Source organism: Nyctibius grandis, chromosome 1 (assembly GCF_013368605.1).
Source record: "Nyctibius grandis isolate bNycGra1 chromosome 1, bNycGra1.pri, whole genome shotgun sequence".
NCBI lineage: Eukaryota > Metazoa > Chordata > Aves > Nyctibiiformes > Nyctibiidae > Nyctibius > Nyctibius grandis.
In genome coordinates, this window is record NC_090658.1 from 96,056,733 (window position 1) to 96,200,911 (window position 144,179).

The 144,179-nt window shown below is 39.7% G+C and overlaps 1 protein-coding gene across 1 annotated transcript; it reads left to right on the plus strand.

The window, feature by feature from the left end:
* Window positions 1-5,249: 5,249 nt before the first annotated feature.
* COL12A1 (collagen type XII alpha 1 chain) lies at window positions 5,250-110,586 on the plus strand. The gene is made up of 67 exons (XM_068409744.1): window positions 5,250-5,295; window positions 5,428-5,529; window positions 8,126-8,233; window positions 16,572-16,688; window positions 17,446-17,589; window positions 18,829-18,885; window positions 19,586-19,849; window positions 19,963-20,127; window positions 20,573-20,746; window positions 21,576-21,866; window positions 22,078-22,680; window positions 24,070-24,342; window positions 26,643-26,915; window positions 27,846-28,118; window positions 39,243-39,512; window positions 41,395-41,661; window positions 44,010-44,202; window positions 45,000-45,121; window positions 47,801-47,950; window positions 48,033-48,152; window positions 48,705-48,869; window positions 49,060-49,206; window positions 49,856-49,995; window positions 51,189-51,318; window positions 52,373-52,518; window positions 52,796-52,925; window positions 53,740-53,879; window positions 54,645-54,774; window positions 56,185-56,324; window positions 56,591-56,723; window positions 56,824-56,850; window positions 57,162-57,304; window positions 62,765-62,894; window positions 63,797-63,936; window positions 65,049-65,178; window positions 65,715-65,857; window positions 66,886-67,015; window positions 67,958-68,100; window positions 69,647-69,776; window positions 69,971-70,090; window positions 70,726-70,872; window positions 71,684-71,800; window positions 72,252-72,398; window positions 72,871-72,945; window positions 73,504-73,643; window positions 74,585-74,708; window positions 74,910-75,053; window positions 77,343-77,507; window positions 78,425-78,463; window positions 78,557-78,695; window positions 80,791-80,933; window positions 81,321-81,430; window positions 86,694-86,843; window positions 88,001-88,078; window positions 88,712-88,798; window positions 89,692-89,745; window positions 90,256-90,351; window positions 92,317-92,370; window positions 93,845-93,898; window positions 95,130-95,183; window positions 96,306-96,377; window positions 102,759-102,794; window positions 102,904-102,970; window positions 104,599-104,787; window positions 105,866-105,934; window positions 106,997-107,167; window positions 109,535-110,586. Exons 3-67 carry the CDS (start codon window positions 8,161-8,163, stop codon window positions 109,714-109,716), a joined length of 9,369 nt encoding a protein of 3,122 aa, XP_068265845.1. The 5' UTR covers window positions 5,250-5,295; window positions 5,428-5,529; window positions 8,126-8,160; the 3' UTR covers window positions 109,717-110,586.
* The last annotated feature ends 33,593 nt before the right edge of the window (window positions 110,587-144,179 follow it).

A 144,179-nucleotide genomic window follows, 5' to 3' on the forward strand; every position in this document is an offset into this window, starting at 1 on the left:
TTCTTGAAGTGCGGGGCCCAGAACTGGACACAGTATTCAAGGTGCAGCCTCACCAGTGCCGAGTAGAGAGGGACGATCACTTCCCTAGACCGGCTGGCTACACTATTCCTAATAGAGGCCAGGATGCCATTGGCCGCCTTGGCCACCTGGGCACACTGCTGCCTCATGTTTAGCCGGCTGTCGATCAGCACCCCCAGGTCTCTTTCTGCCGGGACACTCTCTAGCCACTCTTCCCCCAGCCTGTAGCGCTGCATGGGGTTGTTGTGGCCGAAGTGTAAGACCCGGCACTTGTTCTTGTTGAACCTCGTGCCGTTGGTCTCGGCCCATCTATCTAACCTGTCCAGATCCCTCTGTAGGGCCTTCCTACCCTCCAGCAGATCGACACTGCCACCCAGCTTGGTGTCATCTGCAAATTTACTGAGGGTGCACTCAATCCCTACGTCTAGATCATCTATAAAGATATTGAACAGCACCGACCCCAGAACTGAGCCCTGGGGAACACTGCTAGTGACCGGCCGCCAGTTGGACTTTGCCCCATTCACCACCACTCTCTGGGCTCGGCCATCCAGCCAGTTTTTAACCCATCGAAGAGTCCACCCATCCAAGCCCCGGGCAGCCAGTTTGTCTAAGAGGATGCTGTGGGAGAGAGTGTCAAATGCCTTAGCCACGTGGAGAAGAGGAATGCTTAGACCTGCATCTGCAAGGCTTTGTGGCTAGTCCATTGCTGCAACAGGAACAGTCACATTAAGACATAATGTGATACCTGACAAACATACAGGGTCACTGTCCTCAGTTAATTTCTTTTCTTGCCCTCTTCAATCAAGCAAGATTTGTACTGCCTTCATTGGGGAATGCTTCCTGAGTAGATTCTATTGTGAAATAATGAACCAGCTGCTTTGAAACAAAGCAACTTAATTTAGGAACATTTTAATATAAAGCGTGTTTGTGTATATATATATGGAAGGGACTGTAAGATCGTTGCATCTAATTTTTTCCAATTTTAGTATTAAAGATCTGGTATTTTTTAAAAATGACTGCCTACAAATTAACTGGCTTTTGTAAGAGTCTCAAATCACATTAGAAGGCCAGTTGCCTTCTATTTATACCTCTGCTTTTGAATGATTTATTTACTTTTCCAGTTCCACTTATTTGGAGCCACAATCATTTCATACTTTCAGAGCACTACATGATGTGAAAAATCAGTTAGAGAAAGTAAAGAAATAAATAGTTGCTAAGGAAAACATACCTGGTGAGGTAGATGATAATTATTTCATGGCTGTAACACTCTCCAGGGACGCTGCTTCCACAGTTGTTCCACTAAATGAGTAGATTTCAGATAGAGCCAGTCCTCTCTGAACACTGCTAATATAAGAAGCCATTCCTCATTATGAGAGGTCAGACTAGTACTGCTCTCTGAATACCAGCTCTGAAATGAAGTTATCTGAATAAATAAACACTGGACTGAGTTCTTCTCATGCCATTGACTGGAAATCTCTCAGAGAAGGCAGGGCTTGGAGGAAGCAGTTTGCTGTATTTTGTCCTTCTGAATTTTATGGATGCAGATATAATACTGAGCAATATTAGCTTTATGACTGATTAATAGGGAATAAAAAATACACTGGAAAGGTCGTCCTTTGTGCTGTAAGGAATGAATGGGCCTCCTAAATGACTGTACCAAGACAATGTCTAATTTAGATACTCTTTAGTGATAGATGCAGTGATAGATTGATCAGCAAAGTAGTTCCTGGGTAGATGTAGGTAAGTCACTGGTAGCAGCACAGTTTTGCCTGTATATAACATTTTATGCTGAATCTATCCATTGTTTAACGTTCAAAGAGCTGACACTGTTCTTGATTCTTCCTCTGAGTAAAGCATATACGCAAATATATATACCCATATGAATAGGGCATTTACCATATTCATATGTAAAGCAGATGCAACTAACTGTCAGGGAGCCACAGAGGCCAAATCTAGTGTGATATCCCCATGGAGAATGATACTCAACGTTTACAGTGCTGAAATGCAGAACATCTGGTTTTATTCTGCCCCAGCAATGCAGCCTGAGGAAACAAAAAAAAGGTGCCAGAGGCACAAAGTATCTTGAATTACTCTAGACTCAAAACCAGTTCAAAACTTCTAAGAAATTCCTGGTTACCTGCAATATTACTATCACATACCTACACCAGAAATGGGCAATATTATTAAAAGTATAAATATGAATTCAAAACTTGATTTTTATATTTAAATTTGTCACTGTTTCAATTTACTCACCTTAGATAGCAAAGAAAATTGCAGAGCTGGAGTGCATGGTCTTAATATGTTTAACACTTGCCTAAGAAACAAGCAGACAGGAGAGTGTTAGTAAATGTTTATGCATTTCAGAAATGCCTTCTGCATCACATACTATGTACTCAGACTATGAATGTACATAGCAACAGAGCTGATTAAAAACAACCCGTTTAATTACTGAGATGTATGGAAGCACACACTAAATGCAACTTGTTGGTGTATTTTACATGTAAAAGATCTCAGGAAGAACATGGTTAGAAAGGTTAGAACAAAGAGTTAAAGATAAGAATGAAATTCTGCTGCCCTTGGAGTCTATTAATTATTTGCTCTTGCCAGCTCTGAGTCTTATTTCACTCCAAGAAATTAAGCAAAGCTCGTCAGCTGAGAGAATTGGGAGATAGTCCCCCTCAGCAGCACCTAGGTCTACATGGGAGAGTCTATGAGATTCTTGCACCCCTGAGAGACCCACTGGTTTCAAAGTCCCCACTCATGTAAATCCCCTTGTAGAATTAGTACCAAATTATTTAAATATTTTAAAATAATTGTTCTGAGTGATTTAATTTTTCTTTTAAATAGAATAATACATATTTTCTTTCATCCTCATTATTTGCATTAATTGATTTTAACTATTAACATAAAATCTTGCTTATCTTATAGTGAAAAGATCCACAGTACATTGTAAAAAAATCTGCCTCAGTGCACAAGTGATAAAAATACCTCATTTGCACTAGTTCACTTCCAATGGAAGGATATTTCATTGTAAACCCTGATGTCCATTCTTCTGAAACTATTGTTCACACCACATTTATACTGATGTTGTTGGCTTGTTCACTCATGAAATTAAATTAAAATTTTAAAAAGTATTATTTCTTGGAAATATTGCTTTGACCTAACAGCTCTGGATAGGAAGAAATTCAATTCCTCACGCCAAAATGTCAAAAGAGAAAATCCAACTCAACAGCTGGGCAAGGGGGTTAATAGGTCAAGAGTATTTGAAAGCTTATCAGCAGAGGAGATGTTGCTTTTGGAAAGTGCATTTTATCAATACCAGACAGCTGAAGCCGTGGCGTGTCCCTAAGAGTACTGACTCACTTCCAAAGTGTCTGGAAATGTCAGCGCACGTCGTCTGGTTATCACTTTCTTTTCAGCGTTTGGCATGCAGGTAACTGGACCATTACAGAAATGAAGACAACCCGATTCAGCTCAGGAGAGACAAGTCCTACCGTCGACATGTCCTTGATCCTGGGGGAAGAGTGCCCAAGAGCCGCGCCTCCCACTCCCCCACCCCCCCGGTAAACTATTAATCGTCACTACCAGGCACTTCCACCCTGGCTGAACTCGTCCTGATGGCTCTGAAGTCGCCCTAACCACTCTGTGATTGTGTGATTCTGTGAAATTCACGTCTCTGCAAAAAGCTGACATGAGGCCAATATTCCGCCCGAAACGTTACCGACCTCTCCAAACCGGGGGTCCTAAACTCCGCACCGGGGGTTTGCCCCTGTCTCCCCCTCTCCCCAGCCTTCCCAGTCTTTTGTTTTCCTTCCCCGTCCCTTCCCGTGGTAAGTTGCTCTCTAACAGCAGAGCCCCGGGGCGCCCGCGGCAGCCTTGGCGGGGGAACGGTGGCTCGGCCGCCTCGCTCCGCGCCCGCCGCCGCCGCCGGGGGGCGCCCCCGCACCGCGAATGGCCCCGGCCCGGCGCGGGGCGCGGTGCTGCGGCTCGGGTTGGGGGGGGGGGGGCGAGACGAGCGGGGCCGCGGCTGTGAGACACCCGCGGCGGTTCTCTCTCCCTGTTAGCGCCCGCTCCTCCCCCGTCTCTGTTCCCTTGCCGCGTACCGAGTTTGCGGACCCGCTCCGAGGGGGCGGGAAGCAACGCGCTCCGCGGGGACAGTGACGTCCCGTGTTTAGCCCGAAGGGGTCCCGGAGCAGCCCCTTCCGAGAGCGCTACCGGGGGTGCCGTTCCCCCCGGGTGCGGGAGCAGACCTCGCTGCAGCGCGGAGCCGACGGCGGCCCCGGGAAGCCCTGGGTGGTCCCGGCCGGGGGCTACCTGCTGCCCCCGATCCCCGGGCAGGGAAGGGGCAGTGTGCCCCGCCGTGTCACCCGCTGTCAGGGCGCGCTGGGACATGCCGGGTGCCACGGGCAGGCTGCCGGGAGGAAGCGACGGCAAACCCTCGCGGAGCCTCTCGCCCAGCGGGCTGCCCGAGTTTGGAAGGTGTAGTTTTCTTTTGAAGGCACACGATTTCAGACAGGGGCCGCGAGTTTGCCCGCAGGGTCTGAAGGACGAGGCGGTGGGGGACATGCGCCTCGTCCCCTCCGCCCGCGGAGCCGCGCCCGCCCCGCTGCAGGCGGTACCCGGCACCGGCGGCGCTTTGTGCTCGAAACAAAACACCTAGAGGCGAGGGATGTGGTTTAATGTATGTAGGCTACATAGGGTGGAGGCCAGACACACCTGAATTGTGTCAAAATGACTTATATTCTCTTTGCCCCCGAGGCTCCCGGCCGCGCCCCTCTGCAAGGCTGTTCCGGGGACTAGCCCCGGCCCTGGGAGGGCGAGCGGGCCGGGACCGAGGGACGGACGGGGACGACGGCGTGGAAACCCCCGCGCGGGGACACTCTCCGCGCCGCCGTCCCTCGAAGCCGTGCCCGGGGACTCAGTTTTTCCACTGCCCTCCCGTGTCCCCCCCGGTCTGGGAAGCCGAGGGGAGGCAGGGGGCGGCGGGCCGGGCCCCTGCCCCCGGGCGCGCTGCCGCGGCCGCCGCCCGCCTCATGCCGCAGGAATGCGCGGAGGTATGCGCCAGTTTCCAGAAGTGGATCCCCTTCCTTGCTGGAGCACAGCAGCGCATATATCAACCGGTGGCAGCAGTCCACCTTCCCTGCAGTTTCGTAACCGCTTACGAGGGTAAATTGAGAGCTGGGAACAGCCCTCTATTAAGTAGCAGATTGAGAAGAGGCTCTTCCCACTTGGAGAAGGCAAGTCTTCCCAGACGGACCCCTCGCATCGGGAGCTACAGTAATCGAGGCACCTCCTCTGCGCGCAACTCTTGCCGCTGCTTCTGCTCCTCCTTCGCCGCCGCTGCTACTTGCTGCTCCCTCCACAAGGTGCCCCCGGAGCTTCATCCTTTCTCCTCCTCCCTTTATCCAGGTCGGACGGCTGCGGCTGCTGCTGCTGCTGCAGGCACCGCCGGAGTCACCGCCGGAGGAGCTGCCCCGCCACCGACCCCGGCACCCTGCAGCCGCCCCTAAGGTCTGTGCCCTCGCAGGAGCGGGGACCCTGCCCTCCCCTCGGCCGACCTCCCCATTGCCCGTCCGTACGCACCACGCACGCAGCCCCTTCTGATGCACTTTAGGCTGAGATTAGCAGCGCCGGGCTGAAAGCTGACACAGGCGGGGGGAGAGAGCGTGTGTCTGTGGTGCGTGTGTCTGTGGTGCGTGTTGGGCATGTCGGAGCCGGCTGGCAGGCGTGAGGAGCGGCGCGGAGCGGAGCGCCCCGAGGGGCTGCTGGCTGTCAGGCCCCGGGAAAGGCACGGGGGAGCCCGGCGGGCTGATGGCACCGGGCGCCGCCGGCAGGGACGGGGACAGAAATACCGGCGGCGGCGGCGGTGTCCCGGCGCGGTGGCTCCCTGCGGCCGGAGGCTGCAAGGCGGAGCGCGGTCCCCGCGCCCGGCCGTCGTGCTGCCGCTGCCGCTTCGGCAGGAGCTCTCCCTTCCCTCCTTTGTGTGTGCAGCTGCCGGTGATGCTTTCTCCTGTTTCCAGGTTTTTTTAATGCCTTTGATAGGTAGAGAGTTTTTTCTGTGGTTTTATTTTCGTTTAGGTTATTTTTTTTCTTCTTGAAAGTGGTAAATGTCCTGCACTGTGCTGTTTGGAAATGCTTTGGCTGAGCTTTTGTAGGTCGAATTAGTGTGAGGTTGGACTGGCACTGCTGAAAGCCCGATTTTCTTTAAGTGGTCTCTAAAGATCAATGAGAAAACCTTTAGTCCTGACACAAAGTCCGCTTGTGTCCTTGCTGAGCCAGCGAGAGGACCTTTCCTCCGCCACCTCCAGGCTTTCTTTTACACACCTAACTTTGCGAGAAGGAACCAAAGTGTTTCTAGGTGGGCAAATGAATGCTTTGGCTGCGACGTTTTATTTCATGAAAGAAAAATGTATATCAGGAATGGCAGACGTGCAGCAGTAGTGAGCTCCTGGATGTCTTTGTGATATGATTGATTTCTGTTGCTCTTCAAAAAGATCAAAAGATGGCACTCCAAGCCCACACAAGATATCCGGGACAAAAGTCTATTTACGATGCATTTAGGCAATCCTTAAACTTGCAGAATGTAGTGGTATATGTGCTCAGGGACAGCCGTTTCCCACGCAGAGCAGTGATATGATTTTGGAGCTTTCAGGACAGTTTAATACTAACCTTGGTCTTGTGTTAGTGTCAGGGAGTCGTTACGATCAATATTACTCTTCTGTTTACCCGCTGGAGGTACCATTGGACTGAAACCATTGCTTAGTTCTTCTTCGAGCTCTTGGTATTTTTATGTGCAGTAAAGGCATTTGGCTAAGGCAAGTATATGCAGCTGCCCAGCAGAAGTCTGTTAAGTTCTGTGTCAGTAACCGGGAAATTCCTGGATCTCCATAGCATCCACCCTCTAAAGGCGCCTTTCTGGTTAGTTCTCTAGATGGCAGAAGAATATTTTCCCCTTCAGCTGTTTCTGCGGACTAGTAATTTATGTATTTTTCTTTTGTTTTGCTCTTGGCACCTTCCCGATAAAATCTGTTGCCTAATTGCTTTTGGGATTCCCTTTCCTCCAGCCTAATTATGATATATGATGCATTTATGACTTTATTCAAATAAATTACTCCTCCCCTACTTCCCAAGATAGAAAAACCCAAACTTTAGAAACACTTATATGCATATGCGATGAGGACTGTTCATATTAGCCTTTACTTAGACAAGGAAATAATTCGTAAGTTTTGCTGGAGTAATTGGGAGTAATTTGACGTGACCTAGAGTATGTAGTTATGAAGGTATAGCTGCTTGCAATTAGGCACCCCTAACTTGACCTAATCCCACCTATTTTGCTAGGCAGCCTGCAGTGATTACGTGACTCTTTCGCCTGCCTGCTTTTTATAATGTATTTTAAATCTATTTTCTCTCAGGACGTGTAAATGAATTATCAGATGTTGAAACATCATGGCTAGACGGACGTGTCAGGTTTCAGTTGTGTGTTACACACACTTCTGTATAATCTATTTCAGACCTTCAAGAAATGAAGAATAGCACATTCGTAGGCAGAACCCCTCAAAAAAAGTTTTATTACAGTTTCCAAACTGCCTTGAGACCACTAAAGCACAGCTAACTAAGTGCTTCAACAGTTATGAAAAAGGAGCCGAATAAAATCCCCAGCTGAAAGAGACATTTAGTTGATCCAAGGCAGGAATGACCTCTGAATTAGCTATCATCACACTCAGTGATGAAGTCATGGAGCTCCCTCCTGGCTCCTGCCCATGCGGAGGCATGGATCTTCACTGCGCTTCCCTGATCAAATTAAACCCAACTAGGTTAAAGCCACGTGTGCTTACCGTGATTGGAAAGGGTTCAGCAACAAAAGGCACATTATTGCGAGATGAGACTCCCCAGTTAGTCATGCAGATCTGTCATCATCTTGGATGGCTTTCAAGTCTAGAGGTTTCAACCTGGTCCCGTGGGTGGGGGCTGGGGATAAGGGAACAAAGTGAAGTCCACGGTTCGTCTTTTAAATGTTTCATGAATACACCCACGCAATCCTCTAATCCACGCATATCATTTCCTTCTCCTTTCTCCCTTTTTTTTCCTCCCTTCCCCATTACTGCAGATTCATTCATGTTGTTGTGATCTGAAAGGGCAGAAATGAAGACAGCACTGTGCTCGGCAGTCGCTGCTCTGTGTGCAGCCACCCTCCTCTCCTCCATCGAGGCTGAAGGTAACCTTCCCCGCCCTGCCCCCTTGCCCCCAGTGCCTCGCTGACCAGCAAACCTCCCAACCACCCCCTGAGCTACCGACTCTCTCCCTCTCTGTTTTTGAGTGTAACTACTTTGCCTTCTCTCTTTCTCTCCTTCAGAGAAACGTCTCTCCTTCCTTGCCCAGCTCCTTCTGTGCTCTGTTTCTCCCGGCTAGTCAGCCGGACCGTATCTCCCTCTCTCTGTCTCTCTGGTGTGCTGTCCACACCACCCCGCAGGCAGGACCGGGGCTGGCTGATGTGGCCGCCCGGGCGCAGCGCCCCGAGGAGCCCGCCGCCCCTGCTGCCACCAGCGGGCAGCCCGGCACGGCCTGGGCCTACGGCTCTGCCCCGCTGATGGACCTGGAACAGCTGGGCTCTGTGCTGTAGAGTCTCATTTAGTTATGTTGAGAGAGGAAAGGAAAAACCCACCGCCCAACAACCCGCAGCTTTGAAATAAAATGCTCCAACAGAGTCTGGCTCTTTGCGCCTGTGTGTTTTGTCCGGGCCGGACCCCTTGCCTCCGCCCCGCTGGTCTACCGGCACACTGGCCTCCCGTGCTCGGCGGGGCAACCCCCGGCTGAGCCCTGGGGTAGCCGGACCCTCCCTTGGGCATGCTTCAGCCTCCGTGGTGGGTCTGACCTGGGGAACACCCCTGGCAGATGCTGCTGCCGCCATGACATACATATCCTGGGTACCGCTGAAGGGTGGCTGGGCCTGGGCTGGGCCTGGCCGTGGTGCCAGGGGCCCCAAGGTTCTGGCATGCCTGTGGTGCTGTCACCCCCAAAGAGGCCTTTCTTCTTCTCCTCATGGGGCCCAGGCTCGCTGGAGGTTGAGGTCCCTGTCAGCCCCCAGCTGCAGGGACGAAGACCTGGGGATGCCCATCATGGCTACCACACTTGCCACAGCATGGCTCAAAACAGCCTGGCCCTGGCACATTTCCCTCCCCGGTGGATTAACAGCAAGTGTGGGGGCAACCTTCCGTTACCCTCTGTGTGAGCTGCATGGCGGTGGTTGTGGTGACGACATTTCTGCCAGCAGTAGCTGCCAGGGGAAATAGAGATGCCGAATGTCCTGCGCTGAAATGACTTGATCTGACCTCTGGGACCTGACTCCATCCTAGGGTGAACCAAACCACTGGGTGTGAACTCTCTCGGATTTATGGGAAAAAACCTCAGAAGCCAGCATCTGATAATTCAGGTTTTTTTCCTTTCATTGTCTTTCTGTATTGAGCTGAAACACATGCCCTGATTGTGGCCTACTGCAAGCTCCTGTATCTGGACCTGGTCACCTTGGCTGATGGCTACTAAAAGTACAGCATGTCAGAGATGCCTCTAGGTTGTTTGCCCCCTCAGCAGCGGTGCTTGCTTGGGGCATGCACATGTAAAGTACACTGGCTTTCTGGAAAAAGATGACATTTCTGCCAGTCGTGCAACATCTGGTCACCCTAGGAGAGAATCAGCCTGCTGCTTCCCTCTCATACTGTGTTGCTGTTGCCTGAGGAACCGAAAAAGGTCATTTGAAGTTATTTCAGAGTTGCATTTGAAATGCAGGACCTCTGTGCCAGAGAAAGCAGAGAAAGTGTAGAGTTTTGATGGAGTAAGGGAACAGATGTGTTTGTGCGTTCTTCCCCATCTTAGGAGGGAGCTCACTCAGAGCTGGAGTAATGTTGCTGTTGTCCTGCATCACTTTACATGTGTGGAGTAGGTTATTTCAAGATGTAAGCGAAGCTGTTTTATTTAGCTATAGTGTGGACTAAACCAGTCATAGCTTGAGTACTGTTAGTGAAAGCTACAAAAATGTGTTTGGAGAAGCACACAGTTGTTTTATAACAGCAAAACTAGATGCATTGTCAGACAAGCTGGCCAAGCTTGTTTAGATCTTATGGTGAAGGATGTGCCATTGCTAAGCAAAAGAGTGGACAAAGCCTGATCTTGTGAGCTGTAGAGCACTCCTGGACAGGACTTACATTACTTTACATTCAGAAATGTGTATTAAATAAAATACATAGTTTACAGTGATCAGGTTTCTCTGAGAAACCTCTAGCTCCAGAGTTTTGAAGTAAGAGCAGAAAAGTGTCTTGAGTAGCAAGTGCAGTGAGAAATAGTGGTGCTGAAAATGGAACTAAAGCTAGGAGTACCTTAGGACTTGCTCTGGTGGGAACTGCTTTCGTATAGCATTTTGCATCATCTTGTAAATTGCTTGTTGGATCTTATTTACTTTAGTTCTGGTATCATTACAACTTAAATCCTCTCTGCTGAACTGTCTTTCTCCTGTGGCTGTTTGTCCTTTAGTCTATTTTTCCAAATTTCAGATCACGTTGTGGCAAAGTTCTCACCACACCAGTCAGTTCTCTCTCTCTCTCTCTCTCTTTCTCTCTCTCTCTCTCTCTCTCTGTTCCTTTGGCTCTCCCTGTGGTGTTCACAAAAGATGCAGTTTGCATTTTCTTTCCCTGAGGTGTGGGTAGACACTTGGTGGGATGAAATAGTGAAAGGAGGATAAGGGAGAGGGCCATTTGATGTTTTAAAGATTGTTGATAGGGGGTGGGAAGATGGAGTGAAAGTAAAGGGAAGGAAAAGCTTAGTTCTATTTTTCTGCCTTCCTTCAGCTTTCATTTTTCAGTCTCCTCGGGGAGCAGATCTGGTGTTTATCCTACACTGCTGTTCATAGATTCCTAAATCTTCCGGGATGAAACTGGTTCTTCATCAGCATCACAGCTGCTCAGCGAGTCCTTCGTGAGAGCCGTGCTCTGTTGCTGTTGGCAAGGCAGTGAGCTGCAGTAATGGTGTTAGAGCTTTTCTACAGAGATACAGCAATGCAGGGGTTTCTAGTTGGACGATCGCTATAGCAGTAGAGGGGGTAAAACCAACATATAGTCTGAATGCATTCATGGGGAAGTTGTTTGTTTACCCTGGACAAGGAAGCAAATCTGTTTTCATGCTTAGCATTTTTGCTCTTTTCTTTTACAGTGAAATTCTTCTTGTTTTATTTTGCAATCCTTCTGACATCTCTCTCTCAACTTAAACTCCTTGTGCATGATGCTATATTTTATGCTATGTTTAAATTGTTTCTTGCCTTTTTAGTCCAGCACTGCAACACTCCAGTGCATTCCCTGTGTGCCCTTGTGTCAAGATTTCTTTCTGTCACAGTATTTTTTTCCATCTGTGATCACAAAGAGCCGGGGGAAATCTATGTCCTTTCACTGGATAAGATTTTTTTTTTCATTATTTTAGTCGTAGATAAGCCAAGTAGATTAGTATACGAATAACCTGTTAGTTATAACTCAAGGTAATGTTGTGATGATGTCATGGCTTGCGTAGTGTGTTGCGTTTCCTAATACAGAGGGATTTTCAAAGGCACAGGAAAGGAATGAAGAAGTCATTACTTCTGTGTGACCTCACTGAGCATGTGGAGGTACTGACTTTTCGATGTTTCAGGAACTGGTTCAGAGCTGGAAAAGTCTGTTTTCTAGGCTGGAGGTAGAGAAGGAGGGCATCACTGAGTCAAACATGGGACCTTTGTGTAGTGCAGAAAAAGGTTTGTCAGGTGAAAAATCTCTCTCCAGGACATGCCATACAGTAAGTGACAAATAATTGCAGCACTGCAGTTACAGAGGATTAGAAAGTTTCTCATGTAATAAAGCTTGTGTTGAGTACATTAGTTTTCATTGACTGAATGGTTTAGAGATGATTCAGGATAGCTGAAACTTTTGAAGTTACCTGTTCAAGGTACCTGAAGTTACAAGTTCCACCTGTTCAGCTTTGTAACTGGTTGGTGGGACCATTATTTTATTACCTTTTGATGTCTGACTTCTGTCTTTTGAGAAACTAGCTGTTGATTTCCAAGGTCCTGAAGAGAGAACCATGTAGATTGATGTGTGAAATTGAAATTGATATATATGTGAAGGTGACTATAACTCCTTGTTTTTCCTACTGCTAATTAGAAGCAAAGTGTACGTGTGTGTGAATGTGTACACACACACAAACATATATATGCACAAACAAGTGTAAAATTTGGTAAATATTCATGCATGCAGTGTGTGTATATATATGCAATTATGCTTAGTTAGATGCATCTTTGTATGTATAGGTATATATAACTTTTTTTTCAAAATACACTTATGAGCTATATGTCTTGTATTTTGAAGAAATTTCATATACATGTATAAATTAAAAAAAATGCAGGCATACAGGTGGCAATGTTTCTGTGTTGTGGTTGGCAATGAATATCTAACAAGGCTGAGAAGCTGCTTTTTACTACATTGCTAGGCTGTAGCTCGTTCTTTCTCCCATTCACATTGGCAACACTGACTTCAAAGGAGCTTGACTGGGGTCGTGACTAGTTAGTTGTGTCAAATCCATGCCATATATGAAGAAAATAGTAAATGGGGAGTTTTGGCCTCTTCCAGCCTCAGCAGGGCTTATCTTAGTGAGAGCAAGGCTGGGCTTATTCTTCGGCTTCCATGGCCTGTATGTTATCTTAGCATGGGCTAACACGTTATTTCATGTGCTAATTATAATGAGTCTTTTTCCAGTGATTGAATTGCAGATTTTTTTTTCACATAGGGATTGTGGATGGCAGCTACTTCCAAGTTGTATCACTTTTAAGTCTCGTTCTAGGTTTAAATTGCTTGATCTTCTGATTACATTTTACTTCTGTCTTGTTAAGATATTCATTGGGATCCTCTAGCAGTCACATTGTGTTATCTGTAAAAAGCTGTACACTTTTGTACATTAGGTTCATATTACCTGTTAAGTAATACAAGCTAGTATAAGATATACATAGCATGAGAAATGTGCCTTGCTCTATATTTTTTGTTTCAGAAAATATACTGTTAATATACATATATATATAACACAAGGAGTGGCAATGAATTAAGTATATTATGTCTGATATTTTTTTTCTTTTGTGGTGCATAAAATAGAATATCCGATTGAGGAAGTTATCATATCATAGTTCTAGAAGTGGAGGAAATCAACACTGTGTAAACATTATTGTCATATAGCAAGTTATTTTTTCTCTATGCTGGAAACCTGTAGGGGAACTATACATTTCTGTGCATTAACAGTGGAATCACTGTATTAAGCCAATACTATAATACCATCACATGTTACGATCATGATGCTGTGCCTTGACAAGTCAGTGAGAGGTTTGGCATGGATTTTGATGGACACAGGGTCAGACTGATCAGCACTGTCACTACACTGTAAGCATATGTGCAACTTCACTGAGGCAAGTTGCCTGACATCAAGACTGCTTGCTTGAGTAAAGTTGCACTCACACAGAAGCCTTTGTAGAGTGGAGTTTTAAGGTTTGTCCCTGTAATGGGACAAACTCCCACCACAATTATTGTTGTGAACATTTTGTTCCTAGAAATCTGATCTGATTCCATATTGCAGCTGTATTATTTTTCCAGTGGTGAATTCCCTTCTGGAAGAAGAATTTTAATAAGGTGGAGTAACAGTTGCGCTGTTTGATTATCGCAATAAGGTTTTTATCATCTAAATATTTCGCTGTACTTCAGATCAGCTTATTGCTCTCAGTCTTATGACCGTGGCTTGGTCTTCACCCCGCAGCCGGTTTCACATGGGTGAAATCTGACCCATGTGAAGGTCCATGGATGTTTTGGAGGTTCTTTTTGAGTATCAAAAGCTCACAGGCCATCTGGAAGACATTTTGATGACATTGGATCCAAACTGGCTTTTTTTTTTTTCACTCAGACGAGGTTCCTTTTTTTTGGATTTCAATGGGAGAAGTATTCAGTGCTTGAGTTTGATAAGCCAGCCACAGACTGAGAATGAATGAATTTAAAGTGCAGCAATGAAGACTGGGGTTAGGTGTCAGAAATAACTTTACGATGATAAAGGGAGTGAGGCGTTGGAGTAATTTCTGTGGGAAGCTGGCAGTCTTGCCAGTGATGGAGGTTTTTAAGAATGATCTGAGCAAACATGTCAGGAGTGACATGGGGTGGCTGATCATGTCTTGGCCAGGGGATGGATGAGGGGACTTTTTGAGGTCCCCTGCAATGCTGTTGTTCTAAAAGGCTATGAACAGCTGGATGAACGGATACGTCACTTATGTATCAGTGTGCTATTCTTGTTGCCTGCCAAGATCCACATCTGAATTTTCATAAACCGTATTAAAACCCTTTGAAATGTTAAAGACTTTTCCTCACAGTCAGTTTTTTCAGTTTATCTGGAATCCGGTCATTTGGATATCAACAAGTTGGGCTGCTGCTGTCCTTCAGCAGTTAAAGCCTAAAGTCTCTGCTGCAACATGCCAATCTACTTGCAAGGTTGGTGGCCCTATTTTTTCCATGTACTGAGTTTTTTTAAAAGCATGCTCAGGTCAGTTGTCTCTGCCTTTGCATTAAATTTGTCCTGAGCCATTGCTACTGAAACAATATTTTATAATGATATTCTTATCACCTGAATGTATTTTACTATTAACACGTGTTGCATGATTTTAGTACTAAGTAACTACCTTGCTGTCTCTAGCATTGTGATACTCATAAACCGAATGATGAATAAACTGTGCATGCAGGTTAATGGTCTAATCTCACTGCCTGTGTATGGACAACAGGAAAAATAACATTACTTCAGTACTAGCGTATCATCTATTGTACCAGTATTACAAAGCCATATTATCCTATGGTTGGAAATGACAGTAAATTAAAGGGAAAAAAAAATGCCTATGCAATTGGTTGCGAGTTTTCTTGAGCTCAATATTATTTATTCCAATTGGACAGTGTCTTTTCATAAGTATACATTCTAGCATTTATTTCTTTATCTGCTCTTTAAATTATTTTCAAAACCGAAACAAAATCTGACATATGATGGAGATCTTCCATGAAACAGAGAAGATATGTCTATTAAAAGTGCCTGCAAAACAGTCTCACAGTAGTTAAGGAAAGTATGGCTGAATCTAATCTTACTTTGTAGAACTATTTAAACAATAATATATAATACACCTACCATGCACTGACAGTGAGTCAGTAAAATACTGCATGAATAAGCATGACAATTTTACAAAGAGAATATCATTATAAAGTATTTATGAAACGTCTTTGTGTAATGAACCTTGTACATGGAGGCTTTTGTCCATCGTGGGAAGCTAAAAAAATAATAATCAACATTTCATTTACATATGCATGATGCTGCAAAATAGCGTATGTAAACTATTTCTTTCTGTACTATTCAGTTACTTCTGTCATCAGCTCCTACAAGTTTTATTTGCAGTCATTTGTTCAGATCACTGGTGCCCTCTTCGCTGTTTTCTATAAATTCTGTAAAATAAATGTCCATAAATATACTTTGATGTTGTCTTTTCATAATTAACCATTGTGTTGTTTGGATCCATACTGGCATTTTATGTTAAAATGCCACTTACTAGTATGGGTACACCTGCTGCAAAGGGAACATGAAAACAATAGTTTACACCTTTGAAATTGTACAGCAATCTGGTGTAAACAGGTAGAATCTTGTTTTTGTGAACAACTCAAATATTTCAGCAAATTGCAACCATTACTAACCCCCTTTATTACCCCCTTAGTTCCTAAGTCCTTTGCAGCCATATGCAAAGGATGTCACCTTAGTGGCTTCTAGGAACAAAGGGGTGGAGCTCTCCAGATTTTGAAATAAAATGATACATCAGTATATCATTATTACTGATATACATTTTACATGTATATTCATATCTAGACCCTAACAGAAATTGGTTTACTGAACATTAAATGCCCAATCTTTTTCTGTATTTAAAATATGTTTTTTTCTCTGCCAAGTTTCTAAATTCAGTGAAATTGATAAGAAATAAGACTACGCAGAGACTATATTAAAAAGCTGATCAACTCTTTGATATCTAATTAAGAAGAGTACTGTGTTCTCAATGTCCTAAATGATCTCATGATATTGTAAGCAGGTTGTGATTTGGCATGCTCATATGGATTGCACCCAGCATGTAAAAAAATTTCCTTTAATATTTATGTGAAATGTTTGCATATGTGGTGATTATCTGTGAACTCATTGTACATGTATCCAAATGTGTTTTCTATTGTGCTTGATTTTGCTGGCCATTCTTGAATGTCTTGGCAACTCAAGAAACATATGTTCTCTGCTGTCCTCTGTAATGCATATACTCTTTGATGTTTTGTCATATTTCGTCAGCTTTTATTTTACTCTTTTTCCAACAACATATCTTTATATTTGTTGGAAACAAATTTATGCAAAGACAATTTTAGTAAGCTTTGCTCAACATTATTTTATTTATTCATTTGCCAAAGCTTGTTCAAACTTTTAAACATCCACTTGGTATAAATCTTTTGCAGTTAATCCACCATCAGACTTGAATTTTACAATTATAGATGAAAATAATGTTCAAATGTCATGGAAAAGGCCACCAGATGCAATAATGGGTTACAGGATAACTGTGGTTCCAACAAATGGTGAGTTCTGTAAAATGTTGTTATGCCATTAAATTTTTTGAAAACTTGGGTTTATTTTCACTTATATCTAACTTACTTAGGTATAAGAGTAGCTATTATCATATTCCTGAAGGTTGTGATCAAGACTGGGTAGCAGCAAAGGGCATACAGGAAGGAGCAGTGATTGTTCCAAGTTAGATTTTTTCTTGCCATAGCACTTGCCCTTTGGGGATGTTTTGGATGCCGTTCCTTTGCAAGGAGCAAAAAGATGGTAGAATAATCACTCTGGTCCTCTTCTATGCTTTTACTTTAAAGTTAGCGAATTGTACTGTACTTCATTCAAGTACTTCTCCCAGCGGAAACATTGCATGTGTCAAGTAATGATGCATTGATGTCATATAACTTTCTGATAACGGCTGTGTAAGAAAGACACCCATTATTCTATTTCACTTTGAGAAATAATCAGTGTAAAAATAATATTGAATCAGAATGGAACCATGATTTGTTAGATGATAGTACATTCTGTATGTGCATTTTAAGTTTCAAATTTCCTGGAATTTATTAAACACTTCAGTAATTTTGCTGACTATTGAAAACAGGTTAGTTTGAAGTTTCATGTTTCAAAATTCATACTTCAGGAAAAAAGAATGTCCATCATTCTAAAATTGTTATTAGATTTTAATCCATTATTCTCTGTTGCATTTTTTTTTATGATCACCTTGTCAATGATATTACTGGTTTTAAAGGCTGCATTAACTGTTTTATATATTCATTGCAGATGGGCCTACTAAAGAATTTACTCTTTCACCTAGCACTACCCAAACTGTCTTATCAGCTCTTATACCTAATACAGAGTATGTTGTATCAATAGCTTCATACGATGACAGAGAGGAGAGTCTACCTGTTTTTGGCCAACTGACAAGTAAGTACCTGTAATACAAACCAGAAAACCAAGTAAGATAACTGCGTGGTCATTCACAAAACTTGGCTTTGTTCCAGTTCCTCAACAAAATTGCCACATACCTAAACTCTGATCAGATATAGCTGTCTGAACAGCCTTTTTCCATTAAGCGTAATTCCTAGTAGAAGCAGAGATAATTTGCAAGAGGTAAGAGGAGACGAACATGGATATATCATGTCTGACAGCCTCTATAGAATTCTTTGCAGGAAGCCACTGGTTCTTTTGAACTAAACATACTTCCTATAAACTGCACCTGCTGAAGTCAAGAAGACTCTCATTGACCTCAGTAACAAATGTATCTGACTGGCTTCTTGTATGTGGGGGAAAAAAAAAAGCTAACTACCTTCATCAAACAATAAAATGTGACACAATATATCTATATGCATAATAAAATATGGATTTAAAATTTTTATAAATTATGTTTAATAATTAAAGAAAGCATAAAATAAATTTAATTAAATAAAAATGTTAAGCACAGCAGGCTATCTTCTATGGCACATTTTGTTGCACGTCTCAGGCTTACAGAATCACAGAATCACAGAATGTTAGGGATTGGAAGGGACCTCGAAAGATCATCTAGTCCAATCCCCCTGCCGGAGCAGGATTGCCTAGATCATATCACACAGGAAGGCGTCCAGGCGGGTTTTGAATGTCTCCAGAGAAGGAGACTCCACAACCTCTCTGGGCAGCCTGTTCCAGTGTTCAGTCACCCTCACCGTAAAGAAGTTTTTCCTCATATTTACGTGGAACCTCCTGTGCTCCAGCTTGCACCCATTGCCCCTTGTCCTGTCAAGGGATGTCACTGAGAAGAGCCTGGCTCCATCCTCATGACACTTGCCCTTACTTGGCTTCCCAAACAACGATGGGAAAATTACTTATGATGAGCTTCCCTATGTGTTAGAGAGAGGTAATATTGGTATTTCATCCAAGGGTGTTGCAGTTAATTTTCAGGAAATTACTGTACAAGATGTACAAATACAGAAGATTCTTAATTATTTGCATTTTCTTATTTTCTGTTGCCCGGAATGCTATGTTGTCAAATCTGTAAGTACAGGAGTTATGTTCACAACTTGCATTTGCGTTTTCATGTTCTGAGGCTTGTCGGATTGGTGTCTCTAGTACCCTACATGCTTTTCTTTTATGTTTACAAATTTAACCTGTTTTCCTCCACTAATTCTCTCTGTGTTGTGCTTTGTGCAGTTCAGACAGGTGGTCCAGGGATACCAGAGGAAAAGAAGGTTGAGGCTCAATTACAAAGTAAGGTGTTTGTCTTTCAACTTATCTGACGTTTTAGAGATAAGTGAGGTCTAGCTCTAGGGCCCCATAAAGTTAAACTGTGTTCCTGTGTTGCCTAGCAATGAAGTTAACTTGTAAAATTGTCCAGAGTTAAGAAAACTTGGGAAGGGACTGGGATGGAAGTAAATTAAAGCCTCATTGAAAGAATAAGGTGCAAAGTTGGTACTGAAACTAGGAATTTCATGCAACTAACTCGAGCAAGTCCATGAGTATCTTAGTCCTATTAACAAAAGACATTGTGCTGTGGATAAAAGGCATTGCAGAAGAACCTGTGCAGCTATTATGGTGAGATAAAGATGCAAAGCAAAAGTGGTAACAAAATGAAATGTCCCTATAACATCAAAATGTTGCAAGTTTTGTACGTGAGTTTTCATCTGCTGTGGCATAACAGATCTTGTGGAATAGTGTGAGAGTTGTCTCAAAACTGAGTATCTAGGTGACAGTTCCCTTTTGGTAATGGCAGCTAAAAGGCTCATATGGGTGTTCAATTATGTGAATAATGCTTCCCCAAGTAAGATATTCCAGATAAAAATATAAATCTATGAAATATGTGTTTGTTTTGGCTTTTAGCTATGAAGTTTCTGTCAGACATGTCTCACTGATATGTAAGAATGCAATTGCTCATTTACTAACAGAGATTTTTATTTTTTTTGTGTTCCAGGATGCTCCATAAGTGCAATGACAGATTTAGTTTTCCTGGTAGATGGTTCATGGAGTGTAGGGAGAAATAACTTCATATATATTCTGGACTTCATGGTTGCCCTTGTATCAGCTTTTGACATTGGGGAAGAAAAGACGAGAGTTGGAGTCGTTCAGTACAGTTCAGATACAAGAACGGAGTTCAATTTAAATCAGTATTTCAGAAGAAGTGATCTTATTGATGCAATTAAAAGGATACCTTACAAAGGTGGCAACACAATGACAGGTACAGATTTCCCACATAGGTGTTTATTCAGCATTTCATTTTATAATTTAAATTTGCTTTAAATCCTAGTTCATTCAAGCCTAATAAAACACAACTTGTGGTGTTGGTTTTAGGTGAGGCTATTGATTACCTGGTTCAAAACACCTTCACTGAATCTGCTGGAGCAAGAAAAGGCTTTCCCAAAGTAGCAATTGTCATTACGGATGGAAAATCTCAAGATGAAGTTGAAATTCCTGCAAGAGAGCTTCGCAACATAGGAGTTGAAGTTTTTTCTTTGGGTATGTTGAGTTTTTCTAATGATTGACAGATTAACATTCCTAAAGAAGTAAGTTATAGGTTTTACAGATTCTGTATTTCAAGATTTTCACTATGCTACTCTTTCCATGTGTGTGCCTTGAAATGGGTCGTTTGTGCCCTCCAGAGTGGAACATACCAGTTGTGTCAATTCAATAGTAATTCTGTAGCTCCTACATGGAGATTAAGATGACTGACAAGCATAGTTTTGACATATTGGTCTTATTGAAGATAACATATTATTTTCTCGGGTTGAAAATGGAGTATGTCACCTCATTGCATTAATCATTATTTTGTAGTTTGGTTATTGATAATGACAGAAGACAGAACAGAATTAAGCTCAGCTTTACCCTAGGACGTTCTGATACTTTCACAGGTGTCTGTAATTTTATGGCCACTTAACACAGTCCTGTCTGTTGCAACTTCTAGGAATCAAAGCAGCAGATGCAAAGGAACTCAAGCTAATTGCATCTCAGCCTTCACTGAAGCATGTGTTCAATGTGGCTAATTTTGATGGAATTGTGGATATACAGAATGAAATTATCTTGCAAGTGTGCTCTGGTGTTGATGAACAACTAGGTGAACTCGTTAGTGGAGAAGAAGGTGAGATACTTTATATAAATGTTTTTATTGACTTCAGTTTATGGTAGTGTGTATTTAAGGGGCCATCCCTGCTTCCTTTGCTTTATTTCTGGAGTTTGATCCATTGCCTCATTTAGCAAGTGTGGAACACAGGTCTCAGCTTTGTGCATTTAAATGCAGGAGAACAGAACATGTGACGCAGTAGATTTGGAATAGCTCCATTATTCCATAGTTTCAAGGGCAACACAATGATATGCGTTTATCAGAGTCTCATACAGTCAATTTGGATACTGGCATAGCGTCTATGGAGAAATGTACTAAAGGGAAAAACCTGCTTGGTGAAGGGGCAGAATATGTAATAGGTTAAGAACCAAGGAATAAAAACTGGAGAATGCTGAGAAAACACAAATGTCAAGCTGTATCGTTGATGCTTTCTGGCCCTGTAAAATTCTAAGTAACTAGTTATTCTTTGACCAAAACGGCAGCAGAGATGACTCCACTGTCATAGTGCTCTGCTCAGGTCTGCATTTGTTCACACTGTCTATTGTGTTTCTGTGGGTGTAGCTCTCACTTCTGGTTGAAACAGTATTAAAGCAAGGCAGCATTTCTCCTGGAACTTCTACTACACTTGGAGGACCACAAATGCATTGTTTATATTTCTACCCTCACACTGATCCCTCATTTGGACTGTCCTGTAATTCACTTCTGTTTATTTATGCTAAAAAAAAAAAAAGGATTTTTAGTAAAGATAAAGCAAAGATGACTAAATTTATTCCAGAGATAAAAATGTGGAAGAAAATCTGTTCATAATTGTAATTAATGTTTTGGGTTTGCTTTTGATTTCTTTCAGTGGTGGAACCTCCTTCAAATCTGATGGCCACTCAGGTCTCCTCAAAATCTATTAGGATCACTTGGGATCCATCTCCAAGCCAAATAACTGGCTATCGGCTGCAGTTCATTCCAATGATAGCAGGTGGAAAACAACATGTACTGAGTGTGGGTCCTCAGACTACTGCTCTGAATGTTAAAGATCTCTCTCCAGACACTGAGTATCAAATTAATGTTTATGCAATGAAAGGACTGACCCCCAGTGAGCCAATAACAATAATGGAAAAAACACAACAAGTAAAAGTTCAAGTGGGTGAGTTAAGAGCTACTATGTTATTTTTTTTGTTGTTTAAACCTCTGATGCTTGTTTTAATATAATACCTTTATTGATTATGAGAAACAGCTTTACTTAGAATGGTTTATTTCCTTTATAAGCAACTGGGTATAATACACAAACTGCAGATGCAATTATAATGCTGTGGCTATTGAATACCTCTTTATAGCAGTGATTCTTTTTTTTACAGAATGCTCACGTGGTGTGGATGTAAAAGCCGATGTTGTGTTTTTAGTGGATGGTTCCTACAGCATTGGTATTGCCAATTTTGTTAAAGTAAGAGCCTTTTTGGAAGTGTTAGTTAAAAGCTTTGAGATATCACCTCGAAAAGTACAGATAAGTCTTGTCCAGTACAGTAGAGATCCCCATATGGAGTTTTCTTTGAACAGATACAACAGAGTGGAAGACATAATTCAGGCTATTAACACCTTCCCCTACAGAGGTGGATCTACCAACACAGGCAAAGCGATGACGTATGTAAGGGAGAAAGTATTTGTTACCAGCAAAGGATCAAGACCAAATGTGCCAAGAGTCATGATTCTTATTACTGATGGAAAATCATCAGATGCTTTTAAAGAACCTGCAATAAAGCTGAGGGAGGCAGATGTAGAAATATTTGCAGTTGGTGTGAAGGATGCAGTGCGTACAGAGTTAGAAGCAATTGCATCACCTCCTGCTGAAACCCATGTTTACACAGTGGAAGATTTTGATGCTTTTCAAAGAATATCATTTGAACTTACACAGTCTGTCTGCCTACGGATTGAGCAGGAACTGGCTGCTATAAGAAAAAAATGTAAGTAACTACTATTACGTAGAGACATGTAGAAAATGTAATGAAAAAAGGTCTGAACCAATGTTTTATGTGTTGTGCTTGTAGTTGCCTAAAGAATTGATGAAATTGTCCATATACAAATGATAATTTTAATAATTGAGGATTTAGTTCTCATTTTCAAACATATTAAAAGCAAGGGGAAAAATTAATGAAGATCAAAAAAATTATTGGAGAAATATTTTTTTCCCTCCCCTCCTAGGTATCTAGAAAGTTATTAAAGTGTGTGTCTATCAGGAATGACCTTAGTGGATGTGCTGTGCTTTTACACTCAATAATGTCTTGAGTAAAACAGTTACTTACTAGGGCCATTCTTCTTTAGCTGCCCAAAATGAGGTAGCTAGTCTAAGCTTGTCTTTTAGAAGTTCAAAGGCAATGGAACAACGCTGACACCTCCAGACCGTGATTTGATTAATTTTTAGGGTAAAATGAATGGCCATCTGAAATGGTCTTAGCCAAGACAGTTTGAGACAGCAGATGCTAGGTGATATTGATCTCAATCTAACTGTAAAGACTGCGATGAAGTAGCACATGAAATCCTTCACAAGCATCCAAATTTGGTGAGCTTGGATAATGTATAATTTTCAAAAGATTTCTGAATGACCAACTGTTGGTCAGCTAAAGTTACTTATGATTAGTTGCGCCCTCAGTGTCCCTACCTATGTTTAGTACAACACTAACATTGAATAGTCCCCAGTATTGAAAACCCCACTCTCTTTAAAAATAAGCCTTTTGTTTCAGGATAGCTTTGAGGAACAAACCAGCAAAGCAGCCTTTGTTTTAGAGGGCTCAAGCAGTCTTAACATCCCCACTGTTAGGCTGACTAGGCCAACCAAAACAAGCCCAGGATGACAGGTTTGTGTTTGTGCCTCATGTCAAGTTCCTTGTTTCCCCTTTGACTCCAGTAGTGAAAAAATACTGGGATTTATTTTGTCCTGTTTCTAAGCTAGATCTGCAACTAGCCAAGGATTCTCAGTTCCCATTGAGGGCATAATGTTATTGTTGTTCATGGGACATATGAAAGAGGAAACCCAACTTGATTATCAGATTCTAACTTAAGTTTTCATAAGTACATTTTTTTTTAGATGTACTGTTCTCCTTTGATCTAGAAATCACTGAGTTGGTGCTTTTACTCATTGTCATATGATTTGAGACAACCTAGATATGATCTTCATGAAATTTGATAGCTATAAGCAAGTATAGAAAACAAATACTGTTGCATGTGTAACAAAATATCTGTTCAATTAGAATAAATCAAGTTATTGAAGGACATTTTTCATTTATTTTAGAGATTTTGTGTTAAAAAATATTCTAGCAAGTATGCCTTATCTGTGCATTTTTATTTCTGTACAGCTTACGTACCTGCAAAGAATATGGTCTTTTCTGATGTAACATCTGACAGTTTCAAAGTGAGCTGGTCTCCAGCTGGATCTGAGGTTTTGTCCTATCTCATTAAATATAAAGTAGCAGTCGGTGGAGATGAATTCATTGTTTCAGTACCAGCTTCAAGTACTAGCTCAGTCCTCACCAACTTGCTCCCTGAAACTACTTATGCAGTCAGTGTGATTTCTGAATATGAAGATGGTGATGGCCCTCCTTTGGATGGAGAGGAAACCACCTTAGAAGGTAGGCTTCCCATTATTCTCAGACACAAGAGAGTCATATGTTCAGATAAGAATTTGCTTAATTGAGAGAATGGGTGTATGTGGAACAGCAAGATAAGGCTGAGAAGCTGTACTGGTATGCAGGATGAGAATAAACATTGTTGTCTCTCAATGCATTTGGTAAAGATATAAAATTCCAATAATAGGCCAACATTAAATTGTTAAGATTGGATTTTATTTCCCCTGAAAGTTGGATGGATGCTGTGTTTCTCTGCAGTGGCCTATTTTTGAATTAAATGGTGTGTTGTCAATAAATTCATTGGCATGTGTAATATACACTTAAGTTGTACTAGGTGATCATTGTAGGCCCCTTCCAACTGAACTATTCTATTCTATTTGATAATTATGACTGATGCTGGAATGCATGTTGACTTTAATACATTTAAAGTCAAGCATGTACCTGTGTAATTTGCTCTGTCTACATCTAACTTACATGAATAGAAATTCTGTTTTATATACCACAGGCTTAAAGGGGGCTGAGTTTTTGGTCAGCTGTTTCTAAGCAGAACTTCATGGGTCTGATCCAATAACTCTTACTGATTCAAAACTTCCATTAATGTCAGTGTGAGTTTATGTGACCAATGGCTGTAAATTTAAGCATGGCAGCTATATTTTTTCTTGATAGAGTTGCCATGATGCATTTCCACTGATTTAAAGGAGAAGGATGACAGTAAATTTGATTTTCTATTCCAGTAGTTGAATACTCAGTCTAGACTAAATCATACTTTTTAAAACATAGATTTACTCTTTTTTCTTTATTCCATGCTGTCATTTGTGACCTTTGGTGATGTAAATGGTTCCAAGGCAGCAAAAGAAACAGCATGGAAATTTGTTAATTGCTCTTTCCTCTTAGGACTGATAGAAATACACATTTATAAAACAGCTTAGTTTGGATGTTAAGTTTGGAAGATACAAACTTAACTTTCTCTGTTGGTGTGCATATTTCCATGACTCTATGGAATGGAAATGTTTTGGCCACACATAACTTTCCCTTATGAAAACAGGCAAGCTCTTGGCTGGTAGAATATGTAGCTTGTGAGCGTAAAGGACAGGAGAAGGAATAGCTTTAATAAAAATAATCAGTGTTCCCATGTCGTAACTGATACTGCCTTAAATAATTGTGAGCATCTTGATCTAATGAAATCCCAACATGTCTGAGAAGACAGAGTTCTTCTGCAATCATGTGAACATCAGCAGCTCTCCATGCAGCTCTAGCTAACAATTTGGGCCAGACAGCTTTCTTGGCAACTCACTTTGGTTTCAGGATTTTAAAGAATTTGAAATTGAGTGTTGTGTTTCTGATTAGTAGAAAACAAGTTTGTTTCTTTCAAACTAGGATTATTAATTTCTCCACTCTTAACAGGTCTGTAATTTAACACTGAAGAACAATGCTTTTGGCATATAAAGTTCCAGCTGAATTATACTTTAAACAACAAAAAACAAAACTCTTTTTGCCTAAATAGCAATGCTACATACTGCTAGGCAACTTGCAGTACAGTAGATACTAATGTATGTCAGAAGGGTCAAGTCCTTCTTTGGTGTGCCCACTGACTTCATATGAAATGACCTGAGCTGCTATATCTTTTGTCAAGGAGCAGGCTAGGTTAAATGATTCACCACAGTTTTTCCTTAATTTCTGGCAGAACAAGCTATTTCTTGTCTTTGAGTTTGAGACTTAATTCAGAAGCCTTTTTTAAACATTAGATGCAACTCGTATTGCGATGAATGTATTTTTTGTTGTGAAAATTTAACTTAAAGAAATAGAACTCTTTTAGTGTTTTTTTTTCCTGTTGCATTTAGCTTGGTCATATTTTTAAAACAGGAGAGCTGCCTGTGTGTAGTCAGGTGTATCTGACAGCTGTCTGTACATGGAGGTGGTGCAGAAGCAAATGGCCACAGCAAAGAAACCTGTACACTTTGTTCTATTAAGAAATTTCCCCACTGTGCCCAAATGTTGCTTACATAGTTTAGTTCTGCTGTTACCGCTAAACACAGTCAGACTGTCTTAAGTTTCACAAGCGGTTGTATAAACTGGGATTACTGTTCTTTTGGGGACAGCTTTGTTGCACTGCTGCTTGTAACTCTGGCTCTAAATTTTCAGAAATGACTAATGGTTTGTGTACCTTAAAACAATGGGAGGGCAACATAAGCTGTTGTTTTGGTAAACTGGATGAGGTAACAGGATGGTTGGAATGGTTTCACTTCAGATACTACTTGATTAAAAGCAAGTATTTACAAATTGTATGTGTATGTTTTTTGTAGTTAAAGGTGCTCCTCGAAACTTAAGGATAACAGATGAAACTACTGATAGCTTTGTAGTTGGCTGGACTCCAGCTCCAGGACATGTCCTACGGTACAGGCTTGTATACAGACCACTTACTGGAGGAGAAAGGAGACAAGTGACTGTCTCAGCAAATGAAAGATCAACTACTCTGCAGAACTTGATCCAAGATACAAGATATGAAGTATCTGTTATTCCTGAGTATCAGTCTGGGCCTGGGAATTCACTGAATGGATATGCAAAAACTGATGAAGGTACATAACCAATGCTATGAATATAGTAAGCTTGAGAAGCACTCCCTGCATGCTAACATATTCCTACTGAAAAGAGAATAACCCATATGGGTCACATGTATTATCCCAGATGAACAGAGAATTATAAAATTATTCAAGCCTAGTTGAGAGGTAATTTAAGACAATATAATTTATCAAAATTGTAGTATTTAATTTTAAAATGCAGTCTATTGAACCTGCAGCACCTAATATGGCAACATAACTTGCATGAAGAATCTACCTGTATGTTTAATTAATTGCCCTCATGATTCTTCATATTGTCAATGATATAAATTATATTTCTTTTCAGCAAATTCAGACCCTGTTTGCACTTTGTTCTGAATGGCTAGCAAGGAATGAATGAGACAGTTAATTTACTGAAGTTATCACTGTAGCCTTAGCTTGTATGAAAATGTATGATCCTTTAACAGGTATCATGCCTTATTAAAAAAAATCTGAAGAGTACAGAGACTGTACGAATGTCCTGATCACTGGTGAAACATCACTGAGATTTTAAATGTTAGAAATCAGAAAATCTATCATCAAAAAGAACTCTGTAGGAAACCATAATGTATCAATTTCACATTTCATTGGTGGTCTGTGACTTTATTCTGCATGTTGAAGTTGAGCATATATTCAGGTGCTAGTATGCATAAGTGTTCGAGGATTGAGCCTGTTTTAAGAGAAAAAAATAGGAGCAAAAGGACTTTATTGAGCATTTTTGCCTAAGGAGGGTGGGGATGGAATTGTACAATCCTGATTACAGTAAAGTTATACTGTAGCAGTGTTAGTGCAGGCTATTCAGGAATTATTTTTTTTCAGCATTAAATCCTATGTTGTGGTAACTTGAAAAAATAAACCAATAAGTGAAGCTTGCTTCAACTTGTTTTCAACATCTTTTGACATGTGCAGTCCGAGGAAATCCAAGAAATTTGAGAGTTTCTGATGCTACAACGTCAACAATGAAGCTATCTTGGGGTGCTGCTCCTGGCAAAGTGCAGCAGTACTTTATAACATACACTCCAGTCGCAGGAGGAGAAACTAAGGAAGTGACTGTGAAAGGTGACACTACCTCTAAAGTGCTGAAAGGCTTAGACCAAGCCACTAGATATGCATTGACTGTGTCTGCCTTGTATGCCTCTGGAGCAGGAGAGGCCCTTTCTGGAGAGGGAGAAACACTTGAAGGTAATTATTGTTTTTGTACAATCATTCATTTATTTAATTGATGTTTAAGGTGTCTTAAACTGTACTGTCTTCCTGAGTTTTCTGTAGAAGTAAATATGTGAATGAAAAATAGGCATAAAGACATTCTACTTTACAGGGGTTTTCCAATCCTACTGTCCATCAGAGAAAACAGTGGGGTCAAATCACTAGTTGTGGAGGGGACTGACTGTCTTGAAAAAGATAATGCCAGAAGCACCAACCAAAACTGACTGTACTTCCACATCAGCCTCAGTGAAATATTTTGTCTTAGAACTCTCAACTTCTGAGCAGTTTTAGTGGCAGATTGTTCTTAATGTAACAGGTTTTAAGTTAAGGGGTTAAAGTATCTCATCTGTTTGAAATCTGCAGGGTTCTACAGTACAGAGACTGAAAGATGTTCAGGGGACCATTTTTGCATTAGAGAAGAGACATCTAGTCTTAGGCATAGGAATAATGAATCATATCCTGCTTTTAACTAATAGGAGTAAGAACCCGGAGCTGAGCATTAACAGAATGTTGGCAAAAGCTAAGTCAAAGCCAAAGACTTTCTTATAAGGAGGGGAGGCTGCTCTCACTCTGCCTTTGAGCAGAGAATTTCTCAGACTTGCCCTCTGTGAGCATTCTCAGTGTCATCTGTTAATTGTCAGAGGATAGGGAAAGCTGCTTCCTAGGCCATGAAAGGAAGTGTGACTGTGCTCTATGCTGGCCAGGTGTGTATTGCTAAAGTCTGGCACTGCAGCTGTGTAGGCATGGCACTTGAAAACATCTTATAGATTAATTATGTGGAATTAAAACTCATCCATTGATGCTAATGGACTTATAGTAGGGATATACTTGGTTCTCAGTTTCTCCATCAGTTTAACTTTTTGTTTATGACATAAGTTAGGAAACAAACCAGAAAACCTATTTTAAATAGGAAACTGAAAAAAAAAAAAAGTGTTCCAATGATTCACCAATGCACTGAATTCATCCCGCTAAAACTTAGGCACTTATTTGAACACTGCAGTTTTCGGCATGGGCTCTCTAGGATTCTTCTGTGGTCAGTGAAGAAAGGCAGATACTTCCAGAAGGCAGGTAGTCCATCTGAGATCTAATTTTTCCTTCAAAGGAATATATCTCTGTCCATTGACTGTAGAAGGAGCAACTGAGAGCTAGGCACCAACCCCCTGCCCGCCTCACTACCTGAGTCTCGGACAACAGTCCAATCCACCTACTTTCTCTGATGGCTGCACTGTGTCTCAGTGTATCAGGCACCTTGCAATTCATGATGAAAGTTCCCTAACTCGCTCACTTTCACTACCCGTGCAAGATCCAAAATCCTCCTTTTGTAGGAGAAAAGAACCTGTCTCCTGAGATCCAGATAAAGGAGAACAGGTAACTGGATTCTACCTGTATCCTCCAGAAAAGCCAGAGGTGATCAGGACTTAGAGAACTTCTCTGTTGGTGGTGGTGCCGTTTCCTTTTGTATGGTATTCTACTAGGTCTAACACTTTTTTGGGGGGAAGAGGGAGCATGGAGATGTAGGCCTTACTCAGTTTGTGAGAGTTTGAATTCACATCTTCACATCTTCACATCCCACACAAGGCTCTAGTGTCCTTTACTCTTTCCATTGAACCTGAGTCACTGTACATCCTGGAATGCAAATTTTACTCTCAGAACAAGAGCAGACTGGATCCCAAGTGGACAGAAGAGCCTGATATCCCTGCTTTTTTTTTTTTTGTGTGCTGTCAGTGGAGAGAGGAATGCCTGGTCTTCATTTGCAAATCTTGAGAGGCGTCTGTCTCTCTGTTAAACAGAATGAATTTTCCACTTCCTTATGGATAGAGCCTCAAATTTTAGTGAAGGCTGACCAAGTTAACTGTTTACATTTGGTGGTAAGGTTTTTGTTGAGTATCTTTGTAGTAAAGCCATGAGAAACCCTTTATTAACATGGAGCTTTGGAGAGATCAAGTGTGTTCCAAATTCATAAAATAAGCTTAGCTTTTACCCTATCATAAAACTTAAGCAATAGAAAAGTCTTTTAAGGCATTGCCTAGAGCTTCAGTTAAAACACATTCTAAATAGAGACAGCAGTGAATGAAATACAGCAGAATCGAAAAGACAGAGTCATCAGAAAACCAGAGTTCAGTCTCAGGTAGAGACTGTCTTGTTCTTTCAGTGCTCCCCCTGGCCCCAGGAGGACTCTGATTCTGATTTGGACTTTCTGCAGTGATAAACTGTCAATAAGAAGAGTCAAAGAATTTAAAAGGGTAGTTGACTATAGCTCAGGAATGCGTTTATATGCAACCAAATGGAGTTTAAAATGGATGTTGCACTTAAAGGGACACAGAAGCATTCCTGTAAGAGGTTTTACTCAAAGTAACCGAATTTAAACACCTTATGGTCAAAAATTCTGTGACAGATTTTGTCTTGTGGTAAATATGAATAAATGAGCATCCTGCCACTTAACTGAATTACTTTTTATTCCGTTCCTCAGCTGGGAGAAAACCAAATTAAATTTACTTTTATCATTTTGACAGATATAGCTTTGTGACTCAAACGCATATCCTTTGAAGATTCAGATGGATTTGAAAATCCTATCAGGGGTGCACTCCCAGAAAAACTTTACTCTTTGTATAAGCTGTCTATTAAATTTTTCTTGGCTAGATAGAATGTTAGTAAGAGCATATACAGATGTCAGTCATTGCAGGGTGATCAAAGGTAAAGAATAGAATACAAATTTCTGTTTGCATGACAGCAGAGGCCTAACTCATGATGTTTCCTCATGGAACATCCACCATGTATTTCAGTAATCAGTATATCTGCAGTTTCATGAGGTAATAAAAAAACTTGAATTATGCCAAAACTCTTTGGATATGATCCATAGATATTTTAAAAGACCCTCTGACTAATGGCATGACAGGTTCTCAGAATATCTGTTGAAGTACATATAAGACAATATTTCACTGTATGGTACTGCCTTACCTCATTGAAGGATAAAAAGACAAAACTTTTGAGGAAAACCGGACAATTAAGAATAAAAGGGTTGCGATTTTGGAATTGAAAGGTAACATTCAACCTTCAAAACTCGAATTTTAGCGGAAAAAAGAAGTGATGCTGCCTGTGAAGCTAAAATAAATATGGTTGGACTCAGCTGAAAAGTTGCACAGGTCAGTGAAGTGAATACTTGACTAACTATTAGGTGAAATAACTTGTCTGACTGAGGCTGGGAATGGGACAGATCTTAACTCCTGGAGAAATAAACTTATCAACAGTAATGACAAAAAAGCTGTGAAGGGAAGCATAAAAATGTGTTTAGTATTTCAGTTAGTTTTTCAGTATTTCGGTTAGTTTTTCCATGAGCCATAGTGTCTGGGAAACAAAATAGTGCAGTGTGTGTTTTTCATTGCCAACAGCAGTGAAGTACTGAGCACCTAAGTATTTTCCTGTATCAGGAATCCCAGTGGGGCTTGCTTGATGTCTTCACCATATGAATTCTCACCAAACCTATTCAGTCAGTGATGCCATAGTTGCTGGCCACTTCAGTTCATCATCATATCAAGAGCTAGGCTTGAGATTGCCTTTCAAACTGGGATGGTTGTTAGTTTATGGTATTGATATGTAGTCTAAGAGAAATCAGTCTGGGTGTAGTGAACCTTTCAGCACTAATAGGAAAGTGAGAAAAGAGCAGCTGTATACAGTAGCTTCTCCAACTATTGTATAGTCAAGTGGCAGGAAATGAAAAATCCAAGCTCTCAGATGTTTATGGAATTTTACTGAGTCACTAAATGGTCCCCTGTGACTAAGTGTGTAGACAAACATTCTTAGTGCCTTCAGTAATGATTTATTTTGCTTTGCATGTAGTAAGAGAACTCACATGGTCAGTTACTGTATCTTGGTTCCAAGGGTAGCAGAGAGAGAAACACTGATAGTTTTTTTAGACTGCTCTAGCAAGATTTGCAAGAACATGTCTGCCTAGGCATTCATTGAAGGTCCTTCAGTTATGTATGTTATCTCCAAAGTATTTTGGAGCAGTTACAAATTTCTCTTGTAAGTTCCTCCTCTTCCCTGCTTTGCTCCGCATGGCAGTTTTTCAGTGCTTTGAAGTGACTTGTTTGTTTCAGGATACTCAGGAAAATCAATCCACACAACCCAGCAATCATTCTATGTACTTGGTATCATTTACCAGCTGGGTAATCTCTGCTTCTCCTATTGTTTTTCTTTTTGCTAAGTGTATGCTTGCCTTTATTGTTTCTCTGCATAAAACAGAGAAGGCAAATATTCCCCCAACTAACTGTAGATAATCTCTTCTATAAGCTGTTTGTGTAGCTATCTGATCCAGCCCAAAGACAAACACATGCCAGAGAATCAGAATTTTATGAACTGTTCACAGACAATACGGTACAGAGACTTTAGCAAATGAGTAATCAGAAAATTACTAATTTCTGAGGCTGCTGTTCCATACGATACAGGTAATCATTATTCAGAGAGAATGGGTTTATTTCTTTTTTGTGTTTGTAGAGCTGGAAAAGGGAAACAATGTTTTTGCCCCTTTGTTGAAGGAGTGTGCTTTCCTTCTTCAGTAACCCAGATTTTTGGAAATTTATAGTGCTCTGATCTTTTATACAGCCTCTTTAGTCACTGGCTGATTTTGTCTGCAGTTATGAAGTACCATCCAGAGGTGAAATTCTGGAGCTTTCTATTTCATACTGCATTAAACATAACCACACATGCAAAATACGTGCTGTAGAAAACTCTCCACTTTTATCCTCTCACTTTCAAAAATGCATGGTGATCCATCCATCACCAGGCAGCTTTGCTTGGAGCCCTTCTATAAAGGTGCCATGAAAATTTTCCTCAGACACATTTGTGTGGCTGTGATTCCCTCAGCTCACACTAAGTCGTTGAAACTGCTAAAGTAAATTAAATCAGTGCAGGCTGCCATTTCCCGTGTGGTGGAATAAGGCTTGTGACAACTGGGGGAACTAAACAAATTAGCACTGATGGTTATATTTGGTGATACATAATACAGATTGAAAAACAAGCAAACAGAAACATCCACAGGAATGCTTTAGGGAAAAGTCTCCTTCTTATCCCCAAACACCCCAAACAAATCATTTCGCTTTCAATTTTTTGGGGGATGATATGATCTTACCCAAGTCATCATACACCAGAAATAAAATACAATGATAAACATGGTGAGGCAGTGAGTGTAAATGTAACAGACAGTGAGCAGTTTACGAGAGCTACTGTTTTTCTAATCTGTTTTATAATAAGAGAGGTGGTTGCAAGTCTGGCAAGAATTTGGTTTTCTGCCTAAAGGCATGCTGTCAGATGAAAAGAACATACTGTACATTAGCTGCTAAATAGATTAACTTTCATAATTTGCAGTTGTTTTTAAAAAGAAACAAATTAATTGCTAGATTAAGCAGTCTACACAGAAATGTTTAATCCTAATGAATGTATGAAAAGTTTGAGAGCTGCAGATCTATTTTATGAGTGTACTTTTGCTGGCAGTTATAGTTTTTCAGAACAGCTTTAAGAATATTTCAGTTACTGACTCTAAGCAGGGGAGTTATTCCACTTTTAAGTATGAATTTCAGAGAAATTTAGAAAAAACTTTTTTTCCAAAAAAAAGATTCAGTGGTTAGATCCCCGTCTTGCTTGCACTGAGAAATTTCAAAGTATTTCCACTTATATCAGTGGAGTTCCTAAGCTAGAAACACTGTTGGTGTAAATGGATGTAATTCTTTTGAAATAAATGAGACTGCTAGTCTACATTAGCAGAGATGTCAACCAATTTTGTTTCTTACCTTTGTACATTTTAGAATAAACAACAAGAGGTGTAGTGTATTACATTCAGGAGATAAATTTGAGGGATAATTATGTCATAGTCTCTTCCCTTTTAGAAAGAGAATCTATGTTTCAGTGATAAAGGCCCCAATCCTGCCATCCCATTTGACGGGTAGCTATTTGTGCTGTGGGAATTAGACTGTACTGAAGCAATATATTAAAAAAAAGTTGTCATGACTGAGTAACTTCTCAGTTTTAAGTTATTTTCTGTTGTATACATTTCTTAGAGATTAGGTTTGGGGATTTGGGGGGGGGCTCTTTTTTTGGTCAGAAAATGGGTAGTAGTTCTTTTGGTAAATAAATGATTTCTTTTTGCCGTTTCTATAGTAACATAAGAATGCTTTAGAAATTAATGACCTCCTACAGACAGAATAGTACAACTTCAAGTGACATTTTCTTACAATGAGGTTTTTAGCATATCACAGGGACTTTACGTAGTGTTCAGACTGCGTAGTGCTGCTTCTGTCCTGACAGAAACAAGGACTCAGTGTCCTCAGGAGAAATAATGCTGTTTCATGCATTTTTAAAATTATACATTCCAAGATTTTTGAGTCTGACATTTGAAAGTGACTTTTGATAACCTGTGGAAAATTATCTTAGTTTTATATAGGAAATCAAATATAGAAAAATAATTAACACGGGAAGGTTGAATCAATAACAAAAAGATATTTCTGGACAGTTGAGAGTAGTGTTAACTACTTAACTGTTGGAAAAGACAGATAAAATATTAAAGGGACTGAGTATGAATTCCTGTTGGCTTTATCCTAGTGCAGGGACTCAGGAGTGCTCTGGCCAAAGTCCCTCTGTTGTGGGTCAGAACTCTCCTGGTTTGCGTCTTCTCACGTTTCTGCATTTCCAGTAGCAGAAGAGGAAGAAACCTGCTCTAACAAGGTCAAGTGAGCATTCCCTTTGTGTAGCAAGTCCTTGACTATGCCGTGCACCTTGTCCACATCCCATCTCTACATGCCTGAGGGCTGGTACTCCAGGAATAATCAGCTACTTTGTGGCTTGGAGGGAGGGATATCAGCTGACCAAAGTGACTGCCTCTTCCCATTCTGAGGAGAGTTTGACCATTAGAGTAAAACCTTAAGGTTTTAAGATGAGATGCTACCATCTTATCTGATGCATGCACTTGGATCCTTGGCGGTGTTGACCTAGACTGCTGACTTAATGGGACAGTCCTGATGTATCCCATTGTAAACAAGGCAGGACTCAGGCCATAAAATTTGGGTATATGTCTCTGCAAGAGAAGGCTCATTTATTTAGTTGATTCTGACCTTTTAGGATGCTGGCTTAGATCAATCCTATGTTTAGCTTAAATGAAACATGGCTCTGCGTGAAATTTACTGCTGCAGGTTGATTTTGAAAGCTGGTTTTGAGAGCACATACAGAAAATTGTTTACACATTGGGCCGAAGTTGCATGTACAACTCCCACTGAAATCAGCTGGAGTTGTGTAAATGTTTCTGAGGGGAAAAGCCATTTGAATAAGCCATTTGATTTTTATGAATGTCAACATTTTAATTTTAGCTGATTCACAGTCTTGTGTTCAGTAACAACAGTGATTGCTGGAGAGCTATGGGAAGTGAGCCAAGTGGACACAGGGAAACTGCTTTAACATTATATCATGGAAAAACTTAATATGGAAACTAGACATTGCAGAAGTCCAGAACTGGGTGTAAAAGCACCTGACTGAAAGTTACCAAGTTAGTTTTTGAGAGTGTGTCTGCACTAAGTGATGGTAGAGATGTGCAAGGCACTGTAGGCAGATTGCAGCTCTGAGCTCAAGACTGCTGAAGAGAATCTGATAGCCTGAAACTGCCAACTGGCTTGCTTGCCCAGGCAGAGGTTTGACCTGTCTGTGCAAGCACTTTGTTTTTCTGTGTACATACCATGCCTTACAGCTTTGCTTACACCAGCTGGTTTGGTGCTCCAGAGCATCATAGGACCTAATGCCTGTTAGGGGATAATTTTCAAAAACCAACTGCTACTTCCTCACTTGCTGATGACTCGGGGGCTGTATGAAGTGGTGGCCATACTTTAACTTCCATTTCAAGTCAGGAAAAAGCAGGAGTCTCTTGACTGTTAACCACTTGTGAGCCAGCCAGCCAGCCAGCCAGCACTTTTTTTTCTTACAGTGTGCATTGTCTTTCCACACTCCTTAGCAATCCTGTTTAAACAAGCAGGCAAGAAGCAGGTGTACAGCAAGCATTTCTGAACACATGGACCAAAGAACAGAATGACCACTTAGGTGTTACAGTTGTAGATTTTTTCTATTTTTTTTTTTTTGTGAACCTTAAGCAAGGTAATTAGGTATTTTGTTTTAATCCAAGGGAAAAATCTCTCATAGGTCTAATTGTATGTTTGCTAGTCACTATGTTATACCAGTGTTACTGTGGAGCATAAATATGTTTCTTGACTCTGAGTGTAGCAGCTTAGATAATACTTGATGGAATTCTAATAATTTAAGACATACAGTTGGACTGCATCTTAAACACAGCTGCTCCCCTTATACAAAAACACTTGTGGGAGATCCAGTGAAGCAGAAAAAAGCTGTTGGTAAACTTCCACCTCACACATGAGGTGCAAATCAAGTTACTGTGTTATGTTAAAGAAATGTTCTTGGTTGCAGTGTAACATATAAAAAGTCTAATTTCCTTTAGTAGGTAAGTTGTCTTGTCAGCAGTTTCCAACTATTTGAAGTAAAAATTTTCCATTTAGTTCTAGTGGTTTGGTAGGAATCCCAGTCCCTTTTCTTTCTCTTACCTTGCCTTATAAAAAAAAGACATTTAGTTCCAAAGGAGATTTCTTTCAGAACCAACATATTACAGTAACTGGTGTTCATTACAGTCCGTTCCAAACAAATTATTTTCCTCTGTTATTTAATGACCTCAATAATGACTTAATCAATAACGGTTTTAAATATGCCATTATTTTTGCAGTGTTTCCAACATATATCATTAGCTGTAGTGTTCAAGAGTAGACTTGCAAAAAATTGTGCTGTGGTAGCAGATACTTTAATACTGAAATCATGTTGTGGCAGAGCCATGTTTTAAAGTAGCCAAAATAAAGTGACTTGTATATTTATATTACATTAAAATATGGAAAGAAAGGTTTTTATTAGGAGACATCTGTGCATTCTATCAAGTTAGGTTTTCCATATTTTTTCCATTTGGATTGCCTTAATATTTTTTTTTTCTTGTATGAAAAAGCCAAGATTTGGGAGTAGAAGCTTAAGAGCAGACAGAAAAATTGGTGTAATTTACTTTTCAAGGCAAATCTTTTTTTCAGGCTTCCAGGAAAATTGATCTTTGGAGTTTAGATTCTGCCCTGGCTTTCATTTAATGCAGTCACTGAATTCAGTGAGAATGCTTGAAGCATGAGCTGAATCAAGCCTTTTCACTATAACCTTTTCACTATATGCAGCTGTTATTGTTGTGAAATGACAAACAAGTGAACTTTACCAAAACGTCTGTATCTTAACCTTTTTTTTGAAGAGGTGCCATAAATTGTGGTGATTTATATTGTGAGGCTAAGAGAGTAGACTCTACTTTTGAAGAGTAAAATTGTAAGAACTGATGCAAAGTTAGGATGGAAAAAGAATTGCCTCCGGAAGAACATGATGGGATGTCCCAAGACTGTGAATTAAAATCAGAAAAACCCCACAACACAAAGGAATTCTATTACATGCTCTATTATCTATATTTGAGAGTCAGCTTCATGATTGGAGTGGTACCCTCTGATTCTGTAATCTTTATAGCTGATGAATCTTCATTATACTGTAAGCATTGTTTTCAGATAGGTTGTTACTAATTTCCATTAATCATGAAGCCAAGTGGGATTCATTGGCTCAGTTTTAATGAAGTTATGCTGGCAATGAGATATTTCCAAAATGAAGCCTTTCTACAGGTAGTTCTGTTTGCTTCTGTGGGATTACGTTTGGGAATGTTGCAGATCTGTGGTGGAAGTGAAAGACAAATGAATATGAAAAGTGAAAACACAGTATATGACTTGGAGCAACTTATTGCTCAGTCTTGGGCTGAAACTACTTCAGGCTTCTGAAAAGAGTGAGGTCTGTTCTTGCAATGAGCCTGAGCAGTGGAAATTGGACAGGTACTGAATTTCTCTGTGTTCAAAGAATTTTGACTCTGGTGCTGTGGTTGCTGTGGTATACTATAGGGATATATTTTTATCAATGCACGTAAAACTTAACTGTGATGCTCTGAGGCCACCTCAAGTGTTTGAGTCCTCTTGCTAAGCAGTCTCTCAGGAACATCCTGTAGGCCACAGAGAATACACGCCAAAGAACCGAGCGCTTCTGTGTGTATGTGGATCTGGTTTTGTAGATCCCTTTTGCAGATTTTGCTACAGTGAGCCCATTGCATTAAACCCACCAGTCAGCACTCCTTTCATGCCATCAAAAGCCAGCCACAGCAATAGGAAAATTGAACATATGTTATAGATGTATGTTAAACATTAAACAGAAGCACTCCTTTCACTGCAGCACTTTAGACCAATGAGCTCCGTTTTTAAAGAGTGGAATTACTCTGCTGTGTTAGGTGAGAGTCATGCATCCAGCTGACAACTGGGTTTCACAGACTAACGAGCTGTTTCCTTCGTTCCAAGCTGGCTGGAACAAACTACAGGGAGGAAAGAGGTACAAGGCTTATGAGTGGAAAGATGGAGGCTGTTTTCTGCTGTAATTGTGGCATGAAGGAAACACACTGCAAATGAGTTGTAAACATAAAATGAAATAGCTGATAGATCTGTTAAGTGGTACGCTGGGAGATAAGAATAGTACTATTAAATAAGAAGGTAAAATTGTCAGAGAAAGGACTGTTTCATTCAGGTAAAAGTCTTCTTTATTTACCCCCCAGAAAAAAGTTACACGAATGAGGATGAAGATGAATGAATGAAATAATAACATTATTTACTTGAGAATTAAAATCTACTTAAATGAGCTGCAGCACATTTAAGCACTGGCTTCATTCCAAGTCTTTGATTAATGCCATTTTTATTTTGCTTATTCTAAAGCATAACGGCTAAGTGTCTTACATGGTAAGGGATAGGATCATTCATAGTCTAAATTTAGCTTTGAGCATTTTGTTGAAAAATCCATCAATTTTCTCTTGGAACTGCAAATGTATGTTGTTGAAACTATTATTGATGGGAAAAGTTTGATTTAGCTTTTATGATAATTTTATTTTTCCATTTGTACTTTGCTAACTTTTGCTATTAGTATTTTAGAGACAATTCGCTGTTTTCTTTCTTGCAGAACGTGGTTCACCACGTAATTTGGTTACCACAGACATAACCGACACTACAGTTGGGTTATCATGGACACCAGCTCCAGGAGCAGTTAATGATTATAGGATAGTATGGAAATCACTTTATGATGATACAATGGGAGAGAAGAGAGTCCCTGGAAATACGGTGGATGCTGTGCTAGAAGGCTTGGAGCCAGAGACTAAATACAGGATTTCAGTATATGCAACCTACAGCAGTGGAGAAGGAGACCCAGTAGAAGGAGAGGCTTTTACTGACGGTGAGTGTAGAACAACATTACCACCATTTGTAACATTCTGTTCTTGATGAAATTATCATATTTTAAAGAAAATGGACCTTATTTTTCTTCACCTCTTTTTTTCCTAAAAGTCCCCCCAACCCAAAATGCCACCTCAGATCAGTCAATTCTGGCTTTTTGTTTGACCATTAAAAAAAAAGGAAAATCTCTTCTGTGTCATGTAGGTTTGGATTCAGCAAGAATTACTTCCAACTTAAGATGTGATTGTGTCTACAAATTACTGTGAAGCCAGCCTTTCATAGGCTTGGTGTGACTGCTGGAAATCAGGTGGAAGAAATATTATGGATAGAGTAAGGAGGAAAGGTGGGGTAAATTCCAACAGATTCAATGAATTTCCTTTCCAAGCTATTGCCCTTTCCAATTTCAGTCCTCAAAGTGTTTGTTATTTACCTTCCCTGAGGCTCTTTTTTCTTATTTGATAAACATTATGTACTGTTAGTCAAATCAGGCTCAAGCCTCTCCTGCAGTGTAGGCAAAATAAAAAAAAACACTGAGAAACCAAGGATAGCTTGTTGCCAGCAAGAACTGGCAAGCAGAGGAGACAGAATGAATGAAGGGATGCCCTGGATCGACCTTGATGTTTCTGTTGTTTGCCTAAAGGGGCCATGGGAAGACGAAGCCTGAGGCAGTGCTCTGGGCAAGCATCATGCGTGTTTACACGTTCTTGTACTCTTTCCTAAGTATCTGTTTTGACTACTATTTAAAACAGGCTGCCGAACTATGTTAACCTCTGTCCTTGACCCAATATAGTTGCTCTTAAGGTCTTGCAAGAGTAGTGGTTGCTGCCATTGGTAAGAGCTGGCTCTGCAGAGTCAAAGCAGACTGCTGTACCACGTCTTCTTTCTTTCTTCAAGAACAGCAGCATTAGCTGTCCAGCCTTTTCCAGGTTAAGTAGGCAGCTTAGCCTTGTAATTTATTGCTTCTCTCAGTGTGCTGCCTGAGGGAACTTGCTGCCAGGCCTATCAACAGACCCAGACCTGAGACTAACTAACATTGCATCTTTATATTGCAAACACAATTAAAAATTCTCAGTTCCTAGGACTGGGAGAGGATACTGTACCCTGCAAAGCCTACCTTACCATATGATGAATACTGACTGATTCTGGCATGCCAAGAAGGTTCTGTTTTGCCAAAACCTAGATGGTTTATTCCGGCTGACAGCCAGCATTACATACCTTTCAGTTCACTTCAGATCATTTGAACATTTGTACAGTCTGGAAAATATCTCTTAGAAACTGAGTGCTACAATTTGTAGAGAAAATGCTTTATTAGTCCATGTGCTTATTTCAGCACCTATACTATCCTGCAAATAGCGGTGAGTGATTTTCCAAGCACTTGGAAAGTCACCACTATTTGCAGGATAGTTTGTATGGAGACCCAACACCCAGCAGTTTAGGCATTTACCAGTACCTTCTCAGATCTGTAAACTCAAAACTTAGAAAATCTTAACTTTATAGGACGTTGTGTTCATTAAAAAAAAAAAGGCTTTATGATTTATCACTTTCATTTGAGAGTGCTGAATCCATTACTTAACAGATTACTGAAAAGTGTGACTAAATAAAACTCCCAATTATGCTGTGTCATCATGTAATTTATACTTCCCTCTTTTTTTTTCTCCGTAGGGGAAGCACACTTATGCTTGTTTAGTCCATTAAAATTAAAAAATAATTTAACAATGGTCTGTGAGATTCTCCTGTGTCTTCCCCACAATCAAATACTGTAATTTTAAAGAGAGTGAAATTTTTTTTTAATACAGAGAAGCAGAATGAATTTTGTAGGCATGCATTTGAACATGTCTTTATGTGACAAAGTAAATATTTATCCGTATTTTTACACTGAAAAGTGTCACCAAATGCCAGGACTGTGACAGTAGACAACGAGACAGAAAATACAATGAGAGTTACATGGCAACCTTCACCTGGGAAAGTCTTGTCTTATCGTGTGTACTACCGACCACGCAGTGGAGGAAGGCAGATGTTTGCAAGAGTAAATGCTCCTGCTACAAGCATAGTGTTAAAGCGACTTAAGCCGCGAACTACATATGACCTCAGTGTTGTTCCAATTTATGATTTTGGACAAGGAAAATCAAGAAAAGCAGAAGGAACAACTGGTATGTATCACAAGCTTGTACAGCATTTGATAATTAAAGTTTTGTGCTTAAAATTAATAATCATGATACATAGAAAAGCATGGTGCAGTCTGCCAAGATCATGAATTAACAGGCAAATTGAATAAAAAGTTAGAGGTTGAGAAGAGCGTTTGATTTGTTGGAAACTTCACTATGGCATAGCCTGAGCACAGCTTTTTGCTGTTGATATTGAGGGTGTAAATATGGTGTAAAATCTGGTTGAAAATACTGGACTTGTTTTGAAACACTGTCATAAGAAGTTAAAACAGGTGTTTTTTGAGGAAGACAGTATATCAACAGACTACTTCATCAAGTGTTGTCAGTTGTTTCTTAATTTGCCTGTTGGTCCTGGGTATTGATTAAAGAGCTACCCAGCATCCTATTACTTAGATTTTTCTCCTTTGGTCACTACATTTTCTGTGGAAAACCTGAGGTAATAAGAAGGGGGAGTAGACGATTTTGAAGAGTCATCAGTGGAAACCTGACCTCAGAGACCATGATCTTTTGGACAAGCTATCTTCTCTCTCCAAAGCTGAAACTCTAAAACATTTATTAAGTCCTGGTGATGGAATTTTTGCAGTGAAAGTAAAACTCATTTTCTACTCTGCCTTTAGTAGCTACCTGATGCTGGTCTTTCATTTTGTAAGGAAGTGTTCCTTTGTTATCCAGATCAAGTCAACCAGATTTAGAGTCAAATTTTGGCTTCCATAGATAGACCGCCATTACCAAATGATAATTTTTTCCAAGATGTTTCTGCCCATGTGGGACTAGTGCCATTCACTGAGGTACACTGTAAATACTTCATGCCATTCTCTGTTACCTGAACATACATCATATTGAATGATGATGGGAAGTTACAAAAAGTCTCCTTACAGTGGAGATACTGGCACCTCAGTTACTGAAGGAAGATTTATTTTTTAAATTGTAATGTCGTTGATGTAGAGGAGTCATGAAAACTTGATCAGCTTTTGACCAACACCTATTTTTTCAATCCTGAAAATTATACTGAGATAAATCTCAGATCATCCAGCTGCTTTTGATTTTTGACCAGTTCATCTTGACATGGATATGCCTCTCTGCTTTCAGTGTAAATAATTGTGGTGGTAATCCTTCTTTGAAAGCAAGTGGGGCCTGAGTGATCTTGTTAGTTGAAGCTGTCATGATAATTCAGGGAGGAGTATCATGGGAGATGAGACAGAGAGGCTGTATTTTTCCGTGTGAGTGAGAGTGTATCTAGTGTTTCTCAGCAGAATTAACAATCTGAGGACATTTATGATCTTTCAGCTATAGCTGAACAATTGCATAGGCACAGGGATAAGACAAACACTTTTTTTTTCCCCTCCACCTTTTCACTCCAAAGCTATAGTGGTGACTTTCTGTTTACTCTAATTCCTGTTTTTGCAACTTTGAGATTATGCTGCTGCAGTATTTTCTACGACTGCACTTTAGATTTACACAAAAGCGAAAGTGATGCAGAAGCTAGCAGCAGGCTTGTTAACCACTCTGTCTGTCTGTGAGTACTGACCTGTGCTGGGTAGCCATTAGTCTTCAGAGGAAGTTGCTCTTGACCTAAAAACCTCAAGCTGTTTGGCTGACACTCCTCTGAAGAATTATTTTTTGACATACTGCCACGCCTGTGGTTGGTGAAGTTACTTGAGCTGCCAGACCCTGAGCGTGTGAAGGGAGAGGACTGTTGGCAGGACCTTTTCTACAAAAGAGTCTTTGCTTCCACCCTCTCCATGCACTGACCTGTGGGACCCAGAGCTCTGAGGAAGCAGCTTAGGAAGTGATATTGGTGACTGACTACTGGCTGGGTGTGACTTTTGCCTGCAGTAAATGCTGATTTTTCCAGTGTTGGTTTGAAAGGCAGCTGCTTCCATTTCTCGCTTTTGGTCTATATGGCTCACCTACTTGTTGCCATTTAAAAGACAGAGAGCTAGTCTAAGCTGGTCATCTAGATTTTCTCTATAATTAATAGAGAGAAAGACTGACGGTGGGTAGACCACCTATTGTCAACTTTTGTTGTAAGATCAGATGGATGTTTAAGATAGGTGAAATGAATTGCTATCTATGCCTCAGTCCGTTGACTGTGGGGAGACCCTTGATAACGAACTTAGCCCATATACCTATTGGTTAGATAGATAAAATTAGGTGAAGTGAATCTCACCTTTCACCTCTTGATACTTGTCTTTATGTCAAAGGAAAGGAACAAGGAGTTTAAGGCTGCCACTAATACTGGATTTGCATATAGATTTTTACATAAAAGCATACTTGTTGATTTTTTTCCATAACCAGACCTGATTTAAATCCTTTTTTTTCCATCCTTGGAGCCTCTCCCTTTAAGTCACCTCGAAATCTGAGAACTTCTGATTCAACTATGTCAAGTTTCCGAGTAACCTGGGAGCCAGCCCCAGGGCGAGTAAAGGGGTACAAAGTAACTTTCCACCCTACTGAAGATGACGGGAGTCTTGGAGAATTAATAGTGGGGCCGTACGACAGCACAGTGGTATTGGAGGAACTTAGGTAAGTATAATAATTCATAGGGGTTTTTTTTAATAACTTTAGCTTAGGGTTTTGTTTAATCATGATCTGGAATTGAAATGCCTGGCAAAATCTACTGTAAGTAAGAAAGTAATTTTGTTGATAAGCTATGAGGATCTTGTTTTGGACATGGCACTTAGTGCCATGGTGTAGTTGACATGGTGGTGTCAGGGCAATGGTTGGACTTGATGATCCCAGAGGTCTCTTCCAACCTGATTGATTGATTGTTATGCAGCCTCTGAAAGGCACCTGGCAGGACATTTTCTGAGATTATTCACATCACTTGTGGTGTTCTCACAGGAACTGAAGGAGGCAAAGATGTGGGCAGAGGCTGTGTGCTGTATTTCACATATGAGAAAGTCAGGATTTCTAAAGTTTCCTCCCAAAAGTTCCTTACCTCATGTTAAAAAAAGCCTAGTTTAGTTTTTGATTATTGTCTCAGAGGCCTGAATTTATAAAGTAGGCTTCAGGCCATGTCAAAATCTATTATGCAACTATACTAAATATATTAAAACCAGGATCATTAATTAATTATGATACTAGTCTTTGTTAGTCTTAAAATACTTGAATGAAGAAGGCTATAAATTTAAGTATAGAATCTAGAATCAGCAATTAAATTGTCACAACTTCACTGGCTTGTAGAAGACCTAGCCTCTGGGCTTCACGTTTTAGCACCTTTTCCATGTGTTTTTTTTTCTGTGAGGATTTCGTTAAGTGAAGTGTCAGCATTTAGCTAGCCAAGTGACTTTAATTACAGCACATTTGTTTAACTATTGCAGGGCAGGAACTACCTATAAGGTAAATGTTTTTGGAATGTTTGAAGGAGGAGAGAGCAGCCCCCTGGTTGGACAAGAGATGACCACCCTTTCAGATACTACTTCAGAGCCATTTTTATCTAGAGGTAAACCTGACTGAATTGAAGAAAAGGCAGCCTTGGCTTATGGATAAAAAAAGACTAAAAATTTACCAGCACTTCCTTAACGTTTTTCTAATGCACATAAATATTTATTTACAGGATTCAGTATACTTCCTACCCTGATGACATAACCTCTGGTCTGAAATGACCACTAAGTATGCCCCAGTTCATGATTCTAGTCCTCTGCACCCTTTAGATGATCTTACAAAGATGATAACTCAGGCAACCCATAATTACTCAAAGCCATCTGCATTGCGTTTTCAAGCTGTCCACATCTGTGTTAGATCACATAAGGTCAAATTCTTGAACAGAGATCATGGCTCATCTACAGCAGTGTTCACAGGAGTAGAACAAGGAATTTTAAGCAGATCTTTAGCCCTTTGCTTGTCCTTATATGGTGACTTTTCCTTTTAAGACTAAGATGGTATACTGAACAAAGATCTGATACTGGGGGACATCCCAGTGTTATTGTGTATTATTTAAATTTTTGTGCAACATAACCATTATTTAGTAATTGTTTTTTAATATAGAAGGAGGAGACAGTTCAGAAATGGAATTGCTGAGGGCTCTCCAATATCTGTTTGGGAGTTTCTCCCTCTGTAGTTAAACCTTCCAGTCAAAGTTTCTATGAATATTATGATAGCAGCTCCCTTGGTGTGGTTAATGGGCCTCTGCATGGTAATAGTTGTGCCTTGTGCCCATCATACTCTCAATATTGGATGAAGAGAGTTTCAGGGCTCAGTCCTCCTTCATGGAAAGCATAAAGAAGCAGGTCTTTGCTTCTTAATAGCAAGTATATATGTAGAAGTAAAGACTTTTCTCCTCTGCCATTTGAAGGCTTGCATAACCATCAGAGAGAATTTGGTGAGGAGAAAGAACCTATCTGCAAAGGCATTTCAGAGTTAAATAAAGAAAAAAATGTTTCTGACTGTTGACTCTATATTCTTTTTGCTCAAGCTCTTTGATGCCTTGTTTCCACACTGGGCTGTGTAAAAAAAATTCACCTTGTGTAACTTTATTGACAACATTTTTAGAAACTTCTTAATTAATTGCTGTCCCACTCTGTCTAATACAAGAGAGTAAAACTGAGAAAAACTACATAACAGGCCATCAGTGACATTAGAGTAAAGCTGTAATATGTCTGGCAAAAAATTTATTACACCAAGAGTGGTTTATTATTTTTTATTACGGCAGCTGTCATTTCTGTCTTCAGTGTTATATTCTTTCAGCTAATTAGTTTTACTAATGCATGGATTTGAGTCATGGTTAATGTGAAAAATGAATTTTATATCTGGGACTGTAAATGTAATAGTACATTATTTATTAATGGGGGGAGAAAAATCACCCTAAGTCTGATGCCTTTGCTAGAATTTTCCATGTGGTGAATTATAGTAGTTGGAACAAAAATAAAAGTCAAAGTAGATTAACTTTTATATTGTACGTGAAGCTAACTTTAACTTCCATATTAAAGTTATGCATGCAATTTTTTGAACTAACATGGTTTTACTTAAACCCTACTCCCAATTGATTTTATTATCCTGACTAAAGACTAGATCTATATTTTCTATGCAGAAGAGGATCATGCTTTTAACCCCCAGGTACATGGAATAGTTATATTCATGAGTCTACAGTGTTGGATCAGTTATGTGGAGCATATATGAAATCACAATATCTTTCAACTGTGATGAGTGTGGCTGATTTTTCTCAATGGGATTTCTTCCATATAAAGACCAGAAGCTCTGATGGCAGGAAGCCAGAAAATTTGCAGCTGGTAACACAATCTACAGGAAAAGAGAGAGAGCAAGGATTACCTCTTTTTTTTTTTTTTTTTTCACATGGCTGTGGATAAAATCATTGTGTCTGTCTGTTTTGTATAAATATTTTGTGATTTTTCCTTGTGATGAAAACAATATGATGCGTATTTTATGCTGTAATTTGTAAAATGAAGATCTCTGAAATAACTTCCTACCTTTTCAGAACATTGCAGCTTCATATAAATGTTTGCTCTTGTCGCCTCTCTATCTCTTGACCTGTGTTCATGTTTGTGTATCATCTGCTTTAAATTGTGTCCTTTCTTTCCTGGATGTGCAAACTTCTATACCACCTATATTACTATGTCATTTTCCCCTTGAAATTCAGAAATGTTATTTATTTGAAAGTGGTTATAATATATGCTATTAATTCAACTATTACATAGTTGAAAATTAAGCAGAAGTTTAGCCAACCATGACAGACTAAAATACTGTAAATTTGGATAATCTGATAACGCTCACTGCCATGTCAGTGGTTAGCTTAGTAGTCTTTTACAGAACCTCTGAAATCAATTTATCATCCATCCTTAAAGAGCAAAACAGATAATGTCATGACAATAGAGAAGAGCACTGGCCTTGATATTTGTAAAGACTTATTTATAAGAGGAAACATACGTGAAGAAATTTATACAGCTTTTGCCATGGAACAAGTGAATAGTGTGAATAATGTTCACAAAGACGTCATACTTGACAGAGTGCCAGTGAATAAAACTAGAGCTATTTTGGAAGCTAACTCATGACATATGACATATATATATGTCAGGATGGGGAAAGAAAGCTATCATGCTAAGGCTATATTTTTCTGGTTTAAAGTTATCATGCTAACGTTATATTTTTCTGGTTGACACGGCAGGTTTAGAATGTAGAACGAGAGCAGAAGCTGATATCGTGCTGCTGGTGGACGGCTCATGGAGTATTGGGCGGCCAAATTTTAAAACTGTCAGGAACTTCATTGCCCGTATTGTTGAAGTTTTTGATATTGGTCCTGACAAAGTACAGATTGGTAAGTCCTTGTATGTTGGAGGGAAAATAAGGCATAACTGCTACACAGGCATTGCAACTGAGTAATGATGACTTTTTTCCAGGTCTTGCACAGTATAGTGGAGATCCCAGGACAGAATGGAATCTCAATGCTTATCTAACCAAACAGGCTTTGCTAGATGCTGTAGCCAACTTACCATACAAAGGAGGCAATACTCTAACAGGTTTGTCACACTGCTAAGATTTTCTTAAGCTCCAGTAAAAATAATTCTAGTAGCTGACCCCAGTATTGTTCAGTGAGCTCAAATTTGTCCATGATGAAAGGGCCTTACAATTTAGTTTGGTATATTTGGAAGAGAACAGACATAGCATGTAAACATATAAACTCAGTGGAAATCTGGAGAAAAGTGATTGAGGAGAGCTTGGGTGATGAAGAGCTTGGGTTGCTGTTGAGCTTATGAGAAGAAGAAAAGGCAGTTCCTTGTCAATGTTGGGATGAAGACAAGGTGAGGACCCAGAAGGGAGGCTAGAGGAGATCAGATAGGAGGGTGATGCATAAAAGGTAAGAGATCAGACACTTTGAGAGGGTTGAAATAGTAACAGTTGCTGATAAGTCTGGATGATGGGCTGCAACTAGATTCCGAGTGCTTCTAGAAGGAAGTAAATTGTGGAATGATGTTGTTGGAGTGTAATCAATAGGATGAAATACTGTCCTTTACCATGACTGCTATATGGAAATAGTTTATGGTGATGGTTACCTTCTTTGTATCGTGTAGGAATGGCCTTGGATTTCATCTTAAAAAACAACTTCAAACAAGATGCAGGCTTAAGGCCCAGAGCTCGCAAAATTGGTGTTCTCATAACTGATGGCAAGTCACAAGATGATGTAGTCACCCCTTCAAGAAGACTCAGAGATGAGGGAGTGGAACTTTATGCAATTGGTAAGTATTATATGAAGAGGTGGCCTGTGCCAACCCCCTCCTGCCTGTCTGCTAAATGCACAGAGAAGTGGCCACATAGATAAGTGCCTAAAAAGGTATTCAAAGACTGTGTTTAGGGACTTAATTTCATGGCATTATGTTTCATGGCCACAATTTCTAACAAGTTTTGTTTTCATGTCTTCTCTGTAAGGTATTAAAAATGCAGATGAAAATGAATTGAAGCAGATTGCAACAGATCCAGATGACATCCATGCTTACAATGTTGCAGATTTCTCCTTCTTGGCTAGCATTGTTGAGGATGTAACCACGAATCTGTGTAACAGTGTGAAAGGTCCAGGTACATCACATTTTCAGTCTAATTCATCCTTTCTTCATTTACGTGCTTGCACTACTAATTCCTTTTTATTACTTACTGGGAACCCTGTGTAGCCCTGGGCTGTTTTTTCAGCTGCTGGTGTGAGGAAGTTGTGCAGACCACCTGGACTGCCCTGCAGGGGTTCTTCCTTTCCTTTAAACAACGACTGTGTTGTTACACCTAACAGCATGACATGGCTGGATGTGCCTTCTTTTCTCCTAGAGTCAGGAAGCATGTTGTGCGGCGTGTCACCTTTTTGCTCATATTGGCAGGTTCTTTGATGATATTCGTCCAATAAGGAAAATTTCAGCAGCCTTGCTCTTTTCAAGTATTAATGTCTGACAGCCCAAAAGCAAAGCTGAGCATGGAAAAACAGTAATGTTATCTGATGGTTCTCCAGTGAAACACTGGTGTTGAAGGGGGAGTAGGAATGATAGGGAGCTTGTTTGGTCTTGAGGGTGTGATGGTGAACTATCTCTTCACAGAGTTGTTTTAAGAATTCCTGAGGAAACAGAAACATAAGCAAGTACCTAAAGTGTGTGGTTTTTTTTCCTAAGCAATTTTTTTCTCATGTTTTTATTCCTGATGATATAAGATAAATTAATAATTTTTAATTTGCTTCCACTTGTAGGTGATTTACCACCTCCCTCTAACCTAGTTATTTTGGAAGTGACACCTCGTTCTTTCAGACTGAGATGGACTCCACCTCCTGAGAGTGTTGATAGATATAGAGTTGAATATTACCCTACCTCTGGAGGTAGCCCTCAACAGGTTAGTACTGTATGTTCATCTCTGACATTGTCCATAATAAGCTTAGATTTCCACATCACGGTAATATAATTCTGAAGTTTGTGCTGTGTATGGTATAACAGTAAATTAAAAAAGGCTCCTAAGGTCAAGAATATCATGCCTCAGTACGTGATACACAAAATTACAAAAAGTAGGAGCATAAAGACTTTGGTCGTTTTAAAATGATGAATCCGGGAGTAAAATGTATTTCTTAAAAACAGTTGACTGGTATTCCTAGTAATTCCTTTCTGGTCATATTCCATTGTCATATATTGGTTCAAGTAAGTCTGTAGTAGAAATTTTCCGAGCATACTCATGGGTAGGCTCACTGTCCTTTTAGTACATTTTCTTGTTAATAGAAAAAAAGACAGTGGGTGATAGAGGTTGTGAGGTAGTGCTTAGATTAACCTTATATGATGGTACTTTGAATCTGTGCCTAAGCATATCCTCCAAACTGTTTTATGCGCAGGGTCAAACTCATCTTGTGGTTATTCTTTGCACAGAGAGCCAGTAACCAGCAACCCTTGATTGTAGGCAATGTTAATTGCTCATCACTCTCTTCAACCAGAGAGTATTTTGGAGAATGAAGTTAGGCACCTCTGTATACTTAACTCTTAACTTCCCATCTCTGAATATGGCTTTTAAAACTTGGATTTGACTCATGGAGAATTTAATCTTAATAAGTTATGACCTCAGGATTTGGCCTCTGAATAGGGTTGGAGCAGCCATTCCAGCACACACTGACTTTACAGCTTGACTGATGACATTTCTGTTCCGCAAGGTATTGCCAATGCCATGTGCTGTGACCATCTAGATTATCCTTGGTGTTTAAAACTTTTTTCCAAAGTGGCAGTGTATCTCTTTGGCACTTTCTTTATGTTACTGAGTAATATAAAAGTGTAAATCACATGTGAAAGCAAGATGCACAGTGAGTGCTGCTGGATAGATCCAGTTCTATCGAAAAGAAGAGTCTGTCTGAGGCTTCCCTACAGCTTGCTTTGCAAAAATTATGGTAGAATGTGAGACAAAATACACAGATTAAGACGATACTCATTTTTAGTTCCATACCATTGATTTCTGGAGTTTCACAAGGAATGATTTTTTTTTTCTTAGACATAAGATTACAAATGCATTTTTTGTTGTACAGTGGTTAACATTGCTTCTCTTTTATGTAGTTTTATGTAAGTAGGATGGAAACAACGACAGTTCTGAAAGATCTGAAACCTGAAACAGAATATGTTGTTAACGTGTTTTCTGTGGTAGAAGATGAAAGCAGTGAACCTCTAATCGGCAGGGAAACAACTTGTAAGTTAGAAATGGAACTTGAATAACATGTTAACAGCCAGTTTGGCATATGGGGAACTGTCCAGTAGAACTTTTAGCACTATGGGCTTTCTTCTTAGAGGAAACAAAATTTTTAATTTGAATGACCAAATTGTGTTGTGTTACACTGTTTGTTCAGATCTTGGCTGAAAAACTATAGCAAAGTGAAACTGCATTGTGGTAAAAAATGTTTGTCCCAGCTTCTTTCCAGGTTCATAAAGCACAGCTGTACAAGACTAGAGCAACAGACATGAATTACAAGACAGAGTTTATAAATTCCTGAAATCTGATCATATACAAATGTGTACTCCTTCATTTTTATGCTAGATAATTAATTCCTGCTACTAGCAGCCAGAATACTAAAGAAATTCTTTCTAATTTTATTAGATTAATAAAAAGCCAGTTCAACACAATTACATCATTTCTATGAGACATAACTTAGCCATTATGTTTCTATTATTAGCTGTCTACCTGTTTGGTTTTAGGTATATTTATGCTGAATGCAACATAGGATGACTTTACTGCATCTTTAAGTATATTGAATGTTAGATGTTCATTTCACTTGTTTGATTGTTTTGTATTAGGCTTGTCATAAACCCTTAAAGTATGTACATGATTTTTATGAGGTCTATGGTAATTTTTTATGTTTATTTAATAATTTGAGAAATATAGAAAAAAAGAAGGAAGTACAAAAAATCCTTTTATAAGTACGGATCCCAAACCAGTCATTTTCTGTTTCATATTAGAACATTCGTGTGAGTTAATGTTGATTTTTAAAATATTCAAGTGTTCCAGTGCAGGCTTGTAAGATAGTTTTAGTTGTGTGTAGCAAATCTGTAGCACATTCAATATGTGACAACAGTTACCTCATTCTTAAACTAAGCACCACTTAAAATACCACTGCTTGCAGATCACCTTTCTACTACCCATAATGTACCCTAATACCCATGTGCAATATTCTAAGTGGTACTGCCTGTGATGTGAAATATGAAAGGTGAAGGAAATAATAAATTAATATATATCTTTTATTTGACAGTGCCAATCTCTTCAGTTAGAAACCTGAATGTTTATGACATTGGATCAACTTCTATGCGAGTGAGATGGGAACCCCTCAATGGAGCTACTGGTTATTTATTAACATATGAACCTGTGAATGCCACAGTCCCAACCACAGAGAAAGAGGTAAGAGAATTTCTTTTCATTTTCTGTACTCTACCAAAAATAAATTAAGGAAAACTGATAGATTTTTTTGATATACCATAATAGTCAGAAGAGACTGGCATGTACTTCTCAAAGTGCAGTGAATTTACTGGGAGATTGTATACAATGACATCAGTCAGGAAGCTGTAAATATACTGTGAATCTTACAAACAAAATTCCCTTGAAGTTAAATCATTGCTTGCTTTTCTGCCATTGCTTCCTTCAGTTTTTAAACATGGTGTGTTATTTTTCATTGCAGATGCGTGTTGGACCATCAGTGAATGAGATTCAGCTGGTAGAACTCATCCCCAATACTGAGTACACTTTAACAGCTTATGTATTGTTTGGTGATATCACCAGTGACCCACTCACCACCCAGGAAGTGACATGTATGGACATCTTCATTTTTGCTTTATTGTTATTGCTTCAGCAACATTTAACTTTCATTTATTTCATGCAACAGTTTTTATATATACTGTTTTGTTTAGAAGACCATCTTTTCCATCTTTTATGCATTTTCTAACACCCATACATTTCCAAAAGATCTTAAAGGCAATTTCAATGAAAAGGGACCAACTATTAAAAGAGGAACAAAAGGGTTTTTTCCTTGAATAATGAAGGGAGTTGGCTTGACAATCTTGAGGTTACAGTCTTTTTAGAAGGTCTCAATTTTACTTGCATTAACTTAGAAACCTTGTTCCCGAATTCAGACTTCTCTTAAGTGTAGAAAATGCCAAGGAAACATGCCATACCAAGAAAAAAATTTATCTGAACATGGTTTCCTTTTTTAAGCCTTTCATTAAACATCTTTCCTTAAACATTTCCTACTGGCAGAGGCATGTTTCTGGGCTAGATGCACACCAGTATGGTTATTCTTATGTTCTTAAAAAATGTTAAACACTTGACTGTACATGAGAAGTGACTGTTGTCGCCAAAAGTTATGATCCTAAGCACTGATACTGCTGAAAGCATTGTGCCCATAATTTACAAAGGTGAAGCTACTGTAGTTTATAGCTATTTTGCTCATTGCTGGGACAATAAGCTCTTAAGCTGTCTCATCTAATGTCCAGAGCAATGAACTTCCCAGAAAGTTATTGCCTCCATTTCAATGAAATGCATGAAAAGAATTTAATTCCTTCTGTGAGAGACCTATACCTCTGCCGTGAATAGCATTTTCACTTGCTACTGTCATTATTTTTATAGTACCTTTGCCTGGACCCAGAGGTGTAACAATTCAGGATGTTACTCACAGCAGCATGAATGTTCTTTGGGATCCTGCCCCAGGGAAAGTTCGAAAATACATCCTAAGATACAAAATAGCTGATGAAGCTGATGTAAAGGAGGTAAATGACAGGAACATTTTTGAAAGTACTAGAAGACAGTTTTATTTTGAGGAGCTAGGTTACTAAAATAATAGTAAAAGTAGTATTATAAGCCACCATTGAGAATGAAGAACATCAGTTCATGGTGACTGCAGTCAGGAAAGTGTATTGACTTCTTGGAAACTGAATAAGCACAAGATAGGTTTCTTTGTGTACTCCCCTTTTTCTCCTCCTCCAGAGAGGAAAAATCCTCAAACTGACTGGAGAATTTTCCTGTGCTTTGATAAACAGCCATTTCTACTCTCTGCCTAAGTGTTATCTTGCCAAGCTCTAAGAACAGCTTACAATTAGGAGGACAGGATTGTAGAATAAAGGTATGTTAGCCCCTTTGCCCCCTGTCAGAACATGTGTGAGCATTGTTAGAGATGTCTTTGAGTTATGTGCAAGCTTTCCATAACTGCACTGCTAGGCATGAATCAGCTCTTGGAGGATTACATGTGTTTTTGTAAGGGAACGAGAATTTTCTGGAGATGCAGTCTGTATCCTCATTTCTGAAACAATGAAGCAGTGAAAGATCCACAAGTAGTACTAGTATCTGAGACAATATGCTTTGCAAGGGAGTTAGTAGATAGCACTCAATATTCAGGTGAAAATTTAGAGATAAATGGCAAAATTTAGTGCAGAATACTTTTCTGTTTTTCAGTACGTGAATTTCTGCCATTTAATCAAATGCAGAGTCAGAAATAGAGCGATTTACAATCCTTAAGTCACTATTTCTATTCTTAGGTGGAAATTGACAGACTCAAAACCAGCACTACTCTCTCTGACCTTTCCTCCCAAACACTGTATAATGTAGAAGTTGTTGCTGTATATGATGAAGGGGAATCTCTGCCGATAAATGCAAAAGCTGTCACTCGTAAGTTTTCCTAATAATCCTTCTTGTGGTTATTTTTGCCTTGTGTTCTATTTAAATTGTGTATTGCAATATAGTACTGAGTTTATGTGGAACTGTAATTTAATCCATCTGAGAAATATTTTGCTTGCATTTGTAGCATTATTTGCAATATAATAATCCCTGGGAATCTTAGGTGTGTTCAGTGTCTTCCTGAAGTAAACACTGAGCCTGCAGTCTGCAGAGAGGCGACAGACCAGCAACTGAAGCAAAATTATTTGTGTTTAGAGGATGAAGGATAAGTGTAGGGGTAGAATTAGTAAGAAAACATGAGGGCAGAGAAAAGGTTTAGCAAGTCTATGCAGGAATCTAGGAAAGTGATCAGGAAACTGGGGCATATGCTAGAGGATTAGAGAGGCATGATCTTGCTTCTGATCCAAGAGGGTTTTTGTACCATGAAATGCTAAACCAGTCTGTACTTTTAGAGAATCATAAAGGCAGCATTTGAGTAATCTCAACAAATAGAGGCAAGGAAATGGTGTTGCACAGATGGTAAGAACCAATCTCCATACAAGAGAGATGACAGATGGAAAGGAGAAAGCTGATATCAGGGAAGCCCTCGTCCTGATCTAGGCTTATACTTTAACAAGACAGCTAACCAGAAGATCTAGAATAGAAATGAGCAATGTTACCTTATCACTACCCCTCACTCTGATATGGGAAAAAAGAGAAAAACATGCATGTGCTCGCTCTTTTTTTTTTTTTTCCTTCTGAATTTTTCATTTTGTAGCCTGGTGTACTTAAAAGTATTTGTGAGATTTTTTTGTTTGCTTTTGTGCTAGCCTTTCTTCTATAGCTGTGGTTTTGTGTGAATGTGTGTATAAGGAAAAAGAGGAAAGCTCTGCCAAAGATATTATTTTTGGTTTAATTCTCTGGTTTTACCTATTTACTCATTTCAATATTTTGCCTCCTTAACCTACAGTTAGCCTCTGTGAATTCTTTCTAAATAGGTGATGTAATTCAGTCATGACTTATTTGGCTGATATAAAGAATTTTAAGATCTGTGAGAAACTCATGCAGGAGCTTGACCTCTGTGTGTGTGAGTTAATAATCACTCCTTCTAACTCCAAAATGTAAGAGCTACGACTTCAGTTGTTGTGAGTAGGCATGTGAGTTGTGACCTCTGCTGAGGTCAGTAGAGCGACATCTGTTTTATCAAGTGATGACCTGGTGATGTGACCTTATGAAGGACAGTTTGCTTGGTGTAGGTGAGCTGGGTTATACTACAGCATTTTGGTGTAGTCATTAGAAGCATGGTAACTGAGAGATGAATCTACATAATCTTTTAAATTCTTTGTCTGAGTAATTCCTTGGTTTAACTGTATTTATTTTGTAGTTACATTTTGTGGAATACTTTTCCTTTTCTCATAATAGAGCCTGTGCCAGCACCAGTCAATCTCAGAATCACAGATGTAACCACGAATAGTTTCAGAGGAACTTGGGATCATGGAGCTTCAGATGTCTCTCTGTATAGAATAACTTGGGGACCCTATGGAAGACCGGAAAAACAGGAAGTAAGAATAGATAGTCACCACAATAGATTTTGTGGGCAGTCTCTCAGATGGTATATTTTTAAAATCAGAAATGTAATTAATAAATGACCTATAACTTGCAAGCCCTTCTGTTGTGCTCAATGGAAATTCAGTGAGAAAGTGTAGAACAAAGTTCCAGCCACTTGTAGTGATGTTACTGTGTAAAAAGTTACTCAGTTATATCCCACTGTCTGTCTGTTTTGTTTGTTTTCTTTTTTTTTTTTCCTATTTTTTAATTTCTCCACAAGACTATCTTAAATGGGGATGAGAATAGTGTGATCTTTGAAAATTTGAATCCAGATACATTATATGATGTCTCAGTTACTGCCATCTATCCTGATGAATCAGAAAGTGATGACCTCATTGGCAGTGAAAGAACATGTAAGTAAATAAAGGATTTCTGCATGTTGTTATTTATAGTTATTAAATCAGAAGGCATACAGATACAAGAATTCTGAAAACTCTTTCTGCTTTTTTCTAGTACCCTTGGTACCTATCACCACACAAGGTAAGAATCTGAATTTCCAGGTATGGTATTATTAAAGAAAACTCATAGTTATCTTTTTCTAAACTGTGAGGAATGTTGACATTAAAGAGCTGAGATCATTTAATAAATATTATTGTGCGTTTGGAAGAATACTAAACACTAGATTACCACATGTTTATTATTTTACAAACATTATGGTTTGTGTTATCTTGTTCTTCATACGTTCTGCTCTTGGTCAGGCATTCATGCAGCCCTACAAGTATGAATTAAGTGTTTGTATCTGCTTTTTGCTTGAATTACATACTCATTCTTTTCTTTATTATGTTTCTCAGCCCCAAAGAGTGGCCCACGAAACCTTCAGGTGTACAATGCAACTTCACACAGTTTGACTGTGAAGTGGGATCCTGCCAGTGGTCGAGTGCAGAGATACAGGATCATTTACCAGCCTATCAGTGGGGATGGCCCTGAACAGTCAGTAAGTAATTTTGAAGTGCTATAGTTATTCAACCTTAAATGATAGTTCTGCAAATTAATCCATTAGAATAATTTATTTTCAAAGCACAAGAGTGTATATATTAATTACCTTTTTGGTGAAGATTTATATTTATAGTGAATAAGTATATATTCCCACCTTTTTCTCTCTCCCCTTTCAGATCCAAGATAGAATGCTCTTTATGGAGCAAAGATAACTTTGGATACAGCCTGTTTTCCTGAAAATCACATAATCTGTAGATATAACTAGAATAAAGTTAAAATGTGTTGAAGAATAAATCAATCATCACATGAGAGTGCAGGTCACAGATATATAGTTATCACAACAATCAATAATATGAACTACCATGACTACTTCCATAGTCCAGACTTTTCCATTGTTTTCATAGTGTGATTCATGTTCTATCAGAGGGACATTGCCATGGAACATACTGTGGACAGTTGAAACTGTCTCTTACCACACTAGGGACAGAATAACTGCCCAGAAGCAGCAGCTGCAAAAATGAATCCATGCAAAACATATGCTAGGGAAGTGTTTAAGGTATTTTAGTGTCTTTTAATATGATTAAGCAGCTGTAATGATAGGGAGAGCCAGTACCGTATGATCAGCCAGCTTTCCCTGCGTCGTCAGCAAGAGTTGTGTTGACTACTGGCAGCCTACGCAGCACAGCCTGGGAATGGTAATTCAGTCAGCCTGTTTATCAGAAATGTGTGCTACTTAAAAATGCCCTATTCTGCAGTGGGAGGCTGTTATGGTTACTGCCAAATGACTCAGAGGAATAGTCTCAGATGAAAACCACACTCATATAGCTTGTTCCTGTAATGGGAGATCACACATGTTCAGAAGCGTATCTAGGAATGTTCACTTTAGAATCAGTTGGATACTTAGGCACCCTTTACTCTCTTCTCAACAAGATGCATTTGAGTTGAGGTAATTGAACTGTTGAATGAATTGAGTAGTTGAATGCAAGTTTAGTGAGAAATCACTAGAAGAATAAGGAACAGCAGTAAGTTTAATTAATATCTGTAATTAATTTCTGGTACTGGTGTAAGAAAAGAATTATGGGCATTCTGTTGAAATTTCTGCAAAGAATAGACTTAATAGACTTAATTATTCACAACTGGATAGAGTCCAGCAGTGGTAGTCAGAGAAGACACTTCTTTTTGAGGAGAGCACACAGAACACTCATGCCCTGTTCATGGCATTTTAATGTCTGTCTGCAAATAATTCTCAGTCGTATGATAATAATTCCTTGTCTGCTTTTTTTGTTACCGTGACATTTGATTAAACTGCAGTTGCTGGGTAGGCAGTAGCAATGGCCCCACTGAAATATTTAGAAATTCTATTTTAAAGTTTTTTATTGCTCTATCTGATATATAATGGCCTCAGCACCAAGAAAGAGCACAAGTGATTTGAAGACAACTCTGCAAAAACTGCACACCAAACTCCAGAGACCATCATGATCATTTAGGGCCAGGTTTTGAAAGGCAAACAGATACTAAAATATGGAGGCAGACATGATGGGATGCTGAAAGCATTTATGCTTTGACCTGAGCTTTGTACACTTGAGTGCAAATAAAAAGTTTCCTTGTAAATGAAAATAATCTATGAAACGTGAAGGTGTATAAATGCTTGCTCATTATCAATTCTTCTTCATCAGAAGCTTTTAAGCGTTATGACAAACATATTAGCTGAATAGGCTTTGAAAATGCTCAGATAGTCTTAAAAGTACAAAGGATACTCTTGAGCAACTCTAATTTCACTCACTTAAAAACCAAAAAGCTCACGATTCACAAATGCTGAAGTCCTAAGTATTATTCTTAGCTCACTGTATTTATTTTACTTGGTGGAGATTATGATCACAGGATTATATGTAAAAGAAAAATTGAAATGAAAGAAGTATAATGATTTTAGACTCTTAACAAAGATGTTTTAGAAGCTGAAATATCATGCTGATTCTTTATTATGTTTCTTAGCCCCAAAGAGTGGCCCATGAAACCTTCAGGTGTACAATGCGACTTCACACAGTTTGACTGTGATTCATTTTCGTCTGTTTAATTGTCTTATGCCACAATTTAGTAAACACCTTAAAGCATTACCACATGTTTATTATTTTACAAACATCACAGTTTGTGTTATCTTGTACTTCATACATTCTGCTCTTGGTCAGGCATTCATGCAGCCCTACAAGTATGAATGAAGTGTTTGTATCTGCTTTTTGCTTGAATTACATATTTATTCTATTCTTTATTACATCATGCTGTAAGATTTTTGAAATCAAAGAGAGACAATGTTGATATTCTATTTGATATTCAATGCTCTTGGGAATCTGGAGAGGTCCCAGTTGACTGGAAGTTGGCAAATGTTGTCCCAATCTTCAAGAAGGGCAACAGGGATGACCCTGGTAACTACAGGCCTGTTAGTCTCACCTCGGTGCCTGGCAAAAATATGGAGAAAATTATTCTGGGAGTTATTGAAACACATCTCAAAGACAATGCAGTCATTGGTCCCAGCCAGCATGGGTTCATGAGGGGAAAGTCCTGTTTGACAAATTTGATTTCTTTCTATGACAAGGTTACCCACCTAGTTGACCAAGGGAAGCCAGTCGATATAATCTTTTTGGATTTCAGTAAAGGTTTCGATACTGTCTCTCACAGTATCCTCCTGGGCAAAATGTCCAGCATACAGCTGGATAAACACATAATGCAATGGGTGAACAATTGGCTGACGGGTAGGGCTCAAAGAGTTATAGTGAATGGGGTTACATCAGGCTGGCGACTGGTCACTAGTGGGGCTCCTCAGGGATCCATCTTGGAGCCAGTGCTCTTCAATATCTTCATTAATGATTTGGACGCAGGACTTGAAGGGCTACTATCCAAGTTTGCTGATGACACAAAATTGGGAGGAGCTGTTGACACTCCCGAGGGCAGAAACGCCCTGCAGAGAGACCTAGATAAATTAGAAAGGTGGGCGATCACCAACTGCATGAAGTTTAACAAGGGAAAGTGCTGGATTTTGCACCTGGGACATGGCAACCCTAGATATACATATAGACTGGGGAACGAGAGGCTGGAGAGCAGCCCTGCGGAAAGGGATCACAGAATCACAGAATCACAGAATGTTAGGGATTGGAAGGGACCTCGAAAGATCATCTAGTCCAATCCCCCTGCCGGAGCAGGATTACCTAGACCATATCACACAGGAACGCGTCCAGGCGGGTTTTGAATGTCTCCAGAGAAGGAGACTCCACCACCTCTCTGGGCAGCCTGTTCCAGTGTTCAGTCACCCTCACCGTAAAGAAGTTTTTCCTCATATTTATGCGGAACCTCCTGTGTTCCAACTTGCACCCATTGCCCCTTGTCCTGTCAAGGGATGTCACTGAGAAGAGCCTGGCTCCATCCTCATGACACTTGCCCTTTACATATTTATAAACATTAATGAGGTCACCCCTCAGTCTCCTCTAAGCTAAAGAGACCCAGCTCCCTCAGCCTCTCCTCATAAGGGAGATGTTCCACCCCCTTAATCATCTTCGTGGCTCTGCGCTGGACTCTCTCTAGCAGTTCCCTGTCCTTCTTGAACTGAGGGGCCCAGAACTGGATCTGGGGGGTTCTGGTCAACGGCAAGTTGAATATGAGCCAACGGTGTGCCCTGGCAGCCAAGAGGGCCAACCGTGTCCTGGGGTGCATCAAGCACAGTATTGCTAGCTGGTCGAGGGAGGTGATTGTCCCGCTCTTCTCTGCACTGGTGCAGCTTCACCTTGAGTACTGTGTGCAGTTTTGGGTGCCACAGTATAAAAAGCATATGAAGATACTAGAGAGTGTCCAGAAGAGAGCCACAAAGATGGTGAAGGGTTTAGAGGAGAAGCCATACGAGGAGCGACTGAAGTCACTGGGTCTGTTCAGCTTGGAGAAGGGAAGACTGAGGGGAGATCTCATTGTGGTCTACAACTTCCCCACAAGGGGAAGTGGAGGAGTAGGCGCTGACCTCTTAACCCTGGCGACCAGTGACAGAACTCGAGGGAATGGCAGGAATATATGCCAGGGGAGACTTAGGTTGGATATTAGGAAAAGGTTCTTCACCCAGAGGGTGGTGGAACACTGAAACAGGCTCCCCAGGGAAGCAGGCATGGCGCCAAGACTGACAGCATTCAAGAAGCATTTGAACAATACCCTCAGACACGTGGTGTGAATTCTGGGGTTGTCCTATGCTGGGACAGGAGTTGGACTCGATGATCCTTGTGGGTCGCTTCCAACTCAGGACATTCTATGATTCTATGATTCTATCAAACATACATTAGAGATCTACAGAGTGTTGTAATTTATTCCATGCTTGTATTCTACCTGAGAGTGGAGCATAAAGAGCCCAATTCGAGGTCCGTCAAAATGAATAAGACTCTCATTGATTTCAATACAAAATAGTGTCTGGAAAACTGTCCGGTGGAAAAGGACCTGGGGGTGTTGATCAACATCCAGCTAAATATGAGCCAGCAGTGTGCCCAGGTGCCAAGAAGGCCAACAGCATCCTGGCTTGTATCAGAAATAGTGAGGCCAGCAGGACTAGGGAAGTGATTGTCCCTCTGTACTCGGCACTGGTGAGGCCGCACCTTGAATACTGTATTCAGTTTTGAGCCCCTCACTGCAAGAAAGACATTGAGGTGCTGGAGAGAGTCCAAAGAGGGGCAATGAGGGTGGTGAAAGGTCTAGAGCACAAGTCTCATGAAGAGCGGCTGAGGGAACTGGGATTTTTTAGTCTGGAGAAAAGGAGGCTGAGGGGAGACCTTATCGCTCTCTACAACTACCTGAAAGTAGGTTGCAGCGAGGTAGCTGTCAGTCTCTTCTCCCAGGTAACAAGCGATAGGACAAGAGGAAATGGCCTCAAGTTGCACGAGGGGAAGTTTAGATTGGATATTAGGAAAAATTTCTCCACCGAAAGGGCTGTGAAGCATTGGAACAGGCTGCCCAGGGAAGTGGTTGAGTCACCATCTCTGGAGGTATTCAAAAGATGTGTAGGTGTGGTGCTTAGGGACATGGTTTAGTGGTGGACTTGGCAGTGTTAGGTTAATGGTTGGACTTGATGATCTTAAAGGTCCTTTCCAACCAAAACGATTCTATGACTCTGATAGTCAGAGGCAATGCGGAGAAACAGCTCTGTGCTGGCACAGAACTGGCAGTTGATATGTGATTGTGGTTATATGCAAGTTTGGAGATCTTAAAGAACACTGTCTTTGTGTCACTGGACTCTGTCTAAACTTGCTAAGGTGAATATGTACTAGATACTATTGTTCAATGTCTGCTGTCAGTGTCAGTCACAAGAGCATTGCAGCACATGATATATCATAGCGTTTTCCCGTCTGCATCAAATATTTACGTTCTTCACTATAACAGTAAGCATAAAAGAGGCAGCATAAAAGAGATTTTAATATTTTCTTTTGTTTTACTGCAGACTATGGTTGGAGGGCGGCAGAACAGTGTGGTGATACAGAAGCTGCAGCCTGACACACCATATGCTATTACTGTGTCATCAATGTACGCAGATGGTGAAGGCGGACGAATGACAGGACGAGGCAGAACCAGTAAGTAACTTCTTGAGATATTCATATTAGGTGTGAAACAATATTGATGTAACGGTTTTCAAATTAGCTGAGAAAAATATCATGTGGTGAAATTCATCCCATCTGTATTTCTCATTTGTCCTTTGATGGGTTTCAAGTATCTGAAGTAAGAAGGCCTGTCATTCTACTGGCTGTAGAGAAATCCTAGACCACTACCTTAGACTGGCTGCCCAGCTTTTAAGGCTGAGCATCCCTAATGCTACTATGGAACTTCTTCCTCATTTTAATCTGTTTAAATCTGTGTCTTATGCCACAATTTAGTAAATACCTTAAAGCACCTGAAGTCATGTGACTCTCATATGTGTGCTGTTAAGTCTAAGTTTACTATTTTCCTGTCAGCACCTTCAGTTCAGAGGCTGACCTTTATGGTGTGCACTTTGAAAATCTACCATTTTATGTTGATGGCATTTTTTTGATCCTGCTATAGAAAGCACTGAGTAATTGCTCCCAGAGGCACTTCAGGCATAAAAACCAGTTCACTATTTTTGTTTAATTAATTATTTAACTTTAAATTTACTAATAAATTTTTTAATTCATTTGTACTTAGTTTACTTTTGCGCCTGCAATGGAAAGTCAGACATAGCAATGTGTTTGGTGAGAAATGAGGAAAACAATCCTAATGAACTCATCGTATAATTCTAAAATACTGTCCAGAAAGAAATTTTTCTTACTATATTTAGCATTCCTTATGCTGTTGGATGGGGCTGATGTGTTCTGATTAATGAAGACAAATAACATTTAACATGAACTATTAAACCTGTTGTTTTTTAAATTTCCTAATGATACATTACATAGGCATGATCTGACAGCACAGGTGAGAGAATGTGGTTCCACATTTCTGACAACTCATTGATCTGTTTCAGAACCTCTCACAACTGTGAAGAACTTGCTAGTTTATGACCCAACCACCAGTACTCTTAATATTCGATGGGATCATGCAGAAGGAAGTCCTCGCCAGTATAAAGTGTTTTATGGACCTACAGCTGGAGGTGCAGAAGAAATGGTAAATACTTTGTGTGGATCTCACTAACTGTCTCAGATAAATTGCAGCTCATGGTGCTGCTAGTGAGAGAAATACTGCTGAGTGAAGTAGGTCTTATTTGCCTATGCAGTGTTTTTTTTTCTGTTCACAGCTACCCTGGAGAAAATGCAAAGCACCTTTGTTAAAGTCAGTTACTCCCATATGTATTACAGATGTTTGATTTTTATATAGCAGACTTTCAGTGATCACTTCTTAGCACAGGGATTTAATACCACACACAATTTTTTGTTTGTGTATTCTTAGGGCAGTGCATGTGAATGTAAAGCTGACTTCAGGGTGTACAAAAGGCTATAAAGTCAGCAGACCTCATTTCTACCCATTTTTTACTGCTAAGAAGTCATGTGACTGTAGGCAGTCAGCCAAGGTGATGTTTGTGAAAGCAGAAAAATCCACGTAGATGTCTTATTCTAATCTTCTAAAATTACTTAATTGCTAAAGAGCTAAAACAATCTTGAAAATGGGAACTCTTGTTGCAGACTGGGAAAATATTATTCTTTCCCACTTGTGCTTCTGTTTCCACGTCTATGCAATTTGATGTGCCCGTGAAATGAGGAGCACTTGAATTGCCACTGTTTCAGTAGCATGTAGAGAGATACTGATGATAAATATACTTAAATACTGTGGAGTTTTACTTTCTAACATGAGCTGCTCATTACTTCTTGTAATTAGCATGTTGCAGTGTTATGTAATGTTAATTTTTTTTATTTAGAAGGTGACTTTTTAATGCTTCTGAGCTGCTGAATAGTGGTCATTAAAGAGTTCCCTGCAGATTCTGCTACTGTTACTAGTAGAACAGGATTTGGACACAAAAGTGAACATAGCTGTAAGGGGTTGTATAGGAGAACATAGGACTTAACAACCATTTTTGTTAAGTCCAAGACAGAACCTTCTTGAAAGGCAATTCCAGAAGATACCATGAACCCTGTTACTTCAGGTTTCACCTTTTGTTGAGTTTTTATCATATCCAGTCTAGAAATGAGATGTGGTGGAGGAGTAAGGAAGACACAAAAAAGCTTAAACTTTTTGCATATTTATGTAAATGTCATGCTCCTACTTTCCTTTTAAATTTGTAGACCGCAGTACCAGGAAACACAAACTATGTCATCCTGAGGTCTCTTGAACCCAACACACCTTACACTGTAACTGTGGTTCCAGTTTTCCCAGAGGGGGATGGTGGACGTGCCTCTGGCACTGGAAGAACTTGTAAGTAAAATAGTCCTTTTCAAGAAAATGTTAGGAATTTTTGTCCACTTATCTCAGGCAAACTCAGGTCTTATATTGTGCAGGGAACTTACTGTTTACTTCCACACAACAGTAAAATTTTAATTGTAGTGCCAGTAGCAATACTGGTGAAAAAATGGCAAATATTGGTGTTAATGCATACTAATGTCCGTACCATGTACTTAAAATTTTCCAGGGAGTTTGAGCTCCCAGTGTCAGCATGAGCTAAAATGTGTAGTTTGTGGCTACTTTTCATACCTGTCTGATCAACAATAGCGTAACAAAGAGTTATGATCATACCTTCCATTTGCAGCATAAACATATGTACTTTGCTGCCTCACAGGGATGTTTGTAAAGACTAATAGCTGAGATTCCTAGATTTGGGGTAACCAAAGTAATGTGTTTATCTTGGGCTGATGTGCTTTTCAGCTTCTTTTGAGCATTGTTTTAAGTTCAAGTAGAACTAGAACTTACATAAGCAATTTTGTAAAACTTAATTTAAATTATCCTTGATCTAGTGGAGAGAGGAACACCAAGAAACATTCAAGTTTACAATCCCACACCAAACAGCATGAATGTCCGATGGGAACCTGCTCCAGGTCCAGTACAGCAATATAGAATTAATTACTCTCCACTGTCTGGCCCAAGGCCATCAGAATCTGTAAGTAATTTAGTTTTTATACTATTCCTTAAAAGTGTGTGGAGGATATTGCTTCCTTCAACGAGAGTAGAACAATAATAATAATGTCAAGCCAACTGTCTGCCCAGAAGTGTCCCTGCTGAAAACACTGTGTCTACAGGAATTTAGTCCATTGTAAATAAATTTTTAATTTGGTGGAATAAAAGAAGTAAGACTCTCACATGTAAAACAGAATGTTGAGGACTGAGTATCCGTTATCATATTGCAGGTAAAAATGAGTTAAAATAAAACTTTTTTTTTTTTTCAAAGAAGAGAGAAGGAAACAACAAATATTTATTAGCAAATTTTTCATTATGAAACCAGATGCCAAGTTTATGTGATTTTGCCACTAAACCATCTGTTTATCCCAAATCATTAGTTTTTAGGTAGATGTTGGTGAGCAGTGAAGTCTGAATATGGGTAAAAATTTGCCCTCCAGATGTGAAGTAGAAGTTTATGGATTTGTGTAGAAATAGGTGCAGTTTTAGAGCTAAGCCTGTGAATGTACTCACACAAAATGTACATCCGTATTGTACATGTACAGATGAATATGTTTATCTGTAAGGAAGTGTAAGAATTTTCAATGAATCATTTGCACCTGTAAAGTGAAACTGTATATTACTTCGCATGAGTGGGAACCTGTGTATTAGTACCTGTTAGAAAATGTCCTTTATATGTCAGTAAATCATGATGGAATTTACTTTTTTGGTTTCTGTCCCTGAATATTTCTTCTTTTTTCCTGAACTATTTTTGTGTAAAATATAGAAAATAACAATTTCATTTGCAGAATGAGAGCTCCTTATGTATTTATCATTTTTATTTTGCACCTGCTCTTGAATTTTTATCATCAACATTATTTGGTTATTTTAAATGTGTATTATTTTTCTTGAAAAATGTGCAGCATGGTCATGTTCCCAATTTTTCTGTATTTCATTCAAATTGTTCATTCTAACAAGAAATGGTATAAACTAAACCTTTTTTTATATAGTTGCCTTTTGTTTCTGTTTTAGATTGTGGTACCAGGCAACACTCGTGATGTGATGCTGGAGCGCTTGGCTCCTGACACTGCTTACTCGATAAACGTTATAGCTCTGTATGCAGATGGAGAAGGAAATCCAAGCCAAGCACAGGGAAGAACATGTAAGAGGCAGTCATTACTTGCTTTGTGAAATATATGTCAAAATTGGTGTGTGAAAAATTTATAAAATTAGTTGCAATCACAAATAGTGCAAGCCATTCAGTGCAACACTGAGACCAATGCATCTGAATTATGGCTGAAGCAATTACAGTCCTCCATGGAAGGGAACTTTTGCTATGTCATCTAGCAGTTGTGGTACATGCATAATCACCAAAGTAATTTTCACTTGTGAAATAAGCCTAATTTGAATGTTTAAGAGTTTAAAAGCTGTTCTTTAAAATGTGATTACAGATAAATAGCAATTTGTCTTTTGGAAAAAAAAGTAGTACATTAAGATGAGTAGAATTTGCTGTCAACAGAAAAAAAAAATGTGTCTTGTGTTCTGTGTCTTACATGATAATTGTATATGTCAACTTCCTCAGATGTTTGTTTTTTGCTGGAGACACCTAAACACCAAAACCTCCTTGTTACAACTTAGCTTATGGGATCTTGGCTGGCTTATGCTTGGCTTCTTTAAAATTCATTCTAGAAATAACATGTAAAGAAACTGTCTATGGCAATAATAGGTCACCTCTCTTTTGCTTCTTCTATGCTTTCTCTATTAAATCCCCATATTCATCTAAAACTTGCAGATGTGACAGGCTATAGTTATACTTGTCTGCAAGAGTCTGAGAAGCAGAATGTATGTAGATCCTCACTTTGCATGTCCCTCTGATGTTCTCTCCCTTCCATACTGCTCCAGTTCCTCCAGTTAAGGCCCTATTTCTACATAAGACCTTAAGGCACTGCTGTATTATCATTGACTAAATCTACCTGTATATGTTTATTCAGGGTTTCAGGGAGGGCCCTTAGCTTTGGCTTCAGGGCAGCATTTGAATCGGTGAGAGTGACACTGGACTGGAAGAATCATGCTCTGTACAATGTTCTGTATTTTCTTTCTTTAGTGCCTCGCAGTGGTCCAAGGAATGTGAGAGTGTTCGATGAGACCACAAACAGCCTTTCTGTGCAATGGGACCATGCTGATGGGCCAGTCCAGCAGTACAGAATCATTTATTCACCCACTGTGGGAGACCCTATCGATGAATATGTAAGTTCTGTAATTCCTTAGTAAGCACCAAGACATTCTTAGTTGATTCTTTAGGTGACAGAAAAACAAAGACATCTGTTTTGCATGTAGTACACTTTGCATGCACTATGGGTTCTTTGGTCAGTGTTGTCAAAGCTGAGAACTCATGGTTTGTATGAAACAATGTTGGGCTTTTTTTTCCAAAAAAATATGCAGAACATATACAGTTTAATGAGCCAACTTGTGTGTGAAATAATGTTAAATATGAGTCACATATTAATCAGAAGATTCTGAGCAGAACCTGCTTCCTGACATTTAGTTCAAACATTGTGCTACAGTGAATAGCCATCTATTACTTCATACTCCATTCATTAGGAAGTCAGTGTGCTAAGATACAGAACAAACATAAGTCTGCATTTTATAAATTGAAGAGAGTTGACAGAGTTTAATAAGAAAGCAATGGTAACTTTGATTCAGCATCTAACTTGTTTTTGTAAGGTTCAGTATGAATTGTAAGTGTTTGTGTTTAATTTCCTGCAGCTTAATGACAGCACAAGTTAATCTGATTCCTATAAAATTCTCTGAGTGTCTATAGCAAAGCCAAACTCAGATCTTACAGAGGTCAGTGGTAGAATTCCTGCTGACTGGCACCAGCCAAAATGTAACATGTATAGAGCACTATTTAAATGCTATTACTGCTTATATATTATTGCATAGGGCATGCTGAAAATTCAGTCTGAAAATTCCCTATTGGACCTGTTAATCAGGACACATATTTTTCAACACACTTACCTTCTTTACAGAAAATATTGGATATTTCATAAAACCAGCAAGTCTCGAACAACTGAAAATTTGTATCAAGTAACGACAGAGAATATTGACTGTGACATGCTTTTGAGATAGATACCTCAAGTTACTTTCTGTAGTTTCAGTGCTTTATGGCTGCTTATGGCCACTTATAGAGTAGTGTAACTTTTTGGATTATACTTACCTTTTCATTAGAAGGGAGCAATAGTGCATGACTGCACCAGGAAGTTGAGGAGATTGGGGGATGCAGGCACATTTTTACATATCAAAATATTTAGAATTTCCTTCTCAGATTAACTTGTTTCTGCCAAGAAAATTATATCCTAAGATGGGGATAACGAAAATGTAGAAATGAAACTGATGAGTAGTGTGAATGGCTTTGACTTCCACCCCCATTTTAGGAGCTTTTTTTCTATCTTTTTCTGTCCCCAAACACATCATCATGACTTCTTCCTTTCTATGAGGGAACAGTACTGAAATCTTGGTGAGGAACTGCAGCGTCTCAGTCTGATGTGAGGGTAGGGACTGAAGAGTCATTTGATTTATCTTTTTGTGCTGACCACAGTGTTTTATAATTTAAAATAACAAATGCTAATAATTGTTTATAGGCTATAACCTTTAACACATCCCAAATGACTTTGTCTACAGCGGACATAAAAAAAGTGTGCCAAGTTTCAAAACAAATTTTTAGTTCTAGTTACTGTCATTGATCTGTTACAGGACTGAGAGTTTGTTTACCGCTGTTTCTTTTGTGTTCTAGACAACAGTTCCTGGGATAAGAAATAATGTGATACTACAACCATTGCAATCAGATACACCATATAAAATTACTGTTGTGGCCGTGTATGAAGATGGAGATGGTGGACAACTGACTGGAAATGGCAGAACTGGTAATTAGTTTCAATATAGTATATTATTTTTTAAATTTAAAACACATATTCCTTGAGCACTCCAACATTGTCAAGGTTTCATTATGTTAACTATGTCTTTGATGTGATTATTATCTGACAGAGTTACAATGTAAAGTTTCTAGAGGTTGAAAAACAGCCACTAGTCTAATTAGAGTGTTTTTCCTTCTTTTTAGTTGGCCTGCTTCCTCCTCAAAATATGTATATAACTGATGAATGGTATACACGATTCAGAGTTTCCTGGGATCCTTCACCATCCCCTGTTCTTGGCTATAAAATTGTATACAAACCTGTGGGTAAGAAAACCTGTTCATTCTGAGTATACCAATTCCAGAAAAGTGAGCGGCTAATGGGAGACCAGAATAGAAATCATATGTATCATGAAAAGTTTGTGTTAAAGGATTTATTTATTTCCTTTGTTTACTGATTTTGATGGAAGCTTGTCTTATTATCAGTATTTTATAGGAAGCGCAAACTATCAAATACAGTGTTTCATACATTCAATTACAGAGACTGAATTGTAAGGTTAAAATTTAATACAGTCACTAGACGAAGTCCTGGACCAGACTTGGTTTTCCTCTCTGTAATACCTCTTGTCCTTCTGAGGATGTGAACTAGTGTATGTGAAATGAGTATTGGACAGGTATTTAGGTACTAATGTCCTTCAGAACCTTTGTTTTATGTGACAGTGGAACAATATATATACCTTTCTGTAAGTTAAATTAAACACAAACATTGCATAATAGCTTGTGAACCTATGTGTATATTGTTTGCAACAGTCTAATATGCTAAAATTAAAGAAATTGGTATTTTTTTTTTAGAAAAACGAGATTAACAATTATATGTAAAAGATGGCAGATGATAGTTTTGTAGCTAAGCTAATCATGAATCTTTCTCTCTTTCTGTACTTAATGCTTCCTTTCAATTCGAGGTTCAAATGAGCCCATGGAGGTTTTTGTGGGAGAAGTGACTTCCTACACCTTGCATAATCTCTCTCCCAGTACTACTTATGATGTGAATGTTTATGCCCAGTATGATTCTGGAATGAGCATACCTTTGACAGATCAAGGAACTACATGTAAGTCAAAATAATTTTGTTGTAGTCATGCTAGATACATACGCTGATTTGAGATAATGTTGATTAAGAGAGGATTTTTAAGGCTGGTTGTTAGAAGTCTGAATATCCTGTCATGGAGAGTGCATCTATCTTCTGTCCATGATGTAGATCTTAAAAACACTAAGGTTGGGAACAGTAATGGAAATATAGTTTTAAGTAATGATTTGATGGTGTAAAATTTTCTAATCTGCTTCCTAAAACTTTATTCAGCTATAGTTGGAGTCAATCTTTAACTGTCTCCAGGGTACTACAAAACCTAACCATGCTAAGCAGGTCTAGGCTTTTTGCTACTCCACTTTTATCTTACAGGAGTGTCCAGTGATTGACACTTCAGCTTTTTGGAAGGAGATGATTTTGTTGATGGCCTCAGCTAAGAAACTTCTAAAAATTTCTTCAGTTAAGATGTATCTAGCACTCTGAGTTTTGTTGACTCAGCACATTCTTTTCATACTGTCATATATATGAGTCATATTCCGATTTTTGGAAGTTTCTTATTTATGAAGAACTCAACCTACTTCATGTGAAAACTCATAAAATGGGCTGTTACCATATGAGAAGGGTATCAGACTTTGGGCCTTTGTAAGTGGCTCGGCTATGATCTCTAGGGTGTAACAGAAAATGAAGAGATTTGACTAGAACTACTCTTTTCTTCTGTGAGTATTTAAAAAAATAAAGTTCTGAACCAGCACTGCTAATGTAATTTTCATTTGGTGTACTTCATCCGTTAGATACTATTTTCCAGAGAACAATTTATCTCTTTTTCTGTTCACAGTATATTTGAATGTCACTGACCTAACAAGTTACAAAGTGGGTTGGGATACTTTCTGTATCCGATGGTCACCTCATCGGGCAGCAACTTCCTACAGACTGAAGCTAAACCCAGCTGACGGTAAGTGCATTTTATTTTTTGCATTTTCTGGAAACATAATTGTCTTATTTCAGTGACAGCAACTTTGTTGGGATGGTGGCAAACACCCACCAGAAGCCATGATACATCTCGTTGAGCTTTAAAGCTCTGAACATAACCTGTGTTTTCTAGAGTGATGAAAAAGCTGCGAAGAGGCAGTGCTGCTTATTGTCAAGTTAACTTTCATTAGTGGGAATCCCTTGGTTATCCGGGTTTCACATGTACACTGCAATTTACTCTCCAGTATGCTCCAGGGTGCATAATCACCGCATAATCTTGATCTAGAAAGGCTTTTATGGGACAAGAATAAGACTGCTATCCCATCTGCTCCAACCTCCTCTCAAGAGGTCTCTAATTTCTACACTTATTTATACACATATTAAAGGGGAAATAGTGGGTTCTAATTTTCTTTCCATTGGGCTTTTTTTGACAGGTTCCAGAGGACAGGAAATCACAGTACGTGGATCAGAAACGAGCCATTGCTTTACTGGCCTCTCACCGGACACAGAATACAATGCTACTGTCTTTGTTCAGACCCCTAACCTTGAGGGACCTCCAGTCTCTATGAGGGAGCATACAGGTAGATGATAGATACTCTGAACCTTAAGTTTTGGCTATAGAACTTGTCTTGTTTCAGCTGTAGAACTTGTCTTGCTCTAAATGACTTTCAATACCTCTTTTAAGTGATCTTTCATTTTTTCTCAGTGTAATGTCAGCTGGAGTTTATAAGGGGGAGAGAAATTCTTATGCTGTTCTTCAAACCAAGTATTTCTTAGCACTTGGATGAAAAACGGATGCATTATCAGAGTGCTGTGTTACTCAGCTCATGTAAAAGTGTTCTTGTTATAATGCAATCATGTACCTTTGTTTTAACAATAGCTATAATCTCATTACTCTTGTAGTAACACAAGTAATTCTTCCTTGTCAATTCTACATTGTTTAGATTAGTGAGAAAAGATTAGAATCTTTCTGTGTGATAATATAATACATAGTCTAGAGTTTTTCCTTGAATGAAATAATTTATATGGAGTAAAAAAATTATTTCATTTCAGTCCTCAAACCTACAGAGGCACCAACTCCGCCACCTACACCTCCTCCACCTCCCACGATCCCTCCAGCTCGGGATGGTATGTTAATTTGTAGAATTAGTCAGTATTTTTATGTAGTTGCTGCACTGCTTCAGAGTTTAATCCTTTTTTCATAAATTTCAATAGATATAAGCTAGCACAGCATTTTAGGGAAATTAAGTTGGAGACCAGTTTCCTAATGTCATCCATTTGCTCTTGAGCTTTACTAGACTTCAACATTTCCTGGTTTAGAACAGCAAGGTGCATACATTTGGGGAAAAAAAACTCATTATATTCTATAGCTGTGTAGAAAGTCTGTGAGTCTGTCTGCCCTCAGACAGACTCACATATGTTTTATGGTAGCTGGTCAGGAAAAAAAAGTCATTTAAAACATTTACATTTGATTCTTGAGCTCTTCCTCATTTCCTGAACTTTTCCTTGAAACTGTTTAATAAAAGTTTTTGTGTTGATCATTAGCCATCTGCCAGGTTGACTGTGTGGTGATAGATGTTTGCTGAATGTTTGTCATTCTTGAATTTCCAAATTTTGCAGCAATGCTCTTTATTTCACAGTGATGCAATTGAAGTGTTTTAAGTGTTCCTTTTCTTGGTCTTTCAGTATGCAGAGGTGCCAAAGCAGACATAGTATTCTTGACTGATGCTTCCTGGAGTATTGGTGATGATAACTTCAACAAAGTAGTGAAATTTGTTTTTAATACAGTAGGAGCCTTTGACTTGATTAATCCTGCTGGAATCCAGGTAGGTTTGTTATTTCCATCGGTTACAATTTGGCAGGAAACTGAAGATGAAGCTGATTTACTAAAGTCACATTTGATTATTCCCTTCTTTCAGAATGCTGTCTTTGATTCTATTAGATCGTTGTACAACAAGTGTACGTGTGTGCATGGATAATTATTTATGAAATACATTGGACATTTTGTAAATCAAAGGGAATCCAGTCTATCTTGAGAGGCTAGCTAATGAGGAATAGACTTTCAGGATTTCTGAGCTGATCATAGTTATGTCAAAGACATTTCCTCTCAGGCTTCTTACTGTAAGCCTTGCACCATTACTGGTTTTCTTTTGCTAATGGGAAGCTGGATGAGATCACTGCCTAGGTTCCCATAACCATTTCTCTTTCACTAGGTGAAGTGAATGACATGAGATGTGAGAGAGTTTCTTACAAGTTATTTCTGGAGCATTGCAATGACCTGCAGGTGCAATGCATTTTCCTTGGTTAGAAGGCTGAAAGTGTTTGGTTTTTTTTTTTTTTTTTTGTGGGAGATTGTGGGAGTGATTTTGTATATATCCAACTTTATTGACATTCTATTGCCAAATTCTTTTTGTATTTCCCAAAGAAAACTGGAAGAGGTTTTGTAGATACTCTACATCTGCTCAGAAACAGATAATAGGCACTATATATACTGCAACATAGTTATAGCAATAATTTAATCATACGTGTTTAAGGTCATATCACATTTCATGCATAAAAGAGAAAGAAAGAAAAAAGTGTTGTGTGCTCATTGCTGTGATGATATCTGTGTATGTAAATATGTATGTATGTGCATAATCATACATATATGAAAAAGATTTTTTAATTATTTAATGCTTACTAGTATACGACAATGCATATTTCAATGAAGGGAGTTGGTCTGAATGTGAGGCTATGAGACTGAAGACTGTGATATATTCCATTTCAGGTTTCATTTGTGCAGTACAGTGATGAGGCAAAATCTGAATTTAAACTGAATACGTTTGATGACAAGGCCCAGGCCCTGGGAGCTCTTCAGAATATTCAGTACAGAGGAGGAAACACAAGGACAGGTGATTCTGAGCAGTAATTGATTTCTTTAAGAGAAAGTGTTTTCAGAAACTGCCTTATTATCCTAATATTGCATGGCTGAAGAATTAGGTTTTTACATTCTGTTTTAGCTGTGTGGCTGTTGCCCTTTCAAAGTAAAAAGTAAGGGATTTCTTCTCTTGTGGATAATATGTCTGACTCCTTGTTCATTGTGCACTTTGTAGGCAAAGCCCTAACATTTATCAAAGAAAAGGTTTTGACTTGGGAGAGTGGCATGAGGCGAGGTGTTCCCAAGGTACTTGTTGTTGTCACAGATGGTCGATCTCAGGATGAGGTGAGGAAGGCAGCAACGGTCATACAGCACTCTGGTAAGCAATTCACAGTACCTGGCTGTTTAATTTCTCTATGTGTTAAGCTATGCAATTATAAGTGGTACTTCAATTATCTGGGAATCTCTCATTCGTCATTTATGGACTCAGAAATGTATTCTGAGTATATGGGAAAAACTCCAAACTATTTAAAAAATTTAGGCTCTCTGGGCCAGACTTTTTCTTTCTCTAGCCTTCTCTCTGGGGAAGGATGTGGCTTCCCAAGGCTTTCAAGTAATTCCTCATGCATATCATTTCATAGAAGTGACTTTTGGTTACTTCTTTCTCTCCTTGCTGTGTGGACCCCAGGGATCATTGTGAAGTGTGCTCCATTCTAGTGCTTTTGATGTAATGGGCTTGGCTTTTTGGGCTTTATGTTTTACTCAGTATAAACCAGTGGATATCCAGTTAAAGTAACTGCTTTTGGTGGAGCTGGGTCTGAACTGACTCCTTCATTGCCTTTTGAGCTGAGAAGCATTGCATTTCCTCTTCAGATTTCCTGAATGTGGCTTGTGTGAGACTAATAATCTATTCCTGTCTCTGCACCCAGAAGTTTTGCATTTCAGTGCATGAACCACCTGGAGTCCTGTTCCCTGCGTAAGGAGATGTACTTCCTTATGGAAATCACTGGCATGTAAACCACAAGCAGTCATCTTCTCTGCCTCAGTGATCTGAAGGAATCAGCTCAGCCTAGATGGTTTCTAAAGATGTTTGGCTACCCTATTAATAAAAATCTCTACTGTCTCCCTGGATAGTCTGCTTCAGTGCTTTACTCTAGTAGTTAGAAAGTAAACTTTCTACTACTTTCTAACTTTCTGTAGTTAGAAAGTTTTGCCTCACATTTCACCTAAGTGTTTCTTGAGGCTGGAAAAACTGTTTTTGTCTTTTCATCTACCTAGTTAACCAGGAAAGCAGTTGATCACTCTCCGCTGTAACAGGCCTTCATATTTGAAGCCTGTTGTCATTTCCTCTTTCTGTCTTCTCTTTTCTAGACTAAACAAACCTATTTCCTTCAACCTCCTGTTGACAATGTTTTCCAAACCTCTTATCATTTTTGCTCTTCTCTCTACTTGCTTTGGTTTCTTTGCATCTTAAATGTCATGCTCAAAGCTGGACAGAGTATTTCAGCCAAAGCTTCACCAGAATCGGCTACAGAGGAATAATTATCTTGTTTTTGAAAAATTAAAAATGTAAATAAAGATAGCTTTATCATTTGCAATAAATATGAATTCTGCTTTCAGTCTCCAATCAGCATTTCCAATGTCTCTGCAGTTTCTTGTCAATTAAATTTTGTGAGAGATTTTTTTTTTATATAGTGCTGAATTGTACAGTGACTTTTTTTTTCTTCCTTGTTTTCTGGTATGGCAAAGAGAAATCAAATTAGCACATGGAGGCTTAGATGGGAGAAGGGAAAGGAAGAAATGAGTCCAAGACAGAATTCTGTAAAGGCTAGAAGATTGCAGGAAACAAAAACTTGACGTAGAAGGCAAGGAGACACTAGTATAAGGATTCAAAGAAGAAAATCACCCTGACAAAGAAGGAGATTATGCCATTACACCTGGTGATATGATTAAATTCTAGGGTCTGGGTTCTCCTCATTTGACTTAAGCCATCTAAATGTCTAGTCTAAGGTCGTCATGTAGGGTACTTTTATAGCTAGTGAAGACAGCAACAGATAAGCATCTACACACCATGGCTGCTTCTATCTCGAAGTTAGCATTTTAGGAAGGTGAGATGAAGTGCATTCTGAATCTGCCCAGGTCAGTCTGTTGTTTATAGAGGAAGACTAGACAACTAGCTTAGACTTGGTGCTAACTTGGAAAGTAAAAATTGGTGAGATGAATACCACCCTAAGAAAGTGAAAGAGAAACTGAGAAGCACAAAATGCAGGAGATGGAAACAGATAGAGAACTGGATGACTAATAATCTGCACAGAGATTTTGGACACAGAACAGATTTAAGACACTGTAGAGTTGAGAGAATTGTACATTTTGTATGAAAGAGTGAGGGGACTATGAAGCCAAGGCTGCGTGAGATTGGATAATGCACAATAAAAATCAATGACGGAAGGAGGAGAACATTATGAAAGAAAGATGCAAAAATCAGTTTAATCCCTCCTGAGCTTTGATGGGGTGAAAGGATGTCCAGAATGTATGCTCATAATGAAGGCCAGATAAAATACTAGGTAGAGCCTGAGAAATCAATGACAGAGATGGTTTGTGAAATATTGAGCTGAAAAATGGTAATGTATGTTTACTACATTTCAAGTAACAAGTGTTATTTTTACAGGCTTCAGTGTCTTTGTGGTTGGTGTGGCTGATGTAGATTACAATGAGCTGGCCAAGATTGCTAGCAAGCCCAGTGAGCGTCATGTATTTATTGTTGATGACTTTGATGCCTTTGAAAAGATTCAAGATAACCTTGTCACCTTTGTGTGTGAGACAGCTACCTCAAGTGAGTAGAAGACATCATTTTCCTTTTTCCCAAATTATTTGGGAAATAATTTGGGAATTTTTGGCAATATATAAGCAAAATACATTTGCTTATATACTGCTAGAGTTGCCATCCCATTTAAGGCACATCAAAAGAAATGTTCATATATAAAAGTTAGGTTTCAAAATAACTGGACATAGTTGAAGGGAGCAAGTTACTTTTTAAAAATTTTGAAGTAGTTATTATATTTTATGTAGTCTTGTCTCACATTTCAAAAGTACTGGTATAACAAAAAGAGAGTATTAGCAAGAAATACTGCTCTTTAAGAAGAAGTAGAATGATGCCTAACATGAGCTGGGGGGCACAACAGGTCTCTTATTTACCACTGGTCTAGGGGTGCTAAAGAGGTGCAGCTGTAGTGTGTGATGCTGTTTTAAAATTGTCTAAATAAAATTCAGTTGTTTACTCAAGTGAAATCCTTCTATGGCAAAAATGAGAAATTCTCAGGCCTGTTGTGTGCAACTGTGTACTCCCTAACTGCCTCATCCGCTGGCTCCTGAGGAGCCATATAAATCTGCAGTTTTAACTTGTGAATCTGACAGCTATTATGCAGCCTGACTCATGTGTTAAATATTCATGGAAAGAGTGTGTCATTGTGCTCCTTTCTTCTTATGAATTAGAGTCGTAATATTTGAGGGGTTCGTTTGTTATTCTACACAATTTGTCACAGTAGAAATATCCTAGTAAAAGTAATGAGTAAAAGATTTTAACAGTACATCTACCACGGAACAGAACACAGTATGACAAATGTAACAAAAGTTGGCTGATACTTAATAATAGCACAGACTTTTTGGTAGTAAAACTTCCTGAAGTATATATATGTTCATATACTGTTAGGTTTTATAGTTTTGAATTATATGTTGTTTCATGTCTTTTAGCTTGTCCTCTTATTTACTTGGAGGGATACACTTCACCTGGTAAGTAACTGTCTAAGATTTTGACATAGGTTCATTTGTGTCTTTTACAGCTCTACAGTGTTTTTATTTTTTATTTTCTCTCCGGATTTAAAGGTTTCAAGATGCTGGAATCATATAATCTAACAGAGAAGCATTTTGCTTCTGTACAAGGCGTGTCACTGGAATCAGGCTCTTTCCCAAGCTATGTAGCATATAGACTCCACAAAAATGCTTTTGTCAGCCAGTCAATACGGTAAGTAAACCTGACCAACTCATATTGAGGGCAAGCAGGTGAGGAAGGATTAATAGAGTTTATAGATGATAGCGCTAGTATCTTATAGAAGATGCATTTATTTGATGTTCTTTTTACTGAACTCTGAGAAATATACTCCAAAGAGCATCTATCATTGCTCTCATTAAATGCTAATCTGTTTCTTCCGTTGTGATCTGTTCACTATTAATCCAGTTGCTTATTGTTCTTTTTTGGAGATTATGCTTGATAACCATTCGAGTTGCATATAATCCACAGTTTGTCCTTAGGCAGTTGAACAACAGCCTCCTTAGTACAACGAGCTCCATGTTGCTGGAGGGAAATGGTTACAATATGGAAGGATAAGCACCACTTTTTGCAGGGGCATCATTCATACTGCAGTAGGCAGCACATTGACACCATTGATTTAGGGTAGTTTCTCCTCTACTTGAGTTGCTGTATTTGGCAAATGGAGTGGAGTTTTCAAGGGCCTGTGGTCTTAGAGCTTGGTCATGGAGAGGTAATATATGGTCATTCTTTCCAACATTTTTTCACACACACAGAAAAGACTTAGTTAGCAGTTAGTTTTACTAAGAGGAGAACAGTACCTCTCTCTTCCTTTTTACATGTGTTCCTCTGCCATCTATTTAAGTTTCAAAAAAGTAATTCTGAGTCAGAGGAGATGCCTGAAGATAGCTCTTTGTTCCTGTTAAATTTAAGGAAATTTTATCTTCTTTTCATACAAGCCTTTGAAATCTTCTACAATCTCACCAGATTGGGTAAAGATCAGATCACAGGCACAGGAGTTGCGGTGTATGAAGAAATAATTTCTTTTTGCCAGCATTCTCAGCTGACAACTTTAGAAGTGGAGGACTTGAAGGCTTTTTGAGTTCATTGACGTGCCATTATAGCTATGGGGGTGATAGATCTCTGACAGCCTGTATTTTTATGATCTAGGGAAGTACAGATAATCCCAGTCACTGTGATTTTGTTTTGCAACTCTCTTACATTAAGATTAAACTTGCATTTAGCAGGATAAGATGATAAAAAGGCAGACTTCTTATTTATTTCATTTTTTTAGAATGTTATAAATAATCTGTTGTCTGCTGTAAGAGGTGGAGCAGACTTGCCAGTGTATTCTGGGCACTTATTTTTTGTGAGAAGACAGAAAATAAAACTCACTTTAGACTGAGTCAGCAAAGCAATAAAAGCATCCTGATCCTGGTGGCATAGTTGTTTCCATATCTGAGATAACTTGGTACCCGAGTTATAAATGGTGTTGCTATATCTACTTTAATATTTTCTTTCTCGCACTGTGCTGTGTGGTGGTGTTGACTTAGTGATTGTGCTATTATCGCAGAGTGTTCATAATTGTTTGGGTACATAAGCTTTTCCTAGAATACAGAGTAGCTTCTCTCTTCATTTTAAGGTTTCTATGTTTACATTCATCAGGCTAAATCCTTTTCTCACTTCCATTATAACGATTCAGGAGAAGCAGAATCTACCTCCTTTCTTACAGATCTCTTCCTGCATTCCCTCCCTTCCCCTTCAGAAAATGCTGAGGCCATTTAATGCATGTTTTTATTTACTTTTGGCTTTCTGTTTTTTAAATGTATAACATTCTGAACATCACAGATCTAAACCTCAGCCACTGATGAATGAGGTGGAGCCCAAATACATCACCAATTGCAGGGAATACATTAAATACATCCTTCATTGTATCTGTGCCTGAAGGGCAGCAATAGTTAAGTGCTGTTTCCTGTTGCCTGTCTAAAACAGGCCAGATGAAAATATGTGTAGTTTATGCAGAATCTTGCCACAGGAATACATCTCCAAGAGTTCTTGGTAATATTCTGGCCTCCTCCATAACCATGGTGCCTGAACCAATTGAAGACAGGCTGTAAATTCATCTTAACAAATCACACAAAGATTTTTGTCACAAAGTTCTTTTTCTATTTGAGAGAGTAGTTAAGTTCCATTAAACACTGTGGCTTCCCTGTTACGCTCATGTCGTTTCTTTGAAAAAGAGCAAATAATGATGATCTTATTTTCCTTGTGTGGGTCCATGTGAAAAAATGTCCTCATGTTGTCTTAACAGGGAGATTCACCCAGAGGGATTGCCACAGGCATACACTATCATTCTGTTATTCCGTCTTCTGCCCGAATCCCCCAACGAGCCTTTTGCAATTTGGCAGATTACAGACAGAGATTACAAACCACAAATTGGAGTTGTGCTTGATCGTAAGGATGATTTTTCTTATTATGCAGAGAATTTATATATTACGTTACTTTGCATGCATTCTTCCCAAATGTTTCCAAAACCAAAGCATTCTTACATGGTAAAAGGATTATAAATCTTTAGTTTTAAAAGATTTTTTTTTTTTTTTTTTACTTTGTACATCAGTTATTTTTTCTACTAAGAATAATTAAACTAAGCTACGTTTCAACTTTGGTATTACCTCTAAAACCAAAGGAATATACACCTACATACTTATGGGTCAGTAAGACCATCTATAATCTGTATTTACTACTTTGAGTGATATATTGCATTTTATCCATAAGTGCATCTTAGGATAGTGGTTTCAGTAGTACATATAAAATGAAATGTGTTATTTTCATTTATTGCAGCTGCCAGCAAAGTGCTGTCATTCTTTAACAAGGATACAAGGGGAGAGGTTCAAACTGTAACTTTTGATAATGATGAAGTAAAGAAAATCTTTTATGGAAGCTTCCACAAGGTAAAGGATTGAAATTATGACTGTTGCTTTCTGAAGTGCTGTTCTTTGAAACAAAAGACAAGCAAGCAGAAGTCACTGTCAGTTGTGTCCAGTGTTTGTATAGTACTGTAAGTTGACATAGGGACTTACTGATCATGTAAAACAAGATCTCTGAAGTTATAGCTCTTCATTTTTTTATTGAGTTTAAGGCCTGCTTTGAACCAATGTAAGAGATTTGTCAAGATCTTGTCAAGAATTTGTCAAGATTGTGTAAGTGGAAGGATATATTTGAACAAGATATCATAGCCTGATTCCTGGTACATGAAAGAGGAAGAATAAAAGATAAACTGGAATAAAAAGGAAAGGAAGTTGTGATGAGAAAAGGCTGGGGAGAGTGTAGTGATTTGGAATCATCCAGAGCAGAAGAACATATAGCCACAGAAAGTAAGTAGCTATTGACTTATAGAAAAAGGCAGGGAACCAGTTTTGGGAGGTGAATAGCGTATCGAATAAGATTCATATGTTCAACAAACATAATACATGTATGTGTTTGGTATGTATGCACGTGTATTGGTATATTTTTGGCTTAAATTCACTGGGCCTAAAATACTCCCAAAGTACTATTAACTGAGGAAGGAACAATAATGACAGAGAACCCATAAAAGATCGTATAACCTATTTGCGATTTAGAATGAGACTCATGTTTTTTGAGTTGTCAAAATGGCTGGTGAAATCCTTACGTGTTACTGCATCTGCCTTCAATTGTGATAGTTTTGTGCTTCCTTTTCATAGTTCAGTGCATAAAATTAGAAAACTTGATCCTGACAGGCTTCCTTACCTCTAGTGGTTGGGAGGTGTTTGACTCAGGCTACATATATGCCTAAAACACAACTTAAAAAATATTTTCCTGCTATGTTAAGTATGTATGTTTAGGGCAAGAAAGTGAGCTGCAATTGCGACATTTTTGGTCAGCTGAAATGCACATTCTCATGTTTCTGCTTATCTCCCTTCTGTTTAGTTTACTTTTCTTCTGATGACTAAATATGGCTGGAGTATAACATTTGTTTTCTTTATGATACCCTCTCCTGCATGACTCGTCATTACCAGCATTCCTCTGAGGATACAGATAAGAGGTTGCCTCTGTCAACATGATGATACTGGAGGCTACATTGTCAACCTAGCTCTGCTAGGCTGAAAGCAGGGAAAGCTAGCTGGTGCCAGCAGTATGTTTTGTGACTTTGTCTGTTTGAAACATGGATGACTACAATTATCACACAGTATTATAAAAGCTGTTAGTTTCCTCAGAATTTGACAGAGGATAATTTCCCAAACTGCTTCTATGTCATGTCTAATTATTCTTGTGTTTATAATTTATTTAATGGCTAATTGTTTTTGCATATGTGAAGAGAAGTTTATGTCACTGGCTTTATGACTGATACTTATAAGTAGGCTTGGATCACACATGCATTAGGCAGCCTCTATTTTGTCCTTGGCATTTGGCTTTTGCCTTTCTTTTTTTTGATAGCTTAGTAGGACAACTGATTTTTAAGGAAATGTGTTAATCTACTGGAGTGAGAAAAACTGTCAGTAAAGGCTGGGATAGATGTTGTTTTGCTGTAAAAGTTGAGTCATCTTACCATCAAGAAGTACTGTTAAAATACAGAACAGCATGTAGCATGCCTCATTTTAGATATCAGTGTGAGAGTTGAGACTTCCCTTCTCTGGGCCAGTGGTATGAAGCTCTCTTCATGCTGTACTGCCAGCAGTCTGTTTTAAGTGTCTGCTGCTAATTAAATTAACATTCAGAGTCATATTTTTTCCTTGCAGTTCCTCTAAATGTGATAGAGCTGAGCAGAATTATCTGACAGCACTTACAGTGAATCTCTGCTCATTTATCAGAGCAAATGGGGAATAACCTGCAACCCCAGCAACACTAGCAGTTACATATAACTGTTTATTACACTTTTCGGTGAAACACAATTATGGGGAAAATAAAAATACAGTATTTTGTATTATTTTAATAGTTAAATATGAACAAAATTGTTAAATATCTTAAATAATTAAATATGAACAGAAAGCAATCCTAAGATGCCAAATGATGTACAGGAGTAACAGCCATTTGCAAATTATCTTAAAGCTCTGGAACTATGAATTCCTGCTTATGAGACTATTTCTTAAGCAAAAATGAACCATGTATCAGTTATTATGTGTCATTCCCCTTCTTTTTTTCCCCTAAAAAGGAAACAAAAGTTCAGATTTTGATAGTATTTGAAGTAACTGGAGTAACTGTGATTTAAAGAGCTCTGTTTGGGATTTTTCACCATGTAATTGAGCTGACTGCCTGGATTCTCTCCAGGATGATTACTGAGATTGCTATATGAGTCAGGTTGTTAATGATAGCATCATGGGATTCCCCAGCTCATGTGCTGGGAAAGCCTTATGTATCAGCCATATTGATGAGCTCCTAATAAAGGATAGAAATAGTTTCAGCTGGATAAAGGAAGCAAAGTAAGATTAACACATTTCAGAAGGTACTTTTGAAATTTCTCCTGCCATCTAGTTTCAAAGAAATGACAAATCTTTAGAATGCAAGAAGATGTTTTCCAAAATATCAAACATTTTTGTGGTTTTTGTTCGATGACTTACTGGTTCGTTGAGTAAAGCACAGTTAACTACACCTAACTGTTCAGGGAAATTTACTTTGGCATACTTGAACACTTTGAGTAGCATAGCTATGGTGAAAGCTGTTGAATCTGGCAAGTCCCATAGGAAAAATTCTGACTGCCTGAAACAGTCATTAAATTTATAACTGAATGTTTTGGAGAGACAGATGACTTCTACTTTCTTATTCTTACCATGCTAGACTTCCTTTCAGATTTCAGTTTTGCAGTAGTTAGCCACAAGAAATTTGATAATTAGTGTATGTCTTTCTGCTGATGTACATATGGCATAATAGTTTGCTTAGCTTATTGATGTGGTTCATTTAGCAGTAGATCAGAACACCATCAAACTTTATCTTAAGGGGTCCAGAGAGAGAGTATGTTTTCTTTCTGAAAACCTCAGTGCCTTCTGGCACTGGAAATGGTCAGAAGTGATGCTTTATGTTGGTGTGTTAGAAATTGAAGAGAATGTTTCTGTTAACATTTTGTTGAAAACAAAATGTAGCAGGATTGAATAAAGAGATGTTTTATTTACTGTAAACACTAGATGCATACTTTTATTAGATTTGTGCTTGGTCGATGAAATTCAGGCTGGAATTCAGAGCTGGCATTAAATCAGCAGTGAGCTGAGTCAATGACTTGGGGGAGCCCTGCTTATTTTTGACTGCTTGGGTGGCTTCTTTGGATAGATAGACAATGCTCAGCAGTCATTGCTGTTTGAACATTTTCAAATTTATGATCTCATTCAGATTCACCTCTCCTGAGTTTTGTGTGCAAATGAAGATGTAGTAATATACATTCGTTATGCAGAGGCCATTTGCTTTATTTAATTTGTGACAAACACTTAACATTCCAGTAGAAGGACTTACATGTTAGGTACCTTTCAGTATTAGTAAATTACATCTGTGTTGAGTTTAAACTATTTGATGCATTAGTTAACCTGTAAAATTTAGTCATATCATCAAATGACTGAGTAGATGGTGTATAAATGATACTGAATTTAAAGTTTTGGCAAGGTGCTTATTTTATTTGGTGGAAAGTTTGGTATGTAATACCAAAATATACTTTGGACACAGTTATCTTTCCACTATTTTTTTTTATTTGGTCAATGAACAATGTTGGGAATGTTAATTAAAAAAACGTTCATATACACAGCACTGAGAATTAAACTTGTGATGCCAACTGAATTTCAGGTGACAAAAAATGAGGACAGTTTCAAAAGTCTTAATTCCAATTATATAAAGCATAAGCACATAATGTTTAAAGAGTTTTAGATAAGCTATGGTGATGCCTTGGAGACAACTCCACATGGGAAAATATTTAATATGGAAAAAAAGGACAAATTCTCAGAAGATTGTTCAGGCACTTGGTGACTCAGGACGTTTAAGGGAATCTCTGTTTCAACTTTATGCCAGTTTTTTAAAGCAGTCATCAAATAGCAATATGTTTATGAAGAGTTATGTACTGTGATAACAGAAGCTTTAAAACATAAATACATACTTCAAGGATTCTTTATTGCTGAACTTTCTGTGTTGATATTTTAAAAATTACATAGAAGTTATAATATTGTATATAAAATATATGAAGTATGTAAGATATATAAAGTATATAAAGCCACTGAAACCTTTGTGTTGCCTTAAAGTGTTCTTCCATCAACTGCATATTAGATTTACTAAAATGTCAGACCATTGTTTCTTTCTTGGAGACTCCTGAATATCTTTTTTGTTTTTGTAGATATGTAGGAAATTCACTTGCGTAACATTTGCTATAAGTACTATACATTTTTGGAATGGTAACCTTTGCTTCAATTTTGTTTGTTCTTCTGTTTATGGTTTACTGCGTTTCCCCCAAAAACTTCATTCTCTTCCCCTGGCAAACTTACTCTCCCTTTGTCACAGTCATTCTTTTCTCCCTCCTAAGTTTCCCTTATTTCCAATAATTAATCCCCTTATTTCCAATAATTAATCTCTTCCTTTTCTTCCCTGTTTCCCCATATTTTGGCATAAGGTTTTGTAGCCAAATTTCTCTCATGGAAATTTGTCTTTTGCGTCTTCCATTATTTTGTCTTTTTCTGGGCAGGCTTCTCTGCTCACTTCCTGTATCTCAATGCAACTAATGCCCCTGGTTGAGTCATCTGTGGAAACTGAACTCTGGATCTTTGGATCTGAAACAATCTACTCTCTGAACTACAGACAGAGTCTATTAGCCAGTGGGCAGTCACAGACTCATAAACCTCTTGTGTGGTCCCAGCCGTCAGAAGAGGACAAGAAGAATTTATATTCACTTCCTCTCAAAAATTCTTATTATTTTTTACTTTTATGGCATCTTAAAGCAATTTTCAGGCAAGCTTTTTTAAATAGATCATTGTAGTTCAACTATTATATTAAATAGTACTTCTTAGCTGTGCTGGTGTATTCATCTTACTAACATTCAACACATTTTAAAGAGGTTACTAATATCATAGACTTTATTTGAGTTTGAATTTTTCCACCAGTTGAAAGTAAAGCAGGATTACTACAAAGAAAGTTTAAAACAGTATTACCTAAACAGTGAAACACTGTTGAAGTATTAAAGTAAATATGCCTATGTGCCTTTTCTAAATATTACGTTAAACTTTTTTTCAGGTCCATATTGTTGTAACTTCATCAAATGTTAAGATTTATATTGACTGCAGTGAAATACTGGAAAAACCAATTAAGGAGGCTGGGAACATCACAACTGATGGCTATGAAATACTTGGGAAACTTCTGAAAGGTGATCGGAGATCAGCAACAGTAAGCAATAAACATTAACCCATTCATTAATGCAAGCCCTTGAAATTTTCTGAGGAAAGAGATTAGAGATTAAGGATTGCTAAAAAACCAGTATTGCACCTAAAGCTTTCAACTGTCTGTACTGCAAGACTCAATATACTTAACTGAGAAGTTTGGTCTTGATAGCTTCTCATTCTGACAGAATTGCAAGAACAAAAATCTGATAGCTGAAAGCTGCAGTCAGTTAAATTCAAACAAGAGTGGAAAAGGTTTTTGTTTAATAGGGAGAGCAGTTAGTTAATGGAACCATTTGCTGTGGATTCCCTATAATTGGAAATCTTTAAATGAAGATTGTTTTGTTTTTTCTAAGACATACTTTAATGAACAGGTTTTAATTCTGGCAAGTTCTATGGTCTGCCTTGTATTGGGTGATCAGAGGAATCCCCACTGGCTTTATGATCTATAAACCTATAATCTGCTGCTGCTATGAAGGGCACATCAATTATGTTGATGGATTTACTATACTTAATATGTAATCAATGCTATTAGCAGAGCTTCATATTAGAAGATTTAAATCCACAATCTGACCCATGTGTGCAAACCCTAACACCTGAAGAAGACTCTTGGTGCTCACCACCAAATGTTTGGTTGTATGTATCAAACTAGAGGATCATAGCTCTTGGGGTGAAAAAAAGAGGAAACTGCTTTTACCGTGCAGTCTACCTAAGGTCCCCACTTCAGCCTTTCTCTTCCCCACTAATGTCAGTGGAAAGTTCCATACATGAATCCAAATTAATATAGGACCCAAGGACTGCAGTCCTTAGAGCTAGTCCAAAAGTTTTTCAGCCTGATTTCATGTTGAAGTGCACAGACACTCAGCCGATGTAGTTAATTGGTATTATTCATTAAGTATTGCAAAATATTTCTTGAGTCATTTTATTTGGTTACCTTTTGTCCCAGAACAAGAGCAAACATCAGTGCTTGAAGTTCTTGTAGCCTTATCTAGGCTTGGTTTTAAATAATTTTTCTGTCAGTGTCAAAAAAAAGAAGTGAAAGTCTGAGTAATGTTAACTACATCAGAAATAAATTGTTTGAGGAGTCATTTTTAATGATAGTGCCCCTAGATTTCATAAATAACATCTCTAGTATCTTTCAAGAGTCCCTCCTCTCTTTTACAGTTAGAAATCCAGAATTTTGACATTGTATGCAGTCCAGTTTGGACTAGCAGAGACAGATGCTGTGATCTTCCTTCTATGGTAAGTATAAATGAACCAGAGGCTATTCAGAAATTCATTATTAATAGCAAATTTAACAATATCAACATTAGCCTGGTATTACACCTTGTACTGACAACACATCTAAATCACAGTTGTCAGAACAGCCAGTGAACAAAGCTGCATTTCAAAGTTTTGTGCCTGAGGGAGAAAGATTGTAACCTGCTAGAATTGAGGCCCTTAGGAATGGTGGAAAAAATGACAGTTATATTGTGTATTTCAGTGATATTCAAGATCCTAGGTATTATGAATGGAATAGCGACATTATTTTTTTATTTAATCTGTTCTTAGATTGACATTCAAAAAAGTAACTAGTTTATTATTTGTCAGCAAGCTGATTGTCTAATGGATATAAATATTAGAAAAACAGAAATTGTGTATGAATTTGATTTTGCCTGTACCTCTGTTGTTAGCGTATTGTATAGCTCGCAGAGAAAATTTGCTAAAAGTATGAAAGGTTCTGTAGAAACATTTGGAAACCACTGTTAGCTGTGAGTTTTACTTGTACTTGAAAACAGGATAATAGAGAATCTTACTGTTATTGTTTTAGAAAAGTATGCTGCCACCAAGTACTTTTCTTTAAAAGGACAGTAACAGTTGTGATTGAATTTTCAGAGAGATGAAGCAAAATGCCCAGCTCTTCCAAATGCTTGTACCTGTACTCAAGACAGCGTGGGACCTCCAGGACCCCCTGGACCAGCTGTAAGGAACTATTTGCAATAGACAGATTTTCTGATTTTTAAATTTATGGAATTTAAAATTTATAGAAATAGTTTTGTGTTGATCTGTGGCTTTGTGAAACAGAGGTCAGTCAGAGAGAGAGTTTCTATCAACACGTCCATAACATCATGGTAATCTGTTTCTGTTTCATCTTAGTTTATAACACAGTTGAGCAGCTCCTACCACCTCTACTTGTTTATATAGTAATCCTTTTCCCATATTTCCAATGTGATCACTGTGAATAGATCCTCATTGTTCGATAGGTTGAAAGAGTCTGGCCCAATCTCAGCTGTCTTGCACTTCATGTACAAGATATTTTTAATGGACTGTGCAAATATTTTTCCTAACTACAGAGTCAGGATTTCACTCCAAGGAAAGATTCTTTACTCTGTCAGGGAAATAAATTACTTACTCTCTTTTTTTATGGGGGGAGATAGTAATCTACAGAATGGATATGCTCATACTAATTGCTTCGAATATAAGGGAGTTATACTCAACCCAGTAGTCCTTCTACTCTGAAGATATCAAAACTGCAAAATACTGCATGAGGAAGCTGTAGTCCAGTAGTCTGGCAGTCTGCTACAGAGGTATCCAGAGATTTTGATGAATATAAATTAAAGAAGTTTATATCTGCAGAGACAAAAATGGCAATAATTTTTCATGAGCTGAATTGCAAGGCTGAAGCTGATGTGGTTTACTTGAGTTTCTGATGCATCGTTTATTCTAGTATTCTTTTTAGCAGTGTGATCTATGCCCTTCAGAACTTTGGGCTTTCACATAAGTGTTTGATAAAGAGGATTTGTGATGCACAGCAGTATGATGTACCCTTGCTTTCCCTGTATGAAATACATTTTCTTTCCAAATATTCAATTTAGGGTGGCCCAGGTGCTAAAGGTCCCAGAGGTGAAAGGGGTTTGACTGGATCATCCGTAAGTTTCTTTCTGGAATGCATCTATAATGTTGCTACATGCTTACCTATATGAAAATTTGTATGCTTAGTTCTATGCTGAGCTAAGAATGAAGATTAAAAATTTATTTGGAAATATGCCTTTGTTATTTATTTGCAACCTACCTATCTGAGACTATATATACACAGCCTATGTATATATATAGCCTCAAAGGCATTGACTGCATGTCAGGAAACTAGAGTACATGCATAAGGGTGTTAATACACACTCTGCAGCTTTGTTGTCCTTTTTTCTGTACAGAGAAAGCAGCTATACTTCTAATTAACACTGCCAGGAAGTGTGTATTGGCCTGAGACCGCCAACACGAATCAGAGAATAGCTTATAGTTATGCCACTTCCACAGTTGTTCTGAAGTATTAAATGTGTCTCCAGGCTTCTGACTTACCTTAAGTGTCTAACCCAAAGGATTTTCAGCAACAGATCTAAGAGGGGGTTGCCATTTACAATCTTGTTTTAATTTTCTGCTTTAAGGGGCCACCTGGTCCTCGTGGTGAGACAGGTCCTGCTGGTCCTCAAGGTCCCCCAGGTCCACAGGGCCCCAATGGGCTGTCAATCCCAGGTGAACCGGTGAGTGGCTGTTATGAGTGCGGGTGGCAATGTGTATGGAATCAGAGCTGTCTGTGGGGATGCTGGTCTTGGGAAGAGGGTGGCAGCTTTGCCCTAACATTAATTTTTTCCTGCAACGCAGTAGTATTATGAAATAAGTCTCTTCCTGAAACAAGTCTCTTTCAATGCAATAGAATTTTCGATCCTGAATGTTTCATGTGCTTATGGGATGCCTATGCAGGGACAGAGTCTAAGTGTTGTAATGCACTTTGTGTTACTCCATTTTTAGTCTTACAACTTTTCTGTAGAGTTGCTAGGCCTTCAAGTTCTAGGACTCAAAACTATCAAACTGTAGTGCAGGAAAATTAAGCATACAATATTACTCTGAAGTCTTTCTCACAGATTTACATGTCCAACTTCTATTTTATTAGCTTAAATCAGTAGCTGAAAGTTCAGAGAGGCAATGGGTGCCTAGCTCTAGGCATACAAAACAGCCCTTCATTCCTAGGGGACTTTCTTGGCAACAGCATGCATATTTTAGCAAGAGGCTACTTCTGATTTCATGTACATGCCTTCAAAGCCAGAGTAACTGTATTAACACTGATGAAGTTTCACCAGATTCTGATTTTTATAGCAGATACATAGGTAACCCTTTGTCTACATTCTGAATGACTGCTTTTACCATATTTCAGTAAGTAATCACCCCAAAAGCAGGAATATAATTTTGATATTTCCTGTTTAGGATTATCTCATATTTTAATATAATCAGGAGCTTTTTGTATGAAGCCTTTGATTAAAATATAAAATTTATGGAAAAAAAAATAGAATTCGTGTCTCCTTGCACTCTGTCTCATTTTGCATTTGAAACCAGATTACCTTCTCAGTCTGTAATGTAATTTGAGAAATAGAAAACAAAATGTGCTCTAAGGTGATAGATGTTAGGTACACCTTCTGTTTTGTAAGGACAAAGTAGAAAGATTTTGTTAACCGTTATAGATGCTTTTCATTTTTTTATTATGTATTGGGAGGAAAACCTTCATCAAGATGACCTAGAGGTGCCAAACAGCAAGAAAGGCCAAACATATTCCTTTTACATGTGGAATACAATAAATATATTTATTTGTCACATTCAGTTTGAAAACCTCTGAAGAATGAAAACACCAACCTTGGTGGAACTTCTCATTAGTTAACAATAACTTAGAGCACCACGTTTGACTCATGTAATTTCATTTTTCATATCAATTGCAATTCACATTGGCAAGCTATGTTTACAAATTGTTTCATTATTTGTGTGTCATCAGCAGTTATTAATACTGGATTATCACACAAGCCACTGTGGAAAATAAATATTGTACTGTCAAATCTAGCTCATGTGGGCATTTATACTACAGTGCTGTAGTGTATGTGGAATGCAAGCTAGTTGTTAAAGGCAATACACTGAAAGCTGTGAAAGGCAGTACATTGCTTCTTTATATGCTTCTAAACCTTGTGTCCTGGAAGTGTGTAATGCCTTTTAGACCATGGGTTAGAGAAGAATAGTGATACTTCAAAAAAACTTAGCTTTTACCTTTCGTGAGTGTAGACAGCTCCATTCACCAGTTGAGAAAGATAAGGGAGGTCAGGAGAAAACATGTACCCCTTCCCTGCTTTTCTGCTTGTGAAGACATTAATTTCAGTCTCTTACTGAAAAGTCCATGTCACTTCCTTATCAAAATATGTGCCCCCTTCAAATGTCTGTTTGCCTATGTTTTTAATATAATGTCAACCAATCATCCTGCATTTGTAAATGTTTGTGAGATGATCAGTATTGCTTCAGTTAACAGGCATGTATCTTGTATCTTGTTTTATTGTAATACGTAGTTGGCTTATGGATTCCTTAATCTAGGTATCTTGCAGAAATATTTTGTGTCCATTTACACAAATTAATTATTTTGCTGCTCTGTTCTGTAATTCAGAATCTCTAACAATCGTTTATGAAAATTATAGGGTCGCCAAGGAATGAAAGGTGATGCTGGCCAGCCTGGACTACCCGGGCGATCGGTAAGTCGATGCTTAGATGAGATAATGTCATTTTACACTATTCCTGATACAGGGTGGCTGCTGCACAGCTGTCTGACATCGCTAGGAGTCATGGGCTCTTCTCATACCTTCCTAAGCAATAGTTTTGGAAACATAATTGTCTTACACTTAGGAATTTGAAATGTAGGAAATAGTAAACTATTCAAAACAGCGAGAATGAAAGAACAGCTGTACTGAGTCAAGCCAAATGTGCATCTGGACAGTTGTGAATGCACAGGGACAGACCATTGGATTATGAAAAGTACACTGATAACTTCCCAGGAAAGTCCCTCAATTTCTGACCACCTGCAGTTAAATGTCTTCCTAAAATAAAGGTTGCAGAACCTTTGCTGAACCCCTCTTCAACAATGTTGTCTAGTTGCTTTCTACATTTGGAAGTCAAATGGTCTTGGGACTTTAATTGTATGCTTTCTGAAAGAAGAAACCAATATTAAATTTCACTTACTTGCAGGTTTCTATATTGTAAACTAGGATTAGGTTTTGAGGAGAAATAATAAGTGTTTTTTTGGATAATTGGCCAGACTTGGATAATCTACAGTCATCAATCTGCACAGGTGGTGACATAACTAATATTCCTTGGTTATTGTATTGTCCTTGATTTTACTGGGGATATAAAGATTATATGGGAGATGTTTAAATGGTGTTGTGGATTTAGTTTCATATATCAGATAAGGTCAGTCATGGACCAAGGGCCTTGTATTCTTTACCTGTTTTATCAGTCCTTATAGCCCTGAGTAATATACATTTAGGGAGTAGTAATGTCCTGTAGAAAGCAATGCTACATTTTAGTGTATGGTGAGTTTAGATAGAAAAGGGGGAAGAACATGACAACATGATACAAGGCTGTTCAGTATCCAGTTCAGAGTACTGAATGAAATTATTCTTGAGTGTCCTCTAATGTAGACTGTCTGTTTAATTTTAGGGTTTATTCTTTACTCAGAAGCTACAAGGAACAGAAACAGAGGATTTAGAATGTGCACAATAAAGTAGCAGAAGGTTAAAAAATAGGACAATAGGGGGAAAAGAATAATACAGGAAGAATCTAATTTTTGTTTCTTTAGATATATTCTGATCAATGACTGCAGCTAGGCTTTAGCACCAGGTGTTAAAGGATTAGCTGACATCCTGAAGTCATGTTTGTACAAGCGATAAACCAGATATATCTGTTTTATGGGAACAGTACTGAAAATTATTTTTGAAGCTGAATTATGGGCTGGCAAGGAAATGAACGTAAAAAGTAGAGTGAGGGTGAAGACTCCTCTATCGTGTGTATGAAATGGTTTCTCCTAAAGATTTGTTTTATTTTTGCAAATGCCAAAAAAGCAACATTGAAGACAGTTAAATATTTAAATGTGTGCATATATACTGGGATGATTAGCATAGCAATGATGTTTGTTCTGGTGTGGATACAGTTTGTCATTCCTTTTCCCTCTAGGGAACCCCAGGTTTACCTGGTCCACCTGGCCCAATGGGACCTCCAGGAGAAAGGGTAAGGCTTCCTCAGTTTATCTTCTGAAAAGACCAGGTAATGTGGTGGTTTGGGGTTTTTTTCCCTTATCATATCTTTCTATTTTCAAATGCTTTTTCAAAATGAGTCCTTTTATCAGTATCCAACCTGGAGAGGTAAAAGTGGAAGGACTGGAAAAACCTCCCCAGATAGTCATAGGGTAGCCAGAAAGATTCTGTAAAAATTGCCCTGCTCACTCTCCTGGCTAGGTTCTCAGATGCCTGCACCCATAGAGCAGTATATTCACTGAGAAGGGCTCTGCTGAGGTACTTAGCCCTGCTGTCTTCCACACACTGTTGCTGCTGCAGGGGATCCCTTTGAAACTCTGCTTATCTCAATGTCTGGGAGATGTCATATCTGTAAAGAATCTGTCTGTGCCATTCTTACTGTGAAGGTCAAGTTTGCTCCTTAACCTTTGACTATCTGGAGCTAAGAACTTTTCTTTGGATGGGGATTCTGAAATGTCTTCATATTGAAGGGCATGCACATAGATATTTCATTGTGGAGTTGTTGCAATCCCTTTCTTCTAATTTGGGGTTAACTAAGCAAATGTCTTTTGTCTTCACGGTGGCATATCACCTTTGAGATGACTGAAGCAATGACTTACCTTTACACTCAAAATTAATAGCTGATATATGCATTTATAGTTATCCTTTGGTGGGAGCTGATAGCGGAAATGAAAACAGACCACCATGTGATAGACAGCTGCCAAAGAAAATACCATTGGATTGGTGGGTCATTAGTGGGCCATGGACCATCAATGTTAATTTGTGAATGCTATGTTAGATTATTGAAAGAGGATTTCTCAGCATCTCTTCTTGCAGGGGAAGTATCTGAGAGGAAGGTTTTTCTTCATTAAAGTAGAAACCTCTGATTTTCCAGCTAATCTGTTAGTGAGAGAACAGCAAAAAGAGAGATCTTGCTCCTCTGGGATAGAACAACGATTCCTTTTCTTAAAAACATTGAGAGAGACTCATTCCATCTTCAGTTAATCAACAGCAGCTGAACATCTTGTAAATTGGCTGAAGCTCATTGTTCCATAGCCTTCTCCAGCATTAGTTGTGATAGCTATTTTTATAACTTACATTGTGGATAGGTTTTAAAATACATGCTAGTAGTAATCAGGAGTATTGCAATTACATAATCTTAAAGGCCATTTTAATCAGGCTATAATCTTAAATTAACCTCTAATCATGCTTTTGTTTTTGAATAGGGTTTCACAGGAAAAGATGGTCCCACAGGTCCCAGAGGCCCACCAGGACCAGCGGTAAATATAATTTTGTCTTTGATATAATCTGAAATAAGAGACCTGAGCCAAGAGAGAGCCACATTGGTATTTTCAGTTTCTGTCAAATATGAAATGGATCTTTTGTTTAATATCCTAAATGGATCTCGGAAACTCTCAGTAAAAGTTGAGCAGACAGCTGCATAAAGCATGTATTCACAAACATTCATAACAGTGGTTTTGAAACTGATTTCTGCCAGTGTAAATAAGGGAGGAACCAGTTTACCTGGTTCTTTAGCCATAATCTTTAAATGCATAGCTTGGTCTGCTGAAACCAATCAGCTTATTACTTGTAGTCTGGTGAAAAACACACTGTTAATACAAGTTTTTCTTGACAAAAGTGTTTGAGGATTAGTTTTTGCTTAAAAAGCTACTTCACTGTGTTTTGTGGGACTGTGTTAGAAAAGGTGCTGGTTGTTAGAGAAAAGCATATTATGCTGGATCAGACAGCCCGAGACTGGCAAATTGCTGCAGCTCCATGTTACTAGGTCCAGCCAGCAGCAAGGCAGAAGATGTATTCCCAGTAGGCACACGTACACAGAGCACACATTTACACCACATACATTTCTATAGACAGGAGTCACTAGGGCAGAGTATTATTTGGGCTGCCCCCACTCTCCCACAATCGTCTTTCTGGTGCTCCTTTGTGGATGTCCAGATGAGCTTTTATCACATAACCTAACACTGGTCTTTTATTTGTTCATATTTATCTAGTATCACTAGAATGATTTTTATGGACTTCTTGTTGTGGACTTTTACATGGCTCACAGACCTTCCAGATGAAGTTAGGTGGCCAAACTGTCTTGTACTCCTTTAGGAATCTGTCATTAAGAGCAATACCAAAAACATATAGACACTCTCTGCACCTTTAGACTCAGAAATGCCCGTTAAACTGTGGTGTTATGTAAAAGGACACATTTCCATGAAGAAACAAGCATTTTTTCAGGAGGAAAGTTTTCAAGCCTGATATGTACCTAACAGAAAAAAACCCCCGATAGGAGTCATTTTCAGTATTGCTTTGCACTCAATACAATAACACATTTCTTATTAGCACGTAGGCCGTTCTGGATTTCCACAATTCACTTTAGATGTCTTCTGCTGTAGGGTGCCCCAGGAGTTCCAGGAGTTGCTGGCCCAAGTGGAAAACCAGGGAAGCCAGGAGATCGTGGGACACCAGTAAGATAATTATACACTCACAGTATCAAATTTAAAATTATAGTCTGTTGATGAATATGAGACTTCTGCTTGCTTTAAATACTTGTCTTGCACTAATGACAGTGGTTAATACAGTGGAGCTGACCTAAGACCGCAAGCCTTTTTTTCAAACAGTTTTAGTTTTACAGTATGTCATTTTGCTGAGTTTAATAGTTGGGGCTGGAAATTGTGGTCTCTGGTTTCCACCTAAAAGATCATAGGCTATTATGTGCCAAGACATATATATTCCTACACTGCATAAGCATGAAGAACTAGGTCAGCAAAACGACTGGAAAGTCTTCATATTTGTCTATGTGTGTGTGTAGTAAAAAAGTGGTACACTGCTGAAGGTGGACAATCTTTGATAATATTACATAATCACTTCAGTTTTGTAAATGTTTTGTTTTTTTTACAACGTGATCTCAAAATTATTTGGGGGTGGTTTCTGTGGGTTCTATTCAAACCTTTAAAGTGCATCCTGAATAGGGAGAAAGAGAAGGAGGTGCTGCCTCCCACCAGTGCTTTCAGGAGAAATTTGAGTTGATTCATTTATAGGATCTCTAAGAAATTACGCTTGAGTCAGGAGTGGAGACAGCAATTGAAACAAGAAGTCATTCACTACTTGTACCTAACATCTGGCAATCAGCCAGAATTTTCCATCCTGCTTCAATGTCATTGTGTATATGACAGCTGGAGAATTTTGAAGAATATATAGTAGTCTGGGCAGCTTGATGGTTATGAAGTGGAAGTTCCCAGGAGCACATGGAAGCTGGGTCATTTTCCCATACACACGTTGAATTCAGTCTGCATTTGCCAGCCTATAAATCTCATTTCTCCTCACAGTAGAGGACACTGAGTGTCTTAGGAAAACACTGAAGCTTTCCTGCCTTTAGACATACATTGCTAATGTGATATTCCTGCCAGGTCAGGTGCTTGATAAACATAGCCAGGGCACAAGGTGCTGTGGTTTGTTCACAAGTGAGCTTCAAACTACCAGGTGTATCCATTTTCCTTCACCTGGGATACTGGATAGCTGACCCAGTTCAACAGCAAGAATCTTATGCAGGCAAATAACATGAATAGAAGGAAATCTGGCTGCAAGCCCAATTTCAGTACTTTTGCAAAGCAAGGCAGTCAACTTCTGTCCAAGCACCATGTGTAAGTTCTCCTACAGTCTAATCTTAAGAGTTTCTTTCAGTTAGAAATATTTTTTCCCCCAGTTATTGTATTTTCTTGTAATGTGACACTGCACATCACATTTACCATTTTTTATGTTTCTAGAACAGATCCTAGCAGGAATTCTGGCTTGCACCTTGCACAGATATTTTATTATCTTCTGGTGGACAGAATTTCAATGCTTTCCTTTGTGTCCAGTATCAGAATTGCCAAAGGCGCAGCCTAATGGCCAAATGCAACTTGCAGTGTTCTGAGTCATAGTTCAGGCCTGCCTGAATTTGTAACTTCCTGTCCTGGAGAAAAATAGTGAGATTTCAAGTTGCCTCTGGTAAATACAAGGAGTAAATATTTTTTGACCAGATCCTGCCTTTTTTTATTCTACCTGAACAATCTGTATTGTTGGTATTAAGCAGTGCAAGTCAGGTGGTACACCCCTACAAAGCAAGGAACACCCCATGCAAAAGATACACAGTTACATGCAAATTGTGAGGAGCCGTGGTGTTGCGAAGACATTCCCAGTGAATGCAGTCAATTGAAGCTCTTTCCTGTTGTATTAAATACCACTAATATGCTAAGATGAGGCAGAGGGCACCACAAATGTGTCTGTAAGCATTTCTGTACCTCAATGTGTACTTATACTAGAACAAGTTGAAACTTGAAGCGTTAACAGAATTTTCATGGAAATAGGAAATTTTACTTTATAATCCGCTTATAAATATTTCCAAGAGAAACTTATGTATTTTTTTAGTGCAGTAACAAAATTTCCAAAAAAGGAATGGTAAGAACACAAATGAGTCAGTAAATCTATTGAAAACTGAGCACTGGCTATCCTAGAGGAAACTAATATATCCGTCCTCTGTCTGGTCAAACAGAGAGTGAGAATTTGGTAATAGTCCATACACCATAAGGTAACAACCAGCAAGGGTAAGAAAGCATCATTAAGCTAAAAGAGGATATTGGCTCAAGAAATGGATGTACATTTTCTGTGAATAAATATAATGGGAAATAGAAGATCTTGGACTATCAGAGAAGTTCCAGTACTGTTGTTTTATAGGTGAGAGTGAAAATGGTAATGGATGGGTAGGCAGACTAAGTCGTCTTAAGGTGGAGCTGTCTTGTTTATAAAACAGACTGTGACAACAGGGTCTGACTTTGTTCATCTAGAAGGTCCCCAGGAAACAGTGCAAGGAATTTATGTTTTATATATAAGGTACTATTAGACTGATGTCTGCAGGACCAAACAGCCTGTGAAAACCTTTAGAGAGTAATTCCAAGCACATAAGGGAGATGTTTGCTGTGAGTTAAATGCAGTTTTTGAGTATTTTTCATTCTCTTCTGCCATGTATTCACTGATCCTGTGTCCATCTATGCAGACATCCTAGATGAGGTTTCAAAAAGACGCCGCTTTGGGAGCAGCTAACTGGTGGTTCATGTGGGGAGCAAACATTCGTTTGGGAAAAACACTGAGCGCATTATCTTTTAAAGTAAAAATAGCAAAACTTCCTTTGTTTTGTCCTCCTTCAGCCATAGAACTTTGCTGCAGCCCCAGCTTTCATCCCACAGCTCAGAAAAATCCCACATGCAGCATAAACTAGCTTTTCCTCACACTGACCCCAAGTAACTCCCTCATTGCAGGATATCAACCAAACAGAATGTCAGCAGCAGCTGCTGCTTCTCAAAATGCTGGCAAGCAATTGACTAAATTGCACGTTTTTCTCTATTAAAAGAAAATAAAGTGAAATTTAAGAAGAATATAACCAAGTGTAAGGAAGGTGCAAATAGCAACTCAGTAGTTGCAGTTGTAATTACTTTTTTGGAAATTGTATTTCTAAAATATCTGGGTAGAAAATGAACTTTGTTGTTAACATAGCCAGTGAGCCTTTAATCTTCAAATTTTAAAATTAGGAATAGTCTGTAGATTTCCAATCATAAGGCTAAATCACCGTATGTTTGCAAGGTCACAAGTTGAAGAATGAGGCTCATTTGATTTCAGTGAATTCTAAAGTTGACTATGTATCACTTATAATTAAGGAATGGCTTTAGCATTTTTCTAGCTGGGGGACCTTTGTTGGCAATACGTTGGAGCAATGTTGTGCTTTTGTTACCAGAGCACCTTCCTGTCTTACTAACATGGCTTGTGGCTGAAGACAGCCTGAAGAACTTTTCTTGACCAGTCAGCAAAAATATTTCCAGAAACAGTACATAGGATTCAAACATTTTAAGTGTGCTTCATTTTTTTTCCCTACATAGGATTCAAACATTTTAAGTGTGCTTCATTTTTTTTCCCTTCTGTGTATAGTTTTGATGTGTGAATGTGCTAGCAAGTGAATTCATTGGAACAGGGCATTTTAAGTAATTATTAAAATATTGGTGGGACAGTAGACCAGAAATCTGGTTTCTAATGCTTGCACTTACCTAGTGAATAAACAAGAAGACATACTGCATGATTTGCTTCTGGTCAAAACAATACAAAGTTGTACCATGAAAGTCTTAGAAAGAATGAGAATTAGAATGAGCAGGTATTATAAATATGTACTCAGCAGATAATTTCAAATTAATATGCTTTCAGAAAACAGCAAAAAGTTGCTAAGTTTCAAACAGAAAAAAAGGCATCAAATAATTTGTTAATATTTTTTTCCCTCAGATTTTCATGTTATAGACTAGTGCAAGTGAAAAACCTTCAATTATATTCAGTGGATATTTCAGATACATGTGGCAGTTTGACAGAGATGTTAATGTCTCTTGGACTGAGAGTCAAATTACATCTCTTTTAGAGCTTCAGTACATCAGCATTTACCACAATGTTCATTATTAGAGAATGACAGATAGAAATGTCATATTTTCCTGATGGTTTTAATTGTTACATTTTATTTATGTTGTTACGGCATTTACAAGTCCATGGTCTGTTTCAGCATGTGGCAGTGCTAAGCTAAAACTGAGAGGCAGACCTTTTCCCTGTGGACCTCACAGAGTAAGAAAAGATATAGATGAAAGAGTGAAGAACAGAAGGGAGAGAATATTCATCAGTTTGATGGGTATATTGTGTACATATTAGTAACAGTCTCATTGGTGGAATAATTTATTCCAGTGGCACATTTATGGTGTCGCCATTCTCAATCTTTCATTTGAGTCTGTACAATTAATTTTGCGTGAATGGGCTGTTATTCAGGATGCAAATGTACCATATGCCAACTACCTAACTCACTGGTGGATGAGGTGCTTCATATTTTCTGTGGCATGTTGTGGGGTAGGTGTATGCAACACTGCTGCAGAGAAGCTCAGGTATCATACCAAGTTCACACTCTGACATACCGCATGGGAATTTGTTTGCCCAAAACCTTGGTGGAAGTCTATGAAACAGTGCCACTGCATTTGAATTGTATCCGCTGTGACCTCAGTGGAATGATTTGTTGTCTCGTGTTGTTGAAATTAGTTGCGGGTACTGTAGGAATGTTATGAAAAACAGCTGCGGCCCACACTTAGCATTTGCTTTGTTAATGGTGATAAACAGGCTCCTTAAAGAAATACTGCAATGTAAAAAGCAGTGATACTTAGGATGTATGTGTAACTATGAGGAGAGCCATGCGGAGCAGCAGATGACCAAACTGGTCTTTCACCTTTGAAATATGCCTTATGTTCAAATAGTAATTTAGGCTACAAGTGAAAACCTATTTGAACTCATGCCAGCCCATTTTTGCTTAACGCTTAACTAACAAAGCTCCTGTGCTCTTTGGACACATTCTGGCAGGTGAATTTACAATAGAAGGACTCAGCTTTGGCCTAACTCTGCATCCACTGAGTTCCCTTCAGGAGCCATAGTTTCAGACAAAGTTTTGTTTGTACTGCACTGGAATTTGGCACATGTGGCATTTGTCACAGTGAGTATTCAAGAGCATTGGAAGGGCTATTAATGATGCCTTCCTAAGCCATTTTTTCTATTGTATTTTGATGTCAAAATAAAAAGAATAGTTTTAAAACTCTTTGCAGATTTTTATATTTTTCAAAGGGTGACCTAGTAGCTAAAACAAATGATTGTAAATCTAATTTTCTACTTATTTTAAATGGGCATCTGCAATTTTTACTGTGGCCAAAATCATGCCAAATAGACCAAAGGAAATTATAAACATCCTTCTGAGATCATTGCTGTCTATTTTGAAAATCTTTAAAAATCTATCAAACCAAGCACTGTAATTACATTTTCTTTGGAAAGTATGGTTTGCTCTCTCTCAATGCTTTTCTTTGCTAGCAGTGGAATGCAAACATAAGGCTAAAATCTCAAAACCTTGTGTGAGAGGTGCACACACAAAATTTTGTTTGCAGAGTAGATTGTGCATGCATTATCTCCAGTTGAGCATTTAAAAACATCTTTACAGTATATCTGATGTTTTTGTAGCCATAGACACATACATATATAAAAATTAGAATCAGTCCTTCTGGTTGGCTTCTTACATAGTATTCTTGAAAACCAAAAAACCCACAACAGCCACTAGAGTATTCAAAGGCAAATGGAAATTGCTGTTAAACAAAAGTTACCTCTTGGCAAACGTCAATAATTATAAAGCAGTTCAAGCTAAGACTTCTATGAGACCGTTGTAAGACTAGAAATGATTGAGAATTAGCAGGGAAGCTGTTGTTATGAATAGAATAAGCACTTAATGGCATCTCTCTCCATCTTATGGGTCATCTCTGCATTGCACTTTTTTGCTTAACACAGGGTCTGTTTCTTGTGGGTTCAAGGAGACAGCTACCATTCCTAGACATGTGTTATTCTTTCTAGCTTAGCTTCTTTAAAGGTGAGTTGGCTTAAGACTTAAAATTAAACAATCATATATAATTCGCACAAGACTATTTACCATTTACAGAAGTGTGATGCTAGAAATTCAACTTTCAAATTGCCAGTATGCTCCCAGTGTCAGAATACGTCAGTTTCTTTGGCCCTAATTTGAATTTTTCCTTCAGATCTTTTTCTTCTGAATCTGTCAGTGTGTTTGACTTTACACAAAAGATCACTGCTTGCCCAGTCTTTTCTGGCACCTGCTTTAGCATCTCTGAAATGTAAAGTTCAAGGAGGACCAGGTCTGTCTTCTTGAAGGATTCAAAATGTTTTCTAAAATTCCATGTCTCGAAACTGTAGGTGGGGTGGAATAACATAATCCTTCAGTTTTATTTTTACTGTATTTGTTTTAGGGTGCACCTGGAATGAAGGGAGAAAAAGGTGACAGGGTAAGTCTGTTTTAAAGTCAGTTTTTCTCAGATTTTTTAATTAAACACTATGTCTTTAAAAGCACAGACACTTGCTGATGAAACACTTGTTTTGGTTTTGATTATTTAGGGTGACATTGCTTCTCAGAACATGATGCGAGCAGTTGCAAGACAAGTTTGTGAACAACTGATAAATGGTAAACAGTGTTGCTTGCTTTATTTCTCTGGTAATTTATTACTGGTAATTTATTACTTTGTTTGTTAAAAGAGAAAACAGTGATTTAAATTTAAGGTGAGGGATACTGGCAACAGAGCATAGCAAGAGCTTGAGTGATCTGATAGCTGTCCAATGCCTATGATTTGGTGGAAGAAAATGTAGCACTAAATTTTTGCCAGATCCAGATGGCTAACTTGATCGTGAACTAATCTGTGACCTTTGGAAATACACGTGCAAGTCTAATGCTCTGTACAAGGAAAGTGACTTTCCTTTTGCCAGTCTGGTCCAAAATTACTTCATCTTTGTTATAAAATCAGTATACATTTTCCCATTAAGCATGTCTTATCTTCAGGAGGAGGGAATTGGTGAGAAAAAGGGTGCTCACTGCAGGTACTTTGCTAGCAGGAAAAGATAGATGAGTGTTGGGTAAATACTGTGCACAGAATCAGCTGTGCTATGCAAGTGAAAATTATATTTATTTGGATAAGGACTCCAAATTGTATTTCAGTCCTCTACTGCCACGCAGTGCAGCTCTGCATCCCATGAAAGTGTTCTCTTCAGAAGCTTTCTCTCTGTCCCTGAGGCAGTGCTTTTGCTATCAGCAGACCTGCCGAGGAGGACAGAGACAAATGTGCCCATAAATTCTACTTAATATTATTTCTATAACAAGGGTAGGTGCTGACTGAGGTGAACAGATACACCTTTTGTATCATTAAGAGGGCTTGTGTACAGGGAGGAGGACAGTATGTCCCTTAAAATGTCTGTGATGGCTGCTATTTAAAACATGCCTATTAGTTAGCCATCGCAGAGGAAGGAAAGTACATTCATGAATGTATTAGGCTTATGAATAAGGACGTGTTATCTAGGATCTTTTAGCATCCTTTTTTTGAACTTCCCTGCCTTATTTTTTTCATATTCAGCTCATCTCTTCAGGGTTATGCTAGGACTGGCACATTACACTAGTCAGGTAGGGCTAAATGTGTCCCCCTATTAACAACTCCTTTCTGCATAGCTACATAATGCTGTTGCTTTTGTTCAGAAGCCTTTCTTTGGAAATGAAATGAAATGAAATTTGCCTATATGCAGAAGGTATATAGGTATAAGCCTGTGCATCCTACAGGCTTGAGAAAGTGACTTCATAGACTGTGTGCTGCTAGCTCTACACGTGAATAATTTATACTGTGTTTATGATAGCTTCAGAGCTCTGAAAGTACATAGAAATGTGATGTTCCACCTTTTGAAGTGTAACAAGTCCTTTCCATTCTTCAAAGTAGAAACACCCTGTGATTAGAGCTCTGAGAGCAAGACTGTTGTAAACAAATGCTTATTCTGTGACTTTACCTGCTTTAAAAATATTTTTTTGTTAATGTTATTGGCTTCCAGAATCCCTGTTACCTTTCTTCCCTTCCTCCTCCACTTATGTTCAACGTTCTTATCAGACATTCATCATAAGTCTTCCTAGTTCATCTGTACCAGTTCACCACTAATTTATTGAATGGGAACAAGGATAGGATTTAATGAAGAGAGATAATTTGTTTTTCCTTCCCACTCTGATAGACTTTCACTCATTTCACATGATTTACTGAACCATTTTCTTCTCTTCTGAAGGCCAAATGAGCCGGTTCAATCAAATGCTGAATCAAATCCCGAACGATTATTATTCAAACCGTAACCAGCCAGGGCCACCAGGACCACCTGGTCCTCCAGGAGCTGCTGGGACAAGAGGAGAGCCTGGACCTGGAGGAAGACCAGGATTCCCAGGACCTCCTGGGGTCCAAGGACCACCTGGTGAAAGAGGTGAGTAAATTCAAAGGCAGCTGTATATTTCACAGTGGACATAGTGCAGAGGCTGCCAGAGGAGCAGTCTGATCCCTTTACCATGTCAGACTAGGAAGCCACAGCTAACAGTAGCTTGGTAGGACAGCTGGATTGCCTGAGGGACACTGATGCTCTGGAGGACAAGGTTAATTACATCAGTGCTTTCCTCTGTATCTCCCTTGCTCATGTTTCATGAAACACAAGTTGGTATAACATTTTGGCTTCTCTCTCAGGCTCATAGTATATCCCAGGAAAGTGAATGTTCTCAGAACTCTTCTGGCACTAAACAGCTACATCTTGAAAGGCTGTTTGGAGTAACACAACTCTGATTAAGAGAGAAAATGAGTCATTACCAAGAATAAAAAGTAGGAGCTGAAAGAATTAGGTCTACATCCTTGGCTCTTTGTAATACTCTGAGAGAGGGAAGCAACTCTGAACTGAGTTTGAGCATATGGGTAAACCTATTTTGTGGCTACCTTGGATCACTGCAATGACATGGAGTGTCTGTACTGTTCTGTCTTGTGGCCTTTGCTTATTCCAGCTACTCTACTGCAGCATAGACTCAGTGCTGTGTTTTCTAGCATATATTTTAGCATAATCTTTAAAAAAGACTAGAAAAGAATCAAGGAAGAACTAATTGCTGAATTCTGCTCTTTCTTAAAATTATTTCATCATAACTGTTTCTAAGAAAGTGTAAAGCATCCTTTATAGCAGAAGTATGCAAGCTTGAAAATACCTTCCTGTTTGCAGTTTAAAATAATAAGGTTCTGTGCTGTTTTAAGTGTCTCAAAGACTTTTTTATGTTTGAGAAAGTTTATTCACACTAAATTACTTCTGCATCCTGCTTTATTTTTAGCTCAGTATATTTATAACCAAATTATTTTCCCAAGTACACTTTTGGACATCTGTACAAAATAAAGTCTGACCAGCCTCGTTACATTAAACAATGGGAACTGAATATTAATATCAATGAGAGAGCATGAAGAAATATTTATTGATGTGGTTTCCTTCCTTTGGTTTTTATTGCTTTTCTTTTTTTTTTTTTTTTATTCTGTAGGAATGCCTGGAGAGAAAGGTGAAAGAGGGACTGGATCTCAAGGACCACGAGGTTTGCCAGGACCACCTGGTAAATATTTCTTGTTTTTTCAGATTACAGAAAAGTAAGAGAAAAAGACAACATTTCTTCATAGGGAACCAGACTACATATGGTGAATGAATGTGCTTTACTCTGTCTACTTCATATTTTTGACATATATTAGAGTTTACTGGAAAACCCTGCAAAAAAAAGGGCAATTTAGAAAGATTTTTGGATATGGCTAATAGGTATTTGTCTTTATCTTGTAATTTACTCATCTGGCATGCTTGCTTGTGTGAAAATGTATTTCATGAAAATACCTTGTCCAAAGGTATTTGGATGGATATTTTCATAAGTGTTATCCAATTATATTTTTGCAGTATCTAGTTCCATTTTTCACTTGTTATTACAGAACTACAAATTGTCTCCAGACTACAAAATACTCCCACATGCAGAATTACCAGATGATAGAGTCAGATGACTTGACCATTGGTTTTGTTCTTTGTATCATGCAATTTTGTCCACTGATGCCTTGGCAGAAATCAGCTGCATCATTTGTTTCTGCTTGTAGTTTACTAGGCTAAGCATGATTTTTCATTACAGGACCCATAAGATGCCTTCAGCAAATTGTAGTCCCAGTTACTTGAAGCTTTCCTTTTCTGCTAACCATAATAAGATCAGTTCCAAAAAAAACATTACCTCATCTATCCTGAGGCTACAGGGTAGCAGAATTAATGTACTCCCGTATTTTAATTGAAATCCAGTGTGCTTGTCTAATCTAGTAGTTTCCCTTGAGATCTTCGTATCTTACATGGAGGGGAAATAAACCAGAGAATTCACTGATGTTTCTTACTTGGCTCAAACCTGACTAAATCTGTTTCTGTGAATAAATCCTTAAGTAAGCCACACACAGGGAAGCAACTAATGATGAGTCACATTTCTAGTTTTCTTTTGGTTTTCTTTCTGTTGACCCCCATATAGCAACAAAGTGCAAGTGTTTTCTCACCAAAGACATAGCCTAGACTGTGTAGTCTAGACAGCAGTAATGTTAGCTGTTTTATCAAGCTGTCTCTTAAAGAAAACAACCCCCCAACCTTTCAATTCTAAAATTAGGTCCACAAGGAGAATCTAGAACTGGTCCACCAGGCTCCACAGGATCACGAGGACCGCCAGGGCCACCAGGTCGTCCTGGAAATGCGGGTATTCGAGGTCCCCCAGGGCCACCAGGATATTGTGATTCATCCCAATGTGCCAGCATCCCTTACAATGGCCAAGGATTCCCAGGTAGGTTATGAACAACTTAACTTGCCTTAAATAGCCTTCACAGATGTGGCTGTTCCTATTGAGCTGCTTTACATGAGACAGCCCTGACATACTGAATCACAAGGGAATGGTTACACTGAGCAGGCCTACCTCATTGCAATGTGCAAGTATATGAGCAACCATTTGGACTTTGATGCAGATTTACTTAATGTTATGTGTGGTTTGCTGTAAATAGGAAGTAGTAACTAAATATTTTAGTCTTTTTTTTTTAAACATAGTCGGTTAGTAGTTGATAATGTTGCTCATAGGATTTAAGTGACCATTTTCTTCTTCTTCTTTTTTCCCCTCCATCCCCACCCCTTCCAATCATCTTCAGAACAAGGTTGAATTCTCCATGTTTCTCTCGAAAAATAAAACGAATGCTGTGGTTGGCAATTTCCGTGTGTCTCTTTTTGAGCAATTTCAGGATTATTTATACAAAATTAATTCCTGAAATAAAAATTTTCCACAAAGGAAATCCATTCGGTGATACAGTGCAGACAACTGAAAAAACACCACTGTCCTACAATTTCTACTGTTAAACACCATGGAGTCTCTGATTAACCCTGGGTCATATCAGCCTTCCACTCTGTGATGTAGCTCAAAACAGAAGGCTGCTACTGGAGTCAAAATAAAGGGTCACAGCGGCCACCAATTTCTGATTGGAAAGATTCTAATATATTTTAACGTGGGGATCCTGCAGGACCACAGTATTGTTAACAAATTAATATGTATGCATTGCAACATCTCGAAATTAGTGTATGTGATACTACTATTGGATATGGTTTGCTGTTAGTCTATTGTGCATGTACCCATTAAAAGGAAAAAGAAATTATATATATATATATATATATGTACACACTTGCAGACTCAGTGCTGCTGGGTAAAGAGCCAGATGGTTGTGCAGATTTCACACAAAATTCTTATTTAAATGCAAAAGAAAGAAAATTGTACCTGTGATTCAGCAGTGTTCTCCTTTCTAGTAAGCAGCCATGTATACATATATAAATATATGCCTGTGACTTAACCGTTATGTATTTAGTTGGATGGAAGTATGTTTTTGCGCATCAGATGGACTTTTTAAAAGACTAACATATCTTTGACCTGTTTCAGGTTTCGGCTAACACATTTTCTAAGTCGCCAGTGCTGCTTACAGTTTGAATACATGAAAATCCTGTTTCTGAGATGTTTGCGCACGTGCTTATTAGAAAATGAATCCGTATGGATATCTCACCATGGATATGGTTTTTGAACCATGTTGGCCTCATAGAATGGGGAGATTCTTTTTACTAACAAATCGTGAATGAGATAAAGGACAGTGATGTCAATTCATTAAGCCTGTTGCATTTCAATAATAAAATAGTCTTTATTTTTTTAAAAAAAAGATCCAGACCACCAAAAGCCTCAGTGGTGAAGGAGGCTTATAAAACTACTAACCAGCAAAGGTAATGCCTTTAGAAGAGACAGATTTAACCTGGTAAATGAGAAATGACTTATGTAAATAGTAAACTAATTGTGGCTTGTAAATGATTGGTATGGGACTGTATCCACTAAAATCTGTTAACAACTCTGAGATGCTTTTGCATAAAAGCCTGCTGCTGCTTGCTATATGCCGGAATAACATCTTTGACAACTTATGAAACCTACCTGTCTGTTGCTTGTTACCAACATGTCTGTATTGGGGCATGTGCCTTTTTTAATATGTAATCTTGTTGGATTCTGTAACTGCAGTTATAAATACCAAATCTTTATAATTATTTTTCTTCTGTTTTGCTGTAGTTTTTGGTGTTCCTGAAGCACCAGCTGTAACTCGGTTTGTTACGAGGAACAGCACGAGAAAATGACATGTACTGTATATTGCCACTGGTGATAGTTATGTCTACACTTACTTTCCCATTCTCAGAGAAAATTAGTATATGCCAAGCCCACCTGTTCACTTTACCTGTTTCATGTCTTCTACTAATTACACAGTTTAAAATAAAGTCCACTGCTTGGATTTACTGAATTAGCTGTAAAATATTATTTTTATTTGATTTGCTTTGGTTTTGCTTTTTTTTCAGTTTTGCAAGAACTGGTCTCTTGCATAATTTAAGACTCTTTCTGCAGCATTTTGTGTGTTATAAATACAAAGCCTTTCAAAATTAATTTAAAACTTTTTATTATTTTCCTGCCAAAAAATATTCATGAACAAAGCTAAAAAATACCCCTAGTGAACTATTAATTTATATATTTATTATATGGAAATAAGATTGGACTAACATTTTGTAGACAAACTAACTTTCATTGTATTTGTGGATTCAAAGACATGTGATAACTATTATGTTCAATCGGACAACTATTTTCAACCAGAACCATATGTGCCTGAAAGTGGACCCTATCAACCTGAAGGTGAACCCTTTGTAGTACCTATGGAGTCAGAAAGGAGAGAGGACGAGTATGAGGACTATGGAGTTGAAATGCATTCACCAGAATACCCTGAACATATGCGCTGGAAAAGATCGCTGTCAAGAAAAGCAAAAACAAAACCGTAAAAGATCTGTGTCTTGTTTTGGTTTTTTGGATTGGTGGCTTTTGTTTTTGCTATACTTACATTTGCAGATACACACAGGCAGAGTGCATAACTCCTTTTGCAATATAGCTTTCTGGTCTTTTCATATCAGACACACCCCTGTTTTGTATCTTGCTTATGTGGGGATAGCAATGTGTGTACCTAGAGACTTCATATTGCTCTGGAAATGCTTGTAAAATACTTTTGCTCAGAGTGGCCGCATACAGGTTAATATGTGCATTCAGTTATCCCAGTGCTGCCTTTTCATTAAAATAATGTAAAAACAAATAAATAAAAAAAAAGAAAACCAAAAAACCAAAACAAAAATAACCACAGAGCTGCTGCAAATTTTCTAAGGACTGTGTGCTTTATCTCTACATTTTTCTTCTTTTTCAAATGCATGTTTGCAGTTCAATCAGATCACAGGTCTGTATTATCTAGTTAAAAAAAGAAACAAGCAAAAAATTCCCTCTCCTTCCAATATCATTGTCATTTTCTTCTATTCTTATTTACACTTTGCAGAGCATATACTGCTCATACATCTCCTTTAAACACCACAACCATTAAGTAGCTGAAGTCATTGTATTAACTGGATACAGTTTAATAATGCCTGAAATCTCCTTGTTTGTAGACACAGTAACATTTATGCCAAATTGCAGTCAATCCTGCAGAGATGGAATTGCATGTTTATGTTGTATATTTAGTATGGATTATTTTTTTCAGAATGCATTGTTTCTTAGTTATCAAAAGCAGTTGGAAATTGTTTGCAAGACTATGGATATAGAATTGCTGCTTTTATATTTTAACTGCAAATTGTGAATTTCACTGCCTTATATTATTTATTTCTGAAATGAAAGAGGCATTTTTCAATAAAACTACTGAAAATTTATATATGTCTATTCTTTTTTTGAAAGGCACAGTGAGACTGATGTGTGTGTATCCTATTAGTGTTATTTACTAAATCGTTTGGAAATTCCAGGTACTAAAAATGAACTAGAATGGCAATAGTCTTAAAATAGGTATTTGGGCTGTGGTGCCTAGAGGAGGGTGGATGAAAGCAGGAGAGGCTTCCTCTGTCTGAAGTATGAATAAGACTTTTAACAAATTCAGTCTCTGCAAGGCTTTCGGTGAAGAAAACAAAAGAGAGGCTCTGAGCTTCAGTTGCTGTCTTTTTTGGGGTTTCTGATGGATGGCTGTTGCAGAGAGAGAGACTCTTCCCACATGAGGAACTACTTGGACTGCAGAGAGTCCCTAAAGCCACACAGACTTTTAATTCCTCATGTGCTGTGAGCATTGTAGCCATGGCAGCACTGAGTTTGGTATTAGCAAATAGCTCGCTTGAGGAAGTGAATGTCTGTTGTTTGCTGAGCTACATCCTGCTGGGACTGTACATGAGCTGGCTACTATCTGCTCAGGAGCTCATCTGTATCTATCTGCACAAGCTTTGATCACAATGATGGCTGTGGTGTAGCTTTACCTAGAGAGGGTGACAAGGATGATTTGGAAAAGAACAACAAAACTGCAGTGGACCAGAAGAACCACTTGCTAACAGGAGGAGAGAGTGGACTGGTGGTGATCCTTCCTATCCATGGTATGTTAACCAAGGTCTGTCTTAGAAGTAGAAATGGCTTTCGCCATAGGACCTGGAGCAAAGCCTTTTGACTTCATTGGTAAAGCTGGAATGCTATTTCTTAAGAACATGCAAGACACCTGTCACAGAAATGAAGCTAGACGTGCAGGCTGGCTTACTGATCACTGAATTTTACTCCGCACTGGAAGCTATATGACAAATTTTAGTGTCCACAAATGGAAATTATACAATTCCATAGACCACTTGACTGGTCATCAGTGAAATGAAATCCAAACAAATGGCATTTCAACAAGTAATCCAGATTACAGCCATATGCCTTTTAGACTGTAAGAGAATAATTCTGGGCTGAACTGGGGAACATTTAAAGGAGAATCAAAGCCATTGTTTTTTTATGTTTTCTTCTAATTGCAGAGTTAAGTATCAAAAACATGTCCTGCAGCTTGATGTGCGATAAAGAAAGGCATGTGTCTGGCAGAAAAAAAGATGCTGGTAGAAATTTTCAGAAGTAATTAAAATGTTTCTCTGAATTCTATTTAAAAATAATGTCATCTTGCATTGATCTTCCACCTGTCTTTTTCTGGCATTAAGTGTGTCCCTAGGACAAGCTTAACCAGATGCCCATATCTTAATAAAAAAGATTCCCTTCTGTCCTCCAAACAGAAAGTTTTACCTTATTTAAAGCATATATTTTAAGTTATTTTTCTATTTCTTCACAAAACACACAATGCCTGCCAACCATGCCTTGTATTCTTTGTGTTCTTTATTAATATCAGTCTTAATAGAGATGCTGCTATTTGATTATCCAGTGGCCTGAAATATTTAAACATTCAATAAAACCTAAGCTTATTGGTAGTCAGTACATTTTAATGATAAAACTCTGCTCACAGATTTGCAGGATGGATACAAGCTCTGGGATGTGTACTTCCTACAGGCACAGAATTACAAAGAATGAGTCAGGACCATCTCTGAACTTGAGAGAAGTGATGGTAAGCATTTGTATTTAATAAAAAAGTCCCTCCCCAAGCCTGGTTAACACTTCTTTGCCCTGTGCCACAATGTTTGACGGAGTCAGACTTCTGACAGTGCATTTTGAAGTAAAAAAGACTTTCACTGGTTCATCCAAAATATGGAGAAAATACTTGAAATGTTTGGACGGCATATAAATGAGTGTTTACTGATGGAGATCAACAAGGAAGAACAACTCATTTCCAGGAATTCTCAGGGGAATGACTCCGGGGGTGGGGGGGTTACTGATGACGCTTCTGGGAAGGCTGTTGCAAAGCTGAGCCAGGCAAATCCTGTAGAAATACAAATGCAAATTCAGTTCCTAAATATCTCATGCACAACTGAGCAGTTTACATGGTCTTGCGGTTTTAAAGAAGGAATTTGTTTAAAAGCTCAATTTTAATTGTATATGCATTTTCTTTCATTTTGGCAAAAACTGTGGATACGAACAAGTAGGTGGGAAAAGGCTGCTGCTTGTTTGAAATTAGGACTGAGCATTGCAGAGAGGACCTTAATGAAGACAGCCTTTCTGTGTCTTGCAAACATTTGCTCAGAGAGCAAGTTCTTTGCACTTGTGATAGTATGGATAGGGAAAATGCACAAATACCTGGACAGCGTTACTGTTTTATGAAGGCTAAACATTAAGGTAATGCATCACTGCTGTGATCTCTGTACAGTAACAGGCAAAAATGGAGTGAAGGAAAGCATGTAAAAAGCCTTGTTTGAGGGAGTGCCTCCCTTCATTTTTTTCTTCTGTCGTGGGTTTTCAACAGTCTTTTGAATGCCCTAGCACTGACTGCATGGAGATGCTTATAAAAGGAGAAGATAAAGGGACATTGACTGATTTTGCAAAACATAGAGTTTCAACCAACAGCATAAGCAGCTGATCTTTGTTCCCATGAAGGCCCATTTTGGTATAAAAAAATGGTGCATTAGTGATAACTTGATTGATCTATAAAGATCTTAAATGGAATAATTCTTCTTTGCAAGTTTCCAGAATAAATTCCACTGTGGAAAATACATTAAAGGAGTCACATAGTCCTTGAGGTTGTCCACTGCCTTTATGAAGTGAAATAATGTGTTGATATTTTTTTACTGCAACTCAGACCAAAGTTACAAACGGGAAAGCATTTTGGTAAGCTGTTGTACTGTGAAAACACTAATTATTTTCTTGTCAGCTTTTTAATATAAGAATGAATATCTTTTTCTGTCATTTTACTTTAGCGCCTCATTTCACAAACTGATATGAAGATGTATTTCTCATCTTCAAAGTCAAAAAGATCAGATCAGCCTACAGCCATGAGGAAAACACAACTTCTAATAAAGGCTTTTCTTCCTTCAGTACTCTGCAGAAGGCCTCAAACATTTGCCTTAACCAGCTAGTTAAAAGATGCACAGGCATCACTGTCATGCTCTAGAAAAAGAGATGGAAATGAAAGGAAATTCTCTTGAAGGCTTCTCCACATCTGAACATTTCTTAGATGGCATTCAGTTAAAAAGAATAGACTGAGGGATTTTTAGTGCTGATACACTATTGGCCTCTGAAAAGAAATGCTCAGTTGCATTTTCATTAAGTTATTTTCTTGTGGTGTTTGTTTAATAGGTTTCCATCTCATTATTTTTGTTCTTTTGTGTATGCATGAGATCATTGAGCTAATTGTGGCAAACCGCACCTCAGAGAGTGATTCTGAAATGCAAAGTGAAATCCTGCCTCCTGTAAGATCAGCTATGGTTTGCCACTGAATTTAGCGAGGTTGAATTTATAGTCTTGCCTTCATTCAACCAATCTGTTCTGTAAGCTTGGACATGTAGAAAGCCCTTAGCAATAAATTATTGTTGTGTTTTTTTTTTTTTTTGTTGAGGAAACACAGCAAGACCATTTGGAGCTGTCACTCAGATGCTGCTCTCAGTTTCATTTCTGGGTCAGCTTTGTTGTTCTGAATTTCTTCATCTTTGAAACCCAGTTTGTTTCTGAATGGTTCTTACAGGATAGTTTAGTGCCCAGTTTGGCTTCCACTGTCTTTCTGTATAGACAGTCCAGGATGTCTTGAAGGTTTAGTTCATGACCACTGTACCTGTTCTTTGTGCAACCCATATTTATTCCTCTCCAGAGTGATGCAAGCTACTCACTGGATTTTCAAGAGTTGCTAAAGATTTGGGAACCTGACATTTCTGGGTGCTCACTTTGAGACACCCATTGATCTCTTAGTTTCAGAACACAATATGCCTTTAGAAACTTGACCTCTTCAGCTAGCCTCAAGTTATCTTCTGAATCTCTACCAAGATTATTTGTATAATATTAAATATTGAACAAAACAATAAGAATAGGACAGAGAAGAAATAAGATACTTTGTCTCCCATTTTCATAGCATGTTATCCCTGCAAAGTTCTTAAGTCAAAAATACTGAAGGAGGCAAATTTTCTTTCTTCAGCTACAATGAAAGTAGAAAAGCTTCAGATACTCAGAAAATACCAGAAAGGATAAAACAAAAGCTGTATCTTTTTCCACTAGAGAGGGCACCTATCCTGAGACTTCTGCCATAAACTTCACCAGAATTATTGGTCTCTGAGAAAAATGAAGACATTTATAAGTTACCAAAATTCAAGTATTAATCATGAAAAAAGTGTTCTTGTCTGGGATAAGCAGAAGTATATAAAACTGAAAAATACCTTGAGTAATACTCTTTTTACAGGTGCTAAACTGAAGAAAATGTGAGACGTTTATCAGTTATAATGGCCTGCTGTTTATGTCTCATAGCAACCACCACTGGAAAACTGCGACAATATTTAATGTTTGTAGCTTTGGGCTCTGTTCACGACAATGAATAGAACAAATTAATTAAAATTGTTGTACAGTGTACAGTAACAATTTTCTCTTTATCAATTGTGCAAACATGTCATGCCCTGCAGAGTCTACCTTCCCTTCTTCCATGCCCTCTTTCCTTCCTGAAGGTTATGTGCTATTCCCTTCTATTCAGCCCTCCTTCCTGTGCAGCTCCGGGCTCCCTGGGGACAAGAAGGACAAGGACTTGTTGGACCAAGTTCAACCGAGGAACACCATGGTGGTCAGGGGGGCTGGAGTGCCTGATGACTGCGAGAGTTGGGCTTGTTTAGCCTGGCAAAGAAAAGTCTGACAAGGAGGGATCCCTCTGCTGTCTTCAACTCCCTTTGCCTTCCTGCTATTCCAAAAACTTGTTTTCTTTTTATTTTGATGGCAGTATACTAACAAAAGATTAACAAAGTTCCCAGGATTCCTGCATGTGACTTGCATTTTGCTATTGCCTGTCTTGCATTCAAAACTATAAAGTAGTCTTTTAGGAACAGTTTTAGGGTTCCTTATTATTGACACTTGTATATTGGTCTTTTCAAGTCTCCCTGTATCTTTTTGAACTGTTAATCCTTTCCTTGCTTTTATACTACTGTTGTAATAGATTAATAAGCAGGAAGTCTTCTGGGTAGATTTTATTATTCTTATATGTATCTACAGGTATCAATTACCAAGTGAGATAGTTCAAGACATGCTTTTAACCCAAATCTATTATTTCTTCTAGGTAATTACAAGAAAAAAAACAAGTACTTTTTTGTGCACTGGAAGACGGTAAAAAAATACTGTTTTAACTACAATGGCTTTAAATTTTAACTTTAATTTACAGTATGGGTAAACAACCAAAGATATAAAACCATAACTAAGGTTTGAAATAGAAAGAAAAATAATCTTTTAAATCATCTAAATATGTCATGAGTATACACACCCACTTACAGATAATGGAAGTTTTTTTATTCAAAGTCCAAGTTTTTTTCCATTATTACTGAATTTTGGCTAATTTAAATGTATTTAGGATTTTTCCCTAAAAAGCCGAAAAGGAATTCTGGCCCAGTATCCATCCTTAGATGATTTTCCGTTCTAGAAACTCTGTTGATGTGAGAAATGTGAGCATAACATCAAATAAAGGACAACCTGCAGCTTTACTTTCTTTGGCAGTTCCTCAGAATACCATGAATACTCTGTTGTTATTTGACAGTGCCCTTGTGTACAGTATATCCGACAGAAAATGCCTGTAGACTGTAAAATCCCAGCTGGTGCATCCTTCAAGGTAGTATCCTGAGGTTATATTTCTCAGTGTCCCTAGCTGATCTCTTTTCTGTAGCAACAGAAGCCAAAACAGCACCAAATGTTTCATATATCTGTCCTATTTCTCAAAGACAAGTCTAAAAGATGTGTTCCTCCCTCTACAGCACCTGCTTCCCCAAAAATATGCCAAGAAATTTGCTAGTGAAATAACGTGAAGCTTTCAGGAATTTGAAGTTAAAAAGTTTTAAATGTATAATAAAGATTAAAAGCTTTACTTTGGACAGTGGCGTAAAATTAAAGTTTTTTCCATAATTCAGAACAGGGCTGGCCCAACATAAGTTCCCATCCAGAGATCAAGAAAAACAGGTAGAGAGACCATCTTGCACAAGAACTATGTACTACCATAGGGTCACAAGTTGTTCCCATTTCTTCCTGAATCTGAGGTATTAGAGGTGATGTGCTGGTTTTGGCTGAGACTGAGTTAATTTTCTTCATAGTAGCTAGTATGGGGATATATTTTGGATTTGTGCTGAAAACAGTATTGATAATGCATGAATATTTTTTGTTATTGCTGAGCAGTGCTTACACAGAGTCAAGGCCTTTTCTGCTCCTCACACCACCCCACCAGTGAGTAGGCTGTGGGTGCACAAGACGTTGGCTGGGGACACAGCCAAGACAGCTGACCCCAACTTACCAAAGGGATATCCCATACGATATGACGTCATGCTCAGCAATAAACCTGGGGTGGAATTTGACAGCGGGCCCACTGCTCAGGGACTGGCTGGGCATCAGCTTGTTGGTGGTGAGCAACTGTTTTCATTTGCATCAATTGTCTTTCTTGGGTTTTATTTCTCTGTCCTTGTTATTTTCCTTTTCGTTAGCTGGCAGCAGCAGCAGCAGCGACAGCAGCGGCAGCGGCGGCAGCGACTGAGGAGAGTGCAGGGCGAGATAGGGCTGTAGCGGTGGTTTCCGTGCTCTGGCCCCGCCCCCCCCGAGCAGCAGCCCCGAGACCCGGAAGTTCCCGGCAACGAATCAGGAGAGGAGCGGGCGTAGCACCACCCCCCGTGTTCGGGTGATAAAGAGCCTCCAGGAGGACAGGGACTAGTCCCTGCCCAGAGGGGAGAGGGGGAGTCAGCAGTGACTGGGTGTGTCCCAGGGCAGGGGAGGCCACAGCCGTTTGCAGCTCGTTGGGGAGGGCGCTGACTCTCTCTCAGGGCACAAGGATAGGAAGGCGCCAAGGAGCTGTGAATCTTCTGCTGTCAGTCGGCAGCAGCTGTGGCAGCGATAGCGACTGAGGTGAGTGTGGGCGAGGGTGAGATCGGGCTGTACCGGGTGGGTTCCGTACTCAGGGCCACCCGAGCAGCAGCCCCCGAGTTCCAGGAGAGGAGCGGGCATAGCCGGAGGCACCGTGGGAGATTTGAAGAGCCCCTGGGGAGCGCGAGTGACCCGGAGCGTGGCGAACAGGGGCGTGGCAGTTTGCGCAGCAGTTTGCGCAGGCAGGGCGAGCAGAGTAGGCAGGCAGGAAGGTATGGTTTCCACTCGGCAGGGCCCTAAGTCCCTTGCGGGTGCCAGAAAAGACATGGCAACCCAAACGGACCTGCCGCGGAAGCAGGCAGAGGTGCAGGTGGCAGGCTGCAGGGAGTGCCAGAGCATGGCCCTGGCACTCGAGGGTAACGGAGACCTCACCTGTGTGAGGTGCGAACAGGTCGACGACCTGATCTCCTTGGTGGCCCAACTCAAGGAGGAGGTGGAAAGGTTAAGGAGTACAAGAGCATCCCAGAAAGAGGATGGTGGGCAGTGCTGTTCCCTGCCTGTCCTGGGGAAAGTAGACGGGCCTAATGCTCCCCGGGTAGTGGAGGATCCTCTTCCTCCTCCACAAGGAGCAGGAGGAGACCTAGGGGATGGGGGGGAATGGAGGCAGGTCCCTGCTCGGGGTGGCAGGCTAATCCCATCCCGACCTTCCTCCCCTCCCCACGTACCCCTGTAGAATAGGTATGAGGTGCTGGAGCCTGAGCAGACGCTCAGGAAGACACAAATCTAGGTGAAAGACCCTCTACGGGGCTACGTAAACAGAAGCAACCGAGTAAGAGGGTTGCAACCAGCTCCAAAAAGGAGAAAAGAAAAGTAATTGTTATAGGCGACTCCCTGCTAAGGGGAACGGAGGGCCCCATATGCAGGCCAGACCCGACTCACAGGGAAGTCTGCTGCCTCCCTGGGGCTCGGATAAGGGATGTTGCCAGGAGGATTCCTCAACTGGTGAGGCCCTCTGACTACTACCCACTATTAGTATTTCAGGTGGGTAGGGATGAGATTGAAGAGAGAAGGCCCAGGGCAATCAAAAGGGACTTCAGGGCCCTGGGGCATTTGGTAAAGGGGGTAGGTGCGCAGGTGATATTCTCTTCAATTCCTTCAGTGTTTGGTGAAAATAAGGAAAAGACTATGAAAGTACAACAGATTAATATGTGGCTAAGAGACTGGTGCCGTAGGTGGGATTTTGGGTTTGTTGACCACGGGGCGTCTTTCATGGCACCAGGCCTGCTTATGCCGGATGGGGAACAGCTGAGTCAGAAGGGGAAAAGGGTTATGGCCCAGAAGTTGGCAGGGCTGATCAAGAGGTCTTTAAACTAGGTTCGATGGGGGAGGGGGATAAGACCAGGGCAACCACAAATGAACCTAGGGGCGACAGGCCTGCGTCGGGGGCAAGGCCGCTAGCCCAGCTGAAGTGTGTTTACACTAATGCACACAGTATGGGCAACAAACAGGAAGAGCTAGAAGCCACTGTACAGCAGGAAGGTTATGATGTGGTTGCCATCACAGAAACGTGGTGGGATGACTCTCATGACTGGAGTGCAGCTATGGATGGCTATAGGCTCTTTAAGAGGGACAGGCGAAGCAGGAGAGGCGGTGGGGTAGTGCTGTATGTTAGGGAGTACTTGGACTGTGTTGAAATTGAGGAAGATGGTGGGGATGACAAGGTTGAATGTTTATGGGTGAAGAACAGGGGGAAGGTCGGCAGGGCGGACATTACGGTGGGAGTCTGTTATAGACCACCCAACCAGGATGAGCAGGCGGACGAGGCGTTTTACAAGCGGCTGTCAGAAGCTGCCCGGTCGCCGGCCCTTGTACTCGTGAGTGACTTCAACTTGCCGGATGTCTGCTGGAAATACAACATGGCAGAGAGGAAGCAATCTAGGAGATTCCTCGAATGTGTGGAGGACAACTTCCTCATGCAAGTGGTAAATGAGCCCACTAGAGGAGGGGCCCTGCTTGACCTGTTGTTTGTGAACAGAGAAGGACTAGTGGGAGATGTGAGGGTCGGTGGCCGTCTTGGGAGTAGCGACCACGAAATGTTGGAGTTTTCGATAGTGGGGGAAGTAAGGAGGGGCAAGAGTAGAACTTCTGCCTTAGATTTCCGGCGGGCTGACTTTAGCCTGTTTAAGAGGTTGGTGGACCGAGTCCCTTGGGAGTCGGTCCTGAAGGACAAAGGAGTCCAGGAAGGCTGGACATGCTTCAAAAGGGAATTGCTAAATATTCAGGAGCAGGCTGTCCCGGTGTGTAGGAAGACAAGCCACCGGGGAAAAAGACCGGCCTGGTTAAACAGGGAACTTAGGCTAGAACTTAAGGAAAAAGAGAGCCTATTTGCTCTGGAAGAAGGGTCGGGTAACTTGGGAGGTCTATAGGGACGTGGCCAGGTCGTGTAGGGAGAAGATTAGAAGGGCCAAAGCTCAATTAGAGCTTGATTTGGCTGCTACAGTCAAAGATAACAAAAAAAGCTTTTACAAATACATCAACAGCAAAAGGAGGGTCAAGGAGAGCCTCCACCACTTGCTGAATGAGGAGGGTAGTGTAGTGTCAGGGGATGAGGAAAAGGCAGAGGTGCTCAATGCCTTCTTTGCCTCGGTCTTTAATGTCAAGACCTGTTGTCCTCAGGAGACTCGGCCCCCAGAGCCTGAAGTTAGGGACGGGGGGCTGTGTGAACCCCCTGTAATCCAGGAGGAGACACTTAGTGACCTGCTGTGCCAGTTGGACACCCACAAGGCTATGGGCCGGGATGGGATTCACAGAATCACAGAATCACAGAATCACAGAATGTTAGGGATTGGAAGGGACCTCGAAAGATCATCTAGTCCAATCCCCCTGCCGGGGCAGGATTGCCTAGACCATATCACACAGGAACGCGTCCAGGCGGGTTTTGAATGTCTCCAGAGAAGGAGACTCCACAGCCTCTCTGGGCAGCCTGTTCCAGTGTTCAGTCACCCTTACAGTAAAGAAGTTTTTCCTCAAATTTAAGTGGAACCTCCTGTGCTCCAGCTTGCACCCATTGCCCCTTGTCCTGTCAAGGGATGTCACTGAGAAGAGCCTGGCTCCATCCTCTTGACACTTGCCCTTTACATATTTATAAACATTAATGAGGTCACCCCTCAGTCTCCTCTTCTCCAAGATAAAGAGACCCAGCTCCCTCAGCCTCTCCTCATAAGGGAGATGTTCCACCCCCTTAATCATCTTCGTGGCTCTGCGCTGGACTCTCTCTAGCAGTTCCCTGTCCTTCTTGAACTGAGGGGCCCAGAACTGGACACAATATTCCAGATGCGGCCTCACCAGGGCAGAGTAGAGGGGGAGGAGAACCTCTCTCGACCTGCTGACCACACCCCTTCTAATACACCCCAGGATGCCATTGGCCTTCTTGGCCACAAGGGCACACTGCTGGCTCATGGTCATCCTGTTGTCCACTAGGACCCCCAGGTCCCTTTCCCCTACGCTGCTCTCCAACAGCTCTGTCCCCAACTTGTACTGGTACATGGGGTTGTTCTTGCCCAGATGCAGGACTCTACACTTGCCCTTGTTATATTTCATTAAATTTCTCCCCGCCCAACTCTCCAGCCTGTCCAGGTCTCTCTGAATGGCTGCGCAGCCTTCCGGCATCTCAGCCACTCCTCCCAGTTTTGTGTCATCAGCGAACTTGCTGACAGCGCACTCTAATCCCTCATCCAAGTCATTAATGAATATATTGAATAGTACTGGTCCCAGAACCGACCCTTGCGGAACTCCGCTAGACACAGACCTCCAACTGGACTCTGTCCCATTGACCACTACTCTCTGGCTTCTTTCCTTCAGCCAGTTCACAATCCACCTCACTACCCGATCATCCAGACCACACTTCCTCAGTTTAGCTGCGAGGATGCTGTGGGAGACCGTGTCAAACGCTTTACTGAAATCGAGATAGACCACATCCACAGCTTTACCATCATCTATCCACCGGGTAACATCCTCATAAAAGGCTATCAAGTTGGTTGAGCAAGACTTCCCGTTGGTGAAGCCATGTTGAGTGCCCCTAATGATCCCCCTATCCTTGATGTGCCTAGAGACAGCACCAAGAACAAGTTGCTCCATCACCTTTCCGGGGATGGAGGTGAGGCTGACCGGTCTATAGTTACCCGGGTCCTCCTTCCTGCCCTTTTTGAAGACTGGAGTGACATTCGCTTTCCTCCAGTCCTCAGGCACCTCTCCTGTTGCCCACGACTTAGCAAAGATGATGGAGAGTGGCCTAGCAATGACTTCCGCCAGCTCCCTCAGCACCCGCGGATGCATCCCATCAGGGCCCATGGATTTATGGACATCCAGGTTGCTTAATTGGTCCCTGACCCAGCCCTCATCAACCAAGACAGATTCCTCCTCTATCCTGACTTCTTCTGAGGCCGCAGGTGTCCAGGGCTCCTCAGGACAGCTTCCAACAGTATAGACAGAGGCAAAGAAGGCATTCAGTAACTCCGCCTTCTTTTTATCCTCTGTCTCCAGGACCCTCACCTCATTCATCAGTGGGCCTACATTGCCTCTAGTGTTGGCTTTACCTGCAATGTATTTGAAGAAGCCCTTTCTGTTGTCCTTGACCTCTCTTGCAAGGTTTAATTCCAAGGAGGCCTTAGCTTTCCTAGTTGCCTCCCTACATCCTCTGACAACAGACTTATATTCCTCCCAAGTGGCCAGCCCCTCCTTCCACGATCTGTACACCTTCTTCTTCCACTTGAGTTTGCCCAGCAGTTCCCTGTTTAACCATGCAGGTCTCCTGGTACCCTTCCTTGACTTCCTACCTGTTGGGATGCTCTGATCTTGAGCTCGGAAGAAGCAGTCCTTGAACGCTAACCAACTATCTTGGGCCCCCTTACCTTCTAGTACCCTGTCCCATGGGATTTCCCCTAGCAATTGCCTGAAAAGGCAATTCACCCCAGAGTAATGAAGGAACTGGCAAATGAACTTGCCAAACCACTCTTGATTATCTACCGGCAGTCCTGGTTAACTGGAGAAGTTCCAGCTGACTGGAAATTAGCAAATGTAACGCCCATCTACAAGAAGGGCTGGAAGGATGATCCAGGGAACTATAGGCCTGTCAGCCTGACCTCGGTGCTAGGCAAGGTGATGGAACAGATCATCCTGAGTGCCATTACACAGCACATGCAGGACAATCGGGGCATCGGGGCCAGCCAACATGGATTCATGAAAGGCAGGTCCTGCTCGACCAACCTGGTCTCATTCTATGACCAAGTGACCCGCTTAGTAGATGAGGGCAGGGCTGTGGATGTAGTCTATCTAGACTTCAGTAAGGCATTCGACACTGTCTCCCACAGCATCCTCTTAGACAAACTGGCTGCCCGGGGCTTGGATGGGTGGACTCTTCAATGGGTTAAAAACTGGGTGGATGGCCGAGCCCAGAGAGTGGTGGTGAATGGGGCAAAGTCCAACTGGCGGCCGGTCACTAGCGCTGTTCCCCAGGGCTCATTTCTGGGGCCGGTGCTGTTCAATATCTTGATAGATGATCTAGACGTAGGGATTGAGTGCACCCTCAGTAAATTTGCAGATGACACCAAGCTGGGTGGCAGTGTCGATCTGCTGGAGGGTAGGAAGGCCCTACAGAGGGATCTGGACAGGTTAGATAGATGGGCCGAGACCAACGGCATGAGGTTCAACAAGAACAAGTGCCAGGTCTTATACTTTGGCCACAACAACCCCATGCAATGCTACAGGCTGGGGGAAGAGTGGCTAGAGAGCGTCCCGGCAGAAAGAGACCTGGGGGTGCTGATCGACAGCCGGCTAAACATGAGCCAGCAATGTGCCCAGGTGGCCAAGGCGGCCAATGGCATCCTGGCCTCTATTAGGAATAGTGTAGCCAGCCGGTCTAGGGAAGTGATCGTCCCTCTGTACTCAGCACTGGTGAGGCCGCACCTTGAGTACTGTGTCCAGTTCTGGGCCCTGCACTTCAAGAAAGATGTTGAGGTGTTGGAGCGAGTCCAGAGGAGGGCGACCAAGCTGGTGAAGGGTCTGGAGGGTCTGTCCTACGAGGAACGGCTGACGGAGCTTGGGTTGTTTAGCCTGGAGAAGAGGAGGCTCAGAGGTGATCTTATTGCAGTCTACGACTACCTGAAGGGAGGTTGTAGTGAAGTGGGAGTTGGCCTCTTCTCCCGGGCAACTAGCAATAGGACAAGAGGACATAGCCTCAAGCTTCGCCAGGGGAGGTTCAGGTTGGACATTAGGAAGAATTTCTTCTCAGAAAGGATCATTAGACATTGGAATAGGCTGCCCAGGGAGGTGGTGGAGTCACCATCTCTGGATGTGTTTAAGAAAAGACTGGACATGGCACTTAGTGCCATGGTCTAGTTGACAGGGTGGTGTCAGGGCGATGGTTAGACTCGATGATCCCTGAGATCTCTTCCAACCTGGTTGATTCTGTGATTCTGTTACAATTCTTTTTTTAAAATTTTATTTTATGTCAATTATTAAACTGTTTTTATATCAGCCCATGAGTTTTCTGGCTTTTACCCTTCAGATTCTCTTCCCCCATCCCGCTGCAGGGAGAGTGAGTGGGCAGTTGTGTGGTGCTTAGTTGCCAGCTGAGGTTAAACCACGACAGGTGATAAAAAAGACAGGAAGGGGAAAGCAGCACTAATGAGATTCCCAACAGTTTCCTCAATGCAATACATTAATTAGCATGGGTCCAAACACTGAACTGTCAGCAGTGCACTGAGTACATTACCAGTGAGCCACAACAATAAGGAATTTCAAGAAAAAGAGCCTTTCTAAAGGCCACATCCATCTTACCTGAACTATGTCTTGATTTAATTCCTTTAAAACGTAACCTCTTTCTCCAGCTGAAGTGGGAGAAAGTTCCTAACTTGCTCAGGTAGATGAAATCACAGAGACGAGAAAGAATTTGCAAGTTGTGACTCCCAACGCCCTGATCCAATACATTTCTAACCACTCCCACTGTGTGGGTTACTGGACTGGCATATATATGTGAACCTGAAAGTTTCAGAATAAGGAACAAAAACAAGGATCAAATGTGAAGGAGCAAACGGGAAAATGCACAGGGAAATATCCAGTTGCAGTCATCAGCTAGTGTAGTTTGGTGGCTGCGTTTTTTCCTGGAGCAGGTTGGGAGGAAAAGCTGGCCTTCAAGGGTAGAAGAAAATTTACTCTTTACTGAGGAGGGAAAGAGAAGAGAGAAATACAACTTGCCATTCTTCCTCTGACAGAGAACGTTGTAAGGAGCTCTTGCTTAGTAAGTGTCCTCATTCAAACTCCATGTACTTGTAGTCATCCCAGAAATCAAGGTAATTTGCTCATTTTCATAAGGACCTTCGTTGCTCTTGACCAAAATAATGTATTATGAGAGGCTGTTTTCTGACTGCTCCTTCTTTTGCCCCACATGCAGAGCACACATTATGTTGCCTGTGCTGGTAAACTGATGGGGAGCTCACCCCATTAGTTTGTATGTTAACAGACAAAAACCTCAGTGGGACCTAACCTATTTTATTAAGCACTTCATCTTTTAGCCTGTGAACTAAAATTTTAGGTTTTTTTGTGACACATTCTAAGTATCAGAGTGTCCTGTAAAGTTGTGGGAAGGCACATGTTCCTTAGGAAGCCTCTAGAAGTGTGACCAGTTAGTTCAGTACGAGAACCTAAACTTGGGGATCTGCATATGCAAGAGTGACCTCTTGGCTTGGAAGATCAGTGTATTAAGAGTAACCAAACTTGTCTTATGTTGCCCAGCATGAGGAAAAGGGCAAGAGCTCCGTGTTGTCCAGCAAGACATCACTGCATATCTAACTGTCTTAACAACTGGGGACTGCCCCTGCTGCAGCGTCACTGGAGCAGGGGCTGATGGTCTCCAGGCTGGGCTGAAATGGCATCCTGGGACATAGGCAGCTTGGAGAGGCCCCAGTGGAGCTTTGGCAGGGACAGTCAGGCCTAACCACTGTGATTCATTAAGATCTACTGGGGAAAAAATGATGAAGGTAATAGCTGATGATCTACAGGAATATAAAAACAGAACGTAAGAGGCCTACACTTTTAAATAAATGTACTCATCATCCCCTTCCGGCAGAAGATACACAGATACAATTTCTGCATATTCTAAAAATGCAGTCATTTGAAGCAGGAGGTGATTGGTATTTCTTTCAAAAGGGAGCATGTTCAGAAACGTGAATAACAATTGCTATATCCTGCTTTATGCACCGGAGATAGAAATAGTAACTAGAAATGTACAATGAATAAGAGCTACTGTCAGTTATTTATAAATAGATATTTTAGGCAATTCTCTTTGGAATTTAGCTCTAGATGGGAAGACGTTAAATGGAGACATAGACAATAATCTTTCAGACAAGCACTGGCTGTGTCAGAGGCAATATTACAGATTTCCTGAAATAAAGGTTTTCTTCAACAATCCTGCATGAGAGAATTCATTCAGTTGTGTGACTCTGACACAGTTCATTTGCGACATGTCTCAACTTCAGTCTAACTGCATTACTTAGACTTGCAACTTATAATTTTAAATACCTGCCTTAAATGAAAAAAATTCTCCTTTAAAGTTTCTGAATCATTCTTGTCTCTTATTCAAAGCTGAATGAGTAATATTACAACCATATATGGCTAGGTATCACAAGAACAGATTTTCCCATTTTCTGCATAGTAATATTGTGCATTTTTAATGAATCCATCTTGCATATTAGAGTAAATGAAGAGTTCATGATGTCTCTATCCGCCTTAGAAGTACTTCTAAGATAGCCTCATAAGATGTGGTAGGGTTCAATATGAGGTTAGAGATGTTAGAGAGGAAAAGGAAAAAGTATCTGGATGGGCCTATGCAAGGCTGGTTTCATTTCAGATCAAGGTATAGATCTTACCCAGAAGTGCACAGAAAAGGCAGACCTCCCTTATTTTTATTACCTGTTAACAGTCTTTATCAGGCTTTCTCTATGTATTGTAATGCTTCACAAATGTATGTAAGTCAGAACATAGCACACTGGTCTTATGGTAACTTACAACACCAAAAGTTTCATTAAAATATTTTTCAGTATGAAAGAATGCTCCTGGGATACTTAGATACTATACTACATGGTCAATTAAGAAAGTCCAGTCAACTGTGCTGCAGAACCCCAAAAGATCAAAATAGCTCATATTTCCCATGTAGAATGACTTTTTTTTTCCTCGTTGTGCATTCTGTGTAAACAGAGTGAACAGAATGAGGTACAGCATGATAAAATGTGTTTTGTGATTCATAAGATGTATATTCACTGTCATGTCTTGGTGTGATACATATTTCACGTATCTAATCTATTTACATTTTGCAGTTTTAAGAATGGCTCCAGCTACAACATCTGGGAAGTTCTTACCGTAATACCAATAGTGTATGGCATTTTGTTGCAGTTTAAAGTTCATCCAGCTTTATCTGCTACATCTGATTTATTCTTGCTATTCTTTCCCCAGGATCATCACCTACACAAAATGCTGCCAAATTATACATATTTCTAAAGCTGCATGAATCAATTCATCTTTGGCAGTCAAAATTTACAACCAGTATTTCTCACTTTCTTAGTATGTAGTCTTTTGGCACATCACATTGGACTATGGTTATCCTGTAACATTAGTAGCATTGTGTGTTGTACTATGGGAAAAGCCACATCGCAGTGTGGTGGAAATTCCACTGGAGGAAAAACTAGTTCCTTCCAAACCAATTGGGTTTTGCCTTTAAAAAACTCTTTGGAAATGGATCAGTATGGAATTTAATGAGTTATGGCGAGATTTTCAATAAGTCTCAGTAATCAGAGTTAAGCCTAGTTTTTTTTTCCCCAGAAAGTTCAACTTCTGTTTAGGCACTGAGACTAGTTACACTCTAGGTTCAGATGTGAACCATCTTTTTAAAGCAGGCTGGTTAGCCACGCTGTCATGGTGCTGAGCCCTAGCTAGCAAGATCTGATGAGAAGATGCGCTTTTTGCTGAGGTTCTATGCCAGACTAGCATATCTACATAGCTTCTGTGTTGGAGGTGGCTTGTAACCCATCCTCAAAGGCAGGTAGGGTTTACATGTGCCTGCCTTGAAGCAACTATGCAGCCTTTAAATGAAATGATCACATTTTCAAGAATGTCTAGTATGTAAGAATTTGTTGTCTGGCTTCAGTGAACATGAATATAGAAGATAGTGTCAGAGAAAAATCAGAGAAAAAAATCTTACCAAGTGTCCTTAGCACTCAAAGTGCATAGACTAAAGGCCACATGAGAGGGTGGAATAGATTCAGGGCAGTAGCTCAAGAGACGTAGTGGGATGGCATTACCAGGAGTAAGGGAAAGAAGAAGGAAAAAGAAGGAAAATGAGAGCTGCACCGAGATACTGCTCAGCTGTAATGCACCCTGGGATTCCCTATGGGTCCCCTGTAGGATCAGCCAATGAAGGTCTGCAGTTTGCCATTCATAGATACAGTAAGCTCGTCACTTTAGATCATGAACCTATACTACTAAGTGACCCAGTGCTTTCCATGAGGAAGCAGTAGGTGCCTACAGAAAAGTAGACAGTCAAGAGTAGAAGTATGAAGTCTTTTGCTGAAAACTTTTTTTCTCTGGTTAGCCAACCAGGCTGTTTAGGAGAAGACTGCACGGTGAGGGCTCCATTGTGGGGGTCCCATGCCTAGATTACATTTTTGGGTTATGGGACCTCATTCTCTGTTGAACTTTACCAAGCATGAGACTGGAAAAATATCATCTGTGTGTGGGTGAATTTGAATCTCTCAGCTAAGTATGCTGCTAATCTTGTATAAAAGTAAAATGCAGAATAATTTTCTTGTGGGCTATTTTTAGAGTATAAACTAGAAAATGCTCCAAGGAGAAAGAAAGTAGAGAAAAGAATTGTCTCTCCCATATTAAAAATATCCATCCATCTCTCCTAATAGGTAGGACACACAAAAGGCACATCTGCTAAAAACATCTGCGACTGAGCAGAAGCATATGAACTACGTTATATAAAAGCCTAAATGTTTTAACAAACGATGAATAAAAATTAAATTAGTTTTGTAATTCCTATAAGTCTCTCTGTCATCATATATATTTAAAAGAAATGTAGGTAGTTGGGCAAGGACAAATTAAAAAAACCAACAATTTATCTCTGTCTCTTTTCTCTTGTACTTTAAAAACATTTCAATTTTCATAGGTTTCTTCCTATCCAATCATGTCTTCCTGAGTATTGAAAAATGAGGCAAATCTTAGTGGTGCTGTCAGTCAGCTTATTACATATTGATAATTTTTCACTCACTCCTCACCTGCACATTTTGATGGAGTAAACCAGTATGGATGATGTTGTAGTGGGTGTCTGCTGTAGGCTGCCTGACTGGGAAGAACAAGTGGATGAGGCCTCCTACAGGGAGCTAGAGGTAGCCTCATGTTTGCAGGCCCTGGTCTTCATGGGGACTTTAACCACTGAGATAACTTCTGGAGGGACAACACAGCAGGGCAGAAGCAATCTAGGAGGTTCCTGGGTAGTATGATCTAGGTAATCCTGCTCCGGCAGGGGGATTGCGTTCCTGTGTGATATGATCTAGGTAATCCTGCTCCGGCAGGGGGATTGGACTAGATGATCTTTCGAGGTCCCTTCCAATCCCTAACATTCTGTGATTCTGTGTATTGATAACTTCCTGACTCAAATGATAGAGGAGCCAACCAGGAGACATGCTCTGCTGGATCTTGTACTTACAAACAAGGAAGGGCTCATTTGGGATGTGAAGGTCAAAGGTAGCCTTGGCTGCAGTGGCCATGAGAAGGTGAAGTTCAGGATCCTGAGAGGAGAGGAGGTAGGGTAGTAAAAAGCAAGCTCATAACCCTGGCCTTTGAGAGAGCAGACTTCGACCTGTTCAGAGATCTGCTTGAAAGAATTCCATGGGATAAGGTGCTGGGGGAAGAGAGGCCTAAGAAAGCTATTTGATATTCAAGGATCACCTCTTCCAAGCTTAGGAACAATCCATACCAATGAGCAGGATGTCAAGAAAAGGTGTTGAGAGGCTTGCATGGACGAAAAAGGAGCTCTTGGCAAAACTCAGACATAAAAAGGAATATACAGAAGACAGAAGCAGGAACAGGTAACCTGGGAGGAATATAGACACACTGTCTGAGCATGTAAAGATGCAGTGAGGAAAGCCAAAGCCCACCTGGAGTTGAATCTGGCCAGGGACATCAAGGAAAGCAAGAAGGACGTCTATAAGCAGCAAGAGAGTAGGGAAAACGTAGGCCTGCTGCTGAATGGCGCAGGGGCCCTGGCGACACAGGACATGGAAAAGAACAAGGTCCTGAAAGCCTTCTTTGCTTCAGCCTTCACTAGTAAGATTGGCCTTCAGGAATCCCAGGTCCCAAAGAGCAGAGGGAAAGTCTGGAGCAAGGAAGACACACTCTTGTTGGAAGATGATCAGTTCAGGGAATACTTAAGGAAGCTGAACATACATAAGTCCATGAGCCTTGAAGTGATCATGAGTGCTGCAAGAGCTGGCTGATGTCATTACAAGACTACTCGTGATTATCTTTGAATGATTATGGTGATTGGGAGAAGTGCCCTAGGATTGGAGGAAAGCAATGTCACTCCTATCTTCAAGAAGCACCAGAAGGAGGACCCAGGGAACAACAGGCCAGTTAGCCTCATCTCTGTCCCTGGGAGGGTGATGGAACAACTAATCTTCGAAACCATTTCCAGGCAAATGAAGGACACAAAGGTGATTGGGAGAAGTCAGTGTGGATTCACAAAATACATGTCATGTTTGACCAGCCTGACAACCTTCTATAATGAAATGACTGCCTTGGTAGATTAAGGGAGAGCAATGGATGTTTTCTACCTGGACTTCAGTAAGCATTTTGACACTATGACCCATAGGCTCCTCATAGAGAAGCAGATGAAGTATGGGCTGGATGAGGAGACAGTGTGGTGGACTGAAAACTGGCTGAACAGCTGAGTCCAAAGAATTGTTATCAGTGATACAAAGACTAGTTGGAGACCAGTAACTAGTGGTGTATCCCATGGGTCACTACTGAGTCAATCCTGTTGAATACCTTCATTCATGATCTTAATGATGGGCCAGAGTGTACTCTCTGCAAATTTGCTGCTGACACAAAACTGGGAGGAGTGGCTGACAGACCAGAGGGTTGTGCTGCCATCCAGAGGGACCTCAATAAGCTGGAGAAATGGGCTGACAGGAATCTCATTAAATTCAACAAGAAGTGGAAAGTCCTGTGCTGGGGCAGGAACAAACTCATGCACAAGTACATTCTGGGGGCCACCTAACTGGAAAGAAGCTTTGCAGAGAAGGACCTGGGGGTCCTGGTGGACACCAAGTTGAACATGAGCCATCAATGTGCCATTGCAGCAAAGAAGGCTAATGGTATCCTGGGCTGCATTAGAAGGAGTGTTGCCAGCAGGTGGAGGGAGGTGATCCTTCCCCTTTACTCAATAACAGTGAGGCCACAACTAGAGTACTGTGTCCAGTTCTGGGCTCCCCAGTATAAGACAGATATGCACAGACTGGAGAAAGTCCAGCAGAGGGACTGGTGATTAAGGTACCAAAGCATCTCTTCTGTGAGGAAGGGCTGAGAGAGCTGGGACTGTTCAGCCTGGAGAAGAGAAGCCTCAGGGTGGATCTCATCAATGTGTATAAGTACCTGATGGGGGGAGTAAAGAAGATGGAGCCAGGCTCTTTTCAGTGGTGTCCAGTGACAGGACCAGAGGCAATGGGCACAAACTGAATCACAGGAGGCTCTGTCTGAGCATTAGGAAAAAACTTTTTCACTGTGGGGGTGACTGAGCACTGGTATAGGTTGTTCAGAGAGTCTGTGGAGTATCCATCCTTGGAGATACATTCAAAAACTGTTTGGACATAGTCCTGAGCAACTGGCCCTAGGTGGCCCTGATTGACAGGGAGATTGGACAAGATGACCTCCAGAGGTCTCTTCCAGCCTCAACAGTTCTGTGATTCCGTAACTGGTTCTTCCTTAGTTCCTGTGATTCAAAGTCGGTTGTACCTGCATGCAAAACACTTGGGCAAGTGTAATAAAATGAACATAATTAGAATTTCTGGCACAATTTCTCATGGTGTAAAAATAGTTGTTGGGATAAAGCATGAAGATGTTATTAGCAGTGTTTTATGATCTCCTCAGATTTTGAGGTCTTGCCAGTATAGCCTTCCCCCGCAGCTCCCACTGCAAACTTATCTCAAAGAAATGTTGAGTATCTATCATTAGCATAGCAAGTTTCTGAGTATTGTGACAAGAGTCATGTAAATTTATGCAGTCACTGTCAAAGCATTTAAAACAGGCTTATTTTCAGAAGTGAACCCTTAGAGAGGGCAACATTTTTATGTAAGCAAATGACAAAGCACTAAATAGTAGATGCAGTTTTGGAAGAGGATGGGAGCTGATATGTGCAGAGGTGGCTTCTGAGCATCTCTGCTGTGTTGTCTATAACCTAGTGATGTTCCAGGGCCAGCATAATTTCCCACCCCAGGTCATCCAGCACTTCATAGCTTTGATCCCATGTACAGCAGCTCTATGTGCTTTGTCTCAGAGGCCAACTTCTACCATGGTTTGAAAAGCTGCAGTTCTGAGCTGCTTTCAGGCAGACCTGAATTTGGACCAAAACAGTCTTTTGGTTCATGTGTAGAATTGAAAATTAAGGCAATTAATCCTATGGAAAAGCTTTTAGGGAAAGACCCATCCTAGGACTGATGAAGTGCAATGGAAAGGGGACGTCATAAAATAGCTGATTTGTGACTGTGCTCATCTAATTCCTGCTCTTAACCTTTTACCAGCACCTTACAAAATAAATAATTGTAGTCAGCATGGGAAGCAAGATATTTACAAGACCTTTTTTTTTTTTTTAGACTAAAAAAGTGAGACAATAATGAATTCAGCTCTTTCTGTCCTGTTTTGTTCTCCTCCCTCATTATAAGGGACTAAAAGCAATGGAGGACCAACCTTCTCCCTCACTGAAATGCTCTGCTTTTAAATGAATCATTAGATGCCACCCCATAAAAGCTTTGGGGCATGGGCCCCAGAACTACCTGGAACACCAGTGACTGACCCAAGCGGGAATCTTCTCATCCATTAAGTGTTTGTGAGAGGAGTATTTTCTCGACGGTAATGATCCAGGAAAGACCACTGACAGCTATCTTTCCGTGGTTTGTCACTCTCTGGCAGATTATTGTTCAGATTCAATGTACTATTTTGCCATTATCTCTGCATTGTTCTTTCTGGAGAAGCATATTCAGGACTTCCAGTCAGAGCTTGGTTTCTTGCCGGGATTTATCACAACCATAACCACGAAGCATCAGGAAGGGATGAATTACATTTCTTTATCTAAATGGACCCCCTTGGTTCTGCTACATTCAATGTACTGTCAACAAACAAAAACATCTGTCCTTCAGAAGATAAACCAGCAGTTCACATCAGTGCCAGGAGAACTATCCATGCCCCACAGCTCTTTCTAACTACACTGCTCTTCAGGAAAAAGGCTGAAATACATTGTGTCAGCTGGTGGGAAACACTACCTTCATATCTTTGATGAATAGAGGAAAGTCTTGATTCCTTGTTTTCATTTTTTCCCCTGAGGTTATTTAACATGCCAAGTCTAAAATTAATGCTCATGATGCCTTCAAACAGAATGAAACCCTAGCACTGAAGGCTTTTATGGACTGTGATGTCATGCCTAGAGACAAGTTTGTTTATGTGGTTGAAAGTGGACTTACTGGGTTTTCCCATTGCTTTTTGTTTGCCCATGCCAGTACAGTCTGTTCTTGCGTCGTATTGGTTTCCCAAGAAATACTTTTGAAAAGAAAAACACACATTATCTTTTATAGCTGTAGCCGTCTTCTCTTTCGATCTTTTATTTATCATCTTCACCTTTCTGATGTGATATCATAATCCTCCTCGGCACTAATCCAGTATTGCCCTGGATTGGTCACTGGTCTGGATTGCTCAATGTTATAACTGCAACTGGAAAACCAGGTTGATTCTTTTATTTTCTATCCTGTTCTTATTTTTGCATTCCAGAAGAGCTCAGAAATTTTATTTTGGATGTGTTCAGGTTTATGATGAACACTTCAATTACAAATTTGGATGGTTTAAAGAATGTGATTTTCGGGTGCTACTTCAGATCATGTGTTTTGGAAATTCATGAATTCAAAGACTTTGCCCTACCTTCAAACCGAGCAGCAGCCTCATAAGAGGAAGGGCACAATAAATAGGCTGTTTTCATGACACCACCTTGGTCTGAAGAAAGACTTAGACCATTCTTACTGAGGGAGGATTTTCACATATGTATGGATATAAAATTGCAGCTCAGCTGTTATTCCTCACTGTATCTTTTCCCTAATTTAGTTAGGTGAGATGGATTTGTGCCTCTGAGCATGCTTGAAGAATGCCTTAGCCTTATTTACACAAAAGCACTGTAGTAAGTCAAGTCTGTGCCATGACCTGTGTTGCTGAAGGACATCCACAGTAACACAGTGATACTGTACTAATGGAGGCCTCAGGATTGCCACTCTCCAAAAAGTACTAGTCCAGCTCTGTCAGGCACAGAAGTTCCTGTGCTCTCCTCTCTTTCAAACATATGGAGATCCTTTCCTAAAAGCTTGCAGGGAACATCTCTTGTTCACAGGCTGTGCAAAGAGCCAAAAGTTTGCAGTCTGCCAAGTTCTCCCATTCTTACAGGAGCTCAGTTCAATTGTTACATTTAATGAAAAATCCCATGATTATTTTACCATTTCAGCAATCTAATAAGAATTTTTGTCAGTGAAAACAATCAGTGACTTCTACTACAGATTGGCATAAATAATTTATTTTTTACATACAAAAAAAAATATTGTGTTTGTGGCTTCTGGGGTAAAGTCCCACATAATCCTGATGTTAATTTTCTTGGCAATTCTGATTGCTGTAAAGTTTCATAAATGGATCAGTATTTCTACAAACTCACATCTTCATAATAAGAATCTGGTTTCAAAGCTTTCTTGTTTGTTTTGCTACACATTATAGATACTGTATTATATTTATTGAACATTTGCTACTTACTAATTTGTTGTTTTGGGTGCGGTGACTTACAGCTGATGTTTATGCTTCTTTGGAAGTTTGCTATGAAGAAGGAAACTCTGTGCTAAAGCACTTGGGTCTTTATTTTGGACCATTAATTGGAAAAGATGTGCAGAGGCAATATGTGTGTGCTACTACGTGGAGAAATAGCAGCAAAAGACAGCATGTATGTTCTACACCCATGAAGTATTCCCGGTCCAGAGAGAATGGAAGTCAACCAGGAGTCTTTCCATTGACTGTACTGGATTTTGAATTAAGTCTTGTGTATGTAAGTGGCGTCCAAAGGTCTGAGCTGTTCACAAATGGTCCATGTCTGTTGTAGTTACCAGGAAATGCAGGGAACGGGACAGAGTTCAAAGCTTCAGCTTTTTCTATTCCAAGTCACACAGACAAAAAGAAAGATGTCATTAGCCAACCTGCTGCAGTCCTCCAGAGTGCTGAGTTTCCCTGTGATCCAACTTCTCAGCTATTAAAAAAGTAACAAAACCTTTGCTGGCTAGGAGTATATTGGGCAGGAACTGGTAAGTTTCAGCAAAGGTGAAGAGTCATTCTGAAAATGGTCATAAATATAGTTGAGCTGGAAATTAGGAATATAGAGACTTTCTGAACCAGACCTCTGATATAAGTAAATCCACAAATGCAGTGAGTTTTGAGACGAAGACTCGTAAGTGTAGGGAGGGGAATTTTATGGGAGCACTCTGATCCTGGCAAAGTCAGTAGCCAGAGAGTGTCTTAGGAATGGATTACATGGTACAATATCTGCAACTAGGCTTAATGAATAAATATACTACGATAAATACATTGAAGACTGCAAAGTATGCAGGTGCTGAGGGAAGCTGCAAAACCATACAGGATAGATTTCTACGTATGCTGCATTAGCTACTGAAATAATCTATTCGTGCAACATAATGACATACTGCACTGAAAAACTAGTATGGGGAACGTACATAAAATCAAACATGTTGATTTTATGTACACTATTTAAGAGATAATGAGTGCTTTGAACTTGAATTTCCCATTTTCCCCTTAAAAAAAACCTGAAGAATTCTGTTCACTGGAGCAAACTAGACTCTTGGTAAATTATTTGCAGGGAACCTTTATATGCATAGATGGAAAAGGCCTGCAAAAATCATTGCATAAAAAATAACCAAAAGAATTAAGAATTCATTGATCTTTTCTTGAGAAACGGTGACCTAGAGGACAGCTGTTTGCTGTACTTGAAACTAGTTCTCCATGAGTAATCCTGAGGAGGATCGATTTGCAACTACAGGTGAGCATAATCAATGCCACAGTTGAGTAAGACGTAAACTGCATTTAGCATCTGGAGCCTCTTACTCCTGTTAGCTAAGAAAATAAAAAACACTTCTGGCAATGCTTCAGATATTACCAAGAGGTCTAGTGTGTATAATGAACAGGAGTGAGGAGATGGGAAACCTCTTGCTCCTTGCTTATAAGTGCCCAGAAATTTATTATCAATTACTTTCTTCAAAGGGAGTCCTATAATCTGACCTAGTTTATCAGCCTCAGCTTCAGGAATACAGAAACAATTTCCAGCTTTGCTGTACCTTTCCAAATATGACAGAAGAGTTTTAAGCTCAAGTTGTTACCAGTGTGTCTATTGCTGCTGAGAGGAGTGGTAGACACAGTGTATCAACAACTGGACACACCACAGAGGGCAACATCTGTTTGACAATTATTCATTGTTTATGGAAGTCACGGAGAATTCTCCAGAAGTGTAGATGGCTATCATCACTATTTGATTAAATCCTGGAAAGTAAAATGGCAGATAAATTAAATTGTAAATTTTTGTATTTGCACTGGATGCTCTTCGTGTCTAGCAAGCACTCAGGTTTTGAGAAAACCCAATAAAATAGTATAAGAATGAAACACTTTGACTTCAAACTTGCAAAACTGTCAGGAGAAAAGTAGCCCTGAAGGAGAATATGCCTTACAGTCACAGAAAATCTATATCCTTTTTCCATCAGTGGTGACAACAACAGACAAACAATTCTTTACTTGCTGGTTAAAATAAAAGGTGACTCACACAGGCTGTGCGGGTGAGTAAAATTTTGCAAGACTGTCTTTCATATTTGACCAGTGTAATGATTATGTTACAGACCTTTTATGGATGATTTGGAATATATGTGAGCATAGAACAAATGTGGGTGTGAGAAACAGCTTTTTTTCCCACATAAAAACGCTAACCACATGAATCTCAGATGAGCCTTAAAGCCATAGTTCAAAACAAGCCCAGTTGCACTGGGCTGATCTCTAGGAGTTCTTTTTAGCATGCAGAAAGAGCAGGAAACAGGAGCTTGTGCCTTTTTCAGAGTCAGTTTAGGACACCATAAGTCTTGGGAGAACAGAAGCAGAGCAACTGCTGTCTTTCTCTGATCAGAAAGGCTGTTGCCCGTGATCAGTTGTGCCTGTATACTCCAGCCCTGTAGCCACAATTGCACGATCGAGGTAGATGGAGTTTGTACCAATTAATGTCTGGAAAAATGGGAGTACTTTGAGTCTTCTTGAATGAAAGGCATATTTTTCAATGATGTGGACTAAAATCCAATCTTGTGTTCTCAGCCTTGGACCTTAACTTCCAGTAAAGGCAGTCCCTGGGTTCAGGATTTTCTTCCCATGTGTCATACAAAGGGTTAGAAGAGCTTCATAGGACACTGACTAACTGGAGCAGTATGTGCAACCTTAGAGCTTTTCCTGGAAGTCAAGATGGGCAAAAGCAACTATGCAGAGGTCAGCTAGGTGGCATTTCTCATTCTGCAGCCCAAAGTGGTCTTCCCTCAGATGCATGCTATCATCCTTTGGCAGGGTCCTTTTACCTTCTCACTCAGAAGAGCTTCTTTATTGCTGGAGAGCGAATCCCTCTGTACAGAATCATCAGATTAAAATTTCCTATACTCTTGAGCATGGCTATCATGAAACTTTTTTCTACGTAGGCCGGGATGTTGGTGGTGGTGTTGCTCCTCCCCATCTCTATCAATCGCACAATCAACTAAAAAAGTAGTGTTTAATATGTGCTCATTATTTGTCCCTTTCTGAATAATTACTGAGACCTTGTGATGTGGTGACTAGGCAGGAAACCCCTTTTCTCAGCATGCAACAGACTGGTGGAGCAGCACAGCAAGTGTGTGGGCTTTGCTTCCAGGCGTAACATGGCTTGAGCACTATGCTGATTTCTGGGTGGTGCTGCCTCCTTTGGCACTGTCTAGGGCAGATATCAAACCTCTAGAGACAGAGTAGCCTTGTGACATGGGTGCTTAGGATGCAGCCTTGTATTTGTGACCTTGGTGGAACAGATGGTGCAGCTAGGCCTGGCACATGTTGACATTCCTGGGAGAAAACATCAGGCTTGCCTGCATCCTCCCTGTGGCTTTTCTGGTCCTGTGCTCTGTGTGTGCTGCCACTGGATCTACAGAAAAAGTTTGGCTCATAATAAGGCTGTACTCTTTTTACCTTTCTTGCACATCACTTGGTACACGTCCTGACTTGATTATATTCCCCACCACAGATTTTCTTGGGGCTATTTCTCCTCTCCCTCTCCCTGGTTTCCCTTTTCTGTGTGGATCAAATGTGAATTTCTCTACTGCTTTAGGGACAAAAGAAAGTTTCTAATTTATCTGATCCCTGCACTCCTGTCGTCTAGCTGTTGTGGAAGAAGTGTTTGGTGTAGCCAGTGTTGAATGTGGGGAGAGAGAAGAACAGTGCAGCTGATGCATGAGACACTGGCTATGGGACAGAGTAAAAGCCATACACTGATTTATTCCTGCCAGTAGTTATCTCCCTCTGGATTCTCTACAGGTACCAGAACCTCCTCCTGCCTTGTGACCTGCCTGTCCACTTCTTCATGGGCAGGAGCAGCAGACAAATAGACGTCAATTTGGGGAGAAACCATATTTTTCCTTATTATGTGCAGCATTATCCTATCTTTGATACATTCATGCCCCTGAGGTACTAATTGTGGGAAAACCAGAACAGAAGGAAGGCAAGGAGGTCTGGAGCATTAGCTTCAACCACCCCTAAACTTTGGGGAGGTTTTTCTCTTACTATGCCCAGGCATGAAATTGTCCATCTTTTTGCAATTGGAATTGCCTAAAATCACAGTGACACTTTGAAATGAAGGGTCTAAATCTACATCTAAGTCAATTTGGGCTATAAGTTCCTTTCAAAAATCTGTCCTATTTAATAGTCAGATTTTGAATTTTTTATTCCAGACATATCACTACCACAATCTTTTAGTTACAGAGTATAATCCAACGTGTATATTTTTTAAACCTAATTGAATTTATTTTTGGAAGCTCTCTGGAGATATACCAACATGAAGGAAGCAATTAGTCAGTAGAAGCAAAGCTTTATATGCATGGCAGCATTTTCAGTAATTCCTTCCTGCTGTACAATATATTAGTGATCTGATCAAATCACATCATCACTGCTGGGGTTTTCCTGACTATATTTCTTAATTTCTGAAACCATGCAGTTTAAGATACTTTTAAAATGGAAATAATTATTATATATTGTCCCTGTGACTTTTTTTATGTTGGAATGATTTAGGGCCCTTGCAGGGACGATTCACCTAATCCCTCTTTCCAAGCAGGGCACTGCTAGAAGTCACTTGACGGCATCTGGAGTGGATTGTCTGAAGGAAATGTAGGCAATTTTTGGATGTCTGGCTTTTGTCAATACCACTGTACATATTTAATGATGATGTGATGCAAGCAAAGTCCTGCTTTTCTGCTCAGCCTTGTGATCTCAAGGTCTGCAAGCAAGTTTCCCAATGCTGCTGTGAGACCAGACTGTTTAATCTGTTGTGTAGGTAATTTAAGGATTTCCATTGCCCTTTTCTCCTGTCAGCAACTGGAAGCATAGTCAGGACCACACAGTCATAAAGAGTCTTAGGATGTGTGCACCAAACCCAGCAATTCTAAGGTTAACATGTCTCTGTTTTCGCACTAGGTTTTTTTGTATATTCCAGAACACTAAGACTTGCAGAGAATGTGCTTACTATCTGATTGTTTCCTGCACCTCCTTTTTTGCTACCTAAAAATGAAGGAAAAAATAGGGCTGCTGTTCTTGGCAAATCTGGGTCATATCAAACAGAACCTTATCAGTACTTTTAGCCTGTAAGAGTCAAGACAAAGCATAGTGAAGGGTTCTGGGTTTTTTTGTCCCCACTTTTAATATAAGCCTCAAATCAGAGCCACTAAGTAAGGACCCTGGGGCTTAGTTTTGTGTATGCAAAATTCTGCTTTGGTTAGTACATTAGTGCTTTTTAAATATTGGTTAATTCTGCTGACAGCTGCAGACTATGACTTCTGTGGGGCTACTCTGAAGTTTGTTGTGCTGTTTTGTAGGACCTCATCAGAGGTTCCTCCTTAGCTTGCAACAAGACGGCCTCTCTGCAGGGGGGTGAGCCAGTGCTCGGGCCTCAGCCTGGACTCCACTCACTTCTCTGTTTACCCCACTGTATTTTTTGGCAGTCCAGTCTGCTGCAGTAGTCCTCCAACTCTCCAGCTAGGGTAAATATTTTTGAGAAATTGCCACTCCAGGTACAATTAGGTAATGCACTGGTGTCCTTAGGAGTAGAAAGGCCCAGCAGTCACTCCTCAATTCCTGCTGCCTCTCATCCCTAAATTGCCCACCAGCAATGGTCTGTCAGCTTTTGTGGGGGAATCTGTGTCGGAATGTAAGTTGGAAGAAGGAATCCATTGACTAAGCCTATTTCTTAAGAGAAATTTAAACCGTATAGAGCCATTATTCAGGATAGCTGGTGGGATAAAGAAAAAGGTTATATTTCTTCCTTTGTGATTTCAGCTTGGCTTCATATTAGCATACTGCAATATTTTAACACCTGATGTAGAAATGGTATGCCAAATATCCTGGCTCCTAATTTGGAATGCTTCTGCAAGTGTTATTTTCCTTGTCTCCGATTGCACTGAGAAGCAGTTGTATCATCCATTTATTGCCAGGATGTCAGCTCTAAACAGTACAGTACAAGTCATCAACATCCTCCTATCACATATTTATAAGAAGCATCTTCATGCATTTTCCCAAGCTGCTCTTCTCATGAGAGAAGAACCTTCTCATATGTATTAATATACTCAATAGCTACACATGTTTTAGCATATGCCTTTTCTATAGTACCTGAGAGACTCAATACTAGTTGATGATATGCTGAGAGAGTTGCCTGTCAGACTAAGTACTGTCCATCTATGTAGATCTAACCATTGTCTCTTCTTCTACACAAATTGCCTCAATTTTTGGTTCTGTGATTGTGCAGTGCACAAGAGTCCTGGACCATGACTGACAGACAGAAGTATCACTTCAAAACAAATAATCAATAAAGATCGATAGTGACAATTGTGCCTTTTCTGTGAGCCTAAGACAGTTCTCCAGTGCCAGGGGATGAGGTGTGTAACCCATCCTGGGCCCTGTGCAGGACAGAAAAGAGAAGTGATCATGTCTGCGGAAAAGGGAGATGAATTCAACATCTGGATTTAACTTGGATTTAACATGGATTTAAGCAGGCTGTGGCAGATAGGGCACAGGTTCTTTGAGAGAGGTGAGGTAAAAGTGATGTGTAAATCCATCAGGTGAGATGTATTTCTGTTTAACAGAAACAGGTATCAAACAGGGCCCTTGAGATGCCTGGGGAGTTTGTAGAATTGGAGAGACATCTTTTAAATCAAACTTCCGGTCCTGTGTCTTAAAAAAGCTATCATGTTCTCTCTCTCTCCACACAGAAATATACAGACACACACAGGCACACTATATTTTTTATACAAATATGTTTGTGCATATATGTGTACACTGAAATGACCTTTTATTTTATGACTACCAACAGATAATTAACAAAAACTTTGAGCTGCTGACCTAAGGAATGCTTGTAAAAATGCAGTTATTTTTCAAACACAAAATTATCACAGGATGTGGTTTTCAAAAGGCAGTGAGGGATAAGGTTTGACTGTCCTGAGCTATGATTCTTCTTTTACATGGTACTTTACAATCCACTTTTAAAAAGTAATCTTGTCTCCCTGAGTTTCTGAGCTAAAGTTCACCTCAAAAGCAACACAAAACTACATAAACTGCCATATTATCACTACCTGGCACTGCTGTTTGTTTTGCATGATTTTGTAGATTGAAACCTAGAAGCAGCTCACAGTATTATTGCTCAGATCACATCCTACAGGATAAAGTTTGTTACCCAGTAACTAACATATGTTCATGTCCCATCATTTATTGAAATAATGCCCCAGTCTTCTCCAAAGGCAGATTAATTTCATTTGCTTAAAAAGGAAAACAGCTTAAAAAAGAAAACAAAAAGTCCAGCAGTTGTAAATTAAAGCCAAGTAAACCCAGGTGGCACTACTGACAGTGAAGGTATTTAACTATTAAAATGCTATAACTGAGGATGTGTAATCTGTTACAATTTATATCCTTAAGTAAAAGCTGTGTGCCCTTTAAAAAGATATCACCTGGTTCTGAGAGTCGCTTGATGAAGATCCATGAGCAGAATAAATAGATGATAGTCATGAGAGAAGAAGGGGTAAATGGGTCTCTCTGTCCTGGCTCAGATCATTTAGGTTTCTTGGTACACCGTAAGGTAAATTGGAGCTATTACATTTGCTATGAGTCTAATGGCACCTTATCTGAACTTGCAATCACACATATAATCTAAAGATTGGGCACAGAGCCATGATGTGCCCTGATGTGGAAGGGTAATGGACTTGAGAGCACCATGTGAGTGGGAAAAAAGTTCAAGCCACTGTGTCAGAGAGAGAGAGAGAGAGAGATGGCTCACCATATCTTCTGCAAGGATGGTGCGTTAACCCCTTTTCTGCATGTGAATACAGAGGGCTGTCCCATGGGCTCAGGGTCCCTCTGGAGTTTGTGCAGTTTCTTCATAGAGGCCTGAAGCCCTGGGATTATGTCCAAAGCCCTGTGTTGCATGTGGGGAGCTGCTTTCCCTAAATGGTCATCTCTATAAGCAAAGAAGGGAGACTGTTTCCTCCAGCGACCAGTTTGTTGCATTTCAGGTTACTGCTTTCAGCCCCTTCGCTCCTGTACAGAAGGATTCTGGGGTTACTGGATGAAAACTAGCTTTTGGGAATACTTCTTTTGGCACCTCATTTCACTTCTAAGCAAATAGTCCAAGATGTCAGAGTTTTCCACTTTCATTGACTCTGCTAGCCTCTCCAGCAATGCATTGCTAACAAGTTTAAGTGTTTGCAATGGGAAGAGCAATTGTTCAGTCTGCATCTGTATTGTTCAAATGTCGTCTGTATTGTTAGGAGCAATATTGTTCAGAGCAAGCAAACATTGCATTCACCCCAGAGGAAATCTAGAAAACACTCTTGTAGATAAAACTGCATTTTTACATGTGTCCAGTGTTTCGGTCTCGTTCCAAGTTTGGTTTACCATGAAGAGTCATCACGGTGGCATAAGGAAGAGAAGGAGCCAAAATACATGCCTCTTGCTACAGAAGTTTCTCTGTTAACATCCTCATTTGGACATTTGCTGGATACATGCAGGGTCTGATGTCTGCAGGGAGCAGCTTGGCAGCCTTGCTCTCTGGCTACCGCACAGCCTCACCCAGTTAGATGTGCATCATCTGCGACCCCCCTGCCCATCTGCCAGCACACCTGCACACAGAAGGAAGGCCCATAAAAGATAGATTCACTTGGGTTTCCCTAGGAATGTAGTTGTAGAAGATTAATATAGGAAGCCGTGGCTTAAATAAAAGTGGTGAGAAGAGTGAAGGCAATGCTGTTGTTCACGACCCAAGAGATCTAGCACTAATTTAGCTCCTCTGTTGCTCCCTGAGTAACTTCGAGCAAGTCACGTAGTAACTCCAGGCTTTGGCTCTCCATCTGTATGTTGAGTCAACACTTCTCCTTTCTTAAGCTTTGTCAAGACCTGGTGTCTGAAATAGTGGAGCTTGATGTAAGACAGAAGTGAACTCATGTAATTATAGAAAGGTCTGCAAGTTATTTAACTGTGTGATTTAAAGGAAAACGTTATTTGAATGTGTTTTAATCAGCTACGAAGTGCTGTATTCAGCATGTTATATAAGCACAATGACATTCAGATGAAAAATGGGTCAATTTAAAATACAGTAAAAACAACAGTATATAAGCAAGTCATGGAACGTGACTTTTAGAGGATCAAAATAGCAATGAACAGAATAACAATTGCATTTTTAAAACTACCACATAACACCTCCACAAAGTGGCCAAATTTTATTTGCTGATAGAAAAACAATGAGGTTTGTACATGAACATCCTCTTCCACAAGTTGCTTCAAAGTGTTAAACTCTTAACACCCCCAAATGGTTGAGCTGCCTGGTGCAAAGGAATATAATCAGCCACTGGCTGGCTTCAACAGATCA

Coding starts and splice junctions, on each gene's coding strand:
- COL12A1 (XM_068409744.1), top strand. CDS start 8,161: ATGAAGACAGCACTGTGCTCGGCAGTCGCTGCTCTGTGTGCAGCCACC. Junction 56,851..57,161: donor GGTACCTATCACCACACAAG/GTAAGAATCTGA, acceptor TATGTTTCTCAG/CCCCAAAGAGTGGCCCACGA. Junction 78,696..80,790: donor TTTGTCAGCCAGTCAATACG/GTAAGTAAACCT, acceptor TTGTCTTAACAG/GGAGATTCACCCAGAGGGAT.